The 144179-nt window shown below is 40.8% G+C and overlaps 1 protein-coding gene across 2 annotated transcripts; it reads left to right on the top strand.

The window, feature by feature from the left end:
- The first annotated feature begins 74773 nt into the window (after positions 1–74773).
- PCDH10 (protocadherin 10) lies at positions 74774–117593 on the top strand. 2 transcript variants are annotated; one of them, XM_090036545.1, is made up of 6 exons: positions 74774–77545; positions 79878–79936; positions 80488–80594; positions 90990–91295; positions 93922–93976; positions 116969–117593. In XM_090036545.1, the coding sequence occupies exons 1-6, from the start codon at positions 74873–74875 to the stop codon at positions 117009–117011; spliced, it is 3243 nt and encodes a 1080-aa protein (XP_089892671.1). In that variant the 5' UTR covers positions 74774–74872; the 3' UTR covers positions 117012–117593. The 2 variants fall into 2 exon arrangements, with proteins under 2 accessions (XP_089892671.1, XP_089892672.1); XM_090036546.1 differs by lacking the exon at positions 93922–93976 and having other exon boundaries at positions 74777–77545.
- The last annotated feature ends 26586 nt before the right edge of the window (positions 117594–144179 follow it).

Genomic DNA, 144179 nt, shown 5'->3' with positions numbered 1-144179 from the left:
ACTGTGCAGTAGCACCAGTTACTGCACATTGATTTAGTATTTGATTATCCAAGTACTAAACTTAATGCACAGTAACTACAGCCCATTAATGAACATGTAGATGCACCCAGTTAGGTACTTTGTTGTTGTTTTTTGTCGAGGGGAGTGTTAGCAGGAATAGCTAGTATGAAGTGGCATCAGGGTAACCATGTATGTGGTCCTTTGTACCTAAGTTTCCTTATGTATAAAATATGGACACTGGGGAAAAAATTAAGTGAATGCATTAAAAAAAAAATGCTTTCAAGATTCTCAGTCATTTTTATCTATAAAGTTAACACCACTCTACCAACAAGATGCTTTACAACAATTTAAAATAAATATAGACATCACATAAAAACAATAATAAAAAAAAGAGATGGAGACTTCATCTTGCACTAGGTAAGAAAGTAAAAAGGGAATTCTACATAGAGGTGAGAATGAATTGAGTTAGGACACTTTTAGATGAGCAGTGTTTGCAGGCATTATAGATGTTTACTCTAGACTGTGTTTATACATGTTCTCAACAAATAGTCCCATATATACACATAGATTCATAGATGTTAGGGTCAGAAGGGAACTCCATAGATCGTCGAGTCCGACCCCCTGCTTAGACAGGAAAGAGTGCTGGGTTCAGATGACCCTGACCAGATGCTCATCTAACCTCCTCTTGAAGACCCCCAGGGTAGGGGAGAACACCACCTCCCTTGGGAGCCCATTCCAGATTTTGGCCACTCTAACTGTGAAGAAGTTCCTCCTAAATGTCCAGTCTAAATCTGCTCTCTGCTAGTTTAGAGCCATTATTTCTTGTGACCCTCAGGGGACCCAGCAGAGCCTCACCAATTCCCTTCTGTGCCCCCATGATGAATATATAGGCAGCCACAAGGTCTCCTCTCAACCTTCTCTTGCAGAGGCTGAAGAGGTCCAGGTGCCTTAGTCTCTCCTCATAGGACTTGGCCTGCTAGCCCTTAACCATATGAGCGGCCCTTCTCTGGACCCTCTCCAGGTTATCCACATCCCTCTTGAAGTGTGGCACCCAAAACTGCACACAGTATTCCAACTGCAGCCTGACCAGCGCCCAATAGAGGGGAAGTATCACCTCCTTGGTTCTGCTTGTCATCCATCTGCTGATGCACGATAAAGTGCAGTTAGCTCTTCTGATGACTTCATCACACTGACAACTCATGTTCATCTTGGGGTCCACTAGGACTCTGAGATCTCTTTCCGCTTCTGTGCTACCGAGCAGGTAATCTCCTAGGCAGTAGGTGTGCTGGATATTTTTTCTCTCTAGGTGCAGCACTTTGCACTTCTCCTTGTTAAATTGCATTCTGTTGTTTTGTGCCCATTTGTCCAGCCTGTCCAGGTCTGCCTGTAGTTGTGCCCTGCCCTCTGGTGTGTCCACTTCTCCCCATAGTTTTGTACCATCCGTAAAATTGGACAGAGTACACTTCACTCCCTCATCCAAGTCACTGATGAAGATATTGAAGAGTATCGGTCCAAGAAGTGAGCCCTGCAGGACCCCACTACCTACTCCCGTCCAGGTCAATACTGACCCATCCACTACCACTCTCTGGGTGTGTCCCTCTAGCCAATTTGCCACCCAGCGGACTGTGTAATCATCCAAGTCACAGCCTCTTAACTTGTTCACCAGTATGGGGCGGGATACCATATCAAAGGCCTTCCTGACATCTAAGTAAATGATATCAATCCCTGCTCCTGCATCCAGGTGTTTTGTAACCTGATCATAAAAAAAAAAGAGACTAGATTAGTCAGGCATGATCTACCTGCTACAAACCCATGTTGGTTTCCCCTCAGCATAATTTTTCCTGCTGGCCTTTCACATATATGAGCCTTAATAATCTTTTCAAAGACTTTGCCAAGGATAGAGATGAGACTGACTGGCGTATAGTTGCCTGGATCCTCCTTCCTCCCCTTCTTGAAAATAGGGACCACATTGGCCCTTTTCCAGTCTCCAGGACCTGTCCCGTTCACGAGTGCTCAAATATTCTTGCCAGTGGCTGTGCAATGATATCAGCCAGTGCCTGATTGGTGATGGTGACTTTTATGGTGACATGGTGATGTGACTTTTATAAAAAAATTAAAACTTCATTAGGGTTGTCAATTGTTAGTGTAGACAGAGATGAGATATATTAATCATTGTCTACTCATGATTAAATCTTACTGGGACCAAGTGAGGGAATATTGAAGGTAATTTGTCTGCTCTGACCATACAGTTGATATCTTATGCACTTGGTCATTTTTTTAAATTATGTGTGAAAACGAAGTTATTGATGGCATAGACTTGCCCAGCAGCCCCGATGATTCTTTAACTTCTAGGTTTGACTTGACACACACCAACTATTTCCAAGTCACTCAAGCAATACTATCACAGTTAAAAACATACATAAATCGCACACTCTCTCTAAAATGTTCTGAACACACCAAAATTGCTTGACTCTCTTATCTAAAGAAAACATACACCCCTATGTTTAGAGAAAAATTTTGATTCTAACAAATCTGAAAAAAAATACTATAAAGTGCAAAGCACTTAGAAATGCTCCCTGACTACTGACATTTAATACTTGTGGAGTATTATTATAACATTCTCTCACTACAGTATCAGATAAGAGGGAAATAATATGGGTATATCCAAAGTCTGACATGCAAAGTATGATCTTAGGCATATATATTGTTTAAACTTTGTTTCTGACATGCTCACTTTTCTTTGGATTTGTGAGATAAGATGACAGACACAATTAGTTGCCTCACAAATCATTGACAGACTTTTTGAGAGATGAAAAACACATGAAATCATGAATTAAAAATACATTTAGATACGCTATGCAGAGCTAAACACTACACCTGCACCTGTGTTTAGCATGAGGCAAACTACAACCAATTTGTACCAGGACAAATCTCTGTATGAGCCACTTCGCAGATATAACTTACCCTTTAGCAGCCCAATTCAGTTGTTCCTGAGGGTAGGACACTTGGGTCTATAGTTTAGTCTTATTTCAAAGATAAATTGCCTACCAGAACTGGCACCAAAAGAAACTACCAAAACAGAAACTTCCCAGCAGTGAGCAGTGACTGATTTAAATAGTTATTTCATTTCCTGTTCACATACAAGCTGGTTTCCAATAAGTGAATCTATAACTGTCTATTTGGTCATGTTATGATGAAATAATTTGCATATTTCTAGACAGTAGGAGTTAGTCTTTTAATTTGATATCAAAGCTGTGTTTTGGAACTGCAGGACTTAAGTTTCAATCCTGTTTTCCTGTACAGACAATGTTTTAGACAGGTTTCCTATTATAGCTTGTTCCAGCTCTTGGAGTTATTTAAAATATATTTATTACTTCAAATATATTTGCCCTCATGCATTCTTTAAATAAGTGTCAATTGGGTTTACATGCTTCAATCAAATCATTTGAATTCCATGACGTTATGATGAGAGCCAGGCAGGATATCCATCTCACTTGACTTTCTCACACTTCAAAACGTTTTCTTGCTCCAACAAAACAAAGTGACCCCCAAGATGCATGAAACAAATTATTAGAAAGGAAGTATTTGACTAGGAGCCACAATGGGCTAGATCCATCATTCACATGGCCAGACAAATCACCTAACTCTTTCTGGGTATAGTTTGGATGAATTATTTTTAGCCTCTTTCTATTTGTAAAATCCTTGGAGGTGCTTTACTTTGACTGTTCATTATCCTTCCTTATTGCTCTGTGGCTGGTCACCTAAATTACACAGCATTGTTTCTGTACATTGATAGATATAAAGAGGTTTTAAACAGGAGCATAATGAATGACAGATAACAATATAACAACACAAGCAGATATTTGAGGAATAGCAAGCACATATAAGAAAAAAAGTTAGCTTTGGAGAGTGGAGTAAGAACAGCAAATTAAAACAGGACCATAGAACACGAAGCAACCAATCCACCCCAAATGTGACAGAGTTAGTTTTTCTTTCTGATACTAATTTTGAAGCAAACTGCATTTAAGCAAGACAACAAAAATGTATAGTTTTGGAACAAGTGAAAATGGTAATAGTTTGAAAACAAAAATGTGTCTTGTGCTGCTTACAAAAGACTAAAAGAAAGTTAGTTATAGGAAACTGATTATAGAAAAAAAAGTTTAGAGAGGTTATTTTAATTGAAAGAAGTATCTGGCCACAATTTAGCCACATCAAAGCCCATCCATATACAGATCATTAAAGAAGCCCACTGTAGGCGCATCTACATGTGCATGGATTCACCAAAGGCAAGTCATGCCTGACCAACCTGATTGCCTTCTATGATGATATAAATTGGCTCTGTGAATGTGGGGAAAGCAGCAGCTATAATATACCTTGACTTTAGCAAAGCCTTTGATACCATCTTCCACAGCATTCTTGCAAACAATCTGAGGAAGTATGGGTTGGATGAATGAATTGTAAAGTGGATAAAAAGCTGGCTGGACTGTCAGGCTCAATGGGTAGTAATTACGTCTAGCTGGCAGCAGGTATTAAGTGGAGTTCCCAAGGGGTCAGTCCTGGGGGCCAGCTTTGTTCAATGTCTTCATCAACTACCTGGAAGATGTCATAGAGTGCACCCTCAGCAAGTTTGCAGATGGCACCAAGCTGGGATGAGTACTAGATATACTGGAGAGTAAGGCTAGGATTCAGTATGACCTAGACAAATTGGAGGATTGGGCCAATAAAAACATCTCATTTGGTTCAACAAGGACACGTGCAAAGTCCTGTCCTTAAGATGGAATAATCCCATGCATCAGTACAGGCTGGGAACTGACTGCCTGAGCAGCAGCTCTGCAGAAAAGGACGTGTGGTTTACAGTGGGCAATACGATGAGGGAACAATTCAAGGTGCCCTTGTTGCAAAGAAGACTAACGGCATAGGCGATGTGTATGGTGAGCTTGTGGGGGTGGGGAAAGCATGTGTCCCCACCCCAGGCAGGGCCATCCCTGCCCCTGACACTGGCATCAGCAAGTGCTCAATGTGCCCCCCCTCCCGCCATGGTGGGGCGGAGGGTTGGTCCCCTGAAGGCACTTCTGGTTTTGCCAGTGGCATTTCCAGGATCAGCAACTGGCCACCAGGGGATCCCCCTTAAACTACCTGGGGAGTGGTTCCAAAGAAGATGGAGCTAGGCTGCTCTCAGTGGTGACAAATGGCAGAACAAGGAGCAATGGTCTCAAGTTGCAGCAAGGGAAGTTTAGGTTGGATAGTAGGAAAAGCTCTGTCAAAATGAGTATGATGAAGCACTGGGATGGGTTACCTAGAGAGATGGTGAAATCCCCATCCTTGGAGGTTTTTAAGGCCTGGCTTGACAAAGCCCTGGTTGAAATAATTTAGTTGGGGATGGCCCTGCGTTGATCACAGGGTTGAACTAAATGACCTCCTGAGGTCCAGTCCAACCCTAACTGTCTATGATTCTACAATTCTATGATTCTATGAAGAAATTCAACTGAATGTACTCCAACTCAATTTGAGTCAGTGTAAACTAATCCTGACATCACCATCTACACATGTGCTTAAGCACAGTAATTTACTGTACTGCCAGATACCATTTGTATCTGACAGGACTATCCAGCAGCACAGGAAATTAGTTTACTGTCCCCTAATTACCATGCATGTGTAGGCAAATTAGTCTGTATGCCCTGTGAGACCTTTTCAAATCTGGACCTGCATGTTGTGTGTGTATATTTATTTATGGATATGCAAAGCTTCCATCCTTAAAATATCCATGACCAAAATAGATTGTCAGTCTACTCCCTTTTAAAGGCCAGGTCCAATGGGCCATAAAAGCAACATGGACATCCAAGTGGAGGCTTGGTATGCTGTTTATAAATTAACATGCCTGTAGCTATGTTTGTACTTACCTGTCTCTGCAACCACACATATGCCCTACCAAACTGTCAGGACATATGCACCACCAGGCATTTCTGGTGGTTCCATAGAGCTCAAGGCTGCAGCTATACCACCAACGGATTAAATTCACCCTGGAAAGGCACACTGATGAGCACAGCCTCTAGCTGACAATGCAGGAGTGTCTACCAGGGACACCAATCCAATAATTTCCTTTTTTTTTACTGGCAATCAGAATTTTTTTACTGATGACCAAGCATTTTAACTGACACATGATTTTACTGATCTATGTCTTACATAATATAAATGTAAATCTGCTGCAAGGCTCTGCCCTGCTGTCAGGCCCCAGTTAGAAGGTTTAGGTTCAAATTTATGGGTTTAACAGCAGCCATAGTAAAAAAAAGTAAAAACAAATGGTTATCAGTAAAAAGTTTGCCATAAAAAAAAACAAACCCTGTTTGAATGCAACATTGCTTTACACCATGGTGCCTGCCCCTTCCTTCTCCACCCCAGGGCTGCCTATTCAACCCCACCCCTGATATTCCTGACCACCTCCTGTACCATGCTGATCTCTCCCAGCCTTACCCCACCTCACTAGAACTTCTTCCCCACCTCCATCCCAGCATGGTCCCCCTAAAGAAACCTATCTGTAACCCAGATGAGTTATAGGCAGCTGATGAGACTCAGCAGCAGCCAAAACTCATGGCTGGGGGGACTTCACAACCCCCAAGAAGAGCTTCCTTCAGGGTGATGCTTGGAAACTAGATGGCACTGCTGTGCTATATCTGTGCTTCAACACTGCCTCCACCTGGTCTTCCACCATAAAGTTTCAATCAGCTCTGGCAGCTTAGTTTTACATATGGTTCAAGTCTTTAATAGATTTTATGGGCAGGCATTTTAGTTTGGGTTTTTTTGTTCACAAATGTATAGACAAAGTCAGCTCTGGGGCCACAGTAGAAGCCTTATTCTAGTCAGCAGATGTGGAGTAACTGTTAGCAAAAACAAGGTTTCTACTGTTGCAGAGGGGCTTTGGGTGTAAATTAGCCTTCTGCTTCCAATGTAGACTAGGCCTATTTAATCTGAGCCTGATATTAGGGCTGAAGAAATACTTTTTTCTAGTTCAGCTTTAAAACAGCATATGCAAGGTTATGGACTGAGGTAGGAAAAGGGAAAGAATTAGGTACTACATGAATTCCACCATGAATGATAGAAAACATAGCAAAACTTGGTCTACATATGTATTAATGTTATTAGTGTAATTTGGGGAATATAATTAACATCTTGCCATCATTTCAAGAGGGATGTTGATAGACAAAGAAGGATGTTGATAGAATCAAGGGGGTCCAGAGGAGGGCCATTCATATGGTTAGGGGCTTACAGGACAAGACCTATGAGGAGAGACTGAGGGACCTGGACCTCTTCAGCCTCCACAAGAGAAAGCTGAGAGGTGATTTTGTGGCCACTTACAAATTCATTAGGGGAATGCAACAAGGGATCAGGGATGCTCTCTGTTCACCAGGGCGCCTCTTGGAGTAACAAGGAACAGTGGTTACAAACTGTCAGAGGGCAGATTTAGGCTAGATATCAGGAAAAACTTCTCCATGGTAAGGATGGCCAACATTTGGAATGGGATTGCAAGGAAGGTGGTGCTCTCACCTACCTTGGGGATCTTTTAGAGAAAGCTGGATAGGCATCTTGCTGGGGTCATCTGAGCCCAGCACTCTTTCATTCCTAGACAGGGGGTTGAGCTCAATAATCTGTTGAGGTCCCTTCCAAATCTATGTCATTGATAGGATACATTACATCAGCACTTGCCACATCTAATATCACTTATGCATTCAGCCAAGAAAATATTATACATAATGTTCAGCCAAAGGAAGCTGTGTCCTATAACCACCTCTGGACAGATTTAACTGCAATGCAGATACCTGACCCATACTGAATATTTTATTTCCCTTTATGATATATTGTAATGGGCCTGATTTTCTGTTACCCTGAAATTTGTGTCAGGGTACACCTGGGCAAAGTGAGTGTAAAATGCTATCAATTCAGAATGGTAGCTTTTTACACTCACTTTGTTTGAATGATTACAAAAAGTACAGGTCAATGCAGAATCAGGCTCAAGTGCTTTGTTTCAATCCACTGCCATACAATCCATTTAAAAGTAGCACCATGAAGTTTTTTGTGTGGTGCTATTAAGATTTGAGACTTTAAACTGGTGGTCCTAGAGCTGAATGGGATTTATTTTTCAAGTGCATTTCGACTACGGGCACAGCCTTGCTGAATAAACTGCAGCTTTCATTATCCCTAGAAATAAAGTATTGAAAAGCTTTAGTCATTGCAGTTTCTTAAAGGAATGTGTTGTACTGTCAGATTTTTCTTCTGACATTCTATATTTGTATGAATAATAGTACAGATATCCAACATCAAATGGGATATTCAAAACTTTCATTACAGAATCACATTTGCAATGTGTATGTCAGCACTTTCCTAATAAGCTTCTGTATTTAGGGGTTCATAACTCTGTGATAAAAGAGATCTATCTAAATTGGAACTTGGAAAGTAGAACTTCTGCTCAGGAGGGATCTTTTATAGGATATTTCATGAAAAAAAAAAAAAATCAGTAAACTTGGGTATTCTAGTGAAAAGTTGCTAAAAATGGTGGTTGAAATAAGTAAATAAATGAAAGACCAACCAACCCACGAAGTCAGGTATTTTCCTTTGGGTGCATATGCCTAATTCTCATTACAGGACTGACACATTTATATTTGAGAAAGAATGTCCATTTGGAATTAAGGACCTAAGTTTTCATAAAAAGCTCAGAAAAAAGTCAGTAGAAAAAACACTCATTGGCCACAACCCCATGAGCAGGGACGTGTGGTTGCCACAGGGAAAAGAGATCAGTGGCACAAATTCATGCTGTTTCTTTTTGCCTTGGCATATACCCCTGTACATGGAGTTAGCACAAGGAACAATGCTCCAGGCGGGGTAGAAGAGGCTAGGGCCAGCATCTCAGCTGGCCCCAGCAGCCTTACCTAGAGTCTTGGGGGCATCCCAGGGCTCCAGAGGTGGTGATCCAGGCCAGCCCCCTGAACATGACTTTGACTGGCCAGGCTCTGGTTTTGGGCAGTGCATTCTGCCACCATATGTGTTGCCCTGCTTTTTTTAGAAATTTTTTTTTTTTAGATACAGAGACTTACTGGTATCTAATTTTGACTCCATGCTAGAAATATGTAGTACAGAGAACCCTTTCATGTGTGCCATGTGTGTTTTGTGGTGCCTCAAAAGCCTTTGAGGCACCACAAAGTGCAAGTGCATGCTCATCTGGATGCACCATTGAATTCATGGAGCTTTGACTATAGCACAGTCTTTATATAGGAGCAAAATTTGAATCATTTCCCCCAGTAAAGAATTCATACTACATACAGGAACGTTAGAAGGAAACTTAACAGCATGGACTCAAAATGGAAAAAATGAAACTCTCTTTCTATGGGCATTTTGGCTGTCTACACACATTCAAATAATCTGGAAGAATCAAGTTTGTTCTTCTGACAAAGAATTTAACCAGAGCCATGTGTATAGAGATTTGAATGGTGAGGCCATGAAGAGTAAAAGCTTGCAGTGCTGATACTGTGCAGCTGGGGGATGGGAGAAGGAAGGAATCTGTGCAGACATCTCAACACGCTCTGCAGGTTCCCTTAGTCTGCCTCATAACATATGATTTCATAGACATCAGGGCTGGAATGGACCTCGGGAGATCGAGTCCAGCCCCCTGCCCAAAGGGGTCATAGGGTCCCAGCAAGATAAGCATCCAATTTACTCTTGAAGGTGTTCAATGTAGGTGCTTGAACCACCTCCGCTGGCAGACTGTTCCAGACCTTGGGGGCTCGGACAGTAAAGAAATTCTTCCTTATGTCCAGCCTGAAACGGTCTTGCAGGAGTTTGTGACCGTTCGACCTCGTCATGCCTTGGGGCGCTCTGGTGAACAAACGTTCCCCCAGATCCTGGTGGTCACCCCTGATAAACTTATAGGTGGCCATCAGATCACCCCTGAGCCTACGCTTTTCCAAACTAAAGTGTCCCATGGCTCTCAGCCTGTCATCGTAAGATCTGTTTTCCTGACCTCTGATCATGCGCGTGGCTCTCCTCTGGACTCTCTCAGGCTTCTTCACATCCTTTTTGAATTGTGGAGCCCAAAACTGGACGCAGTACTCCAGCTGCAGCCTCACCAAGGCCGAGTACAAGGGGAGAATGACGTCCCGGGATTTGCTCGAGAAGAATATATGGATGCAAGCCAACGTTTTGGTCGCTTTATTAGCCACAGCATTGCATTGCAGGCTCATGTTCATCTTCTGGTCAATGATGACCCCCAAGTCTCTTTCTTCTGTAGTGCTATCCAAAGTAGCACTGCCAAGCCTATAAGGATGCTGCAGGTTTTTCCTCCCAAGGTGGAGAACCTTGCATTTTTCAGCGTTAAACACCATGAGGTTCTCGTCTGCCCATTTGCTGAGCTTGTCCAGGTCAGCCTGGATCACCCGCCTATCTTCTGGCATGGATGCTTTGCCCCAAAGTTTGGTGTCATCGGCGAACTTGGCCAGTCCATTCCTGACTCCAATGTCCACATCATTAATGATGATGTTGAACAGCATGGGTCCAAGGACAGAGCCTTGAGGGACCCCACTGGTCACAGGGCACCACGATGAGTGACTGCCATCAATTACAACCCTCTGGGTCCGACCATGGAGCCAATTTCCCAGCCAGCGGATCGTGGTGGATCCAAGGCCATAACTGGCCAGTTTGGCCAAGAGGTGATCATGGGATACCAGATCAAAAGCTTTTTTGAAGTCAAGATTTGACATCCATCTCTTCTCCCTGGTCCAGGTGATAGGTCACCTGGTCATAGAAGGAAATGAGATTGGTCAAACAAGACCTACCCGCAACAAACCCATGCTGACTATCACTTAGGATGTTAGCCTGGGCCAGTCCCTCAAGGATGGCCTCCTTAATAAACTTTTCTAAGATCTTCCCCAGGATAGAAGTCAGGCTAATGGGCCTGTAGTTAGCGTATCCACTCTCCTCCCTTTCTTGAAGATCGGCACCACATTGGCCTTCTTCCAGTCTTCGGGCACTACCCCAGAGTGCCAGGAGTTTTCAAAGATCCATGCCAGGGGCTGGGCTATGACGCTTGCCAGCTCCTTGAGTACCCTGGGGTGCAGATTGTCAGGGCCAGCTGACTTGAAGGTATCCAGCTTCTCAAGATGTTTCTTCATGAGGTCAGTATTTATGGAGGGTAGGGGATCTCCATCACCCGGATCTCCCTGTCCCATAGCAGGCATAGGCGTCCCATGGGACTGATGAAAGACTGATGCAAAGTACCTATTTAAAAGGTTGGCTTTTTCCTGGGTATCATTTCTCAGTTGCCCCATCTGGTTGTCAGCAATGGCAGCAATGCATAGGGCAGCCCTGATTGGCTGACCCAGACTGCCCATGGTCAGCCTGGGAACCATGAATCACAATGTAGAGATTGTGAACAGGGCATGTTGTGCTCCCTGCTGGAGCAGCAGAGTCCAGAAAACAAAGCACTGCCTGTCTGGGAAATAGAGGGGGCAAGGCTGGAGGACTATGCTCACTTCTGAGAGAAGCTACAACATGTACAGTTATCACTCTCCCAGGAGAAACTCTCCTGGGTGTGATTTAACGTTGTTTATTTTAAGATTATTTTTTCTCCTAGAGTGGCCGTTTTTACTCTGGGAAAAAAAAGTGTTCCAACTTTCCCAAAAGAAAATGAATGAGGTCTTTGTTTAAGAGCAAATTAAATCTTCAAAGGCAAAAGCTTTTTTAAAAAGTTTTTCCTTTTTCACATTCCATATTTTGTATCAGGGTAATATTAGACACACTTAGTCTGCAATAAACCATATACGGATAAGCTTTAGATGAAAAAAAAGGAAACAAAGAAAAAAATTAATTATTTTGCTGGAGTAAGTAGGAGGAAGGAATAATCTGTTACAATCAATTCATTAAGCAAAATATGTAAAATACTATGTGTTATAAAAAAATTCTAGCTATATAGGAGAATCCATTTGTTTCTGTTCACTATTCTTTCCTTACCCCACACTGCTCTGAGATGACTCAAACAAATATAATATTCACCTTTAAAATACACCAAACATCATATTATAAATTGCTTTGTGTCCTGTGCATGCTTTCCTTTCACACAATGTTTATAGCATATAGGGACATAAGTTCATCAGTCATACAGATCATCAACTCTATATTCCTTCCCCAGGTAGTAAAATATAGGTAGGCCATACTTTCAATATATTCTCTGAGACCATATCTCTCTTCTGAAATGCGGAAGCTTACACCACAGAAGCTTAGCTCCTAAAAGGGTGCTTTAATTGGATTACAGATGGACCATGATGTTATTAGTTCCTGAGTTTTTGTATTCTACTTAATAGCAATCATAATACATGCTTATAAAACTTTCTCCTCTGAAAGACATGCATGTTCTCCTACTGGATTTGAATTTAATGGAGGTTATATGTGCATGCCAACAGGATACTAATTCATTAAGACCAAAATTAACATTCTCTATTTTCTACCATTCCATATACACACACACACACACACACACACATATATATACATACATACACACACACACACACACAGAGCAAACTTTATAACAATAGTGAAATCAAGTTTTATATTCACTGAACATAATTCAATAATCAAAGTAAGTATTTCACAGAAAGTCCCAATGGATGGATTAATTAAAATTTAGTAAATTAAATAGCACTGCAGTTTAAGGATAATTTTAAAAAGAAAAAAACACATTCACTGCAAACCAACAAATAACAAGTTTCTGATAGTGAAGAATTTGATTTTTCTTTGCCCTAACCACATAAGTGGCATTTTTGGTGTTTATTCACAGATTGAAATTCTATTTCCCCTGCACTATGTACTTATAAGAGTGTACACGGAGATTGATTGACAATACACAGTAGGCTGTGCACTGGTAGGCAGTAGGGCTGTGCAAAGCTCCAGCAGCCAATTTGATTTGGGGAGATAAGGCCCAATTCTGTTAACGAATCTCTGAATCCAAATCGAATCGGAAGCATGGGAGGGTGGCTGGGTTTATCTTGGTTTCTTTCTGAGCTTGTCTGCCATTATTTTGATTGAAAGAAAAAAGATATTCAGTGTTATTCTTAGGGGTGAGGAAGCACCACAGACCACCCAGGTGATGAAATCACAATCATTTTATTCTTAGCTGGAGGTTACAAAGTTGCATTCACCTCGCTAATTAAATCATTAGTGAGGGAAACCAGTATAGCTAACAAGGTCACTCCGGAAGCCTGAGAGTGCCCCCGGATGCCTTAGGCTATTTTTGGATCAGGTGGAGACTTCCCCACTAATTAACTCATTAGCAGGGTGTGTTTCCCATGCCTTTCTGGGTCCCAAGCTGAGAGCTGCCTCTGTCGCTCCCTCTCTGCCTAATAGTGGACCTGCTCCAGCCTTGGCCATCCCAGTGGTGCAGGTAACTCTGTGCTGCTTCTGCTGCCTGTGGGCCACCCTGGAGCCCTCTACTTCAGGATTCTCCTCAGCACAATGATCTCCCAGAGGCCCAGTTCCTCTCTGAATTCCCCATATCAGCTGTGGGTCTCGGGTGAGTACCCCACCTTGTTACCGGCCGGCCATGTCGCTTCTGGGTCTGCAGTCCTGGACTCTCCTGGGTTGCTGATCAGGTGTCCTTCTCTCCCTCTTCTTTCTTCTCCCATGGTCCTTCCTCCAGTGCCCAAAGGCAAAGTGTGTTCCCTTTCTGCCAGGCTTATACTGGCCGTGGTGGGCCCTGACCTTCCCCTGCTGTGTAATTCCTCTCACCTGTTCAAGGTGCTCTCTACAGCTACCCACTTCCATGGCTACCATAGTAACGGGGATTCTGCCTGAGCCCTTGTTACAGAGAGGCCTATTAAAAGGTCTGAATCAAGCTCTAATATTGACATAGGTAGCTGGCCAGTGACTGTGATTTTTCTCTGCATTCCCTACCAGTCACAGTGCTCTGGGGGAGGGACATAGAAACAACATATAAGGCTGTGTCTGAAGTGATCTCTGCCTTTTGTGAACCAGCAGCATCTGAAAGGCTCTGGCTTGCTATCTAGTGTCTTGGTAGCTAGCCTCTCTCTTCTTCTGTGTTTTCCCTGACAATGAGTCATCATTGTGCACTGCAGGAAAGCACAACGTATATTACAGACAGATAACACATTCTGCATCACACCAAGCATTATGAAGCAAGCTGGAAAGGCAGGTGCCTGGTCTTTGGCATGAGAGGGAGATGGAGCAGAGGGAGAGCTGCAAGTTCTGCCCCACACTCTGCCAAACATAGATGCACCCTCTTTCCTAGCAGTGATGAATCTTCTGCTGCTAGTGGGAACAAGGAGGTGGGAGCAGTGTCTGTACCTGCACCACCTTTACTAACACCAGCAATAATCACCAGCAGTCTCCACCCTAATTTCAGTTCCCAGCATGAGCCTTCCAGTGCCAGAAGAGGAGCTGGATCTGGAAGCATTGGAGCTGACTGCTATAGCAAAGGAAATTCTGGGGAAGGAGGGGGAATTTGACTTTGTGCTCCACATCCCTCAAAGTTCCCCCAGAGGCAGGTTTCTTCTGGAAGGCACTTTGGAGGAGGTTGTGGGGGCAGGTGGATCAGCTCCTCCTGTTGTTGTGCCTCTGCCAGGTTAGGAGAGGGATAAGGCAGGATCCTCACCGGAAACATAGAAGCCGGTGGGTAGTGTAGTATGGGATCATTTTGAAGTAGCAGATGATCACAGATATCCTACCTGCCAGCACTGCCAAAAGCAGATCAGCTGGGGCAAGGACAAGAAACACTTCACCACCACAGTGATGCTGCTGTATCTGAGGAGGCAGCACCCCCTTGCCCTTGTTCCTCCTCAGCCTGGCACCAGTGGGAGCATGCCCAAAAAAAATTCCTCCTCTTGGTCCAAAGCCCCTGCCCCCAAGAAATATAGGCAAACCCTGAACCAATGGGGGAAAGGTGGAAACAAAGTGGGACATGTTCCCAAGCCAAACGAGGTCACCCAAAGCACTGGGGAGATGCTTGCTGTGGATAGCTAGCCCTTTTCCTTTGTTGAGTGTCCAGGGTTCAAGCAGCTCACGGTACTCATGGCCCCATCATACCAAGTGCCTGCATGCACCACATTTAGCAGGACAGTTGTGCCCTCCTTGTATGAGGCATGCAGGGAGTACTTGAGGAGCTGCAGAAGGCAGGACCACAGGTAGCTCTGTACTTCACCTTGGACATCTGGAGCAGCTGGGATGGAGGTCATGCCTACCTCTCCTGCACAGGGCACTGGTGTGATCAGTCAGGGCATTGGTGGGCTCTCCTTCAAGCAGAGGTGATGATGAGTCCCACACAGCAAGGGAGATCATGGTGGCCATAACCTGCATAGTGCAGGGGTGGCTCATTGGGCATGGTGAGGTCACCCATGGGTTCATGATCACCGACAATGGGGCCAATATGGTTGAGGCAGTGTGTGATGCCAACTTTGTTGGCATCCACTGTGTGGCACACAAGTTCTACTTCATAGTCAGGGGTGCTTTGGAGGGGACAGGGCTCCTGGGGACAATGCCATCACTACCACTACCAGCCAGCTCATTTCAAAATGCAGGAAGGTGACTGGCTACTTCCACCGGAGCATCAAGGGGGCAAGATGCTGCAGAACAAACCAGCACAGCTGAGCATCCCACAGCACAAAATCATGCAGGCTGTGGAGACTTGGTGGAACTCCACATAGCTGATGCTGGAAAGGCTGGTTGAGCAATAGAAGGCCATCCATGAGATGGCCTTAGTCAGGGAGATTGGTATCAGCGACCCCCTTAACAAAACACAGTGGGATACCATCTCTGAGATTGTGGTGGTCTTCAAGCCATTCCTCGAGGCCACCAAGAGCTTCAGTGCTGGCGATGCCCTCCATAGCCAGGTGATCCCCATAGTGAAGGCACTTGAGAATCAAATAGAGAAGTTCTAGGGGATCAATGGTCCTGGTTAGGGCAACCTGCTTTCCCCAGAGGTGCACGCACTTGTGAAGCGGCTGAAGGGCATCAAGAAATGGATGGATCTGTTGCAGTCCAGTATGGTCCACACACTGGCAGGCATCTGCAACCCAAGGGTGAAGGAGAGCATCTGCAGCAGCAAAACCCTCATTCGCTAGACAGAGGTGCTGGTGAACAGAGTTAGGGAGGCAGAAGGCCAGAGACAGAGGAACGTGGAAGAGCGGGATCCACTTTCCCATGCTAGCACTCCCAGCACCAGCCAATCTCCTCCACCACAGCTGCTGCCAATGTAGGCCAAAGGCATGGCTTCAATGTTGAAATCCAGAGGCACCAGACCCCACCAACCAGTAGGTAGCACAGAGTCCTCAGTAGATATCTATCTCACCAAGGATGTGGAACCACTACACTGCAACCCTTTCATCTACTGGACAACCCACAGCCAGGTGTGGCAGGATCTGGTCATAGTTGCCCAGGAACACCTATCCTGTCCACTGACCAGTATGCCAAGCGAGAGGGTGTTCAGCATTGCTGGGGATGTTGTGACACCTCACCACACCTCCTTGGATCCTGGTTTGGTGCAGCAGGTGGTGTTCCTGAAGGTGAACCTCCCACTGCTGGGGTTCCCCAAGCTCCACATGCAGACAGAGTGAGTGCCACCCATCTCATGCCATCTGCACCATTTCCCTTTTTTAGTTGCTTTCTGAACCACTTAATGCTCTGCTCTCAGAGCTGGAGGTGCCAATTTAGTTTATCACCAGCCAGCAGGGGGAAAACATGTCCATCAGGGCATTTGGGGCACTGGATAAGATATACATTTCTGGAGGTGCAGTTGTAAGCTCCAGGAATGGTGATAGATCTGTTGTGGGGTGTAGTAATTGTGAGGGTACTGGAGGTATGCTGGCAGGTTTTGCATTTCTTGTCATGATATGGTCTGGATCCAGTCAGTGTGTTTTGGGCTGTAGGAAGTTTGCTTCTGGTGATGAGGTTAGCGAGGTTCGGTACTTGTTTGAATTTACAAAGCACCTTTTATAGACAAGCCTACAAACTTCACTTCATAAATCTACTGGATATAAAAACTCACAGACCCAATATAAACATTGGATTTATGACACGCTATAACCTGCCTGGAATCTGACTACCCAGGTACTCTCCCCTTTTACCTGGTTGCTACATTCCCCTTCCCTCCCCACCTCCCAGCCTGTCTCTCACCCCCTGACACCTCAATTTACATTTTCACTGACTGGATTTCTTGCCTGCAGCCCAGCCTCTGGCTTCTTTACTATTCATTTCATCCAGGAAGAGCACACACCAACTGCAGATGCTTCCTCAGCTTGACAAAGGGTTTATAAACTTGAAAGCTTGCTAAGATATATTTCTCCAACTATTCACTTGGTCTAATAAAAGATATCTGATTGACCCAAAGAACCTTGTCTGCCTATGTCTTTAGACCAACACGGCTACAACCTACACCCCTTAACACACACAAGTGATATGAGTTTTGCTTTCAAGAGTTTGAGGAACACTTTCACAGAAACCCCTATAGCTAGCTCCTTGAAACTTGGCAGGATTCATGCTCACAGAAGGGGCTACTCTGCTGCTTTTATCCAACTTGGCAAAAAAATAACGAAGTTGTAGGTATTTTAGTGATTCCCCATTATACTCTATGGCCAAATATCCGAATCAGTGTTGAATCTCCAAATCTGATTCAGCTGAATCAAATCGGGACAGTGACTTGAATCACCAAATCAAATCACTGTCCCTCTGAATCAGCTGAATCCAAATCCAAATTGAATACTTGCTGCTTTACACAGAGCTTGTGGGCAGGTACATATCTACCTATGTGTCCATTGTGGATGCATAAGTCATGAAAACAGCCAGCCAGAAGCCCATGATTACAGATGTTAGAGGCCTGGGGGAGAGAAACCTTCCTATAGTTTAGGCCCAGTTACTGAGAGATGAAGGCACTTACCATGAAGCACGAGACCTATATTCTAGCCCTCCCTCATACAGGTAGGATTTGAACATGTGGTGGTCTGAATTCCCAGCAGGGTTCAAATCATATTAGGCATTAATTAGTGCCTAACCAGCTCTCCTTTTGGAAAAAGGTCCCTAGGCAGCCAAGAGAGGGGAAAATGTGCATAGCCTACTGAGCAGATTCATGGTACAGACAAATAATCTATTTAGGCAGACCTAACTAGGGTTAAGTCAATCTAAATTTCTGATCATACAGGCATGCACAAATGTTAAAATGCCCCAGAAATGGCACACCCAATCTAAGTTAGTTGACTCCAGTAGGTGCACTAACTTAGACTGAGATCAGGTTAACCCAATCTAAGAAAGGTTTAAGCCAATCTCCAGAACATATGTACGTGTTTGCAACACAGCCCCGGGGTTGGGAAAGCCTGGATGCTCACCCCAGCCTTGGGGATTCACTATTCCAACCTCCTGGACTATTTTTAGCTCCCTGATCCACCCCCAACTCCAACCAGGCAATGCCTTCCTACAGACCTGCTTGCCCCCCCGCCCCAGTCAATTCCATGAAACCACACTTGGATCCACCAAGTTGTCCCTAGTCCCACCTGCCCAAGTTACTTACACTGGGCTCCCCACACGGTGCCCAGAAGCAGCAAACTCCTCCATGCACCTGCTCTTAGTTTAGGTGTAGACAAAACACATATATGTCTACAGTGCAGGGCAAATGCTAAGAATGCCCAAATAGGTATAAAAAATTAAATACAATTTTGTTGTGAGGGTACTGTTTTTATATAATTGTATTTGCATCAGAAATGGTTAGCAGAGACTGAACATGCTAACAATACGGCAAAATGGTGGATATTTAATGAATCAGATTTCCCATGCTGGTGCATTAGGTTCTAAGACTATTTACTCCTAACAGATCAACATTTCTGTGTAATGATCACATCAGATTGCAACGTCTATCTAAGACAGACATTTTAACAAAATATACTAATAATAATTACATGTAAAGGGAAGACATCAAGAAAATTACTCCTAAATAGTGTTATAACAAAAACATGTAACAAGCAAAACAAGCAAGCAAGCAAACAAACAAAAAGCTTTTATTAAAGAACAAAGCAGGAAACAACACCCTACGTTTCAGATTTTCAACTACTACAAACTAACATAGGACCACTGAAGTCCATGAAGCTATGACAAAATGCATCAGCTGATGATCTCATCCTCAATGTCCTTGTATACCTTGTCTGATAGATACTAACTATAAAACAGGATTTTTGATGGGCTATCGGTAGAAATAAATATGTATTTTTTGTAAAAGTTATTAAAATATTCACCTTTGTCATCCTGAAAAAAATTCTTTTTACATTGTTCCCTAAACTGTATGCAAATTAAGAGATAACGTCTCAGGTATAATCCATAGCAGTTTTGTGAGACCAATTTAACTAACTGCTATGTGTGACTAATATTACTGAATTATAAGTCTCTGGTGATAAAAGTCATGAAATTAAGAAAAAATGCAAAAAGTGGGAATAAATTGATCAACAGCATATTATCCCCTGAAGTTTATTCACCACTGTTGACACATCATATCATATCACTTTGGGGTACATTTAATTTGACATAAAGAGATCAAGCAGAGAAAATAAATGATAAAGCATTCTTCAGACATCATTTAACCCAGCAAGTATCAGGCCCCATTGGAAAAAGCATTCAATTTGAAAATAATTGAGTTAACTCACAGTCTTTGTGAGTTTTAACACAGGAATGTGTTCATTCAGACATGAAACCAGGCACAATGATAATATTGTACTAAAGGAGAATTCTAGCACTGGTCACTACTACTGATTATTTAGGAAAAAGCACTTTGAAAGAGGAAAAGTGGCCCTGTAAACTACATACAAATGCACAGATTTAATATGTTTAAGGGCTACTTCTGCACTAAAGTGCACAAGTTTTTATAGTGGTATGGCTATTAAGTTCAATAGAGCCATAAGGACATAAAAAGGTGTAAAAGAGTAGAGGATCTGGTCTATTTGGTCAAATTTTTAACATTCCACATGTTTTAGGCAATCAAATAAGAATCCTTCAGCCTTTGTGGGAGCTGCACATGGTGTTCAGTATTTTTCCCATTACAGGTCACTCATTCTGATCTGTTCTTAATCAAAACAGTGTAATAGGTAGGTCATAGGTAAGAACCAACTCCATGACAAAACTAAGAAATGACATTCCTGAATCCCCAGTCTAGAGATTCTTGTTGTTTTAGGCACTGATGAACCCTGAAAGTTCATCTTTCAAAAATGTCAAATGAGAACAATGTGGTGCCTACCCTATATAGTTTGAGAATTTTAGAGGAAACCCTCATTCTCTTATAAACTAGTGGTCACAGACCCTATCACTCCCATACTGTGACAGAAAATCATTGAAACAAAACTCTCCATTGTCCTGCAATGATAAAGAAATATACAATTCATCCATGAACTAGTGTTTCAATTGTCACTGAGCAATGACAGCCTATAAAATGCCCACCTGCTGAGTCCTGAGTCACTGTCCTGAACTTCTGCCATGTTCTTACATTAGACACTTGCCTGCTGTGTTGTCATTTGCTGACTCTATGAGAGATAAACACGCTAGCCGTAGGGAGAATAGAGCAGAAGAGAGAGGCAATAAGAGAAACACAAAACCATGGAGAAATGGGAAAAAACAGTCTAATCATTAAGATAAATATTGGAAATAAGCTTACACCCATGTGAATGCAACAGATGAAAGAAAGCCTCTAAAATGTGCTTTTGAAGACTCCCCTGAGAAATCAGTTAGAGTAAGAAGTAGAGTGCTTTACATGCTCCTATCCTCAGCTCCACAGTCTGTACTATACACTTTTTATACATTAATTTTCCTTTTTTTATTTTCTTTAAGTTTGAAGTAGCAGTCAACAACATGCTGACTATTAGAAGTAGGTCAGAGAACTCTATGAATAATCTAATTTATACCAACTGAATTCAATGGACTTTACATCATTTAAGTGACCCTTCGTTTTCAGCTTTCTTTTTCTCTTCCCAGCAAAGAGACATTGAAAAGTGTGAATTTAAACAATTGCCACCACCTTGAAATGATCTTTAAAGATGGAATAGTAAAACATCTGGAAGATCACAGAATGATCAGGCTAAGTAGTACAGTCCTTGCAAAAGAAAATCATGTCTCAGTAATTAATTCAAATTCTTAGAATGTGTCAATAAAGTAGTAGATAAAGGACAAGCTGACATAATTTATTTAGACTTTCAAAAAGGCTTTTGACAGGATCCCACACAAGAGGCTACTAAAAAGTTGTGCAATACTAGGGCAAAAGGCAAAGTGTTATCCCAGATCTCATTAGGGTATACAAAACAAAGAGGAGTAAGTCATCATCTTAAGAAAAGGTTAACAGTAGGAGGACTTAAAGTTCCACATACTGCTTTACTGAATCCTTTTCACCCAGCTTGCATCCATTAGCTGTCCCTCTTTGCAACTCACATCAACAATGGAGAACAGGAAGTTAATGTTGCCTCAAGTGTTGTAACTAGCATGCTGAAACCTTCATTGCTAAATTATCCTTGCACTAACCTATGTAGTCTGAGATAGTTGATGTACTATATTTTAATTATCTAACACAGATAGTTTGAAATAAAGTAATGTATTGACTTTCATAACATGGGGTTTTTTTGTACAGTACATTATGGATTTTTTGTAAGTTATACAGAGAATCCTCATGAACAAATGCATGTGCATTCTAAATGTATCCTATTATCATAACTTTGCAGAGATTTTAAGGCTACTTTTGAAAAGAACAGAAAAAATGAATTAGAAATTAAAATCTTAGTAAAGAATTTTTAAAAATGTAAATCTTTAATATGGCTAAGAAAGTACATTTTAAAACTGTGCATCTTCATAATAACACTCTTTAATGGGGTGACAGGTTTCCTGTTTGCCCATGATTTCCTAAAAACTGGAATTATAGACATGTCTAAGTTTTGTTGAAAAGTTTTGGTAGGTGCTAAGCAGCCAAACTGAAGCAAAGAAAAGAAAAGAAAAGAAAAGAAAGCACAGCATTAAGGAACCAAAATAAACCTACATTCAAAACTAAAAAATGAATCTTTTCAGCTGTTCAGAAACACGCACTTAATTTGTTTTACTTTTATAATTGCAAATTGTTTCACTTGCTCCTGCACTGACAACAGAAATGCTGTAAGAAAAACATTAGATTGTTTAATCTACCCTGCTGAAACCATTGCAGACTGAAATTCTTCAAAAAAATATTTTTATTGGTCTTCTTTCTTGATTTCCATTCCAAAAATACTTGAATGAGAGAGGAACCAAAAACCAAAATACACATCTGAACTTTCCTTTAGTCTTTTATTAGGATTGGGGTGAAGGAAGCTTTTAAATCCATTGCCAAGATTAGAAAGGTTCAAGTAGTTTAGATGTGGATATTCATTTCCTAAGAATGTTCATGTTTGTATCAAGTCATCCTGTCTTCTACCCATATTTGGTTTGGTAGTTTTCCTAAATCAAACCAAATTCTGGATGCTAATCTAAATACACCACCACTTAGGACTGTTTGTCTTTTCAGTTCTTTCCAAATCTTGCAGTCTGTAGAGCTGTTACATTTTCCCATGACTAGACCATAAAACAAATTGTGATGCAGAATGTCACAATTCCTCCTACACTTCTCCCATGCTCTTGAGGGAAGACAATTACTTCATTGCTAGGGTTCTCTCCTTTTACAAGTTTCATCATAGGTCTTGCAATACCGGTACTTCTGAAGCCTCAGTCCTCTGGGCATACTATTACCTGAGACTTGCACATTTAATTTAAAACAACACCAAGTTTTTAGATTACTTGGAAAAGTGGGGGGGGGAGGAACGACAACTTTGAAAATGTGAATACTAAAGGCCATAACATGAGAAGATGCATTTAAAGGGGTACATGTTTTTTTAACTGTTATTGTTTTCAAGATAGGATTATGAGGTCTTGAGACCTAAAACAGGATTTGGCCATCCTGCAGCTTTTTCATGGAGCAGGTTATGCACTCTTTATGTTGGCCAGATAGTAGTGAGGAGTAGACATCTGGCTCCCCATATATCTCCATATCCATTTGTTCCCAAGACAAAGCATCATTTGAACAGTTTTTCAGTACCCAGGCTAGTCTGATCCAAAATCCAGTACTCAGTCTGATTTTGATCAAACAAGAAAAGGGGCCTTTTTCTCCCTTTCCCTGCTGTGTGGCTACAGAGGGGCCTAAACAATCAGGCCCTAAATTAAATAACCTTTCAAATAGTCCTTGTGATGGAAGTAAGTGAAGAAAAGCTTTCTTAGGCCCAGACAAGAATCGGTCACAAAAATGGACTAAGAATTTACCCAGCACAAATAAATTCTAATAGCTTATAGTACTGAGGGGCTACTTCTAAGAGATCATCATCTGTTGCAAAAATGCACTGTAAGGTTGATGTGCCCAATATAGACATTAAAGTTGTTGCAGGCCATTTGACGAGAAAAAGAGAAGCTCTGAAAATTAATTTACCGATAAAGAGCAACAAAAATTTAATTGTAGAAAAACAAAGCTCCTGAATATCATACTGCTTTTTTACATTGGCATATAAACATACAGATGGCTTTTCTGCATAGAAAAAAAGAGTTCTTGAAAAAAAGACATAGGAAAAAGTGTGGCATTGCATCAAGGAGTGAGTGCAGTATTAGTTTATTTTTGAAACAACAACATTTGGGGGAGAGGTATCAGTTCTGATCTTCCTCTAACATTCATACAAGCAATTTGTGGGCATACAGGTACCAAAAAAAGATGATGAGTCTTCCCAATGGGGAATAAACGTAAGGAGGATTGACACTGGTGTAGAGCTGGCTGAATTATCCTGCACTGTCTTCTCTTGACACCTCCACTGTACAAAGTACACTAAACTCTGGATACTGCAGACTGCTGAGACAGCAGAGGAAGCTATTGTAGGCAGTCCACGCTACGTATGAAGTTAAAAAAAAATTAAATACGGTACCCAGGTTTTTGTAGTTTCTACCTGGGACCAGAATGGTCCTTGGTGTCTGACTCATTCATTGCCTGCATGGGCTGCACCCAGTTACCTAATTCTTTTGAGATCAAACTGGAATAACTATTTTCATCGATGCAGCTGCTATATATCTATTTTAATATTATGTTGTTATAGAAATGTAGCATTTAGCAATTTAATGTATCTATTAATATGGTTACACTTCAAAGGTTTGTTTCTCATAATTGTTTTTCTGTTTATGCTTGCTAATTGCTGTTTGCAAAAATTAATTTATTTAACGACTCAGCAAAATAATAAAATAAGTTTTCACAGCTTATTTCAGATATGCTACATAGTATTTACTCACAAGGAATCCATCTAATTCTATAATAATCATGATAATTTTCTATGATATATTTTAGTCTTTTGGGAAGTTGAATAATTTCTGAAACGAATGGAAATCTTTTTAATGGACTGTTAGAGGCTGAAAGCAAAATTTAGCAGTTCTGTGTCTGAAGTAATCTTGTAGTCTTCGAGTGAAGGCTCATTAGGTTTTATCATTTGATGATCTAATAAGAAAACAGTAAGTACAGTAAATAACTAGTTGGGAAACAAATATATTAATTAATGCACAGTCTTATGTCTTTCATTGATTTTTTTATATGGACTATGCCTTAGTGGTTTTGTGGTAATAATGTCTGGCACCAGAACACAGATCAATGGGAGACATAAGTTGATCTTCTCTCTTTATCCTGTTGCTTTAGAAAATATAAAGGAAAAACCCTTTTTGTTTAGTTAGTACTAGCAGACTTGCATATCCCATAGGTTTGCTATGTTTGTGCTCTAATTATTTAAAATAGCAAAGCTGTGAATCATCTGCCTTAGAGTTATTTTGAACCCTGGCTTAATCAAGTAAACTAACATATTTTTTCTGTTATTTTGCACTCACTTTTCTCCAGGGGCCTGGGAAAGCACTATTAATCACAGAGTGGGACAAAGCATTTGTATTAACATATTTTTACTTTGTTCTTGTTGATTATGCACTCTTCCTCATAATTTTATGGAATATTTGACAATTTATAGAAATGTTATGAGACTTTCACATATTTACATCCAAATTTTAACTTACAATGACTTAAAGTTTTACTTACAATATTGTATCACAATAATTAATATTAAACTGTACTGACTTGATGGTCACACATTTCATGTAGTAATAGTTCAGGGTCCATAACTTCTAACTTTGCCCATGTAGTTAAGTAGATTAAACAACAGAATTCATTTTCTTAAAAGGTGAAGTTGAATTTTGAGTGCTTTCTTTCTGTCTCTCCTCCTCTCTGCCAAATATGGAAACAAAAGAAATAGAAGAATTTGATAGCAGTGGAAAAACTGCCGGGTAGTTTCTGCTGCTCTTCTAAATATACTCCTCCTCCTCAGGGACCTCTCTTGCATTCTGCTAGGGAATGACCCAGCTTTATCAATCAGTGAAGACACTAAAGTGGACAGAAGTCCTTCAGTTAGATCCTAAAAGATGTCTCAGGTTTCACAGCAACAATATGCTTATGCACCTTTATTCTCCTTTCCTGATTTTCTCTTAGTAGCCTCATTTTAGCAGTCAGCTGTTTAGACCTCTGTGCTGGCTTGGTCACGTATGAAGATTTAGAGGGTCAGTGTTCACTGCAGATTTTCCTGTTATGTCTAAGTGGAGCCAGATTTCACAGATCCCTAAATGCTGTTGTCTTTATCTGATCTATGCATCTAAATCTGTGCATATCATATCATATCAATTTGCTAATGATATGATGTCATGACCATGTATTGCTACTACACATAGTCTTCCAAATACTGTTCTCTTAATGTGTGAGCAAAATTCCAGTCCTGGGAATGTAAGAACTGTCATTTCCTGGGTCAGAACATAGGTCCATCTTACTCAGTATCCTGTCTCTCACAGTGTCAGAGAGTGGAAGCTATATGTTATTTTCTGTCATACTAATTTCTGCACAGAGACAATGTTTGCTCTTTACCATTTGTTTCCTGATTCGAGTAAATTATTAAGGAAAAGTTGCTTTCTGAGAAGTTGCTGTTGGGCTGAGGTCTGGATGCTGTTTAAGCAGCTGTGTTCCAGGACTGGGGGGAAGAAGAGGGTTGGGTGTAAGCAGTATGTGTGTAAAATACCCAATTTCATACCAGTCATTTAAGCTTATTGTGACTGTCTGTAATTTGTATCTTTTTTGTTTTTTCTCCTTAGTCTAAAATGGATTGTTTGAATTTCTTTGCAGAATGTCAAACATGAAAAATGTAGGAGAAAAATAAATTATGACTTACATAGGAATCTTAAAAAACAATTGGTTCTTGACTATTTCCTAAGAGCAAATTTTCAAGCATGCACAAAAGGCAGAAAGATCTTGTCTACAAAAAGGTTTTAAGTATCACAATGACAAGCATTTAGGTACCAAATGAGATTCAAATTAGGTGCCTACTACCTTGGGGAAAATGTTTTGCCTCAAAAAGGAATCGTCAAGGAATCTAAATCATGCTGTGCAGTGAGCCAAAGGCAGAGGTTTGCAACATTTTGCTGCCCCAGGTTGAAGCCTGAACCTGGTGCCCTGCCATGGGCCACAAATTTCTGCTGCCCTGAAAGCTCAAGATGCTTATACCTCCATCACTGCAAATGTTTTGCTCTGTTTCAGTGACAGTAACCGCTGGCGGGAGAGAGCAGCAGGGTAGACTGAGGAAGACACTGTGGAAAAGATAGGTAGTTCAGGGGGACCATGTGCCACCCAGTCTTCCTTACTGCTAGGTCAGACCTTTCTGAGTCAGATCCAACCTCTTCACAAGCTGGATTGAGACTAGGGGTTGTGGGTTGCTGACCTCTGATGTAAAGTGTCCAAAAGAATACACTGAGGATAGAGGTGTCTATTAAACCTCTCCCCTTATAGGGAGTTAAAAATTTTACCCTAGTCTATCAGGTGGGCCACATTTAGGTTTCACGATCTCAAATACTATGTCCTGGTGTTAGACAAGAAAGCATTTTGTTTCAAAAAAACCCAGGAAAGACCTACCCTTTCTTTCAGGAATAGAAAACAATGTAGGTGCTCCATCCCCTTCAAACCAATAGCTCACTGATTAAAAATTACATAGAGAATTCCTAAGTTCTGGGTTCGATTCCTTCTGCTTGAGGAAAACAGAATGCACATTAAGCACCACCTAGAAAAGTGCCCTGATCACCAAGATATTTTATGAGAAGAGTGATTCCTTTATATGGAATAGTTCAATATTACGCAGACCAAAGAGAAACCAAAGTAGGGTAGGGAAGTGGGGAGATACCTATACTTTACATTATATATTCAGTAGACCCAAGATTTCAACCCAGGTCTCATAGCCTCCCCAGGTGAGTGACCCATACAATATATAGTCATAACTGTGTTCTCCGTCTCTCAGAGCAATTTACATATTTCAGGCAAAGGAAAACAGCTTTACTAGAAAGGATTAAGAGCAACATGCCCAAACACTAACCCAATCCACAAGGTCACGGAGCTTGGTTAACAGGAAACTATTCTGTTACGCAAGACATATGGGTATATATCCTCCAGTTAAAAAGCAATTGAAATTATACTTCACATGTTCTGGGGAGTGCTCTAACTATTGAATTATAATATAAGAGGTATTATCACTTCAGCTTCCTCTGGCTGCAGAATAGCAACCAGTTGAGGCCCTGGAAAAGAAACAGGTACTCCTATTTTGTTTAATTCTGGTACCTACTGCTCAGTACTAATACCGAGATATTTTGGAGCATGTCAAGACTTTAAGTGAATTTAAGGTGCTATGGAAATTTTACTCTTGGAAACTCAGACAGCACATAAATTAAGTAGTTTTGAGGATCTAATGTTGAAATTAGGTGCATGAAGTGACAGTTAACTGCCAAAGTAAACTTAACTGTAAACTTAGCCCTGAGTGATTAGAATGAAAAACTAAGTGATAAGAAATGGTTTTTAAAAAGTTATCTTCAGCACAAGCCTCTGCAGAGGCTCACATTCACCATTACTTCTAAAACTAAAACAAAAGCAGAAGCTTTCAAAATGAACTAATACTTGAAAATCATAACTTAGTTAAATATAACAGAGTGGGGTACATAGCTACAATTCAGTTTCTGGTACTTGCTCCCTCTGCATCATTTCATATCTGCTCTTGCTTCTCCTTTGTTCCCTTGTGAAGCTTGGCCACCAGAGGCAAGGTGTGGCCCTGTTCTGAACACTCCAGAAACCAAATTTTCAAAAGCAGAAAGAACAATTAGTTCCCATCTTCCTCTAGCAGCTGATTCCCTTTGACTCCCAGTTTCCCATCTCTTCTCTCTAAGAAACACTTTGCTTTCAAACTGGTTGGAAATTTTAAAAATGGGACAGGGTTCCCCTTTAAAGTTAGAGGAAAGCCCATGCAGCTGGAAAAACCGGTACGTCAGAACAATGAGACGAGCCAGTAGGACATACTAATTATTCTCATTCAGTAGAAGTGGACAACCAAAGACTGTTTTTTCCTTCATTTTTTTCTTCAGTAGTGTGTGTGCAATGACATTTTAATAAATATTGTGACAAGTACTATGACCTCTTTAGGTATCCTTGCTTGAATGAAGATTAATTTTAAACTATTTAATGACTCAGCAAGTGTCAGAGAGGGAAAGGAGTGAGGAATTTCCCTCAAGGAATTTTTCCAAAAGTCTATCCACATTTTTCTAAACCAAGTAATAAACATGTAATGAATTTTTTAAAGAATAGCCTTTCTAGAATCAAGAAGTATATAAATCCTGTTTCTGATCTTTTTATACCCAGGACCACATCATGTCTGTTTCCCAGTGCCTTTTCTGACCACACTACTATTCCTGGATGTGTTACAGCTGCTGGGTTTTACAATGTCATATGACATTTTGGCTAAAGAGAATGGCTTGTAAAAGTGGTTTATTGTACTGTTTTATTTAGAATCTTTTATGGATTGTATTTCAACATTAATGGGTACAGAGGACAAGTGGTATTATCATAACATTACTTGTAAAAGTCTAAAAGTGTAATTAGCACACTATAACTCATAACGATAACAGAGTTAAACACAATCTTTTAGAGAGTGTGTGTATACTGCAGAAATTTAAACATTAAAATAGTCTTTTTGTCTTAGGATGCCTTAAATTTATAACATCAATGTCAACTGGCTTCCCATTTATACTCATTTCTAAAAGATACTACTATATCTAGGTTATGAAGGGCCTGAAGACCAGTTGTTTTGTCATTTAAAACAGTTGTGCAACAACAGGACGTGAAATCCTTACCTTACAGTCCTTGTTCCAGTACAGAAAATCATTATCACTGGGATTTAAGTGCTTTGTATAGGTGTAGACTTATGGAAAGAGAGCTGATTAAGTGTTTGGTTGAATCAGGGTCTTAAAGAGTGCATTAGCTTGTTACATCATCTGATTACACTGGGAGTTACAAGTATCTAACAAGTATCTTTCAGCATTTGATCTGCTGCCATTTCTGAGTAAGAGTTGTAGGACCTGGTAGAGCATTGTTAGCTTTCTTAAGGTTTTCAACATAAAGAAAAATTGATTTCACTGTGTCTTCATGTTTAATAAATATATTACCCTAACAGCGCTTACACAAGAATCTGGAGGCAGGACTGCATAGGGCTTAAATGCAGAATAAGAAATCTGTGTTTTACAGCCTGAAAAAAAGGTTGGGTGTTTTTCAGATATTGTCAGGTTAGACTATAGCATTACATTTAGATGTCATAAATCAAGAAGCAAGAAAAAAACCTAAGAAAATGAATACCTACCAGAATAGAAATAGAAAAAAAACAAACAAACAAACATGAAAAACAGTACAAAAAACTCCAGATTAATTTCAAAGAATGCAGTATTATACTAGCACAGACATCTGTTTGGTTTTTGTATTCAGGAAGTAGAGACATGAATACTAATTGCATTTCACAAAAGGAAAACTGAAATTTTCTGATGGTCATTCATGTGGTCTGAACAGGAGGAGCTGAATCCTATTTTAATCTATAAACCCAAATGGCAGTTTCCCAGCCATATAATTGCAATTTTTGGCACTCACATACAGTTTGTGATCCTACTGCACATGCAGGGTGGATGCATAAGTATCCACATAACTTCACAGTACTTTGACCACTCTGTATGCTCCTACCCTGGACGAGTGTAAGTCAGGAAATCATAGCCAGGCAAAACCCATGCTAATAGGCATTATATGCTGGAGGAAGAAGTCCTATCAATGTTTTAGTCCAATAGGTTGGTTCAGACACTTGCAGAAGAAGGTTGACACCCAGGTTTTAAACCTTCCTCACCCAGAGATGGTTTCAACTTTAATTCTTCTGAATTGCCAGCACAATACCCTAATCACCAAGCCAGAAGCATTATCCAGGCCCTTCTCCAGCCATGCATTTCATCTACTGCATCTTGAATTAGTCAGTAGATAAATGATGGAGAGCAATAGAAAAGTTCTTACCCTATTGGGAACAAAAGTCCAGGCCAGAACACAGGGCCTCCTCTCTTCCATGACATCTGTCATCATATAGACCCACACACCCTTTCCATGGTTTGCTTCTTCTTAGCCATACATATCTCTTTCACTTTTGGCTACCAAAAGGTCAGCTACCAAAAGGTCAGAAAAGGCCTGGATAATAACTAACTTATATCTTAGACGTTTAAAGTACTGTGATTGGAAATTAGAATGGTACTGGTAAGGGGGATAAATGGTAAAATGAGATCTAGGACCTGTATCTCCTGCTTCCTGAGAAAGTGCCTAAGCACTCAGAATATGAAAAAGCCCTCTTCCTGACTTTTGCTAGGTCACAAGGTCAGGACTTTGCTTAGATACATGTGTACCTATCCAGCCAGAGTGCAATGTGCTACTTGGGAGCCACGTGGGTGTTCACGCATTCACACTGCACATGAAATAGAATTGTAATTTGTGTGTAAGTGCTAAAAATGGCAGTTACACAGCTGGAAAATTGCATTTTGGACACATATATTGAAATAGGATTTTTCCCAAAGTCATGCACTGATAATAATGGATAGTAACTGTAATTTGGCAACATAAGGAAGCAAAGAAAAATCTTTCAGACTGGGTATTTTCAGGATCATTTGCTATTTTATAATTATAGGAAGAAACTAAACTAAAAATAAAACCTCTTATGTCACCTGTGAAGCTTCAGTGTTTTTTCTCAGCTACCCCACCCAGCCACAGTTAACAATATAAAATTAACTCAAGGAAAATAAAGGAAAATAAATAAAAGACCAAAAGGTTTACCAGTTTTCAAATAGGTTAATAGCACATCTGGTACAATAAGAGTTCGAGAACAACAATTGTAGCCGGCGCACCTGCAGGTAAAGAAAGAAAGCTAATAGAGGGAAAGTGAGCCGATGGAGCTAGCATGCATTTTCCTTGTTCTGTAGTCTTTGTAGATCAAATTCTCTGCAGGTGTAGTTCAATGGAGTTAAGCCAGCAGAGAAACAGGCCCTATGACCGAGCTCTTCTTCATAATATTCTTTCAGATTTGGATACAGCTGTAGCAGTAAACATTAACCTGTTCTATTTCTAATTGTCTACCAAATGTAGGACTGGGATTTTCAAAGAAAACTGAGGTAGTTAAGTGCTCATTGAATTCCACAGGCACCTTTGAAAATTGCAGCCCAAGAACAGAAATTTCAAGAACTGGACTTAGGTATTTTTTGTCTGTAACTCCCTTTAAAATAAAAAGGATCCCCGAGTGCTCACTGAGCTTTGAGTTAGGTTCTAATTCATAGCCCTTTTACCCCATCTTGTTCCATCCCTGAATGCTTCCAAAATTCCTTAAGAAGGGTTATTTTAAAGATAAATTTTACTTTTGGTTTAGTTTCCTGGCAGATCCCATTCTCTGTCACTGGTCCCAGGCAGATCATTTGAAAATTAGATCTAGAAAAAAACAAATTTGAAAGAATATGTTTTACTTTGTCCTCAGAAGCTTGGCAGTTTCTGTAAGATCATATAATAAAGTGATCTAAAAAGGAAAAATAAGAAGGAAAAATAAGTGTTCTTCAGGTTATTTTTTTCCCTTGATGTCTCTGAAACAAATAAATACTTTATAATTAAAATATATTTTCTGAGAGTCCTCTGACTTTTGTATTCTTAAAAAAGAAGTTCTAATTACTTAATGATGTGGATACTTTTGAAAGGGGAAAAAATGGAAGTTTAGGTTCTGATCCTGGCTGTGACAGCATCTGGGAACACTGCTATACCCACACCAATTCCCCTTACTGTCAATAGGCACAGTCACACCCCATACATATTAGCTGCATGATTAGAACCTAAAATTAGTGTGTGGAGGATATCCTCCCTCTCCCCTTCACAGATTGATCCAAAGCTCGCTGAAATTAATGAGAATCTTTCTATCCGTATTAAAGAGCCCCCTAGTCACTTGCCTACCCCACCCCAGCAACCAAAGCCAAAGAATTTAAATGTTGCAATTGCTTTTTTATCCAGCCTCTGTCAGTCTCATAGATGGCCCTTCAAACATCATTTAAGCACAGTATGTGAGGGTATTAGCATTTCTCATTTTTAATCCTTCAGGGGGAGAAGAGAGAACTGGTTCAGTATACTCCCTTTACCTCTCCCTTCCTTACTCTCTTCTCTCACAAAAAAAATCTTGTTCACCAAGATCATTGATCACATTCTTAGATGACCTTTCATTTCAACAGCTCTGTTGGCTCCTGTCCTTACATAAGTGTACATTTTCCTGCTGGGTCAATGATGCATATTCTCTCCAGACTCAGTCTTCATTGTGATCCTAAGAGGCACATTCAGGCTTACATTGAAGAGCAACCTTACCAGACAAATGGCAGTGAGGTTACAAGCTGAAGCTTATAACCCTCTGGAAGCTTATTTTTCTGAGCTGCCTGATGGCATGAACACTTCAGCGATGTTTTTCATTGCAACGGGATCTCCAAACACATTTTAAAAAGATCTGTGTTTTATCTTAACATCACATTGTTATTTCCTTTCCCATAGCAATGAGAGGGTAAACAATTTATTTTTCTGTATTCTCAGCTTCCATTTTCATAAAAAAATACTATGATTAAGAACCAAAGAGTAATCAAAACTATCAGAGCCCATGTCTACGAGAAAACTGAAAACGCATTTTCAGACTGCAGTGTAAATTCTCCAGCGGCTTGTGTCTAGTCAATTTGTCACTTGCTAAACCCTTTAAGCTATTTAGCTATTAGAAACTAAACAAGTTAACATGACATTAGTCTTTGCAAATTTGTCAAGGTTCAGTTTGTAGGAGTTAGAAGTGAACCAGTTTCTGCAGGTTCACTTAGCAGTTTGAGCAGCCCAAGTCTGTAATGACCCCTGATTCTTCATCTCCCATAATATAAAAGAAAAGAAAAGAAAGTCATCCAAAAACCAACAGCACTTATCAGGACTCACAGAGCTGTACATAGCAGTCCTCTTCTATGTTAACCGTGACTCTTACTCCCAACCCAGCTCCAATTCAAACACAAAATCTCTGACCCAAGTGTAGTGGGTCAAATTTACCTTGCCTTCTACTTTCAACCCAACCTAGCTCATCTGTTCTGGGGTACCCGAACCTATTCAGATTTGTGTTCCTAGATTAATTCTGTTGAGAAGACATATCCTGAGTGCATAGTCAAGGTTCTTTGAATAGATGGGATATATTTTTTAGACCAATGGAGTAGTTGGAAAAAAAGTTCTTAGCAAGCTTTCGGGCACAATCACCCTTCTTCAGGCATAGGGAGTCTGCTGTTCTGAGACTGCAAGGAATGGGAGAAGGTAAAAGTGTGACAGGATGTCAGTGAGAATGTAAATTAGGAAATTAGGATAAGAAATTAGGAAGACAAAAGGTAAAGCAGGGAAAGGAGGAGTGAAAAAAGCAGGGGAAAAGAAAGCCAAGTTGAGTAAGGGAGACTCTACAGTGGTGGTTATACAAGGTTGAAAAAAGACTGTTTGTGAAACAGGAAATAACTGGAAATCAGGAAGACAAAGGGCAGAAAAGGGTGGGGAGTGGAGAAAGAAAAATGTTAAAGATGTATCCTAAGTGGGGTTTATGAAAAAATTACTAGATGGAAAAGGCTTTAAGGGGACACATATCATTTCTCTTTGACCCTCTACAGCTTAGACCAAAAGTTGATGAAGTTTGACTGTGTATTCCTTTTTTTCTAAAGAATTTACCCCACCACTCTAGGAGCCCCTTGAAAGGGACAGAAACCCCATGGATGGGCCTAGAACCTAGAGTTCATTACAGGGGTGAAGGGCCTCCATATCAGTGGCTCTGGCTTCCCATGAGTCTTTTTTTCTGGCAGATTTGGTGAGAGGGTAAGGCACCTTTAATCCATAATACAACAATAGTACTCTATGAGGATAGGCAGGTGAAAGTCTTGCCCCTTAAGTCCTTTGTGTATGGTTGGCACATGTATGGTTTACCACAGGTGTGTATGATTTAAGCCTGTATTGCCAAGTAAACGGTTGTAATTTGTTTCTGCCTTCTAGAATATACTTTTTTAAAGTATAAAAAAGATTAAAATAACTTCAGGTTAAAATAGATTTAATTATCATTCTTTCTATATGACCACCTATTTCCTTTATGTTAAAATAACCTCTCTCTTACTGCAAAGCTAGCCAGATGTAACCTGTCTTTGGTCTACTCAGCACATAAAGGGGTAATGATATTGCAAAAGGTGCAGTTTTTTAGCAGTTTATTTTGCTTTACCAACACAATTTTTGTGGAGATTTATGGTACATATAAGTATTTTATTTAAATCATTCTAACCAAGGTTAGGTCAGTCTAAACACTGCAGCACAAGTGTTTAAAGGGCTAAAATGGCACGCCTGAGCTAAAGTTAGTTTACCTCAGACGTAAACCAACTTTAGGTAAATAAAGGGCTAACCAGACCTAGTGAATGCCTACTCATGTTCACAGGTGGCCTCAGGGCTGGGAATGCCCAGCCACTCACTACGACCCAGGGCTATGCTGTCTTTACCCCCTGCCTACCCTTACCAAACTATTTTTAGTCCTCCCAACTACCACCACCAGCAATGACCAACCCTCCAGACCCGCTAACCCCATATGGACTCACCAGCCCCAATAAACTCCCTCACCCTGAGTCACTTACCTCCAGCTCTCTGCACTCCTCCCAGCAAGCAGTGAATGCCAGTATGTGCCACTCCCATTTTACATTTAGGCGGTTTAAACTAAGCTGCCTAAACCTAAGCCAGGTCCCATGAATGCTTGTTTGCAACCTTATATTGCACCTGTAAGTTTTTTTTTTCCTATACTTAAAAATAGCAGTGTAACTACACTAATATATTTAGAACAGTATCAGGTGGCTCTTCTAAAGATAACAGGTGTAAAGATCTCAAAAATATGTTCAGGAAAAAGCAAACAAACACCTTCAGTCATTGAAAGAGAAGTTACTAAAGGTTTACCACTACTGGAGAAAGATACTTCCCCTGTTTTGTCAAAAATAAAGTGATTTAGCAGTTCTCTAAAATAGTGTGATTTGTAGCTTTGTACATTTACTAATAATAACCCTTCATAAAACAGTCCTTTAATTACAAGGTCTTTTTTTTATATAAAACCATTAAAAAAAAAACGTAGTATATTTCCAGGCAACTAATTCCTGCCAAGTTGTTGTCAGTTCAGTACACTATGCAGTGTATTTTGACAGGAAACCCTGAATAGTAGCAAGAAACCAAACCAACATTCAGCACTGGAAGAATCCAGGGGATATTAAACAGAACTATACAGTAAGTGCATAATAACAGAGAGATGTAATAATAATAATAATAATTCATACATATTGCTAATATAATTTGTACATTCTAACTACTGGTCATAATGAAGATCAGCATTCTCATTTGTTAGGTGTTGTTCAAATTTAAGATATTATCCTTAAATGATTTTTAATAGAAAGCAGGGTATATTAAAAGACAAGACATGAAATGTAGTGCTTAACACCTAAAATATTTGAGGTAGTAAGTAGAGATGGAGGTTTCCCCCATTCTTTTGAGAATTCTTTAGAATAGACTGCAAAAAATAAACAAATACATTATGTTGTTCTTAGAGTCCATGAGATTAGGATATTTTTTGCAGATCAAAAGTTGATCTTCATTTTAATACTACAGACATTCTCTACTAGTGAAGCTAAGGTATTGTAAATCCAAAATATTAATATTTTTCACTAGTGCAATATTTGGTAAATTACTGGCATGACTAAGTAGCATATAGCTTGTTCTCAATTTATTTTCATAAAGGAGATGCACTCCTGTTGCACTGATATAATTATACTGGTGAAAATGTCCCTATATGAGAGAAGTCCTAAACTAAAGAAAAATAGAAACATTCCAGTATTACTCTAAAACAACAAAATGTATAAAGGTGAGGCACTGAATGTAAGAGGAACAGAGCAGGAAATCAAATTCGCTTAAGGGCTCAACTACACCCTGAGAATGAAAGGTTATTCATTGTTGCAGATACAAAGCAGACTCTGACTAGTCTAATTAATGAATAGAATTCCTGAGTCTTTTACAATAGACCTTTAAACCATTCCTACTCAGCAGGATCAAAATGATTTCACTGGGGGAAAAGAGGGGCAGGCACAGGGGCTATTGAGCTGAAATGGCAGCTGTTGTTTTTACTTAGCTCACTTCAAGTCATACCGGAATTTTAACGTGTTATATATTCCTTTGCAGTTTTTTCTCTTCTAAGGGTTTATGCTAACTTTGTATATTTAAAAGGAAATCAGAGGGGAAAGATTTTTTGCAAGGTAATGAAATAGCATACAATTTTAAATTGTTCTTGTCTTTTTTCCATCTTATCCAGGTAAATATTAGTTTACAGTCTAATTCTGGAGTGTTTTCAAGTTTGCATTTTCATGGTTATCAAGACATATGTTTATAAGGGGGGAGACATCTGAAAGGAAAGGAATGTTTTCATATTCCTATCAAACAGTTTCAGAATGTTATTACACATATTAAGAAATTAAATTTTGTGCTAGTTTTTTTTTTTTTAAAAACCTCCCACCACTTCTGTGTGTCGAACATACCCGAGTATGATTCTGAAAGCAACATTATTAGCAAATTGAACAAGATTTTCCAAGTTGATTTTTTCACTTTCATTTCACCTTATATAACAGGCAGGCTCAGTAGCTGAGGGAACCCAAGCTCTTGTAAAGCCTTATTCTTTCACACTTAGTTAAAGGACCACAGACTACAATTGAAGTGTATCATGTCAGAAACACAATAGTTTCTTTTGGGTCACTGAAAGTGTGCTACATAAAACCAAAGGCAACAAAATAGGGGGGAGAAGCTAAAGAAGATAAATGAATATTTCTGAGATCTATTTAAACTCTGTTCAACCCTTTACATCTTAGGGTCCAACCAGTTAATAAAGCTAGTAGAATTCTGTTTTTTAATTATTGCACATTTATTTTCCCAGACAATACTGTAAGTTCTACAAATGTCTCAAAAAGCTGCTTCCATTAATATTGAATTACTGCTTGAGTTCATGATTAGAGGGTACTGTTCTATAAAACAGAAGGCTTTATATTTTTTGTTACTGTGACCACATTAAGAGAGAAGCAACTTTCCCATTCACATTGCACAAACCTCCCCCAAACACACACACGCGCGCGCACATGTGCGCACATGACATTCCTGAGCCAATTACATCAATAGCTAACACATAATAGTAACAAGAAGCATTATAGGGCATGGACACATAACATGTTCACATTGGTGTAAATGACCGTAAAACAGCATAACAAAAGAGATCACACATGACCCACAGCTCTACATTTACCCCAGGAAAGACTTGGCAGTAGAATTAAACCAGTATAATGTACCCTTGGGTAGAAGTCATATGTCTGCAGCTATCTGAATTAGTTTTCTCAGTGTATATTAACTGCTGTACTGCCATTTAATTATGAAGCACTGTAATAATACATACTGTAGCAGCTAACTGGAAATGCTGGTTCCCTGTTCATTTTGTACACTGGTATAATTTATGCAGGTATACAAAATCAATCCATTCTACTGCCCAGTCTTGTCTTATAATCATATACGACTTATCTGAAACCAGAAAATGCACAGGGGACAGAAAGGTTACTGAGAAGGCAGCATAGCCAGGCACTTCGGGCATGGTGAGCCAGCAGAAGGTTCCTGGGCTTCCCTCAGCATACAGGGTTCCTGGCTGGCCAATGCAGGGCCACTCCAAGCTGCTGCCTGCCAGCATGTACTGACCTGCTTTGGCACCCTCTGGCTGGAAACTGCACAGGCAGCTCAGAATGACCTGGCAGGCACTGGCCAGGCACCATTCCTGTGGCATGTGGGCCAGCATATGTTGAATCGCTCCAAGCTGCTGCTCAAGCAGTGGGTACTAGAGTAACCCAGCACACAGGACCCAGGCAGCCTGCCAACGTGTGACAGCTTACTCCAGCACCCGCTGCTGGGGCAGCTGCTTAGAGCAATTCAGCACATCCTAGCCAGAAATCCTCATTCTACTGGGACAGTGCCTGTCCAGCACCTGCTGGGTCATTTTGAGCCGCATGCAAGAAGCCTGGCCAGCTCAGGCTGAGTTGTCTCAGCACCCACCGGCCAGGTAGCAGCTGGAAACATTTTTTTTTTTCTGTTTTTTTTGCACCGGTCCTGGAAGCACAGAAATACCAGGTCAATGCATGGAGTGGATGGAGCAAGCTCCGGTTCCACCACCCAACACCAAAAAGAATCTGCTCAATATAGACCTCCGATGGAGGACATATCAGAGACAATCACCTGCCCTGGGGAGCCTGCCTACATGGTCATGGTGCTTCCCCTGCCAGGTGATCACTTTCATGCCAGGCATTCTGCATGCTGCAGGGAAGGACCTGCCTCCAGCAAGGGACCCAGAATGTGGTGAGGACCCAACACATGGCAAGCCTCTGGGCCACAGTAGAGAAGAATCCAGCATGCAGTGAGATCCTTAGCAGTAGCAGCAAGGGATCCAGCACATGGGAAGGCTCCCAGTAGTGGCAGCAAGGGACTGAGATTGAGGCACGGCACCCAGCATGCAGTGGCGAGGGACCTGGCAGCAGAGGCAAGGGTCCCAGAACGCACATACTGACAAGCGATCCAACACACAAAAAAGGACCCAGGTGATGATGAGGGACCCAGCATGAGCATGCTAATGAGGGATCTAGCACAGTGAAGCTCCAGTCAGTGGCAACAAGGGAACCAGCATACAACTAGGCACTTGACAGAAGTGAGGAAAGTGGCAGCAAGACTCATAGCAGACAGGCAGGTGGCAGGGAAGCACCTGGTGGAGTAGCACGGAAAGAAGCAGATTGCAGGACTTGACCACCACTGACTGGCCAAAATATAAAACCATAGAAATCCACAGTAAATTCTGCAGAGTGAGCAGGGGCAGGGAAACCCACATGACAGACCATGTAGAAAAAAGAGAAAGTGGTGGTACAAATGTAAAGATATCAAAAGGAATGAGGTGCAGCCATGATACAAACTTTAAAATGAAAGGTATAAATTATGCTGAAAAAACAAATAATTGTGAGGTGGGAAGGAAGTACAATGTTATGAATGTGTGTCATTAGAGATAATTAAAAAGGAAACTGAAGAATGCTAAATCCACACAGAAAATATTCAGGGTTCCAAAACAAGGTTGCTTTCCTGAAATTGATAAGCAAGTTTTCAAGTATATTCAAGAAAAGAGAAAGAAGGGAATGCCAATCAACCGTGAAGTGTTTCATCTCAAGGCATTAAAAATAGCAAAGAAACTGAACATTCACTTCAAAAATTCAAAGCAAGTAGTGAGTGGTATATCCAAATGATGCAACATGGTGGGTTAGCCCTGAGATGAAGAACTTCACTTGCACAAAAGTTACCATCAGACAGCAGCAAAAAAATTGTTGAATTCCAGCAGTACATTATTGGGCTATACAAAACTCATGATTACCTGCTGGGCCCAATAGGTAATGCCTATGAGACTCCAAGCTATTTTGAGCAATGTCAGCATTCATGAAAAAGGCATAAAATCCATAATTATGAGAAATACAGGAAATGAAAAGTCATGAATTACAGTGATGTTAGCAATATTGGCAGATGGAAGAAAATTGCCACCGTATGTGATTTTGAAATGCAAAATCCTGCCAAAAGAAAAGTTGTCACCAGGAATAGTGGTTAGGTGCCAGGAACAAGGATGGCTGTCAAGTGAACTGATGAATGACTGGTTAGTTGTTGTGTGGAAATGGAGACCTGGGGCACTGCTAAAGAAAAGAGGAATGTTAGTGTTAGACTCATTCAGGGGGTATTTAACACCAGATGTGAAAGCAAAAAATCAGTCAATGAATTGCGATCTTGTATTCATACCTACTAGTATGACATTTCAACTTGGAGTACTAGATGTCACAGTAAATAAGACTTTTAAGGACCATTTACGGTGTTAATAAGTACTCCAACTGGCTCTTGGCAGGGAACCATGGGCTTATACTTGGTGGAAAGATTAAAAGGCCAACCATAACACTATACTGTCAATGGTTTCTGACTTCCAGGGGAAGAATATCTTCAGAATCCATTATTAAATACTTCATGAAGTGCTGCATATCCAATGCCATAGATGGAACTGAGGACAATGTTCTGTGGGAAGATGAGGGAGAAGATGAACAGTGAAGAGAATGATGAGTATGAAAGTAAGCATACATGTGAAAAGTAACCATTCCTAAATTTTAGGATCCAAGATAGGATTAGCACTCACCAAGTTCTGGACAGAACCTAATATAAAGTTAAGTTAATGTTTGAATTGAATTGAAGCTAATGTTGAATTTATGACTTACTGGTATTGCTATCGTTTTTGTGAGTGAGTCTCTTTATACAAATAATACCAAATTATTTTTTTCCTTGTGTGGAATCTAATTATTGGGGGTCATCTTATAAATCAGGATCATCTGCAATTTGAATAAATATGTCATTTTAATTGATGGGTAAAAAGAGGGACCTGGAGGCTCTGGGCAGCTTACAATAATAAACAGATTGCATATTTTAGACCAAGTAAATAATAAAACAAATTCTCCTGGCAAATTCCCCAAGCAATGCCCCACCTGCTAAAAGCTTGCCCAAATGAAAAATTCAGATAGACCTCAAGGGAGATGGAATTCCAAAGTGAGGAAAGAGTAACTACCAAGTGTTACAAACCCACTCTACTTTGAAGCGTTTGTGGAATGATTTTTAAGAATTCTGTAGAACAATGGAAGAATGTCAGATAAGAAGAATGCCAGATAATGACAAGTAGTTAAGCCTGGCCATGGGAGCTAGTGTTGGTCTAAAGTTTGCTGGGTACAAAGTACTTTAGTCCTCCATTGGCTTAGTTGGGCAAGACAAGCTAACAGTCTGGGGGAGATATTGGCTTGAAAAGAATGGAAGCTGCATTCTTAGAACTTATGGCTAAGATGCAGGGATAAAATAAAATAATCATTCTGACAATTTTTTTGTTTTGTTTTTTATTCTCATCTCTCTGTATCTCAACATATGGTTACTAATTTCTTATGCTTGTTCATATATATAAAAGAACGAGCATAAGAAATCAGTTTTTTTTAACCTTGAGGCTAGATTACTATAATCCTATGATCCCTGCTGACTTTCTGCCCCTGGGGCAGGGGGCTGGACTTGATGATCCTCCCGAGTCCCTTCCAGCCCAAATGTCTATGAAATCTATGAAATACATTTAATGGGGCAAGGAAGCAGTGCTCTCAGTCCCCTCTCCAGGGAAAAATACTTATGACACCTCACTCCACACAATCATGTGGCATCTCCACACAGTTTTGCTCAGTGGTTTCAGATACATGAAGGGCAACAAAATGGAATTTTGAGAAACCCCACAGGAAAAGTCCCTAAGGGACAATGAACACTTGCCCACCACAACTTTCTAGGACTTCTCTGCTGGGAAAGAGTGAAACCTATTAAAAGTAATCTCTCCAATTCCCAGCTGGTCATGTAAACTTGTTATCAATACCTCATGATCAGCTGCAGTAAAGGTTGCTGAAAGATCTAATGGGATCAACAGGATATAATGTCCCTTTGTCAGTCTTCAAATGAAGACTGTCAACCTATAGCAGTCACCATACTATTTCCAGGACAAAAACAGATTGACAGGAGTCCATAATCTAATAGTGTCTAGTTGTGCATGGAGTGCTTAGGCAACCACTCTTTTAATGATTTTTCCAAAAAGGAGAGATTGGAGATGAGGAGATCGCTTGCTGCAGAGTCAGCATCTATCTATCCATCCATCCATCCCCCAGTAGGGGCTATATTTTTTTTTCAGTAGGGGCCAGACAATGTCACTTTAAATGTAATTTTAAAAAAGATTCAGAAAAATTTTGAAAGAAAGTCTACCCACATGAAAGAAATTTGAACTGTTGTTTAGCAACTGGAGATAATTCAGAATTGGTAGAGTGTGTTTATATAAAACAATATAACGTGATTTACTGCTCACAAGAAGGAGAACCAAGAACTCTTCTGATCTAATAACAACATTCGTGACACTGGTAGATAGATCATTGCTTCATGTTCTGTTTCTAGAAAGTGGTCATAATATTTAACCTGTACATTCTCATTAAATTCTGCACCTGTATAAGATGTTTCGAAATTGAAATACAGATGCTATATATTACTTACTATATAGTATGCACTGCTTAGATACCACAGCAATAGGTGGCTTAGTAATAATAACTATGGGACTCAGAGGTAGACAGACTATCATTTATATTTCTGTCTTGGCCAGTTTATTTCTTTATAATTTCCCAGTACTGTTACTGTTCCATGCACAGCACACCCACTGAAGACAACTGAAGTTTGAGCACAAAAGAAATGAATGTTCAGACCCAAATTTGCCAGCCTGTGATTTTGCTAGTAAAGGAGTTGAGATAAGCAATTAAAAAGCAGTTACTCTGTTTAATCCACTTCATTTCTTCAGAATGAAAGCATGGGGTTGTTACCCAAGTTAGATTAAACATTCTTTTTGTAGCATTCAAAATGGAGTCTAGGGAAATTGTATATTTGCAAGACAATTAAACAACACCCTGTTTTTTGTTTGTTTGTTGTGAAAATGTACACTTGGTTTCATGCATCTGTGGGCATTTTTTCATGTAACCTTTATCTTTATTGCACCAATATTTTTGAGATCAGCCAACAGAATTTAAAAACAAATGCCCTGAGAGTGGCATGAAACTGGTGGGGCACTGAACAGGCAAGACTAGTCTGTACTTGAGGAATAACATAACAAACCCAAGCCCAAAGCCCTTATCTTACAATCAAATCCTTAAAATAGTAGATAGCTGTAACTAAAGCTATATAAAGAAATCAGGTCTGATAACTTATCTGATTCACATTCTAATGTTAATATTAAGCCTTAGATTTTAAAATTGGGTAAAGGAAGTAACAAGTGAACTCATCATGCATGGTCAATTAAGCTGAATTCTTTCACATAATTACAGAAACTGTAAGAAAACTATCAGAAAACATTATTCTGTCAATCAGTATATAAAATGAACATTTTACAATTTTTTTTTTCATTAATCCATGAAAATTATCACAATGAATTAATTTGGAAAGTGGAATCCTCAAGAGCTTGTCATTTTAGTTCTATTATTTCAACCTAAAACAAATATATTAATTCAACCCAATGTTAAATATGAATCCATTTCCCTGTTTCGTTATTTGGCCTTAATCTTCTTCATAAATTCAGGAAGCATATTCCAGCCGGTCCTGGCACCACTACTGTAAAGATCATAGGGTTAAAGGCGACTTCTTTATTACTCAAAGGCCAAGAAAAAGTTCAAGTCCTTTGCGAATCATATATTTTTATTATTAATTAGGCACTATTAACTAGTGCTTTAGAGTCAACCAAGAACGGGGCCTCACTGGGCTGGAAACTGTACATATGCGGAGAAGCAGGCAGTCCCCCTAGGTACTCACAAGCTAATAAAATAGACACAGGGAGGGGTAGTACATACAAATTGAATGAACAATGCAAGGCCAGTAAATGTCATGCTACTTCCCTATTTTCATAATCATGGCTTTTGTTAAAATGGGATAAGCTAAATTAATGGAAATTCCAAATTTCAGCAATTCTAATATCCTTTATTGGACAAGAATAGTATATTGGCTTTTGAAAATGGAAATTACAAGTGAAAACCATTAATATATGATAGCAATAACAGGTTGTGATCTTGAAACATTCCTATATGAAAGATTGTCACTCACAGGATTATTATTTGCTCCTAAAACCTTAGCTGGAAAGGTTGATCACACCCAAAACTGTTAAATGTGGTTGAGTAGCTTGTGTAAAATGAATTATCTTGATTGTCATCTCTTAGTAGGGGCACCACAATCCAATGGTGTCTCTTTAGGGTTTGATCCTCAGTTGAAGCCAATGGATCTGTAAGACTTAGGGTGCACTTAGGATAAAGCAATCCTATGCACTGATACAGGCTGGGGACTGACTGGCTGAGCAGTAGCTCTGCAGAGAAGGACCTGGGGGTTACAGTGGACAGTAAGCAGAATATGAGCCAACAATGTGTCCTTGTTGTCAAGAAGGCTAACAGCATACTGGGCTACATTAGCAGGAGCATTGCCAGCAGATCAAGGAAACTAATTATTCTCCAATATTCAGCACTGGTAAGGCCACATCTGAAGTACTATGTCCAGCTTTAGGCCCTCCATTACAGAAAAGACATGGAGAAATTGAAGGGAGTCCAGTGAAGGGCAATAAAAATTATTAGGGGCTGGGGCACATGACTTCTGTGGAGAGGCTGATAGAACTGTGTTTACTGAGTCTAGAGAAGAGAAGACTGAGGGCATTTTTTACACATACTCCGGAGGTTGGGGAGGGGGTGTTTTAATTAGAGAGGCTCTGAGATGCTCTAATTAAAGAACCTTCAGCCATACACACTTCAAAATGGTGATGGGGGTGCTTTATCTAAAGCTTGTTTGACTAAAGCTCATTTGGGGATCATCCTGTTTTGAACAGGGGGTTGGACTAGATGACCTCCTGAGGTCCCTTCCAACCCTAATTTCCTATGATTGTATGACTTTCCATTAACTGAAGTATCCAGGACGAAATCCAGGAATAAAAAGCGTGCATTGCTGTTGTCACAGCACCACTTACCTGTGCCTTACATTGAGGTCTTGGCATGGGGTCTGGCCAGAGATCCTACTTTCACACAGCTCCAGGGGATGAGCACCCCTGCCACTACTTATCCTTTCCTTTCCCCTGCTGCTGAATTCAGTTAGGAGGAGAAGGGAGTAAATGGGCAAACAGGAGCAGTGTTCACCCCCTGGTCTCCTGAGCCACACAAAAGCAGGGGCTTCTGCCAGACCCTACTCTGATCAGCTAGTGAATCCAGGGGCCCACACTCCCCTTGCTCTCTTCCTGTATCTACTACACTCCAGGGCTGTCAATATAGCACCTTCTTCAACACTAAAAATGCTTTAAAAACATACCATAAAATAAAGAGTTCCATTTGCATTTTGATTTGTCTTTACATGCAGCTGAGAATAATTATCTTTTAATTATCTTTAAATTGCTTATTGGCAAAAAGTATCCTAATTCAGAATCAAATTGGCCAGGAGTCTTTTGTAAGGAAAAATAAACATTAACAGGGAGCATTTACAAGTTGCTCCCCAGGATTGTTGCTATAAGAGTATCCTTGTCCTAGTTCTCTTCCTGTTATTCTTTTGCAAGTTCATTGTAACCTCTCTTTTACAATGGTCCCTGAAAAGGATTGAAGGCCAATAAATGGTAAATTGTATAAAGGAGAGTGATATGTGCATGAAGTCTAGGGATCCGCTTTTTATGGAGCCTCTAGTGGAAGCTAAGGCTTCCTTTCCCACATGTAATCCTTAATACATTATTTCTGAAGGAGCATAGCAGCCACCACTGGAAAGCAGAAGTATAATTTGCATACTTTTACTTCAGTGGATTAAGTATATCCTTCTATCTTTGATCAAATGCTAATTCAATATACAGGCAACTCTTGCTGGTTTCACCCTAGTTCCCTGTGGGCACATCTACATGTGCAATTAATGCAGAGAAAAGTTACTGCACAGTAAAATACTGTTCAGTAAGCTTCCTCTGGGATCACATCTACACATGTGCTCTTTGGGAGCAAATATGTTCCCAACAAGAGCAGTTGGAGCAAGGTGATTCCTGCTCTGCTCGCATATGGCAGCCAGGGAGAGCTCTTGGCTCCCTAAGTGATAGCCCCGGGCTGGCAGGGGGCACCAGGGTCAGGCCTGGGCTTCAGAGTGTGGGGGGAGCTGTAGAACCTCTAGGGAAGCTGCCTCCTACCCCACACCCCTGCCTGCTGTTCAACCTCCACTCCAAGATCAGAGCAGGGGCTCAGACATCTGTCTGCTGCCAGGGCTGGCTCCAATCTCAGAGCCGGGGTTTGGGACAATGTCCTCTGCCCCTGAAGGAGGCAGCTACCAGTCCCGGCTCTGAGAATGGAGCCAGGGCTGGGACATTGTCCCAAGTCCCAGCTCTGAGATCAGAGCTGGCCCCAGCAGCAGGCAGCTGCCTGGAGCAGAGGACAATGTCCTAGCCCACTCTCCAATTACCCAATCAGAGCAGGGGCTCAGAAGCAGGCAAATGTGTGGAGTAAGGGACAGTTTTCCTGCCTCCTACTGCCTGGCTGACCAGGAACAATTTGCTCCTGGTCAGCTATGTAACCGTGTGCTACTGTGCATTAGCTAATGTGTAGTAAATCTACTACCAGTATTTACAGGTAGTAGAAAACCATGCATTAGCCTATTTTAATGAGCAGTAGCTGCTCTGCATGGTTATATAGTGTGTCTTTACTCTGCAGTAGATTAGTTTACTGTGCTGTAAAACATCTTGTGTAGACATATGCTGTACGAGTCAAACTATTCTTTAAGTACAGCTAAATCTGGGGGAGGACAACTTTATATCCTTATGTTCTTTCATCTAACCAAGTTGAGCTGTCACTAGCAATAATTCTAAGAGTTAACCTTAAATAAATATATTCAAGATTATTCACTAATTCCTTGAACTTGATTATCAGAGAATATTACACAGATCCAATGAAACATACCCAAGCATGATGATATGTCTTCGCCAGGTCACCCAGCAGTCAATAAGTATAATCATTGAGTAATGGCTTCAGATTTTACTTGTTATACATACGACCACTGGAATCTCTCACAATATTGCTTTCCCTTTCCTGTACCTTCCTCCCATTCCTACTTCTTTCTGTTTTCATGACACATTCCATTATCTTTTTTACCACCTACTTTTGCTACTTTCAAAGTTTTATTTCAGAGAAATGCACCCTCTGCTTTTTATTTTGCTTATACCTAACCCCCCACCTTTTAGTATATTAGCACTCCTCTTGATGTTCAATTTCTGTCCAGTATGTTCAAGGTGCCACCCGCTACCTGTGTGTTACTTTCCTTTTCTATGCCTTACCTAGAAATATTAATTGTTATCTCCAAAAATCAGCAGTTTCTCTCTTCAGATGGATATCACATAGAGATGAAATCTGGTTCTACGTATTCATCTAGAAAGAGACATATTTTACTTTGTGTGTGAACTATACAATAAGATCTTTAACCATCATAGGTAGGTCTTGCTCACCCTTTATAAAAATGCATATGTTAAAGGAAAATATATAGAGAGAAACTTAATCCTGATGTAATGCCAGACAGTGAAACACTATTCTTACCATGCAAGCTTACCATTAGCTGAACCCTGCAGTTCCCAGATGTTTATTGCACGCTATGCCTGGACAAATCCTTTTTCATTAAAGCTCTTCAGGACAAAAAACTCTAGACTTTAAATATTTTAATATAAAAATGCAGTTTTTAAGGTGATTTTCTTGGAACTCTTTATACTCAAAACAGCTCTAAAGGGGAAAGGGTGACAATGAAATAAAATTTAAAAAATACACACTATCAGTTAGTAAATCTCCATCTTCTTCATATTTAACCACAGAAACCAACCCCATATATACTATAGTTCTATCGAACTCTGCAGTTCCTGGGAGATTAAAGTCCTGATCAAAAGATCTCTGAGATCAAGGAGTACTTTATCCATTGCGTTAAACAAGCTTTAGATCTAGTCTATAGTGATCATGTAAAACCCACTGCTGATAACAATTCAGTTAAATGAATATGAAAATGGCTCTGGAAAGCCAATAACCAAAAACACATGCTTTTCTTCACTGGTCTTCTGTAAATTGATCAGAAATTGTTTGGGAATCTCATACTTTCAGGGTTTCATTTCATAATTCAAATTCATGTGGCTAATTTAATGTAGCAAAAGGAAAATAAAATCACTGACATAGAAACACATCATATAAGCCATTGTTAACTTAAACTAGTAAATATTTCAGCAAGAAAAGTAAGGGCTTAAGTCTAACTAAAATCTAATCCCCTAAACAAAGATAATTTATAGATTTTAATTTTTTCCTACTGCTATCCTCTACATGGTATATTCTATGTCGTTCTGATATAGTTTATTCCATGTTCAAGTGTCCAATAAATCAGTATAAAAACTATCAGTGAGAAATGGTGCACGGAACTACAATATAAGCATAGATATTACTGGTCAGTGACCAGTAATAATAAGGTTTGCCTTGGTAGTCACCTGAAGGCAAACCTTTTATTATTTACCAGAAAGCTTTTCCAGAAGAAAAGTATACTATTCACTGTTAGCCTTTTTCCAGAAGAAAGTGTACCATTTGGGCAGAAGAAAGTGTATTGCTATTTCTATTTGGGCAGAAAGATAATGTCGTGGTTAGGATAGACTTAGACAAGCTTTTAAGTTCCACAGTATCCTTCCTTGGGTCTCTGGCAGAGAAATGGACCCAACAGAGCTAAATAGCAGATTAAACAAGAGCTAATGTAAAATCATATCATTATGTTGCTTTCCACCACCACAATCTCAAGATGAGAGCTGTGAGTTAGAACCACAAAGACCAAAGTACATATTTTATTCTTAAGTTCAAGTCCAGAGTCCAGAGGAGAGCCACGTGCATGATCAGAGGTCAGGAAAACAGATCTTACGATGACAGGCTGAGAGCCATGGGACTCTTCAGCCTGGAAAAGCGCAGGCTCAGGAGTGATCTGATGGCCACCTATAAGTTTATCAGGGGTGACCACCAGGATCTGGGGGAATGTCTGTTCACCAGAGCGCCCCAAGGGATGATGAGGTCGAATGGTCACAAACTCCTGCAAGACCGTTTCAGGCTGGACATAAGGAAGAATTTCTTTACTGTCCGAGCCCCCAAGGTCTGGAATAGTCTGCCAGCGGAGGTGGTTCAAGCACCTACATTGAACACCTTCAAGAGTAAATTGGACGCTTATCTTGCTGGGACCCTATGACCCCAGCTGACATCCTGCCCTTTGGGCAGGGGGCTGGACTCGATGATCTCCCGAGGTCCCTTCCAGCCCTAATGTCTATGAAATCTATGAAATCTATTTAAATGTCACTGGTTATGTCTACACAAGACGCTTGTGCAGTAGTTTGTTACTCATTACTACTGCACAGTTAGCAGTTAGCATCTCCATGAAGCTATGCAGAGATGGTATTGTGCAGTAATGCTGGTTGCTGTGCAGTCATTTAGTACTTAATGTAACTGGGGCTTGTTTGGCATTGTGCAACCAGGTGCACTGGAATCTAGTCCTTGCCCTCTGAGTCCTCGTTTAACAGTCAAGGCTTATTTTTATATATACGCTTGTATGCTAGTCTTCCATTCTCACCTACCATGACTTGGATTTTATTTATTTAGACCGGAAGGCTTCCCCAAGTTAAGGTCTTCAGGCAAGACTACTGGCTGTTTCCTCAGGCTCCTACCTCCCCTTGAACCCTATCCATTCACCAGCCAGATGCTACCTCATAAAAAGCTCAAAGTCATTTTATGTTGATTTGGTGTCTGTCGTTAATAATCATTCAGTTGACTCAATAAAGTCTTATTGCAATTTAGAAAGGAAACTGTTATTAATAGACTCACAGTTAAATGTTTTCCAGTACCATATCTCTATTCCTTGTCATATGCCTTTTCCAGAAACGTCACAGTTGGGGTCTCACCCCAGTGTCCCTTTGGCTAGTCACTTCTCCAAGTGACTGGACTTATACTGCTCAGCATCTATCCCCTCTCTGGGGTAGACTGTCTATGCTGGGCCAGTCTTGCTTCCTCAGTCAGCCACTCTCCTCTTTTTGGCTCCGGAGCTCATGCCGATCTTCTCCAGCATGCAGACACTACTGCCAGACACTACTGCCACTGCCGGTCTTCCCCAGTATGCTGGCACAACCGCCCACGCCAGTCCTCTCCGGTTTGCCTGCACTGCTGTCAGTCTTGTCCGGTGTGAAGGCATGGCTACTGTTGCTGGTCTTTTCTGGCTTACCTGCAGTGCTGCTGGTCTTCCCTGACATGCAGGCACCACTGCTTTTGCTGGTCTTCCCTGGCTTTCCTGCCCTCAGCTGTTTGCCAGCTTTCTTTTAAAGCTGGCTCCCCGCTTCTGGCCAAACTGGAAGCAGCTGACTGCCCACCTCCACCTTCCCACCCACCCCCACGCAGCCAGAACACACTTTTAAAGCATGCTGGAGGCTGCATGGGACTTGTCTGCAGCTCTCCTGACACTGCCGAGGTGCCATTCAGCTGGTGAGCAGCTCCTGCGGCCCTTCCCAGGTCAGCCATTTTCTTCTTGGGGTCCAGCAGTTTTCTTCTTCCCAGTCCCCATTCAGAAACCACATTTGGGTATGCAAGTACTAAATGACTACACAGTAACAACTGCACGGTCAGCATCTCATATAGACGTGACCACTGTGATAATCAAAACCTCCCTTTAGGTACCTAAACACCTTAAAAACCTGAAGTGCAGGTCCTACTCTGTCACTCAAAACAGTGCTTATTGAGTGTTCAAACCACTACATGATGTCATTCCATCCCACGTAGCTTCCAAAATATATTTTAGACATATAGATTCCTTATGCATTTCTATCTGAGCCTGAAAAGATCCATAAGCAGCTAGACCTGGCCTTGTGAGCATACTCAGAAGTGATTCAGTACAGAGTTAGGTGCCCAGAGGCACCTAACTGCACATTGTGCTCTGTTGTAGCCAGGAATATGCACAACTTCTGCATTAATCCCCACATCCTTAGCTGAAGAGAAACTATTCACAGTACTTGGAGTTGTGGTGGTTCCTACCTCCTGTCATCCCACTAGTAAAGTAGCATTTAAAACCCAAGGATTACAAACCCCAAGTTTCCTCACCCTGAAGGAATTTAAACCAGTATGTCCCACATTCCTATATATCCAAACAACTTGGACATGGGCTAGGCAGGGCTGACAGCATCCTCTGCTCCTCCTGTTGAACCTGGCCACTTGGAAGCTAAGAGTGAAAGACTGCTAGGTATAAGAAGAAAATAAGTGATTTTAGAATGTGATTTTGTAGCACAGTAAAGAGGTCAATGTACAGTGAGTAGGAGTTGGAGAGTTCTGAATCCTACTGCTTGTGTCATTTCTGATTTCTTGTTTTTCTCAGTAAAACAATGATAATAGGAAGGTTGCATATTATATAACTTTTCTCCAAAAAAGCTCAAAGTGCTTTATACAGGAAATACTTTTCTCCCCAAAATATAGATGGGGAAATGCAGGCATAGAAAATTAAAGTAGTTTTCTCCAGGTCAGTGACAACATTAAAACAAAGCCTAGGTTTGTAAATTCTAGTTATGTGCACCAGCCAGTGGGCATCACTTCTTCCCTTGTTCATGTAACAATTAGATAACCCTTGTAGAAATCATGTCACTACATCACTTCTGATACTTTCCAAAATTGGCTTTTACCAATACAGAGAGCCTTACAGGCAGTGTCCTTCTGGTGGAAAGCTAGTATATATTATTTTTTTCCAGACACAGGATTATTTAAATATATCTAACCATATTTTTCTCTGCTGACATACCATGGCCAAGGTTAAATACCTGTCTGAGTTCAACAAATTGGAATGCCAATCAGAGATTTGCTTTTTCTTCCCCCCGCCCCCCTCAGCACCAACACTCAAAGTGATGAAGAATAATTATGCCCTGCTGAAAAGTGAAAAACATGAACACTACAATGTTGTCAGTTGTATAAACACTTATGCAAATAAAGCACTTTTGGTAACGCTAAACATTTCAAAAGTCCAGGCAGGAATTTTTAGTTAATATATTTAAATGATACCTAAGAAACCTGCAGGTGTCTTTTGAATTAACATGTACACAACTATTATTTTGCTTTCTACTCCTTCTCTGTGCTGAGAAGGACAGCGTTGCTGAAATGTTTTTTCAGTAAGCCTGTATACAATAGTATGCTATTTCATTCATTTTGCACTTTTGTTTATTACTGTATATAAACAAATATGGCAAAAGGCTGAAGATACATAAACAAACTTTCCAATAAATAACAAAATTATTCTCTACCATGCTGAAGCTTTGCTTAGACACAAGGGAGTAGTGTAAGAGGCTATCACATGGATTGGACTGATCCAATGTCCCCCAGCCCCAGCTTTACATTTCAGCTTAATGTAAAGGAGCAATTCTGAGTTAAGTACCTGACATTCCCCAATTACAATTAAAGAATTACAATTAAAGATCAGCAGTATGACAGATCTGCTCCAACATGTACGTTCCCACCCCCAAAAGTAGCCTTGCCTTTGCCCAATGCTGAGTGACGGTGGAAGCAGCTCACAAAAGATAAATGGCATAGAAAGCAGCTATACCATCTTCACCAAACTTCTACCAACAAAAATCTCCTTTGTGTGTAAGGAATTCTACTAAGACTATTACTGTATTTGCCTACATAGCACATGCACATTTTGCCAAAAAACATAGCCTTCCAAAATAGTGATGTATATCTTAAGTGAGGAAGCTGATTTTTCTGTCCATAATAGAACATGGAGACACCATAGGATGACTATTGCTTCTTTTCCTTCTCTTCCTCCCAACAGTTGCATGATGAGAGGGGTGAAGTTCAACAGGGGTAGACCACACTTCCTTTTAATTCCCACAGGTTTTACCAGCTTTTAATTCCTGCTCCACCCAAAGTTTAAAACTAAGTGCCACTGCAGCAACAGTAACATTTCTACTCAGGCAGTGTTCAAAGTGTCAATTGATTTAATTAAGTTTTAATTGACTTCATCTACCCAATTCCTGCTAATTCTTCTTAACTCCAGGGTTGTTAATGACCTTTTTAATGTTCTTAACTTCCACTAATCAAGCAATTCTTTCTTTGGCAATTTTGCTGTCTGTTAGCTACTCCTGGTTTCTCTTTTCACAGTCCTACACACTATTTTGTCTCTTTTCAAAATCCTAGATATGACCATGAAGTTCTACAGTTTCAGTTTTTGCCTGAGTAACCAAGAGTTACTAACAATTCACCTGTGACAGACTTTAAATGATAGCTTTTGCCTGAGTAGGAAAGGGAGAATGATTGAGGTGAAGATTAGGCCCTGCCCCTGCTCTTTGTAATCATAACTCCAGAAAAATCTTTTTCCTTCATTCTGTCTTCCTCAAAACAAGGTATGAGATTTACTTAAATCCAAGATGCAAAAAAAAGAATCCCCATTTAACATGGAAAGAAGGAGGGAGGGTAGGGTGGGATGCAGGGGTAAGTCCTTCATTTTGGATTAAAGTACAGGGTGGTGACACCTACTGCAGCTCTAACTCCAGCTCCATCCCAGGGTTGGAACCAAAGCTGCAACTTCTGCCTGACCCCCACCACCATCTCTCCTCTCTACAGCCTCTAAACCCCCTGCCCCCTCTGCACAGTCTCAAGCCCCTTACCCCTCATGCTCCCTTTCCCTCCCTTCAGTATCTGCTCCTCTCCTATTTGCCCCCATCCTTCCCCTTGCCTGCTTACCCTTGCTCTGCTGCAGCAGGCTCCAGTTCTGCTCCAGGCCAAGGTATGGAAGACAGCCAGAGCCTGACCTGGCAGCTGTGACAGTAGCAGCAGCTCCAGCCAAGCCTTATCACTGAGGCCAGCATTGCCCCATTGTCACTGCTGCTATCAGGTCAGTCAGAAGCCATGCTCCATGTCCCAGGCTGGAGCGGGACTGAAGCAGGCCAGAGCAGAGCAAAGGTAAGTAGCAAGGGGTATGGAACAGGCAGAAGCTGCAGGCAAGGGAGCAGAGACTGTGGAGAGGGAGATTGCCAAGGCTGGGGGATAGGCAGCAAGGGCAAGGTATGGTGACCCCTACTGCCTGACCCTCTGATTGCTTTCCTTGCTGCAGCAGTGGCAGGGGATGAAACACCTTCCAATAATTAGACAGTATACATAAAACATTATTTAATTATTGGAAATCATCTTAAATTCAGGGTCATCTTGGATTTAAGTAAATACAGTATGTTATTTGGGGCTGTGGTATATGAGAAAATACAGTATGTCCAGTATACTTTTTAGTGGGACAAAGTTGATGTGCCAGATAGGAAGACATTTTCCTACTGTATCTAACTCATAGGTACTATGGGGGCCTGTAGATGTGCAGGACACCTGCAGTATTTACATATTGACTTGATTAATGGTGTCCGCTGGAGCATGCTAATTGGCATGCTCCAGCAGCCTCAGCATCTTATGTATTCAGCATCCCCGTGCTTCAAAATGGTGGTGGCACACTTTAACTAAAGCTCATAAAACAAGCTTTAGTTAAAGCACCCCCACACCATTTTGAAGCACAGGACACTGAATACATGAGATACCACACTCCTCCCCACCCCCAGAGTATGTGTAAAGATACCCATAGAACTGGAAGAGATCTTTTAGTTATTAAGTAATGTCCCCTGCAGGCATCATGTCATATGATCCCTCTCATAAGCATGTCAAGTGCAATCCTTTTTTTTTTTTTTTTGTCTATACTGTTTTCAATAGAAAGCTGTTCTGGACTGATTAATCTAACACGTAGAAATCTTCTAATTTATAATCTATATTTATTCATGGACAGTTTATACTAATTTGTTTTTGTGCCAACAATGCTTTTTAGCTTACATAATTCTTTCCCCTCCCTAATGCTTACGACTTGATGTAAACTAGAGAGACACTTAAAGACATCAGGCTTCTATTTGCTAAGATAAACAAGCCAAGTCCTTCTCATAAGGTAGGACCTGCATTTTTATCTTATGAAAAGTAGGAACCACGCTAGTAAAATTTAATTACATCAGTTTCAATTTAAATTTGTGTTTCTTTAACATGGGTAGTTTCAATCGGACCTTGTGCAATGGCACTAATTGCGCCTTATCTCTTGTCTTGGCATACCTTTTCTGGTGGTTTCTAGTCATCCTGTAACTGACTAGGTTATCCAAGGCCATCTTCGCCTTAGTTGTTGCATTTTTACTATTGAATTTCATCCCATTTTAGTATTCTAGTTCTTTAAGCCAGCCAGGTCTTTCTATATGATATCCCAATCCTCCCCTGTATTGAAAATGCCTCCCAAAGTCACAGTATTTGTGTCAACATTATGAATTTCAAGGAGGTTAAAAACAAAGAGAAGAGATACTATAAGTATGTTGGCCAGAAAAGAAGGACCAAGAAATCTGTTGGTCCACTATCAACTAGCCAGGAGGAACTCTTGACAGGAGATGCAAAGAAGGCAGAGCTACTCAACAGCTACTTTGCCTCAGTCTTTGCAAAAAAAATAAGTTTCATCCAGACACCTAATAAGGTTCAAATGGATGAGGATGGGGGCAAGCTGAGGGAGGAGATAACTAGAGAGACAGTCAGAAAGTTATTGATGGGTCTGAATGAATTCATGTCGTCAGGACCAGATGTACTTCTTCCCAGGGTTCTAAAGGAACTGACGAGGGAGATCTCTGAGCCCTTGACAATGATCTTCATGAAGGTGCTGGAGACAGGACAGGTACCAGAGGACTGGAAAAGGGACAACATAGTGCCCCTCTTTAAAATGGCAAAAAGGAGGACTCAGGGATGACACAAAACTGGGAAGGATTGTGAACACTTTACGGGACAGGAGAACAATTCAGAAGGATCTCAACAGACTGGAAAGCTGTGCTGAAGCTAACAGCATAAAGGTCAATGCAGACAAGTCGAAGGTTTTACACCTCAGGAAGAAAAGTCAAAAACATAAATACAAAATGTGTGATGCCTGGCTGCATGGCAGAACTGTGGAGAAGGATCTGGGAGTCTTAATAGATCACATATTTGATGAGTATGTAATGTGATGTAGCTGCACACAAGGAAAATGCAGTTTGGGGATGCATCAATAAAAGTATTAGGTGTAAGATGCAGGCAGTGATAGTGCCTCCATACTTGACACTGGTCAGGCCTCGTCTACAGTATTGCATGCAGTTTTGGGCTCCACATTTTTAAAAGAATGTGGCAAAATTAGAGAGAGTCCAAAGATGGGCAATGAAGATGATCAAGGGTTTGGAAAGCAAGTCATATGAGGAGAGGCTGAAAGCACTAGGTATGTTTAGATTGGAAAAAAAGCGCTTAAGAAGTGACATAATAGCAGTCTTCAAATACTTGAAAGGCTGTCATCAAGAAGAAGGAAAGCTTTTATCTCTTGCTGCAGAGAGTAGGATGTGGACCAATGACATCAGGTTGTAACAGAATAAGTTTACATAGGTTGGATATCAGGAAAAACTACTTCACTGTTAGAACAGGCAGTGGAACAGACTGCTTAGGAAAGGTGTGGGATATCCATCGCTGGATGTATGCACTGGATAGCCGCTGGTCAAGGATGATCTAGGCATAGCTATGTCTATGTTCTATTATGAGGCTTTGCTGGTTCTCCTCTCCACCCCTTTCTGTTACATATAGCAGGGTGTTTTTAAGCATTCTTCAGAGGCATTGGGTGTTAGCTAAACCAAGGCTGGGGATTTTGACTGGAATGTGCCAATGCTCCTGCTGGGAACAAAGCCAGAGGTTCCTGGCTACAGGGTCTTGCCCTTCCACTCAGGGTCAGAATGATAACTATGTTTGAGTCAAGAAGGAATTTTAGACATGGTAAGATTGGGTCCAACTGTGTGGGTTTTTGCTTTCCTCTTTAGTGAGGGGCATGGCCATCTACTGGGATCTCTTGAATGTATATTAACAATCTTTTATAGAAGCAAGACAGTGGCTGATCTGGTTTTCCTACTTTACCAGTGGCAGGTTAAAGTGTTATGTTTTGTGTTGTGTCAAGATTGATGGCAGTTTTTCAGAGTTTAGGTTATGGATTGTATAGGATGGTTTGGATAGGGCTGATCCTGCCTCAGGCAAGGGGTTGGACTAGATGACCTCTGGAGGTCTTTTACAGCCCTACTTCTCTATGATTTTTATGATTTATAAAGTTTGCTCCCAGGACTGATCTTGAAGAGTGCCAGTAGTAACTTTCCTTCAACCTTTCAGTACTATCTCTTGTGTCTTCATTATTCATCTCCTGACCACACTGAAGTTCTTCTAATTCTCATTTTCTCCTGAAAAGCTATCTTATCAAAGCAAGCTATCTAGGTAGTCTGGAACAGTACATCTTTTGTCAACGCATGTTGCATTTTATCCGGTTTTCTCTTTGTATGTGTATTTAAGTATCCTTTTCCTCAGAATACATTCTAAGCATTTTCTTGCTGCTCTTATATAGAAGCATTATAGTTGCTATTCCCCAATCATATAGTACAGCTTCTCAGTTGTTTCCCACATGCCACTTACTCTTTATGGGTTTTAAAATATACCATATTTACTTGAATACAAGATAAGGTTCCCCACTCCCCCAATTAGCATGGGGAAAAAAAGCCCTTGGCTTATATTTACAAACAAAGAGACATCAGTAAATACATTTTCTATCATTAAAGTGCTTCCAAAAACAGCATGTGCTCAGTAATAGAACCCAACTATGAAGGTGATTAAAAACAGCCAATATTAAGTGCAACTATAAAACATGTGTCCTATATTGAGCAAACATACTAATGGGAATGTCTATGTTTCGCACTGCACGGCCAGGGGAGAGCGCGGACATCACAAGATTAGAGTAGTACAGTCCAGCCGAATAAAATATATGGTTTTACCCATTGCACATAGTCCCTCTCAGTGCTGACTCTTTACCAGGTCATGGTGTGCCACTATGTTGAATGTATTTCAACTTCCTCTTGACATCTACAGGTGAGCTGCACCTTTCTTTCCCATTTCCAATTATTTCTGTTTCTTCAACAGCCTTAAATGTCTGTCAAAGATCACCAAATGGGACCCCCAAAAGTTCAACCAGAATACTTCTATTGTCTCCTCTCTCAGTCTGTAACATATGTTTAATATGCCTCCACCCTCCATGAGGTGGAGCCAGGCCAGGTCTCCCTGTGTCTCATCTGCATATTAATTTTCAGAGGATCCCAGGATTCATGACAAGAATAGCTAGTTCCAGACATGGGAATGCATGAGCTAATTACCACGTGGATCTTTTATGGGGGGATCTGGAGTATACCTACATAATGAGAAGTGCTGAGCTGTGGGGTTACTGTGGCTTGCAATGCTGTTGATTCTTCTGGGGCCCAGTTCAATGAGCTATCTGATAAATCAAATCCTTTTGCTTTGGACTAATATAACGAATAGCTTTTACTATATATAAGTAGCTATGAAAGTGCTGCTTTAAAGTGTGTATGGAGTACCTATGCTAAAACTTGCAGTAATTTAAAAAAAAGGTAAAAGTCATCAATTCTGGATGAATTAAGACTATAGATATCTGTAATAATTTGTCTATATGTGAATTACTACAGGTATGTGTATTCCAAGTCAGTGTTTTCAGATTTGTCCCTCGCTTCCATATGCTCAGAAAGAATACGATCTGACAGTAAGGAGAGTGGTGAGAGTGGTGAGGGGGCTGCAGGGTGAAGAAGATCAGGGCAAAGAACAAGGGTGCTACTTAACCACCCAGATTTATTTCTCCCTCTGTAGCTGGAGGAGGGGGACAAATTAAAGGCAAACCTTGAAAAATTAGATTCTATACCTGGAAAATTATAACAAATGTATACATTTTCCATACATCTAACTATTGAGGGCGTCATCTTATATTCAGGGCCATTGTATATTTGAATAAATAGGGTAGTTTGTTCCAACTTGGCTATTATCATTCTTTTTATTCCCTCAACTTTATCTCAAACTCTTTTCTTAGCTCAAGCTGCTCATAAGAATTATTCCATCATATATTTCACTTGCCACCTATACGAATTAGGCATCATGGATATATTTATCATGTGTTATTCTTACCTCCTTTAAATCCTGTCTCAAAATCATCCTCTTCCAGATTTTGTGTAAACCATAGCTTTGGCTATACATGCACATATTTCTAGTTATTTACATATCACAGAAATATATATTAAAAATCCCAAAAGTTGGAAAGGTTTCCCAGTCAAGAATTCAGCAGTTAAGGAACACCAAAATTAAAGTGCCTGCACAAACCTAGGCCTTGTTTATGCAGGAAACTTGCCATCTTTGAAGGCAGCTCCCCCAAACATGCTGCACTGCTGCAAGTAGGTTGCATCCTAAACTAAAAACAGCTTTAGCCACGGCTGTACAATTACACTCCTGAGCTAAGTAGCTTCAGGGAAGACAATCTGTATTATCATTCAGCAGTGCTAATTAGCCCAACTGAACTAGCCTATGGATATGGCTACACTACTTTCTGTTTAGGTGACAGTCCTAGCAGTCCTGGAGCAGCACAGTATAGTTGTGGGGGTTGCCAGTGTGGACAGTAAAACTACTTTGTAAACATAACCTTATTTCACCCTTTTTACATTATGATATAGTCTTTAGCTACATGATCACACACTCATACTCTAAAGGGTCCCCTGCCTCATTCAGTACATGGTAATTATTCCATATTTCTTTTTATCATCCTAATTTAGTATGGGGCCCCAGGCTTTATTTGATGCATATAATCCAAACCCTGTACTTATTAAAGAATGCAATTTCCTCCTGAACATTTCTATGGGTGTTTCATTGTAATATTTGACTACTTCACAAATATTCAAGAATTTATATTCAGGACACCCCTGTGGGGCAAGGCAGTATTATTACATCTACACTGCTGCCGGGGAATTGAGTTCTGCAGAGGCCAAAATTATCAATAGTGTATGATAATATTGGGTAGTCAGCTTCAGACACTAAGATTCTTAGAGCTCATAGCATTTTTGTAGTATTTTATATGTTCAAAGCACTGAAGCACATCTTCTGTTGAGTTCAGTTGTAGCAGTGAAAGTTCAGTTCTTTGGCAAATACTGCCCCAGGTGTCTCATATTTCCAGAAAAAGGAACAGAGCTGTGTTTAGAGATCGCTTGTGAAAAGTTTGGCTTACATGACTTGTGACTTGCCCAGCATCACATAAGAATTCTATGAGACAAGGAATTTTCATTCAAAGGAATAAATGCAGAAGTCTATGTTACAGACAATATACAGGCAATTGAGAAGAGTCTGATGATACAGAACCTAGATGGAGACTGGGTAGCCATGTAGAGCTGTATAACATGAAACACTGGTATGCAAAGGGTGTCTGAAGTCCTACCACTTTCTGGAGTTCTGGCACTACTTGTATCCATAAGATGCAGAGCTGCTTTCTGAAGGTAGTTGTTATCTGACTTTATGTTATAATCGCTACCCACATTTTACAATTCATTAGAACAGGGGTCAGTAACCTATGGCCTTCTGGCTGGGTACAAACCATAGAACCACTGAATCTAATCCATGGAGCTGGGGCTACAGCAGTGTTTGGCAGCAGAGAGCATTGCCCGTGCCATGCCACAGCTAGGCAGCAAGGAGAAGCAGACTTAGGAGAAACAGTGGTGGGAACAATGACTGGGTCTTAGTGCCAACCTGACTCAGAGCTGAGCTGGGCAATTCCAGCTCACCTCTGGAAAACACTCCCCACTGCTGCATTAGAGCAGTAAGTCTGGAAGTGGGAGACTTAGTTTCCAGGCCTTCTTTAGCCTGAGTAGATTAAAACCAATCTCTTCCACTCCCCAGGAGAGACTCCTAACCATCAAGTTATAGAATAATCACTGAAGGGTGGGATAGGTATCTCCTGTAGTGATAGAAGTTATAATTTAGACAGGCTCCCTAACAGGAGACTGAGGGAGTTGGGAAATGAGATCTGTTCTCTCAGAGCAGCTATCTAGGAGTCAGTGAGAAACAGACAAAGGGTCTGCACAGGTCACCTAGTGCTCCACAGTAAAATTCATTGTTTAATTATTTTCATTTACATAGGCATGTGTTTACTAAACCTGGTAATAACTACATCTTCCACGTCTATTGTTGAGGGTGGATTACTGTTCAGACACGAATTTAGGCCTCATGGGGCAGAAGGAAAACAAGTAGAAGGAAGTTCATTTCTTTAACCTAATGATTAGGGCACTTGGAAAGAGTGAGTCTTGCATTTATCACTTTACCCCGTGAATTGTTTCTCTTTTTTACACTAGTCATCCATTTTAAAAGAGAGCGAAAACAAGACATATATAATCCTAAAGCCTAGCTGCATGCACTCTATGCAACATTGGTCATGTCGCAGTTGGAGTGCTGCATCCAGTTCTGGGTGCCGTACTTCAGGAAGTCTGTGGTTAGCATTGACAGGGTCCAGAGAAGGGCCACTTGCATGATAGGGAGCAACAGGGTAGGCCCTATGAGGAGAGGCTACGGGACCTGAACCTGTTCAGCCTCCACAAGAGAAGGCTGAGAGGGGAAGTGGTGGCCACCTACAAACTTGCCAAGAGGAACCAGCAGGCAATGGGAGAGTCCCTGCTTCCCCAAGCACTACCAGGGGTAACAAAGAATAATGGCCATAAGCTGATGGAGAGTAGATTCAGGCTGGACATCAGGAGGCACTACTTCACAGTCAGGGCAGCTAGGATCTGGAACCAACTTCCAAGGGAAGTGGTGCTTGCCCCTACCCTGGGGGTCTTCAAAAGGAGGATAGATAATCACCTAGCCAGGGTCATTTGACCCCAGCATTCTTTTCTGCCCATGGTAGGGGGTCAGACTTGATGATCTGCTTAGGTCCCTACCAACTATGAAACTACAAAGCTAAAATTAGGAACTGAAAGTCATGGATCTTTCATTCCAGCTAAATTACCTAATCACTGGGTTGAAAAGCCAGGCTTTTTCATTCTTGGTTTTCTTCTGGATCTATGACTCTTACATATTTGATTGCATAGCAGCCCAGAGTCAACAGGATAGATAGAGGGTGCCCATCACTACTGTATTGTCCCCAGAAAGTGGGAAAGTATATTTGAATTTGTCAGGCTAACAAGAACCTAGAACTCCGGTTTTCTGCTTCCTGTATGACTGCTCTAAGCAGTAAACTCATATGTAAATGTTGAGCCTTATTTCCAATTACTATGTTTTTGAGTGAAAAGGACTGTAGCTGCTGTGTTTTCTGCTGTTAGGTGTTAGCTTATCTGATACCTGGGTCTCTCCACAGCCAAAGACAGAGTTAGGTATCAACAAAGTTATTCACAACTTGCACATGGGCTCAGAGCCTAGCTGCATGCACAAAAGCCTGAACTGAAATACTTAGGCCTCTGTTTGAGGTGTGAGATATAATTGCTGAATGAATGTAGGCACCCAAAGGGTTTTATGCCTGCTAAAATGGAGCTGCTCTAGATTACTTCTTGCAACTTAAGTGCCTAAATTTCACCTAAATCACAGTTACGTGCCTAGTTTATTAATCAATCAAACTTTTGCCAAAAATCCAATTCCTTGAGTAGCATTCAACTTCCTTAATCATTAGACTACCATTTCTCTTCCTGAATTTTCAAGCTGCATTCACTATATATGTTCCAACCTCTGGAACATATATATCAGGATTCCATCAGGATACCACCCTCCTCTGTGCATGATACTGATTTACTGAATGAAGCAAAGGTCTCATGATAAATGTAGGGTGTGATCATGTAAATAAAGATTGTCAAAACACATGCATGCATGACAGCTGCACTGTTACATTAGAAGCTCAGAAATCCAGCATTTTGAGTTTTTCACTTTTCAACTTTAAACAATGTTAATGCTTTTTTGCTATAACAGAATACCTGTCATTCCATCGTGTGGAACCATAATGTTGCCCATTATGAGTCATCAGCAGGGTTTAGACCATAATATTAACAGCTCAAACTTCTTCCATGTGAATGAGTGGAGTAACTGGTAGTTCCTGTAGTCTTTCTTTCTTTCTTTCTTCTTTCTGTACCCCAAACCAGTTCCTATGCTCTCAATTCCAGAACCTCTCTCCCCCCTCCGCTCCCTACTGAATTCCATTTCCCCTGTTAACATCCTGTATTGAAATCAGGTAGAATCTTTCTTTTTCTGGTGCCTAGGGACAGAACTAGGAACAACAGGAGCATGGGAAAAATAGACTTGCAGCCCTCTATTCCTGTGCCTGGCATGCTGGTTTTCCACAGTACCTGTGAGTAATATTTTACAGAAAGTCCTGCCTGAGTCCCTGCAGACAAAGTGTAGACCATGCTTATTTGCTCTCGGTAGCACAACTAGGGGTGGGTGAGAGGGGCATCCATCCCAGACACCCAGTTAGGAAGGGCACCAGAATCACCCCATACCTCTGTAGAGCATGTGCCCCACCTGCATAAGAGCAACAGCTGGGGCAGCCAGAGCACACAAGTGTCAGCATCAGCTCAACTGGGGACTGTTTAGAGTTCCTGGACTGGGTAAGATTGCTGTCCCCACTCCCCCTTCGGGAATCATGCATGTTCCCCCCCCGCCGCTCTTGGAACCATGCTCTCCTGCAAGATTTGCTCGGGCTGCCAACTCTACTACACCACTGGTTGCTCTGCAATAATGGCATGCGTGAAGTCTGGTCAGCACTTAGAAGTTGTAAGGAGATAAAGCAAGTTGAATGAAGACAGAATCTTTAATGAATTTGGTGGCCAAACCTTTACAAATTTCTAATGAGTATGTTTGAATTTACATTTTTCAAAAGCTTGTAATTGTACTTGCATGGGTTTAAAGGACTGAAAAGGAAAACCAGGACACCAGGGCAAGCCCACATGCCAAATTTATACTCCATAGTTGAACATGCATGTCTCAGAAAAAAAAATGTAATGATCTTTGTCTTGGGCAAAGCACTGTGTTTTCTCTTTGCATTCTCTGAAGGAGCTCTACTACTTTAGCTGATACTTTCCAAAAGATTCAGTCTGAGGCAGATATTCCACATGAAAAAATTGTGTTAAAATACTCTGCAATGGGAAATTTTGCAACCTTAATTACAGGCTTTGATACTAACTCTTCCTGTAATGATTATAACAGTTGCTCTTCTGTCCAGCTCCCAAGCTGTGGCATACTTATAATATGCTTGCCTTGTCTGACTTTTCCCTATTCCTAGCCTGTGGTATTGACTCCTTCTGTTGTTTAGTTAATGGGACTACCCACATGATGCAGTTACACAGGTAAGATGGGGACCTAATATTATATACACTTCTAATAAAGAAATCAATATTTATTTGTTCTGTAAAATGATGTACATACATATTGTACTATACGAGTAATAAATAAAAAAACAAAAACCTTTTACATTATGGAATACATTAAATTATTGTTTTCAAGTTGAACCTTAAGAAAAACTATACCTTAGTTCAACATTTGAACTCTGTTAAACGTCAGCAAAACAATTTTCCTTATGATGAATAACACCCACTTAGATTATCAGTGAAGGAATAATGAGAGAACTGTGACAGAAATGAGAGCAACTGGAATTTTCCACTGTGTTTTTGTTCCCATTTACACTGCTAATAATACCAGCTTAACAACACTTGCTAAATTCAGTCATATTTTACCCAGGTTTCAAAGAGAAGCCAGATTCATTGAGCCAAATCATAGCTAGGTTTAAAACAATGGGCAAGAGTTTAATGTCATTTATATAGCCAGAACTGTTTGTTTCTCAGTAGATGGGGCTCACAAGAGTACATTTTTATGTATGGATGGTAAAAGAAAAGAAGATCATTACAAACACAATTACATGGCAAGTAATTTCTCTTACTTCTTATTAACATTAAAATGGCCTTGTCAAAAATACCTTGTTATTTGATAAGGGCAGCAGTACACAGCTGTCATCACTTTTCTACATGTAAATCAATTAAGATAATGGACCTCACTCTATATCATTAGATGATCTTAAGTGATCATTATGATTGGTACACAAGGAGTTCAAAGTGCAAGTAAAATGCTACCAAAACTATAAATGGGAGAGAAATGGGAGAAATTTTCTAGGATGATCTACTCCTTTCACAGCTCTAAAGGAGTGCCCAAAAAGCAAACCTGTGGAAAATCATATTGGCCACATCTACATGTGCAGCAAACCGTTCAGTTGTTACTCTGCAGTCATTTAGTACTTGCTTATGCAAGTTGCTTACTGTGCAGTACCATCACCGCATGGGTTTTTCCCAATGCTACTGCGTAGTAGCATCATATTACAGTTAGTGCCCAGCAATGCTATTGCACGGTAGCAATGAGCTTCTGTGCCATAGCATCTCGTGTAGATGCTGTCACTGTGTATATTTTGCTTAATTAAATACAAATTTAAATTTCCAAAGGTGACTTGATTTTGGGTAACTCAAACTTTTGGTGCCCCACGAAGTAAAGTGCCCCACAAAGAAAATTAAACCGTAAAGTGGTTTAATTTTCAGAAAGTCCTGAGAACTCACCCTTTGAAAATTCAGAACTTTTTAAGAAGTCTCAAGTTGAGTATCTGAACTCTGAAGAAACCATAAATGCTAGTTCTCCTTGAAAATGTCATTTTACCTGCCTGTGAAAATAAACATTCTAAACAAGCCACTTGGAAATCTAGATAAAGAGACATCATGACCCTAAATTAAACTCTATCACCCCTGCATGGAATAGTGCCGTGTTGCATAAGATATCCCAGCAAAACCATGGGGGTGGTAGACTGGAGGTAGAACTTGGGCCTAAGAACTTAAGGATGGATCTACTGCTACAGTTTATAACCAGTAACTTCCACTGACTTTTGGAGTGGGCCCATGGTATTGGGTTGCTCATGCAGCACAGAACATGTAACAAAGTACTAACTTTAAATGTATTATTAACGTAAGATCATAAATATAATGATGAGTTGTTGACACCACAACTCCTGTAAGCATGAGAATGTTGATTAACACAGCATCTCCAGAATCCTACTGACATTTGCAGATGCATGTCTCTAACATGCTTTGGAAAGTCATCAGAGACCGTCTGGATTACTGGTGACCTCAGCAAGAACATTGGCTGGTGACTGCTATATTGATCAGACCCTGGGGCTACTCCTCAGACAAATACAAAAGCAAGTAGTTTTCATTGATTAGCCAAATGGTCTGGGCTTCATGTTTTGTCTCATCATTGACAATTAAGAAAGAGACCCACTGGGGGAGTGGTGTTGGTGGTAGCTATGCACCTTTCCTCTCTCTTACAAATAACCTTAATCAGGACTTTCAGTTAATTTCTGAAATAGTTCTGTATCGACCTTAATGTTTGAAGCAGGATTTTCAGCCTAATGCCCATCAGTAAAACTTACACATCTTCCTGTTAGCAAAGCAGTCTGCTTTTTTTAATGGTGACATCTTGTAGTTCTTATTTACAATCCTAATCACATCATTGATTTCAGTAATCTTGCCTACACTAAGAGCAGTTATTAATTCTCTCAAAGCAGGACCTGGGTAGGTTTTGTTTGTTTGCATTTTAAACCCAGATAATTAAAATTAAGCCGAGTAATGACACTCTAGAGACAGTTAAAAAACTCTATATGTGATTTTAATGGTCCAAGCAGTAAAAATGCCACAGTATTCCCCAGCTGAGAGACCAAGACTGCTAATCTAAAGTACAGTTGTGTAAATAATTGATTTTTTGTTTTGGTGGCTGAAACATAAAAATTGAGGCAAAAATCATTTTGATTCCAGGTATTTTAAAACTGTTTTGTCTATAAAACCACAAGGAATTTTGGAAATGAAGGCCCAGGATTGCCACGAGACTCAGGCACCATTCACAGAATGCCTTCACTCTTAGAGCAATCACCAGATTGAGAGAAGATGCTCAAAGCCTTGTTACCCATTAATTTTAGGCAGCCCCTTGAGCTCTTAACCACTTGACTGTCCACACATTAACACCTGAAACTAGTTTGAAGCACACTTTAGAAGGCTTAAAGTTATGCCACTCCAGGGTGGTTCTGGCACCAAGTAAACTCCCCCTCCCCTCCCAAACAGCCTGCAGAGCACATGCCAGCTAGCATGTCACAGGTCATGGACAGGAGTCTGGAAGGGGTGGGGGAAGAACAAGGTAGGGGACTGGATTATCTCCTCATCAGATGCAGCTCTGTCCCCAGGGCAGGGGCAGTAGCTCCTCCAAAAGCACCTTGCCTCACTGCTCCCGCTTTGCAGCCACCTCAAGATGCATGACCAGGACCCCATACACCCTAATCTCAAATACCAATTTATTAATACATGAGAACTCCGATGTGCTTCCTTCCTATTTCTTTTAAAGGTTTTTTTTTAACTTCTTTTTATTTTAACCTTCAGTGGCTGACTTCCTTCACTTCACCACCCTTCCTCCACCCCCATTTCCTTTCCATCTCCCATTTCATTACCCACGCCCATCCCATTAATTCTCCTGCTCCCAGCTTCATGTTCCTGCTTCCCCCTGCCCCCAACCATCTCTCACACATCCCCAGCTACAGCAGGGATAGAAGCCTGTCCTACATCACCTCCCCTGTAGTAGCAATTTACAGCTGCAGCTCCTAGTTAGGCCCCTAGTTGCCAGCCCTCTAGGGGCAAATCAGAGCTGTGCAGGTGGGGGACAGTTAGAGAAGGCTTTTAGCTTTAAGTCTGTTCCAAACTCCAGCTAGCACTAACACTGATCACCGTTAGAGATGAGCTCACAGTACAACATGTAACACTCCAGTTCTTTCCCACCTCAAGAGGAAAAATGTTGAGACCTTCAGCCCTCTGCCTTTTCAGTGAATAGCCCAACCACTAAGCTGTAGGGTTCAGTGGAGCCAAGGTTTCCTGTTCAGTTGGCAAATGATATCTATAACCTCTTATGACTAGCCAGAAATTTGAAATATTTCAGTTATGAGATGCAGAAAGAGGGAATTTCAACATTTCTTCCTTTTTTTTAATCAAAACTATTTACCAAATTCAAATACCTCAATACAACATGTCTTCTTGTTGTTCTGTGGGTGGAAAGGGTGGAGGGAGGAGAGTTGGGACAAATAATGACTCATGGGTGACTGGTGCCACCTTAGTCAGGAAGGGCACGTGCCCCCCCCCTCTGACCAGTCCCTCTGACACATCCTGCTGACTATGGGGACATCCCATCTTCCCGCAGCTAATCTTGCTGTCTGGGAGTACCTCCACTGTCAGGGACAGTATTCTCACATGACAGAGTACTTACATGTGCTGAAAGCCCCTGTAGATAGTGACATGGGCTGGCTAGGGCATGAGGGTGCTAAAGTGCAGGGGCTGCTTGCCACCTAGCCCTGCACTTTAGCATCCTTGTGCCCCAGCCAGCCAGGATGCTACCACCCAGGACTGAGCTCCTGAGCCCACTGCCAGTCTAGGGCTGCTCCACCCTGGCTCAAAGTGCTGTGGTCTCCAGTGCATGTGTAAATGCTGTGTCTGGGAGCAGCGGACTCTGGTGGAAACTGCACCTGAGTTTATTTTTCTGCCTTAAGTGCACATGTAGATGCACCCAGTATGAATAAGACTCTAAGAGACTGTGAGTGTTATATTTTAGATAGCTTAAAAATGTTCTTCCGATTAACTGACTGAAGTTTCTGGACTGAAGGGGTCTCAACCTTTGACAAAACCAAAAGACGTCTTAATATTTTACCAGTTCCGGGTGTGTGTGTGTGTGGGGGGGGGGGATTAATAAGGAAGCAATCACTGTTCAGTGTGAATATGCACCCAGATTTTTTTTAAAGAAAATTCTGTGAAGTGTTGTAAATATTTTAGCAAGGAAAGTTCATGGAAAGTTAGAGCCAACCTACACACCAATATATGTGTAAAAATCACCAGATCCTGAAACTTGGATAGAATGTGGTAAGGAATCCATTTATTTTTGGAGGAAAAAGAAGGCAAGTGAGTATCCACATTGAGAGAGGATGGAGGGTATTAGGGGTTTAGGTGGAAGAGGGAGAAAGAAAGTATATGTCACTCGCTGATTCTCCGTTCCAAACAGAATAGTGAATTTATAAACTTGAAGCCATTTATTTACATTTCTAAGTGGCAGCACTGAGCAAAATGAGGCTATGCAAAAGATTACTCTTCATTTGTCGAAGTAATTGCCAACTGAGAAGATGATATATGGAGAAGCTGACAGCCACGGTGTCAGTGGGGTCAATTTTTGTCACTTGCTTTAGCAGTAACTAAATAAAAATACAAACCTCATTTGGTCCCCGCATGAAAAGCATGCCTGGTTTAAAGATAGCCCTGGACTCCTTATTAATCAATACCCCCTATTGAGGAGAGTGGTGCACAGCATCAAAAATGCAACAGTGTTATTAGAAAATGATACAGTGCGCATTAGGATGTATAATTCATGTTGCCTTCGTTTGCTCAGACCATCGTGAAAATCCATAAATCATCTTCTCGTTCATGTATTGCCTAAGTGCAATTTGTCATTTTGCATTAGAGGACTGCTTCAGATCATCAGGGCTTTTAATTCACTGTTTAGAGTTTAACAAAATGCCTGGCCCTGCTTGACAACTGCGACTGCCTAGGAATGAATGGGCTATATAGCATGTAGCTTAAACAAAATGGAGATACGTTTTTGTTTTGTAAACGTGGAGATAGGACTGCAGTTATCCTGGACAGAACTGGTACTGTCCTGAGCTGGGCCGGGAAAGACTGATCTCAGAGGAGGCATGATATGCTTCGCAACCTCAGTGTGGATGGGAACATGTTTCCTTCACCCAGCAGCTCCAGAGCTCTCTCTGCTTGCAAGGAGCATTATTTTCACTGTGGATGAACTCTGGGTGGTGAGAGCTCAATCAGGCAACTTACTGTATAATATTCATCTCTGCTTCCGCACTGGAAACACCGGTGGAGGCATGTCACGTTTCCCTAGCAGACAAGAGCTGGCTCTCCTGATGAGTTGTAGCCCCCTGCCCCTTGGGGGCCATTGTTTATGTTTTTAATAGCCCCATCTGAGCTTGGGAGGGACTCACCATTTCCCTCTCAATGACTTGAAAAATCGCCTTTCTCGGAGCTCTTGGAGATAATAAGAGGATTAAAAAAAACCCAGATCGCTTCCAAGCCCTAGTAAATCACTGCAAGCGGTCATTTATCTAAACACGGGTTTAACAAACTCCCCCCTACCCCGCCCGTTAACAAAAGGTAAGTAGGGGAGAAAATCCATTAGCCTTAAAATAAAAAAGGAAGCACTGACCGGGGGGGGGGAGAAGCGGAACCCCGCCCCCCCGCAAACAAATCAATGAATCGCATCCAAAATGAAGAGCCAGTCTCTGTGATCAGATCAGTTTATTATAGAGAATCGGCACAGATCTTTGAATAAAAGGAAAGAATCCGCATGCCGAGGATTGTTGTTGTGCTGAGCGGTAGGAGGGGCAGGGAGGGGACAGGATTGTTACTGTAGGGTCGAGTTCCCGCGGCAAGAGCAGCGCTGATAGGTCCCCCCTCCCCGGTAAGAAGCAGCTCGGCTGTAATTACTGCTCCCGCGGAGAGGCAGCGCTGAGCCGGGTCTATGGCACTTCAAAGCAGCCGTCATTAAAACAACAAAGCCATTTGTTTATGTAATCCCTGTAAACTAAAAGCTGCCTGTGAAGGAAAATCAACAGAGCGAGGAGAACACAATCCCCCGTAAAGTTGGTGATTAAATGCAAAATCAAGTCCTGGATGGGGAGGGTTGGGGGAGCCTTCTGTCGGTCAGTATCTAGATCTACATTAAAAAGTCCATTCAGATTCCCTGGGTGCAGGCTGCATGCGGATTCTGCTCCTTCCAGGGACCACAAGAAATGCACCAAACCGCGCGGCAGGTCAGGGATGGAGACGGGAGCCAGCCATGCACGGAACAGAAACGGGTAGTGAGACAGATGGATAGAAGAGAGAAAGAAGCTTACAGGCTCTCTTCCCCCCGCAGCGCAGGCAGAGCTGTCACCGCCGGAGACCCCGGGGAGATCCGCCAGGAGAGGAGGATGGACGCTAGCATCCTGCCCAGAAATGCCTCCCAAGAAATGCCAGCTCGGATGCAATTCTCGCCTGAAAACGCTAGGAGGCGCCTGCTACCTACGATTGCGAAGCAAATGCACGCAGCCCTTCAGCTACTACATCTGTAGGAAACTTGAGTGGTAGAGTGGATGCAGTGATTATTTACAACCAGATCCGTCCATCTAGCCGTATCTCTCTCCCACCCGCCCCTTTCAGATTCCCAGGTTTCAGTGAGTACTCCGCTTTTGCATCGTTTCCATTAATCTCCATTCCCAGATAGTCAGGAACACAAAGTCAGCAATCCGCATTGTCATTCACGTGGTTTTTTGGACCAATATACACGAATTGCATTGGCATTAAAAAAAGAAAAAAAGAAAAAGAAAAATAGAAAGAAAGAAAGCTCTCCAAAATGTCCAAGAGTCCGCTAAAGCCCCTCGAAGTGAAGCCTTCTTCTCTTCCCATCGTAAGGAATGGGGGGCAAAGGGATAACATATTGATCCGGTGACTTCATTAATATTCAGATACGCCATAATCTCCTTTGCATCGATCCACAGGTCCTTTTATAAACTGTCGCTCCATCCTCAGCCCCAGACGTGAGGCTGAAATCATTTTAGCTGCTGCGGCTTTTTTTTTTTTTTTTTTTTTTTGCTTGGCTTTGCCCGGTAGTAAATTTACTGCAGCTGGAAAAAGGATTAGCCATTTTTGCTGGCAACCCAGCGTTTTAACTGCTCAGAGACAGGATTCATTCACGTGAAAGGAGCAAGGGATGGAGGAGGACAAGACCAGACTGCAATGAATGGAGAGCTGGGTGAAAAATATTTATAAATACACCGGGGAGAGAAGGAAGGGGGCGGGGGGGGGGGGCGGGAGGAGAGGGGAAAAAATGAACAGAACATGTATAGAAATGTAATTTCCTCTATTTCCACAATAGGAAATGCATCTGAACACACAGTGTTCTGAAATGTATCAAGGGAAGCCATCCTTCCACTGTTTTACTGGTTGTGATCAAAGATGTGGTCACGAATCATCGATCTTTAAAGCAGAAGCTCTTGCTGCTTCACGTTGGAGGCTCCCGATAAACAATAATCAACGCAGTGTTTTACAAAAAAGCGAAAGGAATGAATATTTTATCCCACCTGTGTAGAGCTTTGAAGGTTACACAGATGGGACCGTGTCATTGCCCTAACCACAGAGCGTTAGCAGATAAGCACTACTGTGTCCACGGACTGGACTGATGAATAGCGTTACCAAAATTAACCCAGTACGATTGCTAACTACTCCAATGTCTGTACAACATGCAATTTCCAGCCGAGTGTGGGCGAGCACACGCACACCTTGCTGCCACTGGCGTGCAACTTGAGCACCTGAAGGTATCAATGCAGAAGCTGTCTTTGAATTTCTTTAGCCCAAGTGCTATCCTCACCGCAGCAGGGAAGAGGAGAATGCCGGCCCCCACCTAGTGCGCTGCTGCTGTCTGAAGCGTAAGGCGATCCAGGGGAGCTCACTGAAGTGCACTAAGTGAGAGAAGTGGCAGCACAGCCTCTGAACAATGGATAAGAAATATTTTTTGGATACACTCGCGAGAGTGAAAGTTACTGAACTTCACTTACCGAAGTGCCTGAACTTACCCACGTTAGGAAAGCTGAAACAGTAGCATATACTGAAGGGGAGAAAAAAGATACGTGGTATCCAGAGTACTTTGACTTAGACATCTCTCTCGCTCTCTCCAATGTAGCTAGCTAGCTATGGATCCATCCATCCACCCATCTGTCTCTGTATCTCAGCAGATCTGGGTTGGCCTTACCCAGTAACCCCCGTCCTCCGCCCCCCAGCTTACAGCATGTAGCCCCCCATGCATGTCACACTGAACTCTGGCTGCCATTTAGTTCGGCCCGAGTATCACACTCTGAACTTCTGCCTCAGTTTACATCTCCTGAGTCCTCCTTTACTTTCAGCGGCTGGAAACTGGGAGGGAGGGAGAAGGCCAAACGTATGATGGTGATGATGCAGGGGTGTTGGTTGCAGCCGTGTTGGTCTAAGGACATAGGCAGACTAGGGTCTTTGGGTAAAAAATGTGTTATCTTTTATTAGCCCGACTCAAATATCCAGCCTGACGAAGGGTATTTATATCCGAAAGCTTGCTTAAGAAGATTTTTTCCGACTATTTGAGTTGATGGTGATAATTTCCATTGGGTGGAATTAGTGAGGGTGTACAGATGTGGGCTGGAAAGTTGCCTCTCAAGTTGTCATCTTGCCTAATGAGTTAAGGCAGCCCAGGGGAAGGGGGAAAACAGACACACACACACAGAGGGCAGATTTTCCCTTGTTTATTTTTTTGGAAAGCCTTGTGTAACTGCTGCAACAGAGGCAGCCCGGGCCAAATAGGAAAGGAAAGTTCGTCGCTGATGGAAATTCCTCCTCTAAGGGAAACGTTGTTTATTATTATCTCGTCTTTCCGCCGATGACGAAAGGTGCTCTCCCTGCTCAGCAGCGGCGGCGGGGGAATAGTGACTTTCCGAGGCAGAGATTCCCCAGCAAGCGCTCCGGGAGCTGCAGGGTTATTCTTGCTCTCGCTGGCGCACACACAGCTCCGCTGGGGCGCCGGGTCCCCCCCCCCCCCCCCGCCATTATGATGCAGCTTGCTTGACTTGCCAGGCATCCAATCGGCTGCCAACCCTGTGGGTGTTGCTGCGAGGGGATTGGTTGGCAGGAGCGGGGCGCTGCGCAAAAACAGCGAAGCCGAGCGCTCGGAGCTCAGAAACTGGCAGCAGAGATCAGAGGAGCTGGAGCCGGGACAGGAGGAGGAGGAGAGCGGCGGCGGCGGCGGCGGCGGCAGCGCTAGAGAGAGAGGGGGAGAGGGAGAAGCCAGCGAGAGAAGAAGAAAAAACAAAACCAACCCCCCAAACTGAGCAGCACCCCCAGACAAGAGCAAAACGCAGGTGCTGGGAGCCATGGCAGTGGCAGAAGAAGCGGCGAGAAGTCCCTAAATGCAGGCAAGAGAAGCCAAAAAAAAAAAAAAAGACATCCTAATAAAGGAAGAAACCCCAGAGCAATTCAGGGAAGGAAAGTTTTGGGTGCTGCTGTCACCCGCGATCTCCCGCTGCCTACGCGCTCCCTCCTCCTTTTCGATCTTTTTCCCCCCCCTACCCTTTCCCCGCTTTTTTTTTTTTTTTTTTTTCCGCCCCGCACCTTGATTTCGCATCTCCCGAGGGCATGCCCGGCAGCCCCAGCCCTCCTGCTCCCAGCGGGAAGACGAGCCGAGGACAATCGTGAAGCTTGGCAAAAGCTCCTCCTTGGGATTTGCTGCCGCGGTGCAGCGCCAGGACTCTCGGAATAAATAAAAGCGGGTTGGAGGGAGCTGCGGCCGGCGCTGCTCCCGGGGAGGGGGAGGATTTGCAAGACCGCAGATGAGGCTTGGACGCCTGTGGCCGTGCTGGGCTCCGCGCCGCCGCTCGGACTGGTCCGAATAACCCTGCTGCTGGTGCTGGTGGTGGAGAGACAGAGGGAGCAGGGGAGGAGGGAGATGGGGGAGAGGAGGAAGCCTGCCAGGAGCCCGGAGGAGCAGCGCTAGGCAGAGCCCGATCCCGGGGTTTTCCGGGGGAGGAGGAGGGGGAGGCGCTGCGGAGCGGCTGGGGGGCGGGAGAGGCGGGAGGGAGGGCGCTCGCCTTCCCCCGGCGGAGATGGTGCTGCTGTCCCTCGTCGCCTGGCTGTGGCTGGCGGAGGGCGCCCGGGCGCAGCTCCGCTACACAGTGCAGGAGGAGCAGGAGCATGGCACGTTCGTGGGGAATATCGCGGAGGACCTGGGCTTGGACGTTACAAAACTTTCGGCGCGGCGCTTCCAGGCGGCGCCCAACTCGCGGAGCCCCTACCTGGCGCTGGACCTGGAGACGGGCGTGCTGTCGGTGAACGAGAAGATGGACCGGGAGCAGATCTGCAAGCAGAGCCCGGCCTGCCTCCTGCACCTCGAGGTCTTCCTGGAGAACCCGCTGGAGCTGTTCCGCGTGGAGGTGGAGGTGCTGGACATCAACGACAACCCGCCCGCCTTCCCCGAGCCGGACCTGACGGTGGAGATCTCGGAGAGCGCCACGCCGGGCACGCGGCTGCCGCTGGAGAGCGCCTTCGACCCGGACGTGGGCACCAACGCGCTGCGCACCTACGAGCTCACCCCCAACGCCTACTTCTCGCTGGACGTGCAGACGCAGCCGGGCGACGGGAGCCGCTTCGCGGAGCTGGTGCTGCAGCAAGCGCTGGACCGCGAGCAGCAGGCGCTGCACCGCTACGTGCTCACGGCGGTGGACGGCGGGCAGCCGCAGGCGCGGACGGGCACGGCGCTGCTGAGCGTGCGGGTGCTGGACTCCAACGACAACGTGCCCGCCTTCGAGCAGGCCGTGTACGCCGTGGCGCTGGCGGAGAACTCGCCGCCCGGCACGCTGGTGCTGCAGCTCAACGCCAGCGACCCCGACGAGGGCGCCAACGGGGAGGTGCTCTACTCCTTCAGCAGCCACATCTCGGCCCGCGCGCGGGAGGTCTTCGGCCTGGCGCCGCGCACGGGCCGCCTGGAGGTGGCGGGCGAGCTGGACTATGAGGAGAGCAGCGCCTACCAGGTGTACGTGCAGGCCAAGGACTTGGGCCCCAACGCCGTGCCGGCGCACTGCAAGGTGCTGGTGCGCCTGCTGGACGCCAACGACAACGCGCCCGAGATCAGCTTCTCCACCGTGAAGGAGGCGGTGAGCGAGGCGGCGGCGCCGGGCACCGTGGTGGCGCTCTTCAGCGTCTCGGACCGCGACTCGGCGGAGAACGGCGAGGTGCGCTGCGAGCTGGTGCAGGCGGGCGCCGCGCCCTTCCGCCTCAAGAGCTCCTTCAAGAACTACTACACCATCGTGACCGAGGGCGCGCTGGACCGCGAGCAGCCCGGCGGCGACGCCTACACGCTGACCGTGGTGGCCCGCGACGGCGGGCGCCCGCCGCTCAGCGCCACGCACAGCATCCAGGTGCGCGTGAGCGACGTGAACGACAACGCGCCGCGCTTCTCGCAGCCCCGCTACCGCGTGCAGGTGAGCGAGAACAACGTGCCCGGCGCCTACATCTTCGCCGTCAGCGCCACGGACCGCGACGCCGGCGCCAACGCCCGCCTGGCCTACGCCATCCTGGACGGGCAGATCCAGGGCATGTCCGTCTTCACCTACGTGTCCATCAACGCCGAGAACGGCTTCCTCTACGCCCTGCGCTCCTTCGACTACGAGCAGCTCAAGGAGTTCAGCTTCCAGGTGCAGGCCCGCGACGCCGGCGAGGAGCCGCAGGCGCTGGCCGCCAACGCCACGGTGCACGTGGCCGTGCTGGACCAGAACGACAACGCGCCGGCCGTGGTCAGCCCCCTGCCCGGCCGCAACGGGACGCCGGCCCGCGAGCTGCTGCCCCGCGGCGCCGAGCCGGGCTACCTGGTCAGCCGCGTGGCCGCCGTGGACGCCGACGACGGGGACAACGCGCGCCTCACCTACAGCCTGGCGCGGGGCAACGAGGCCGGCCTCTTCCGCCTCGACTGGCGCAGCGGCGAGCTCCGCACGGCCCGCCGCGTGCCCGCCAAGCGCGACGCGCAGCGCCCCTACGACCTGCTGGTGGAGGTGCGCGACCACGGCCAGCCGCCGCTCTCCTCCACCGCCGCCATCCAGGTGGTGCTGGTGGACGAGAGCCCCGGCGGCGCGGCGGGGAGCGACGGAGGCGGCGGCGGCGGCGGCGGAGCGGCGGCCGGGGCCGGCGCGGCGGGCGGGCTGGGCGGCGCGGGGCCCGGCGAGCAGCGGCCCAGCCGCGCGGGCGCCGAGAGCTCGCTCGACCTCACGCTCATCCTCATCATCGCGCTGGGCTCCGTGTCCTTCGTCTTCCTGCTGGCCATGATCGTGCTGGCCGTGCGCTGCCAGAAGGAGAAGAAGCTCAGCATCTACACCTGCCTGGCCGGCGACTGCTGCTGCGGCTGCTGCGGCGCCTGCTGCCCCGCCGCCTGCTGCTGCTGCGGCCGCCAGGCGCGGGCCCGCAAGAAGAAGCTCAGCAAGTCGGACATCATGCTGGTGCAGAGCGCCGCCGCCGCCGCCGCTGCCGCCGCCGCCTCCTCGCCCGGCAGCGCCGCGCAGGGCCCCGCCGACGACGCGCCCGGCTTCGGCTCCCACCACCACAGCCAGAACTACTGTTACCAGGTCTGCCTCACGCCCGAGTCCGCCAAGACCGACCTCATGTTCCTCAAGCCCTGCAGCCCGGCCCGCAGCGCCGACGCCGAGCACAGCCCGTGCGGGGCCATCGTCACCGCCTACGCCGACCAGCAGCCCGACATCATCTCCAACGGGAGCATCCTGTCCAGCGAGGTGAGCCCCTGCTGCTGCCCCCCCCTTCCCTTCCCTTCCCTTCCCTCCCCTTCCCTTCCCAGTGCTGCCCCTTCCCTTCCCTCCCTGCCCTGCTGCTCTCTCCTTCTTCCAGCCCCCCGGGCTCTTTTGGGGCCACTGAGAAGTTTGGGAGGGTGTGGAGGCCTTGCAACAGGTTACCCAGTGAGGTAGGGTTGGGGAGTCTCCATCCTTGGAGGTTTTGAAGACATGGCTAGACAAAGCTTTGGCTGGGATGATCTAGTTGGGGGTGGTCCTGCTTTGGGGAAAGGGGGCTGGATCTAGCTGGGAGTGGTCGTGCTTGGGGCAGGGGATAGGATCAAGCTGGGGTGGTCCTGCTTTGGGCAGGGGACAGGATCTAGTTGGAAGTGGTCCTGCTTGGGGCAGGGGATAGGATCAAGCTGGGGTGGTCCTTCCTGCTTTGGGCAGGGGACAGGATCTAGTTGGAAGTGGTCCTGCTTTGGGGAAGGGATACTGATTTAGTTGGGGGTGGTCCTGCTTGGGTCAGGGGACAGGATCTAGTTGGGGGTGGTCCTGCTTGGGTCAGGGGACAGGATCTAGTTGGGGGTGGTCCTGCTTTGGGGCAGGGGACTGGACTTGATGCCTTCCTTAGGTCCCTTCCAACCCTCACTTTCTAGGATTCTTTTGCTGCTGTTTCTTCAGCACCTGCAAGCTCTCTGCTCTCCCACCCCTGACTCTCACCTATCCAGCTGCACAGCAGTTGCCCCCTCCCCAGCCTGGCTTTCCTCTCCTCTCATGAGGCTGTTCTCCTTCCTTTGCCTGGGAATAATTCCTGGCCCCCAACTCCCTTTTTTGAAACCCCCTCCTGTCCCTTTGATGTTAGTGCTTCCCTGGTTTTAACCACATGCCCACCAGAGGTAAGTTTGACTTCCCACAGTAGTTTCAGCTGTGACGTTGCTGAAGCAGCACGTCACTGTTGAAACTACTGTGGGAAGCAGTGGCTTCTTTGCATTGGGAGCCAGCTGTGGTGTACTGGACCAGCCTTTCAGAAACAGCCGCAGCCAAAAGCCCACACCGTATGAATTTGAATGAAGCTTACTTAGTGCAGGCCGTGTTGATATTTCAAGTGACATAATGACGCACCAGATCTTTTTTTTTTTTTAAACTGGTTGCTGAAAATGAATGCCTTTTCTTTTCTTCTGGGCACTGCTCCTTGCAGAACTGCTGCAACTACCAGTTATAAAATTGCAGAGGCAGTGCACTCAGTCATTTAACAGCAAAAGAGTCAAGAGTCTACATTTTCTTCCAGAAGTCTTTTCATGAATGATTAAGTCTGTGGTGGGGGGAAGGGGAACCTTCCTCCAAGGCTGTGAACACCTCTACAATTGGCAAAAGCTTTAATTAATTTGTGAAGGAAAGTCTTTGGTTTTTTTTATTAATTTAACTTTTCATGATTCTGGCTAAACAGTTCTTCTGCATACTGAAGCAGGACTTGAAAATTACAATAATCACTAAATAATTGCTCTGAAATCGTGTGTCAAAGCTCAGCACTCCCTCCCATTGTCTGTGTTCTCTATGCTGTATTATGTCGTGGAAATGTATGCGGAGGCTTACTGCTAAGCATTTTGTCTCCACTATGCTAAAGGGTACACCAATACATCTGTGGTGGCGTACCACCCTGAAAGAGGCACGCTATTTCTTAATAACGATTTATTGAGTATTCCAAGACCAGCTGAGGGATTTCTAAGTCTTATTTTCTTTAAAAAACATTTCACTCCACAATAAGGTTTTTAAATGCTGGTTTTTACTGTTGATCCTTCATCAGGTATCTGTAAAAAGGTGACTTCTGTTGTCCTTGGGCTACAGGGTGTCCCTTATTCACCTCTCCCTTCTCCTCCCCCACACCAGAGCCCCCCCCCCCCAGGCTGAGTTCTGTCTTTCCCATGATTTTTCTGTCTCCATTTTGCTTGTATACTGAGGTTTTTTATAGAACATACTCCAAATCAGATTATAACACCCTTGCTCACAGGGAATAGAGCATTTTTCTCCCCTTCCAGAAGCAGTCCCATGGATTTCAGTGGGACTACTTGTAGTGTCAGATACTATTCAGTGCAAATAAAAGTATCAGATACTGGGCCTTAGTAACTTAGGGAAATCCCTCGTTATCGATTTGTGTTCCCACTTGCACAAGTAAGGTCTTCAGGATTTAACTCCTATAGAAATGCTTATTTATGGCCTACCTATAGGTGTACATCTACCACAGATAATAACTAATGTGCCTGGCAGTTCTGGTGTGCCATGTGCTGTCAACAGTAGTCAAGATTTTGAGAGTTCAAATGTTTCCATTTTTTTCTAGACAAAGCATCAGCGTGCAGAGCTCAGTTATCTAGTTGATAGACCCCGACGGGTAAACAGGTATGAGTTCCTTATTCCTAGCTTCCTAATATGTGCTTTAGTGAGTGTGAATGGGATGCAGAAATGTTCAATACTAGCTAAGCAATGGATAAATGAATTTATTTAGACATGCTATTAAATAAGCAGTGCCAAGTGAATACATCTGAGTTATGGGTTGTATGCCATCTGAAAAGAGAGCAAAATCTAATTTTGTACTCATCTCAAACATGCTTTAAATACTTATGAATCACTCTGTAGGTTCTGACAGATAATATTGACTTATCTGAATGCAAATTTAGCTTCCCAGCATAAGCAAATGCTACCAAATTATTTATAACAGCTGCATGTAAGAGAGGTGGTGTAATAATGGCCACTGTTTGTTTCAGTTGGGTTATTAGTGTTTGAAAATGCAAGTTTGGTTCGTGACGGTCAGACAGGCTCTGCAGAAGTAGTGCTGCAGAAAGGAGGTCTGGGTGAATGCAGCACCTTGTGTGGCCATGTGATGGCAGAAGAATGTTTTATGAGTTCCTTTTTCATGTTTATTCTAATATTGAGAATCTTTATGTTTCTAGTTCTGCATTCCAGGAAGCAGACATAGTAAGCTCTAAAGACAGTGGTCATGGAGACAGTGAGCAAGGCGACAGTGATCATGATGCCACTAATCGAGGTCAATCCTCTGGTAAGTCTGAGAAAAGAATCTAAATATTTGCTTTTGTAATAAGAAAGCCAGATAGGCTTTCTTATGTGTATCAGTAAGTATGAGAAGTATGAGTTTGCAGGTGCACATACATCATGCATGAACGGTTATGTTGTTGGGTCAACTTGACATTCCAGCTGAGAGTCAGGAGAGTGGCTTTGAACCCTGATCTGTGGGTGTGTTTTATAAGTGATTTTGTATCACTGGCCATAGGAAACCTTCTTGTACCTCAAGGCAAAGTTGTTAGTACATTTTACAGCAGACTGTAGATTTTTTTTGAACGACTGATTTGAGGGATTTCAGATCATTAGGTCACTTTGTTTACTAGCAGCTTCAGCTGGCATAGTGTATGAAGCTTAGGGGGGAGTTCCTGGGAGAAAGAATGAGTTTTGGGATTGAGTGACAGTTAGGCTGTTAAGATTTTTTGCAGGGGCCTGGTAGAGAGGCACCAAATGCCTTGAATATGTGATGTCTGATACCTGAAAATTTTTTAAGGATTGTTTATCATTCAGATCAAGGGACTATGTGGTGGAACAATCTCCACATTAATGAGTATACGGCCTGTGATGATCATGTCTTCAGTCTTGTGAAGTGGAAAAAAATGTTTAAGCATACTACCATATCATGATAATGTATGGCTTAAAAATGTGTCAAGGAATATAATTACGTGTGGCTGTCTGTCTTTGCTCTTACATTAACATGTTTTTTTAAGACAGCAGTTCAGTGTTTCTGTGGAAATAACTGGCTCATTAACATACATGCACATTTGTGCACACGTGCATGCATCCATGTGTGATGCACATATGCAGACACATAGTGCTGATGTTTGACAGTTGGTCACAGTCAGTACAGTAAAGGTGTGTGAACCCAAGATTAATTACAGTAGCCATTTTCCCCATTCTTTTACATCCCCTAAAATATTTTGCAGCAAGTGATATGTGTAAGGTGATTCCCATCTCCCTCACTTTTCACCTTCTTTTCCCCTCTTGGCAGTTTCAGAAGCATCAAGGGAAAAAGGCAGCCCTTGCCTCACCTGAGCTAGGAGCTGGTCCTGCCAGGACTCACTGCTTTGCTAGTGTGCTGTGCCTTCTCACTGCTTTTGTCACTGTCCCTTTACCATGGGAAACCCAGACACCAGAGAGAAAGAAGGCCACTAAGAGCCCCTTTATATTGCTGCAAGTCATTAATATGCAGACCTAATCAGACTTGAGAAGAGCCAAGAGTCTCCGGAGCTCTCTGCTCCTTGCAGGGCTTCATGCTAAGTGAACAGAGCGTCTATTTTGTGTCTGGGAACCTGACAACAAACCAGGTCTTGCCAGAAGTTTACATCTGAACACAGAGCCTCTTTCATTTTTGGCCTATATATGGCGTATGATTTATTGTTGTCTTAAAAAGCCATGCATTTAGCCTCCCCCACCCATTCTTGTGCACAGTTTCTGATGCAGCAATCAGTGCTAGAGAGTTATAAAAAGCTCCCTCTCCTCCTCTCTCCCTCTCTGTGGTTTTTTTAATTTTTTTTTTTGTTTAGCTGCATTTCATTTTTTTTTACATGTTTTACTGCAGTACTCATCTCAGTGAACATTTCAATCAGTTTAGGCCCTCAACATAATGAACCATAATAACCAAACAGGAGAGAAAAGAATAAACATCTGCAAAAGGGGTTGGATTTGAAAGACTGATGGTGGGAATATAATCACGTAGCTGCACATCAACCAAAAGCTATTTTATTTTAGAAGCATCCAGTGCTGCTGTTATAATTATGCTTTAGTTCTTTTTTTCACTTCCTTGTAAAAGAACTACAAGTCACACATGATCATTGGAGTCTTTCTCAAGGTTGATACCAGTTCTTAGCCTGTGTGTGTATATTGTTTGCTTGTTTGTTTTTAACAAATTAAGAAACAAAATTGATTTGTTATTTGAAGGTCATTTAATTTGTTGTTGGGTTTTCTTTTTCAATAATGGCTTAATGTGATTTATAGGCTCATACAATTAAAGCAGAGCATAGATATGACTAAATTACATTTGTCAATCACTTTTTGATCTAATCAGGATTCTTTTTTTTTTAATTGAAAACTCGAGCACTCCCCAAACAAAATCCAATTTTTATAAATTGCTACAATGCAGTTAGGGTAATTTGCATAAAGATTTTTGCAGTGCATGTTCTAAATATGTGCATGTATGGTACACCAAAAATTTCTCCTGATATACTGGGTACATATATTATCGTGTACTGGAAATGCTGGCCTGAATCCTGCTGTCACTGCACAGGACAGCACTCCCTCATTAACATCAGTGATGACAAAGAGAGCTTCAGCATTAAATCTTCACTCATGCTCTTAGTATTTCTCAGTGGATTTGAGGAAAGGGTGGGAGTAAATCTTTTTTGAACTTAAATGGCTTGAGGGAATATAATGTTTGAGGGCCTTCTTGCTTGATTTGTTTTAAATGCTGCTCCTCTTTATTTGATTCTTTCTAATTTAGCAGAGGGAAAACACAGTGATTGATTGAATGGCTGAATACTGGCCTAGGCAAACAGAAAACATAATAGTTCATGTCTGCATTTTGATGATCAGCATAACCTCGTGAAAAATTATGTGGGGGACTAATGTGCTAAATGGGGCCCCCTTCGGCTGCTGCTTTCCTGACTTTTGCTCTAAACATTATTGTTTCCCATCCTTTTGCCTCAGCATCTGTCTTCTATTTTTTTCCCCCTTTAATTCTTTATTTCTTCCTTCCCTTTCCCAGTCTTTTTTCCCCCTTCAATATTCCTTCTCATTTTGCTGTCATTGTACTTTTCTTTTTTATATTAGCAGCTGCCACAGTATAGTATAGCATCATATATTTGTCCAGAAATATTTTATAAATGATTCTGGCTGCAGAATACAATTTACTCTTTAGTTAGTTCCACCGTTCACCTGGAAAATATTTTTGCAGTTTACATACTGTGTGACCTCTCCTCTTGTCATTAGCTATCCACTGCTTAGGCAAGGAGACTATTGAAGACAGTGGATTATCAGTTGGAAAACATGGCACTGATGCTTCTACACAAACAGAGTTTTTTCACGTAGCACAACTTTTTACAAATCACATTGAACTAAGCTTTTACATATTACTGGCCAGATTCTCATCTTGTAAAAAAACCCAGCAAGAACAAAAACCTGTTGTGCCATGGACTGAACTGAACAACTTTATTCTTCTTTTAAATTTATGTCTTCTTAACAGTGATTGAATTTAAAGCTGTTCGTTCTTGAGTCTATCTGTTTTAGATACCTATATGGACCCAGTACTATATCATCTGGGTACATCACAGTCTTTAATGTATTTATATTCCCCAAAAGTAAAGTAGGGAGAATTGTTATCCCCATTTTACAGTTGAGGAACTGAGGCATACAGAAATGAATAGAGAGATTTTCAGCAAGGCTTACACTGATTTGATTAAAGTTGAGCATCTAAGGTGTTATAAAAATCCCATTATAACTGACTTTCCCTAGGTCTCATAGGGAGTACTTGGAAGAGCAGGGAGTAGAGTTTCCTGAAATCCAGAGCAATACCCTTCTCACCATACCTTCCTTCCTCACTAGAGTCTTAGGCTAAAGACAGAGGACTGGATTTCCCCAGGGACAAAGCTTTATTTTAGGATCCTGCAGACTTATAAGCCCATTGCCCCATCTTAAGTATCTGTGAAGAACCAAGATAAAACTTTCTCCCCACCCTTCCCCCATTCCAATAATTCATCTAATTCAAGCTAATTGCCCATTCAAGCTTCATGTGCCCGTTTTGATGGGACTCAAAGTCCAGGACAATCAGCCCTGGCTATTTTTAGCCCTACAGACAAAAGTCTGTATTTATTTGTAGAAAAGATGCAGATAAGAGTTCCTTTATCAACTTATGAATGTACTTCAATCATGTTGTGGGTTTTCTTCCTACCTTGACATTTTTGGTCTTTCTTCTGTGACTGTTGTCACACATTCAATGTAAGGCTGACTAAGTGCAGTTAAAATACAAGCAGTATTATAAATACAGTCAGGCAGTTCAGTACACATTAAATGCCCTCTTGGCATTGGGGGTCATCTTCTACAGGTGTTAATTTAAATAGGTTATTACATTCCACTGACTTGCAACTGTTGCAGGTGAACTTGTGACACCACCCAGAGGCTCTCAACACGGATACCAGTCAGTGCACTGTGTGTGCATGTGCCTTTAAGAAACTTCACTCTCTGCTCTTCCAAGTACTCCCTATGAGACCTAGGGAAAGTCAGTTATAATGGGATTTTCATAACACCTTAGATGCCCAACTATAATCAAATCAATGTAAGCCTTGCTGAAAATCTCTCTTCATTTCTGTATGCCTCAGTTCCTCAATTGTGAAATGGGGATAACAATTCTCCCTACTTTACGGTGTTTTGGGGAATATAAATACATTAAAGACTGTGTTATACTCAGATGATATAGTACTGGGCCCATATAAGTATCTAACACAGATAGACTCAAAAATATAGCATAGACACCTGTCTTCTAAGCTTTGAATTGATGCCATCAACTCATTTCATGTAGCTGGTTACCAACTTACCCTCTGGTAACAAACATTTTCAAACACGGCATTTGTACTCAGGATCTTAGCAATTCTGTTCAACATTCAATTTACATTACAAATTTTAAAGAACATTTTAAAAACATTTTTGGATATATTTTCTGGCAGAATTGTATGTTAAACACTGCAGATATAAATCTGTTGTCCCATTAGCAAGCATACCCACCTGATTTGCAGCCTATTTGAATGATTGAGTACCAGGTGGAATAAGTTGGCAACATAGACAGAAATCTCCAGAATTAGTCCACTCTTGCTATATCTAGAACAGTCAACTCAAGACTGGGCTATTGTGACTTGCCTGTATGTGGGACTGCCTGTATGGACCATGTGGAAAGCTTTAGTCGGAGCAGAACATAGTAGCCCATTTTCTGACAGGAGTGGGCGATAAAGGGCCACCACTGGACATTAGTCCAGTGTTCTAGATCAGCGGTTTCCAAGCTCTGACAGATTGTGCACCACCAGTTTCGAACAATACAACCTTAAGTACCACCAGCCCATTTTTGTCATATAACGTAATTATAATAAATCTGTTAATGCGTACCACTGACAGGTTGTCTGTCTACCACTGGTGGTACACAAACCAGACTGGGAACCGCTGCTCTAGAGTCTGCAGTGGTTCCCATCTTTCTAGGCACAATTCAAGGTGCTGCTTTTAATCTGTAAGGCCTTAAACAGTCTGGTTCCTACACACTTAAGGGGCTGCCTTCTGCCTTATGTTGCTTTGTGAACTCTAATGCTGAGAACAACCTCCTGCAAATACCATCAGGGCACCGGGTTCATTTGGCAAAGGTGGGTGGGCATTTTGGGAGTTGTTCTTCTGGAACTTTCTCTCCCTTGTGATCCGTCACAGCCCATGCCTGAACATCCTCCAGACTCTACAGCCTTTTTCAATTTGAATAGGTCTTAAGCAGGCAGCGTTAAAATTATTCTGTTACATACTGTTTTGTTTTAATCTTTTTTATCTGTTTTCATAATATATCTGGTTTTTAGAGTAAGCTGCTTTATGCTTCTTTTGAGGAAGGTGACATGTCTGTCTAATAAAATGAGCAGGGGGTTGGACTAAATGATCTCTCCAAGTTCCTTCCAAATCTATTTTTTATGATTCTAAAGACATCTGATTATATATGTAAGAATGAAGGTGCAAGCTGTGACATTCTCCTGCACCCTCTAGACAAGTGATTTGTGGAACAGCTTTGGCAGAAGTTGAAAGATCCGGGGATGCAGAAGAGGCACCATATTGCGATTGTCAGGGGAGAAGAGATTAAGAAACTTAAGAGAAAAAAATCTAGGCATAAAGGCACAGAGCCTCTATTCCTTTCCAGCCTATGAGAAGTCAGAGCTAAATCCTAGTTTGAAGAACACTTGGTTAAAGAGCCTATTTGGATAAATTAAAATAAGATTGAACACAAAGAAAAAATGACTTAGAAAAAGAGATTTAATTTTAACTGAATGGGTTTACATTCCTATCAACTTTTGTATCTCAATGATCCAGATTAGGCTTTGGAAGAGTTGAATGCTAGAAATGTTTATGTGTATATTCATGCTATTGTACAGATGACAGTTGTACACAAAGCAACATCCACTAATACTACCTACCTTTTCCATAATACATTTTTCACAGATATCAAAGGAGGTGAGGGACAAATTTCCTATTTTATAGGCAGGAAAATGGAGACATAGGGAGGTGAAGTGACTTGTCCAAGGTCATCTAGCAGCCTGGAAAAGAGACCTGGGAATAGAAACTTGGACTTCTAGTGCCAGTCCAGTATTGATCCACTAGCCCACATGGCCTCCTTCTCATAGCAGAAGAATATGGTAAACATAATCTAATGATTAATAAAAGCAAAGACTGTAGAAAACAGCACACACTGAAAAACAAACAGACTACAGTTATTTTGTTAACATTTTTTTGTTTTCAGTTTTAATTACACCATTAGCATCAAGAGTATGTTTGAATATGTTCATTTATTACTTAGAAGGTTTGATATATGAATCTGTTTCCTTCATTAAATTAAGAAAGAATAAATTATTTAAAATACATTTCTGCTGAAAAAAATTATATCCAAAGAGGTTCTTTCATGCTAACTGGCATACATATTCATATACATTATCATTTTCTGTTTCTGAAATAATGGGAAATATTCATTTTAGAAAGTCGACTGTGTTAGTAATCTGAATCAAACACAATTCTAGAAATTCAGATTAAGAATGAAAATTTCCCCCTTAACTGCTGCCCTGTTTTTTCTTTTCCTTTTTTTTAATAGGGCAGTTAATGCAGCAGGTGAACTTACTTGCTGTTCTTTGACCCATCTAGTAACTAGGTCTAATGAAGTAGGGTAAGGAATGTGTTCTAGGTCTTTTTTTCCCATGCAGTTTTACATATATATTGTATTTAAAATCTCACAACGTTTATCACGTATCATTATTTGAGTGTTCTGTGTATCTTTTTAGAAACCATCATTGTTAATTCATAGCATGTACTCATCTTTAAAATCTTGAGTTTCATCTGTATGTAAGACTTCATATTTTTAATTCACTTATAGTATTATGTATTTCTCCACTGTGGGTTTGCAATTATGATGAATAGTTTCATCCAGAAAAACTATACACCTAGCGAGATTTATGAGGAAGATGAGATGGAAATGTTATACTGCTGAATATTTCTTTTTGTTATAAATCAAGAATATGGTTCCTGGTTTACGAAAGAGTTGTGTGCCAGATGCCTTATTTCTTCTTCTGTGATATAGCTCCCTTCTCACAAAAGAGACAACCCTTTTCCTTTCACTATTGGTTCAAGTACTGAGTACTGTCAGTTAGAAGCAATAAGAGATAATGTCATCCCATTATCCCTTTAAAAAAAAAGAAAATATATATATAGCCTGCTACTATATCATAGTTAATAAACATGAGTATAGGGGCCAATGTGATTTCAAAATGTGGGTACCAGTTTGAATATACTGCATTGTAAAAATATTATTACCAAAGGGCTGAATTTTGCTCTTACTAAAGCCTGTTGGAATTTTGCCATTTCTGCTGGGGAAGCAATATGAAGTCCTGATCCTTTCTGAACATGTCATTGCTTTCGTACCTACAGATACATGCATTTGAATTCCAGCTGTCCATTCCAGCCATAGCTATTACTGTCCTGTACATGTGTGCATGCTTGTGCACGCGTGTGTAATCCTCTTTTGGTAGCTTCCATTTCCTCCAAGAGGAAAAATAATGTTTGTTATATAAGATACACATTTTAGGCCTCCTTTTTTTCTTTCTTTCCTTCATTTATTTAAAATGGTGATTTGGTGTGGCTATAACATCGTTTTGATAATAAGCTGTTATATAATACTACCTATTCAGTACACTGCAATAGGCAAGCAGAAATCAGAAAAAAATAAGTAGTAGTATCAAGATAGACAAATTTTGCAGTGTAACAGATGGTGTAAAAGCAAAATGGTAAAATAGGAGGTAATGTACCAAGGGAAAAATAAATTCAAGGAGAAAAAAAGGTCTGCCCTTGAACAAATAGCTAAGGCTCTTCCTACCTACTGGTGAAAAGAACACAGTTTAATACTTATCCTTAAGCTTTTCTGTCTCTCTCTCACCACCATTCAGTTTCAGAAACCATTCAATGTAGTTAGGATAGCAAAATGTAACTTGTAAAAAAATTCCTTTATCAAGTTGGAATATTATTGGTCTATGTGTGAATTTAGGTAACAGCAAAACTGAAAATACCAGTCTGATTTAAATGTTGCCAATATTTTCTGGGCTGCCAAAATCTCTGACACAGAAAATATGTCTGGTCCTGCATAGAATTACTGTTCTTTGAACAGTCCTAATACTGACTTTTGAAGTAATAGTATACATTCACTATTTTAAAAAATGTATACCTGAAAACCTTCATTCCCAGGGTTTTCTTGTTTTTTATTTTTGAATCTCTTTTTGTGATAGATGTTACCAGTATGCTATCAAGGACTAAACTATCCAGCTGCCTCCTGAACTATTTGTATGTCTTGCACGCTGTTCCTTTTCTGATTCCTTAACCCAAACTGCAGTGCATGTTTGCATTCTTCAGCAGCTCACTGATCAGTAATTTATTTCCAGACTACTGCATATCAATTATCAATGGAGGGTTATAATCGAAGCCAGACTTAATATTGCACATAACATAATATAAAATAAAAAGTCATTGTAAAGTGAGATTAATCTGTAATGAAAAGCTTTTCTTTTTCTTCCTTACCATCTACCTAAATGACTTCTTTCAGTTTCCAGGCACCTGTTGATCACTCACAGGCAATTCTTTGATGAAAACAATGTTTTTCATAGTGAGAGATAACACATAACTATAACTAATATAAATCAAATTATGCAGAATTGTGGCAGGATTCTAAACACTAATTGTTACCCAAGAGATAAAGCTAATCAAATTCTCTATAGTTTTGACGGGGGAATGAGCTACATTACATGAATATTGTTACAGATGTTGAAAAATTTCCCCATTTTTCTTGTTGTGACTTATGGCACATTTTTGTAAACCTAATGTTCTAATTGTAAATACAGTATTTATAACTGATTTTGTTCCATGTTGATGTATACCTATTCGAAGACATTCAGTTTCTCTTCAAATAGTGGGAAAAGAGGAGAGAAGGGAAGGCATTATTTTGTACTCTCTCTGAATGCTACCAAAAATCAATGAGAGAAAATAGTGGATATTTCTTTCTATTTCAAGGATTTTTACTCTGTCCTCAAGGAATCTAATCCAAAGACTTAAGGAATCACAGTCAGGAAATATTCCACTGGAATGCCTCTCTGAAGGTAGTCAATGATAGGACTGCTTGTCATTTGAAATCTTAATAGCTTTAAAGGACTTGTAAGCAAACAGTTTTGTGTTGGCAGGGACAAGTGTTTGCTGATATAGAGGAAGCAATAACACATTTGTCAATAGTATCTGCAGCCATGTCACACTGGTCTACAGCTAACTTTGTACTGCTAATTACAGTAATTTACAATAGGATCCTCTCCAGTTATTAGGGTAACTTGATAATAGGAAGGGATGCTGTTGTGGCTGTGATGATAACTAACTCCAAAGGAATGATGGAAAGGACGGACTTAGTAAGTCATTTTGAAAGCTAAAATGTTGGCTACACACAGATATCAGAGCTACTTTTAATAATTTGTAGGGTCTGTCTACCTGTATTTTCATACACGATCCGCTACTTTATGGTAGGCTTTATCTACCTGTATTTTCAAACATGCACATACAGTTACTTTATAGGATTCATTAGCATTCTGTTTCAGAAGTGAAATCTGATTCCTTAGTAGAGACAGTTTATTCTTTTGGCAAAGTCCATATTCATCAGTATTTTTCCCCCCAAAGAGTGATTCCTTCATGCCATTCTGGCATTATGAAACAAGTTTCTGCCATCATCTACAAGCTGAGTTCATCTTGTGCTTGAAGAGATTGTATGTAGTAAGATCCATAAGAGACTTTAATTTTAAACATCATCATCACCCTTCTTCTCTCTCACTCTCTCTGTCTTTCTCCCTCTCTCCCTTTTTTTTCCCCCCACAGCATGATGCTCCAGTACTTTCTCTTTTTAAAATGGTCACTCTGACTTGTGAAGACCAAATAATCAGCTCTTTTGTTGGTGGGATGATCAGAGTAGAAATAGTTTTCAGAGGATTTCTCTTCATATATCTCTTTTCATCCACCATGTATTTTCTCCTCTGTCAGCAGTTGGTCGTGATGCTGAAGCTTATATCTGTAGTTTCTTTCTCTCTCCTGCTTGCAGGCATGGATCTCTTTTCCAACTGCACAGAGGAATGTAAAGCACTGGGTCACTCAGATCGATGCTGGATGCCTTCCTTTGTTCCATCCGATGGACGCCAAGCTGCAGATTACCGCAGCAATCTGCATGTACCTGGTATGGACTCTGTTCCAGACACTGAAGTGTTTGAAACACCAGAAGCCCAGCCTGGGGCAGAAAGATCCTTCTCCACCTTTGGCAAAGAGAAGGCCCTTCACAATACTCTGGAGAGGAAGGAGTTGGATGGACTGCTGTCTAATACACGAGCGCCTTACAAACCACCATATTTGAGTAAGTACTATTCAAAAGGCTGTGTGAAAGTGTTCCCTTTGTGGGACTAAAACTTGATTCACCACCATCCCTCACTAGGAATAGAGCAGACAGATCATTGGAGGCAAAGTGAAAAGTTGATTCCTCTTGGATTAAGGCACTATGGAAGAGGGCAATGTTGAAAGTAAAAAGGAAAAGGTTTTATTTCATTTATTAAGACAGTTTTTAACAATAAAAATGTAATTAGTGTTCTTTTATTTTTTGGAAGATGAAATGTATTGGAAGGCTTCCTTGCACTACTTTTTGAAAGAGAGGCTTACTCGACTAAACACTTCTGAAGTACAGAATTAAGGCAGGCAAAGGGTCATTTGCATTCTAAATACTCTTAAAGTACTTCTTTTTTCTTATTGATACTAAGCATATCACCAAACAACACTTTTACATACTGCTTCATTGCTAAAATTAGGCATTGTGGAAAGCAGCAGATGAATTATTTCTTTTTTTTTCCCCTCTCTGTTTCCACTGTCTCCTTTCAGGGCCTCAACCTATATGATTATCAACTTTTCTGTTGTAGTCAACACTTAGTCTTCTGAATTCTTGCCCTTTTATTTTAGTCATCTTCATGACCATGGTTAATTGATACAGAGAGTGTATAGACCCAGAAAGGACACTTCATTTTGGAATCTGAGCCAGATGAAGAACATTGTCTAAGACCAAAGTATTCCTTTAATTTACCTCTATATCTACTTTGACTTGAAGAGTTTGATACTAGCCAATCTGTATTTCTGAAGTCAAGGACAACCTTGTAACAGAAATATCTTAAATCATTATGTCAGGCAAGTAAATATTGCTGAGAGTTGGCTTTATATTAATTTATATTTTAAATTAATTTGGTGATTGTAAAATACGCTGCACTGACAGCCTTGGAAACTGAAGTCCTTTGTTTATACGGACAGATATAGTGCTTGCTTCTCTTTTTCTTTCTCAGCTCTGCTCTGACAGTCTTACCTTTCAAAGTGTAAAAATAGTTCAGTCTTGTCTATTCAATCCATTGACACTCTGTTGGGTCTACCAAAAAGCTGACAAATTGTGATGTCAGTTTTATGATCTGAACTTTAAAAAAAAACCCAGAAAACCCCCAAAAACAAAACAAAAAAACCCCCTCATTCCACGTAGAACAAAATAGAAGCCATCACTTAATAATGTCTCTGTATTCTGCTTGCCAGAGTCAAATTAGAATCATAGACTTACTAGTAAACTTTCCTTTTTTTTCTTACAATTTCCCTATAGTTTGCTCACATCTCAGTTTCCCATAATACTAGACCTCATTCTATCATGGTGGGTTATTTTTTATTTTATTTTTACGTTTTAATTAAAATCTGTTTTATAGTTTTATAGCATTCCCATACAAATCATGACAATACACCTATTCCTGTTCAATTTCAGTAAAATTATTATTGGGAAGATTCTTTTGTGTGGCCAAATTGATGCTTTTGTTTATTTCTTCCAGGTTTTGGAGTGCAATTTTTAAAAAAATCAATATGCTATTTTCCTGTTAGTTTAGTTTTTAAACTTTAGTTAAATTAGTATAATTGATTATGTTTGTCAGTCTGGTAACTAATTGTTCCATATTTTATAGTTTACTTTCTTCACACAACATGACATGAGAATATAAAATATAATTCAGTTGGCTTTGGCACAAAGTCCAATAATTTTGGTGAGTGGTATGATTTGAGTTATACTAAGCAGAATTAAATCTGGAATTTGAATTTCACTGAACCTCAAAACTAAATCTACAACAAGAACACACTCTTTCATTTCCCTTATATTTTTCTTTGGTATAATTTTAGATTAAACATGCATAGGAAGTACCAGGGGGAAAAAAAGGGGACAAAAATGAAAATAGTACAGTGTAAACCTTGTCAAATAATTCACAATGAATATTTTATATAATGAAAACAATGCTAAGAGAGAAGTTACACTAAGCTTAGTTCTATGAAACAAACTTTCTGAGTTGATTCAGGAAACGATTATAGTTGAGTCATTAAGTAATTGTGACCACACTATAATTAGGTTCAGCATCCTTGTGGGAAGAATTGTACCCCAAATTATGGTGATATTAAAGTTTAGAAAGGGTAATTTAAAGCACAAACAAACCAACAACAACAGCAAAAATCCCAAGTTGGTTAGAAGGATCTTGAAGGGAAGACACTGTATTCAGAACTATTCTCAGCATGGATTGTTCTTAAGCATGCAATAATAGCATGGTAGCAACATGTATGCTTTAAATGGAAAGAAAAAAGGAAGGCAAGGGGAAAAAAATCAGTATTGTTAAATTGCAAGGGAAAAGTTATTTTAGTCTAATGTTATCTATTGAACAAACAGAAGAGAAAAAGATTATTAGCGTTAGTAAAGCCAATAAAAAGAAGCATACACTATAGCAGGCAAACTTTAAGATGGAAATTAAGAGAAATGAATGTCTTTTTAGAGCCAACAGCAAAGGAATGAAAATGAATGAAAACATTCCTAGTATATGAGAAGTAGGAACCCTGTGAGAGAACTGGTGAATCTCTCGAGCCACAATTAGTAAGGATAAGCACACTGAAGACAAGCTGAATGTTTTGTTTTGTTTTTTTTTCCGCATCAGTCTTTAATGGAGAGAGCATTAGGGAGATACCTGCTTGCAGACCAGCTTTTTTCAGGTAAATATTTGATGCTGGGTTTGGAAAATACGAGGTTCTGGGGGAAAAAAGGCAATAGTAAATAGAAACATGGTATTAAGACTCTCTACCGCTGCTTGCAAATGTTGAAAACAAAACAAAAAATAGTGCTCTACTCTAAACTCCGCGCACCCCTGTTCCAGGAGCCCAGGACGTGTCCAGGAGAGGCATTGCATTAGTTGGACCCAGCTCACCCAATGTCTGTATAGATCAGGTACTTTAGTGGGGCCTTTTGGATGTTTTTTTATCTAATAGCTGATTGAATCTGCGGAGCTGGGTCAAAGTAACGCACTGCTGCTTCAGGTAAAACATGGGTTTTTTTGTTCATTTTTTTTAACATCTGCAAGCAGCCTATATTCTTTGAAAAAGTTAAAAATGAAATGTGGAATTTATAACAGCCATTGTAGTGGGTGGCTTCAGTTGTACTTGCAATTAAAAAGAGACATGTGTGAACTTGGAAATAGAGCCCAGTGAGCCAGTTCTAAAGCAAATGGTTGAAATGAGGATGACAGAATAATATAAAATAATGGCGGTAATAGGAACAAACTGTCCATCTGTCATGGAAAATTAGCATTTTTAAGGGTGAGTAAAAGAGAACTGATAGAGATTATTTTACCTCTCACCCTATGACTCTGTATAGTTACTTTAGTACTATTTGTGAAACACTTTATGAAGTGTTTTTAAAAAAATCAGAAATAATGTTAAACATTAGAAACAATCTAAGAGACAGAGAAAAAGTACTCAGGATAAATGGAATGTTTTCAGCTTCAGCAAAACTTTAACGGGGGCTCTGTAAGGGTCTGGGCTGGGACCCTTACTGTTTGGTATTTCTTAATGGTATGAAAAAGGGGATAAAAATGGAGAGAGAAAAATTGTAGATAATAGAAAACTATAACTCAGTCAAAACTATAGTGGACTATGAAGAGCTTCAGAGTGACTTTAAAAAGCTAGGAGAGCAGAATGGAAATGCATTCTGTAAGGAATAATTTGAACTATTCACGTACCTTTAGGTATTATAAAATAGCTCATACCACTGAGGAAAAACACTTACTATCACTGTGAACAGTTTAATGAAAAGTATCTGGCTAATGTACTGTGCTAGTCAGAATAACAGACAAAATACTACTTTGTAAAAAGAATGAAATAGAAAATATGTTTGAAAATTTGTAATACCATTATGTATATCTCTGTGTTCATCTGTTGGTCACTGAATCTGGAAAAAAAATAGATATAGCCTAACAATCAGAGGCATACAATACTTCTATGGAAAAAAAGAACCAAAATGATTAGCATTAATTAATTAAGAGAAGATATAAGAGGGAACATGAGGAATATAGGTTAACAGATATGGGCAGATCTAGGATTTAGTAAAGAGGGATGTGGCACACTGTCCCTCAGACCTTGATGGGGGCAAGGTGTGCTGGGAGCCTCCAAACCAGCAGGCAACATTGGAAAATAGGGCAAGGAGCAGGTACATGAAGGGAGGGGACGGGACCCCTGCTCATTCCTCTCCTCTCCCTTTCCCCACATCCTCTGCTGTAGGGAGCAGGTGTTGGAAGGAAGAACCCACCCTCTGCTGTTGTTGTGTCTGGCTGAGCCCAGCACCCTGTGCAGCTGCTCTCTGCAGTCCTCAGCTGGAGCAGGGCAGGATTGGCTCTTGGGCTGCTTTTGTACCTGTGTCACTAGACAGCAGTGGTGGCAGGCAGGTTCCTCCTCCCAGCTCCTGTTCCCGGTGAGAGGGGGACATGGTGGGGGAGCAGCAATGTGTAGCAATATGACTACTGCTGTCACCATCCCCTGCTAAGCCTGGCACCCTATGAAGCATCAGCCTATGGCTGGAGTGGGCCAGGAGAGAGTCTGGGACCTCCCTCATGCTTGGCTCAGCAAGGGACAATGGCAGTGATGGCAGGCTTGTGCTGACCCCCTAGCACCTTGTGTCTGGCTTAGTAGCTCCAGCTACAAGGAGAGGCTGCATAGAGCTCCAGATTTAGATGAAGAGAATGGGGATAGAAGAGGGGGGCAGTACAACTGCATTGCTGCACCCCTCTGAATCTGCCCCATATAAAGGAAGACACTACAAATATAAAGTATATGTTCCCATTTACTATTTATTATAACATAAGAATCAGGGGACAACAGAAACAGCCAATTTTAAAATAGGAATACTTGTGATGCAATTTAAAAAGAAATATCTGTGACATAATTAATAATTATTGACATAGGATATAATTTAAACTGGGACATAGGCATGTATTTAAAAAAAAAAGAATCAGATGATTATTTGAATAACTGAGACTATCAGCAATTACAGTTAAAATGTATAAAGGATGTCAATCCTTATGTTTCAAATGGCTTAAAAGAAACATCCTCTGTGAGCACCTAGCAAAGATTCTTGCACTGTTAGCCTCCCCAGGTAAACTATGACACTTTTTCATTATAGCAATTCCTATGTTTGTGTAAACTTATCTTAGTTTTTTTTCCGAATGGAAAACCAGGAGCAGATCACTATATCTTCAAATCACTTAACTGATTATTTAATAGAAATAAAAACAGAAACAACACACTGAATGTGGCCAAAGCAAATTCATCAACCAAATGCATATTTATGAGGAAAAAATGCATTTTTCTTAGCACTGTAAATTTGTTTAAATGAAGTGTAGCCCTCCTTTTTTGCTCTGCTACTAGTTGGTCATATTTTTGTTACTATTATTAATATTAGTGTAGTGCCAAGTTTCCAATAAAGATCAGGCCCTATTTGTATTGGGTGTTGGTCATACCACTTATTATATGAAACTGTTGTAGACCTTAAGAAGGTAAACTAATTTCTAAAACAACGATTATTCAGAAGGTGTAAAGTGAAGTAGCTCCCTGAGTCCAGTGGAGCTATGCTGATTCAGAGCGGCTCAGGATATGACAATTACATTTAAAATTCCTTTATAACTCTTTTTTCAACAAGCTTGTATTTCTTCTGGGTCATGGAAATGAATGTTAAGTCTTTCTTTTATACTTTCATTCCTACAATGCTTTTGAGATCAATATATGTGATCAAATAGACAGTCATAAGGGAGACAAGTACAGCATGGTCACTAGCAGTGCTAGGTAGCGGAAACATACTCTAAGGCTTTGTTTACCTGACACTTTAAAGGGCGCGAACCAAGTTCCCAGGGTAGTGCCCTAACCAGTAGGTCATCAGCTAGACAGGACTCCACCTCCTCTATACCATCTGTTGAAACTAGGTGACCAAGCAGCCTAGATTTATGGAGCAGAAGAGGGCAAGTCAGATGGAGCCTACTTCTGTGGTCCAGTTAGCTAGGTATTATACCTGGAGGGAGTCTTTGATTCTAGGTCCTGCTCCTAATGCTGTTTCTCCAGGTTATCTAATGCAAAATACATCACTTATACTAAAGTAAATCTGGATACTGCCACTGAAAAAGAATGTCTTTTCCTAGATTATTCTATGGCAGGGGTGTTTAAAATCACTGTGTATCCTGAGCTGGATCCAGACCATGATGCTCCTCATGAGCCAGACACAGCTCAAGGCCCAGGGCCAAGCACAAGGGGGATGAGGTGGGATTCAGCATGGCATACAGGGCAACAGCAGCAGGGCCAGCAGTGGTAGGGCAAGTGGCTATGTTTCAAGTGGCCACTTGTCACATCAGGAGCACTGCAATTTTGGTGACAAGCCAAGTGGCCACAGGGCATGAGGCACTGTATCAACACAACCCTCACTCACCCTCCTGCTGCAGAGGGCCATGTCCACCAGAGCAAGAGGGCCACATATTCTGCAACAGGACACACCCTCCCCACCCCCAGCCATGTCATCAACTTCCCTAGGCTCCAGTAGCCCATGGGCCTCATCATCTTTGATATTCCTGCTCTGTGGTAATGGGGAAGGATCTGGTCTGAGGATATTGCAGCATTGCAAGTGAAGGGATTCTGGCACAAGATGCACAGGTTAACCTGGAAATAAAATTTTCACCCATAATAAGCATTTGCACTCCACACTTTTTTGTAAAATGGATTTGTGATGATAGTTGTCATCCGAGAGGTGTGATTTTCAGACAGGTCTGACAGTGGAGTGAATGGGCTGCTGTCTTATAGACAGGGTGGGCTAGTAACAAAGGTATAAAGAATTCAGAATACAGTACACTTATCTTATTTGTCTAGAAGAAAACAAATTCCATCCTTGATACTAACAGTTTCCAAAGCTTCATTTTTCTCTTTCCAAACATACTTTCACAGTACTTCCAGAAAAGAATTCTGGGTAATGTCTTCTAGTAGACATACCCTGTATAAAAAAGTACTGTGTTTCGGCTTTCTAAATACTACTTTAGTGGCACATTATAGCTCTACTGGGTGCATCTACATGAGACGTTTACTGTGAAGTTGCCAACAGAAGTACTATCTTATAGCAGCATTATTTAGTGTACTGCAAATCATGTAGACAATGACGGGCTGGATGGGGTATGAGGGTGCTTCACTGTGGGGGCTGTTTGCCATCAAGCCCCTCCACAGCACATTGAGCTGAGCCAGAGCAACCCCAGGCTGGCAGGCTGACCCCCAGAGTCCCCTGCCAGCCAGGACTATTCTGTCTCAGTTTGATATGCTGTAGTCCTGGGCACATGCTTAAATCTTGCACCTGGGAACAATAAAATCTGGTGCAAAATGCACCAGAATTTATTCAGTTACATTTATTTCACAAGTAGATGACCCACTAAAAGCTAGTTTCAAACTGCTACAGCCCCCAGCCATGCAGAATTTGGAGAGCCCTGGCCTAAATCATTATGGCCAACTGTCTGTCTAACCTGATCCTTAACACTTCCAAGGGTGGAGAATCCACAATCCCTTTAACTTGGCAATTGAGCTTGCCACACAGTGCTAGCTAGCACTGTTAGGTGTGCAAACATGATTTGTAAGATAAACCTAGAGATTTCCAATAGTAATCCATATAGATAAAACATTCTGACCTGTTGTGTCTCTGAGTTCCTTTCAACATAAGAATTCCTTTATTTTTTTTGTAGTTCAAATTTGAGTAAAAACTAAAAACTTACATTTTCTGAAGGGTCTCACCAGGGGTGCCTTGAGTCTAAAAAGGTTAAGAACCACTGTTGTAGCTAATCTAGTCCAATGCTTAGCCACCCTCATAGGTACAATATTCTTCCTAATAGTCAACCTAAAATTCTGTCATTGCAAAAGGCCCTTATTGGTTGTAGTCCCTTGCAGTCAAAGAGAATAGTTTATCAATAACCTCCTTATAATCACCTTTCTTATGTTCGAAGACTCCTTGAAGGATGCACGTGATAATGTGTGTGTGTGTATATACACACATATATATACGCATATACATATACATATGAAATACTATTACTTTTAGAAATACTATTAATATTACTGGAGGGGAAAAAAATTGAATATCCTAAGGGTGATAATAATCTTACATAGTCAGTACAGTGGCAGCGGATTTTTCTTTAGTATTTTGGTTAAGTTATATCTCTTTTTGGAATACTTACCCTATGTATTAAGTATAGAAAAAGCTATATATCTTGATATTTAAAAGGATTTTAAAATACTACTTCTAGCCATTTTACCACCTCTGTGTTTTTTCTTTTATAATTGCATAAACAATCGTATATCTTTTTTAAAAGGTCAATTTGGCCTTTAACTGTTGATTTTCTTTTTCTTTTTTTCTTTTAAATATCTCATGCAAATATACTGTTTTTATGCACTGGAAACCTAGGCTCACAAACTTATTAAAAATGTATGTGTATTTGTATTCCTACTTATAAACAGTGACCCTGAGCTTTAAATTGTTTAAAGGTAGCTTCAGAAACATCTTCATTGAAAGTTTAATAAGCATCAGTTGTGTGTCTAAATAAAGAATGCATATGCGTAAAATCCTATTTGCATGTGCAAGTGGATTATCAATGTGTAAACTTTGTAATATTGCATGCAAAAATCTATTAAAATTGCTGTCCTTGATTCTATAATCTAATCTAATATGAGTGAACAGGTTATGTTGGTAGAAAGTCCCCAGTAAATTCAGTGGATATCTGCCCCATGCACATATTTATCCATATGACTGAGAGTTCATCATTTGCATATACAGGTGCACACAAGAAAATGGACACTAGATCAGAAAGGCGGGATTTAGTCTCTACACATCTCTTTGTGTTTTTGTCCTTTTCTACTACCATTTCTACCAATCCATTTTAGGAACTCTTACTTTGTTATTCCTAAATTGGTAAGAAGCAAAAATGATAAAATTCAAATTTATCCACCCCGATGCATTAGGGTCCATGAAAAGAAATTTTTGCTACATTTCTAAATAAAAATAAAACTAGGTAGTAAAATGAATACATAATTAGGTGAGTGTGAGGGTATGTATAGTTTTGTTCACTGCAGTAGGTACTGTGTGACCTTGCATAAATAACTTGTAGTGATTCATTGTTCATTGATAACTGCGTAACTTATGAAAGAAGGTTTTTTTTATTTTTTATTCTTCACTGTTTTGTATTCTTTCTATGAACACATTCCTCTTGTAGCCATCACTCAAAGGGAAGAATGCTAACAGGGTACTTATTGTAATAACAGTTAGAGAAGAAATAGATGATTTGCAAGGCCCAATTAGGAAGAAACAATTTAGGAAATATGGCGATTACTTAATTTTAATATTGCTCAATAACTATTCACCCTTGAATCATGTTATTTGTGATTGATTTTAATTTTGTTAACATGAAGAAAAATAGGAGACAAATATTCTGTTTTCCACTTCAAATTCAAAAGTATTGCTTGCTATAGTTAGGTGATATAGACAGAAGTCCATTATAACATGTATTATAAAATGGTAAGGAATGAGAATAATCTAATACCACCAAAATGTATTTATATAGCATCCTTCATAGAGAAGGTTCTTAAAGATCTGTAGGCAATCTTCATAGTATGTAGATCCAGGGACTTTTTTTTTTTCTTCATCAAATGCTAAATTCAGTGAAAAATGCCGATTTGAGAGGATAGAAATTATATATGAGATATACACTTATTAAAATACAGCAAACAGTTTTGACAGGGGAGTGGGCAGAGAAATTTAAAAAAAACAGTTAAATATTTCATTCAAGTATTTGCAAAACATAATTTTTTTTTATTTAGGGATACTGAAACACTTCACCTTGCATTTCTGAAATATTTTTGTATGTTTTAAAAACAGATATTTACCATTCTGAAACTGACTGAGATTTAAAGAAAAAAAGGGGTTAAATAAATTAAACACCACCACAGGAAATTAGAATTTATATGAATTTTGTTCATTTCAGCTTGACATGAACCATTTCCCCCACCAACTGAAGCCTATTTATTATCCTGCTAAACATAGGGAACACTTTGTAAACTACTGAAATACACCTGCTTCTGGGGTGAAATGCTTCTAATATCAACAAGATACAGTAACATGGTGTGAAACAGAAAATAACAACACAAGCTGTCTACATTTAGAGGGGGATCTTTTATATCATAAAATGTTATCACTGAACTTGCATTTCACTAGGTTTCCTGACCAGTTATGCTTAAGAATGGGACCATGAATTTTTTTTATGTCAAATTGTTAGATACTTGCTTTTATATCTCTTTGAAAGACATCAATATGACACTCCCCCACACCATTTTATGACAGTGGTTAAGTAATGTCAAATAGAATGTCACATACTACAGCGCTAACATTGGAAAACTAAAGAAACTACCAGAAAATCTGTTTAAGTTATTGTCAGTCATTCTGCAGATGCTGTAACTATTAGCACTTGGCTTAAATTTCAAAAGCCTTTAGGTGAATTTAGTCATTTAGGAGCCTCAGCTGCATTGCATTGAAAGGCAATGCAGCTTAGGCTCCTTAATTATTTAGGGACATTTAAAACTTTTGCCCATAAATGTTATTTGATATTGGAACTATATCTATATTGGTTTATTTTACATATATTGTGATTTCTGTTCCTGCTTGTCTCTCTACAAATTTCTTCCTTCTCTTCCCTCATTTTGTACTGAAAAGGGGAAGGAGGGCATCCTTTTTAAAGACTGTACCAGATCATCAGGAAACAAAAAATACTAATGTGCCTGGGATGAACAACATCTCTACATTTACATAATAACACTTTTTTTCTGCAGTGCTCTAGGCTAGGTACAGATGGTCAAAAAGTCCGAAGTTCAATCAACTCAGTCTTTGCAGGTTAGTCTAAGATGCACAGATTAAATTGAAATACAAGTGAACAGACATTTACCTTTGATTCAAGAAGTGCAGCCACATGACTTCAGTGGCTCAAGCCAGAAGCTAGGGGCAGTAGAGCATGGCTATCTGGCTGTGTGTTCACTTCATTGTCCTGCTGCCACTGTGGTCTCTGATTGCAGTCCAGAATTACAGCACTAGGACCCTCAGGGTTGCTTATCACTTCCTCTTCCTACCTCTAGATGTCTCTGGGACTGTAGTCCACAGTTGCAGCCAGCAGTAAGTTTAAGTGGGGGAAGTGGTTTTTAATCCTCTTCCTGACCTCAGCCCCAAGCCAGTTTACCCGGTGGAGAGCAGTACACTGGGCTACATCCTCAGCCCAGCTTGTCCCCCCCACCACTCTCTTGTCAGCCAGCCCTCACTGCTCCAGCTAGGGAGCAGAGGATTGGGGCCAGCCCTGCTCTCTGGACCAGACAGGACAGATTAGCTGAGGGCTGCAAAGCATGCTGGGATTCTGGGGACTGTGATTTAACTTGATCTAGGAAGGGGTCAAGGATGGATGTTTAATAAACTTGTTTGACCTAAATCAGTTAAGGCTAATACTACATTCAACCAGGTTTATCTTAAACCAGTTTTAGCTATTTTAAAACTGGTTTATGTGCACTGAATTTCTAGGCTAGAGACAGACATTCAAAAAGCCTGAGCTTGAATTGATTCAGTCTTTGCATGTTAGTCTAAACTGCACAGCTTAAACTGATTAATAACTGAACAGACATTCTCTGTTAAATCAGGGAATACAGGCATGTGCCTGCAGTGGCTCAAGCCAAAAGCTGGGGGGTGCTAGAGCATGCCTGCCAGCTACTACCAAAGGGGAGGGAAGAGAGACGCCCTCCAAGGCTCTCACCCCTCCCTGTTGGAGCGGAGGGGGTGTGGCCAGGCACCAGCCGGCCCTAGCATGACACATGGGTTGCCAGCCATCCACCTGGGGGAGGTGTGGAGTTGCTGCCAGACTGATGAGTGGGGATGGAAAAAAAAGTCCTTTCTCTAAAGAAAGTATTATTGAACACAGCAATTTTTAAAGCATACAACAGGTAACTACCAAAAATCTTTGCTTAATTTAAGATCAGCCAAGGAAAACGCAGAATACACAACTTAGTTTAACTTAAAATGTAAAGCAGGAAGACAAGAGAGTCTTGCATAAGTCTTACTAATCCTGAAGGCAGAGTGCTTCCTTACAGCCAGGCATTCAGAAAGGTTTTGTTTAGGTTTTACAGGTTGTGCTTTATAGTGGAAATGTAGCTCTCTGCATTCTTTGGTCTGCAACTTCTAGCTAGATGCTGTCTGCAACTTCCCTTAACTCCATCTCCAGCACATACATGTGACTATTGTCAAGTTTTTGCCAACTCTTCACACCTCTGTCTGGTCCTGCAGGTCTTAGCTCTGGGCTCACAGATGCAGGTGTTGCCTCTCTTCCCTGTGGAATTAATCCCTTCCCTGGCTGCAGGCAATTTGGACAGAGGGAGGAATTAACTATCCCTGCCTGGCTGCAGGAAAGCCATGTAGGTGCAACTGGGGCTGCCAAACCCCAGCTGCAGTCCTCAGGATTTGCCAGTGGGAGAGAGAGGGGACAGAGGGAAGTATTTGCTTCAGGGGCCATGGCAGGCGAGTGTCTGGCCATGGCCCACCCCTGCTCTGGCTACAGAGCAGAGAGGAGGGGCCAGCCCTGCTGTGGAGCAGAGTCCTGCACAGCCCAGAGAGCATGCAGGGATGCTGGGGGTGTCTGGTTTATCCTAAACCAGCAAGGGGTTTAGGACAGACATTGCATAAACTGGTTTGAGCCAAATCAGTTAAGTCTTATGCTACATTCAACCAGATTTATCTCAGACTGGTTTTGGCCATTTTGAAACTGGTTTATGTGCACTGAATGTCTGTTCTGTTACAGGTTTAAACCAGTTTCTGATCACTTTAAACCAGTTTGTGTGTAACTTCTGTTGCTAGCCAAGTGTTAACTGATAAGGCTTCTAATCCATAGATTGTGCTTCGGTCCTGTTCTCACATCAGCTACTAAATATGTGTAGTGATTCCTGCTACCAGTGGGATTTGTTTCTGGGCCCTTCCCCTTTTCATTGTTTTTGCTGGGCTACAAGTTCGGGCCTTACACTTTGGTGTATGCATATAGAGAAGCAGACTCCAGTCCAGTGCTTAGTAATTGTGTGGCTACTAACAGTCTGCTGTGCGTGGAATAAGATCACAAACTGTACATGAGGACCCAAAAGGGCAATTATGTAGTTGGATAATTATCATTTGGGTGTGAAAATGAAATATGATTCTGCCCTTACTATCTAGTTTAGAAATGTGGAAATGGAAGACCCATGCAGTTAGACCATTAAGTTTAATTTCAGAACCTTGTAAACTGCTGGAAGAACTAATAAAACAGTCAATCTTTAAGTATAAAGAGTAAAATAGTATGATGAATGGTAAGCAATCTAAAATAATTCGATTTATTTCTTTGAGAGGATATCAGTCTTTATTCCTTGAACAAACTATCATGGACAGGGTGAAGCAAATCCTCACAATTTATTTCCTAAATTCTACGTAAAAATTTGTGTGCATGATTGATTTTTTTGCAACAGTAAACACTGTATTTGTGTGCACATACACACTTAATTGTTTTATATGCAAATATACTATTTGAGCATATAATATATAGAGTTCAGATTCAATGTGCCTTTCAGCATGTCGGTTCCAGAAATCGGTCCAGCAATTTCAGCTGTGTTCTACATGTTGTTTTCATAGATAGTAATAGGGATAATACAAATTATAGATATCGAGTTCCATACAAATATACTGAAGTATAAGTCCTAAAATTGCAGTCCATCAAAAACAAGGATGAGGAGGAGGGCCTAGCAACAAATAAACATAGACTAGATAAAAAGGGGCTGATGTTAAACAGTGTTTCAGTTCAGTACTCTCTCCTGCATCCAAAAATTGAAGGTACAAATAATTGCAGCTAAACTTTTGCATTTCAATTACCATCAGGAACAAAATATTTAGGTGTTTAGTTACTTGGTTATGCTTTCATATCACATTAATATGTTATTAAATTTGTCCTCACATGTCATTTAATATGCCTGTATATATCTTTAGGTGCAAGAAGGGGAAAAAGTTTTTAAATATTTTGCTCACAAATACAAATAATAATTATTTTATGGTGATCTAATATCATATTGTGAACAGGTGTTCAGTAATATCTTTAGATTCAGTCTGACTTGTTATTCATTTAGAAGATACATGCTAATCATATTTTTGAATAACAGAAGTCTGGAAAGCATTTCCAATACTTGGTGACACACAGTTAAATACAGTGTAATTTTGATAAATTGAAGGGACCAGCTAAATCTGATTGTATATTAGTTACTAAAAATAAATCTGAATTGCTTCAAATGTAAAATGAATTAATACCAGTAGGATTATATAATACCCCAGAAAGTCATCTGGCAGTATAATAAATGATAAACCAGCCGTGCCATGGTAAATTACATGTTATTGGATGTAAGAATAAGCAAGCTAATTTATTTCAATGTTCTTGGCATTGCTTAACCCTCGAACTCATGTACTCAGTTTCAGGTTCCTCATCCTAATAGAGAGATACTGTCAGATTTCAAGAATGTGCAATGACATTTTGAATGATGTTGAAAATAAAATAGATGAAAAGACGACTAGGAGAATGGGGGTTAATAAATTTAGAAGGAAAACTAAGGAAGTGGCTGGATAGCTATTTCTGCTGTTATAAAGAGGAAAGTTATTAGATCTTGACATTAGTCAGTAATCACAGCACAAGGATCAGAGGTTCAGAATGAAGCAGGAAGTATGTAAATGAGGCAGTGCCCCTTTCTTTCCTCCATTCATCCTACCCTTTCTGGTTAAAAGCCCTGGCTTCTGTAGTTCCTTCTCAGCATCTGATAAGTAAGCTGCTGTGTATGAAAGCTTACACACCTCTGTATTACTTAGTTTATAAGGTGTAAATCTTCCCTATTTCTGCTTCATTGGGCGCATCCAGGCAAGCACAAAAGTGTGGTATATGGCGCCGCAAATCTGTCTGCAGAACTGCACATGCCACATGTTCAGGCATTCCTCATACTGCTAACCGGCTGCATGGGGCAGTATTTTGACCCCGGGAGATCCCAGGGTCAAAAAAACCCACCCCTAAAAAAGCAGGACAGCACACATGGCATCTGTGCACATCACCCAAAACCGGAGCCTGGCTGGCAGTAGCCATGCTCTGGCTGCCAGCTAGGCTCCCTGTTGTAGGATCACCATAGCTGCAGCTCCTGGAGGCCCCCAGGATCCCAGGTAAGGCTTCTGGGGCCAGCACAGTTGCTGGCCCCAGCCTCCCATATCCCACCCGGGGCAATGTGCCATATGCCAGAGTGCGCTTGGCACTGGTGTCCCCTGGGGACAAGTTGCAGCAACACTCATTGTGCTGCTGTTGTTTGTGCTCAGGGAAATGTTTCTACTAATGGGGACATGCCTATTAGGACACCAAGGCAGTGGAGCAGCTAGCCAATGGTCTTGAAATAATCTTTACTAGAGGTGTTCGATGCTGGATGTACCACCTGTGTTTCAGGAAAGTTTTAGGAATAAGTGTCAGCACAATACATGATTATATTGGCCATTCCAATGATTATATTGGCCATCCCCTTCTGAATTTGTCTGTTACTCTTTCAGGTTCTGATAGTGCTGTTAAGTATATTACCTTTGGTGTTTTCAGGCAGAAGGCAAGGCAGAGTAGCACCTGTAACTCGTTCAGAAAGGCATAAGCTTTTGTAGGCTATAGCCTATATCATCAGATGCTATGAAGAGATTTCCAGAGAAGAGAGCTGCTAGACGAGAGAAGAACAGAGCCATTTAAATACAAAAGGGAAAGAAGGAGGAAAGAATGGGGGAGGGAGAACTGCTGAGAGAGAGGCAGATGGGTTGAAGAGATCAGAAAGGTTAACAAGGGTGTAGGCTGTAGCTGTGTTGGTCTAAGGGCATAGGCAGACAACATTCTTTGGGTGAATCTGATATTTTTTATTAGACCAACTTAAATATTAGACCAACTGTTTAAGTTGGTCTAATAAAAGATATCAGATTCACCCGAAGAACCTTGTCTGCAAAAGGTTAACAAAGCAGTTAACTTGCTGAGGTATGTCAGGGATATAAAAGGTAGTTCAGGTAAGGGGAAAGATTCTGGAATCTCTGATGAGGATAATTAACACAGTCTAGTATTTGAATGATTCCTTGATCTTCAATTTTGTGTTCAAGTTAGTTTTAAAGTTTTCAAGAAGCAAGGATATATGTGGATTATATTTTATTGTACCAACTGCAGAGAGAAAGCTGCAGAAGGAAGAACAGCTTATATAAAAGTTCATATGGAAATAAAAGCAGGAGATATCAGAGCAATTATCAAATAACTGACAGACAAGAGACATGTAGACAGATCTCATAATTGGAAGAACAAGACTGTTCAGAATAGTTGTTATCACTTGTGAAGTACAGAGATTAGCAAGTATCAGGTAAACATAACAGACCATGAAGTCATTTTCTATGTTAAGCCCCTGGTTCTTAATGTCCAATAGACTACTGAATGTGTGTTCCCACACTCATCTTTTGAAGATGTTTTGTAATTTTTTTTGAGTTTTGTAATTTTTTTTGAGCACCAGAAGGGTGAGGTCAGACAGGGAGTGGGTTTTTTTCCTCCTTGAAAAATTTTCTGCCACCTGTGTTCTGGTGTCTCTGTGCTCTATCTTGTTTGTGAAAATTCATTGTGATGCATAGTTTTGTTGTTTAGGAATGGTTACTTGGTAATGGAATGACCAGAGTTTTGCCACAGGATTTTGTGTCTTTTTTGGAATCAATGTCAAATCAGTCTCCATTCATTCTTTCACGTAGGGTTTGCCCTGCTCATCCAGTGTACACAGAAGAGGGGCATTGTAAGCAGCTAATGGCATATGATGTGAGTAGAAGAACAGGGGAATGACCCACGGGTGTTATAATCCATATTGTTTGGTCTAGTGATGATATGATCTGTGTTCATGAGGAGTTATATAGCTGGCATGTAGGTCTGCTGCAAGGTCTGGTGCCTTGGTGAGAGTAGTGGCTAAATAATTTGTTTTAGGAGAGATGTCATTTGAGGTTGGAGAGCTGTTTGTAAACTAGGACCAGCTGGTGCCCCAAGGCTACCTTGAGATGGTCATCCTTAACCAGGAGTTGGAAGTTATTAATGATGTGTCCAAGGTATTCAAGCTGCGTCAACAAGAGGGATTCTGTTGTTGTTGTTAAGAGGTTTGATATTGGAGCAAGTTAGAATGAGGTCCAAGTATGATTCTGTTCATTTGAGTGGCTAATGTCACTTCCTGCCAGTGAGATTACAGCAGATCTGATTGTAATTGAGTTTAGCTGTAGACAATGGATCTAGTGGGGTACTTAGGATGAAAGCTGGTGGCATGGAGCCCTCTTGAAGCTACGGCAGTCTCTTTGTTTCTAATGCAGTGTGGTGGTAGTGTGCACCATGCATGCAGTGTTTTCAGAAGATAATATGGTTTTTGCATTACAGAGAAAAAATAATGTGGTCTTGCACTACTACTTTTTGCTTCTGCTTATCATGTTTCGTGGAAAAAATGCTTTCAGGTTTTTTTCTTGGTTCATTATATAGTATAGCTGGCTACTTTCTACATTGAATAATAGTAACTGGAAGGCATCGTTTCCATAGTAAATAATGGCAATGGGAAGATAAATCATATCTGACATGTTTTATGCCACTAGGCTATTCTTGGCAGTTGCATTTAGTGGAGAAAACAAAGTACATGTAGAAGTATCATATGTACTTCAGAATGTGGATGACAACAAGCAGCCAAGCCTTGATTCAGCAAATCACCCCTATTCAGCATGTGATTAACTTCATGCATGTGTTGATGCCCTATGGAAGTCAATGATTAGAATAAAAACACAGACTTCAGTACAGTACTGACTAGATATCGACTTAATCAAGTGTTTACCAAATTGTGATCCCACTAGTTTTTCACAGCAGGTGCAATTCACCTTTCTGCACAAAGATGAGCAGTGCATATGTCTTACAAGGAGACAGTAACACCAAAGAAACAAAGAATTGGAAGCACAGCAACAGTATGGATATTATCTATTACTTGGTATTAAAACGTCAAGATTTGCCTATGGATATTATCTGTGCCTTGCTAAATTGTCTTGAAGTGATACCTTCTATGCTAAAATGGTCCAACTTTCCATACAGACATGCTCACACTATGACAAAAGTGTATCTCTCTAAGTAGTGGGGCCCTGGAATTTCAAGAGAAAATCAAAATTTCTAAAACATGTATTGTCAAAATCTGCACTGAAGCTAATGCAGGTAATGGAGTATATATCAGTGCAAAACTTGATCAGCACAACTTAAAAACAAATTGATCATCTGTTTAGTCACTGGTGCAGAATTCTACATTATATTCAAAATGAAAAAGCAAATGCAAAGCTACCCATTTGCATGTCCACCGGTGACACATGCCTTTTTGATGTTTGAAGTAGAATCATCACAGTCAGTCAGTTTCATAAGATTGTAAATCTATGTGGTCGGTGTTCATCATAACTGTCCTTGGACTTAGAGGCTGTGTCCACATGAGCAGCCGACTGTGCAGTTGTTACTGTGCAGTCATTTAGTACTTGCATAACGAAGTACTAAATGACTGTGCTGTAGAATCCCTGCACATTTTTTTCAGATGCTACTGCACAGTAGCAATGAACTACTGCATAATAGCTTGTTACTGCTGTGCTGTAGTGTTGCATCACAGTTAGTGCTCACCAATGCTACTGCACAGTAGCATCTCATGTGTCCCTTGAATGAATTCAAGTGAATTTGGGAAATGGAATCTAATATGTACTTATGCGAGACAGAAAGAAAGAACAGTTTCTGGGGTTTTTTAAATTAGGTATGTTATGGAACCTGCCTGCCCCCCCAATTGTCTTTGACTGCAAAATATGGATAATTCTGTCAAAAGTAGTGGACAGCATTTGATGATATTTTTGTTTTATTTACTTTGAAAAGGCAAGGGTCTTTGTTAGAAAAGAACAATATTTATATCTGGCATATGCAGGATCCAGAAGGGACAGTTTTTCAACCCAGTTACATTTCCAATATATTCAGTTAGAGAGATTTTTTACCTGGGCATAAGTATACATGGAGAACAGTCTCTTCATACCTGTCCTCACTTTGGTATCTACAAGAACTAGGCAGAATTGCAGTAGTAATGCTCAAGAAAATAGGGACTATGCCTTCTTACTCTATTGACATGTTGATGAAGAGGAGCCCTTTCTTGACCCTCTCTGTGCATGTAGACACAAATATTGGTTGTGAGAACTGACTAGAGGAATTAGCCAGATGCTTTTCCCATGATATATGCATCTGGAGAATGCCTTTTTATAGCAATTCCAAGATGTTTTCTCTATATACCAGTTGTGAGGGCTGTATGTAAAAGGTATGTAATTTATTGGCCCTGAGGTTATTCCACTGACCTCAGTGAAATTACATCAGTGGTGAATTTGGCTACTTTTTTCTTATACCTGTGAACATGGGTAATTTCCTGGCGTCCTTTTTCAAATGTTTTGAACCTTTTTACAATGAATTGTTGCCATACAAATGAAAAATAATGCACAAGAGAGCATGAATTATGCACTGTGAAGACAACTAATCAGTGAAAATGTACTCTTATAAATATGTCTATATGAAACATAAAATGTCTGTTAAGCTCTTTAAAAAAATTCTCTCTAAACTAATCAGTGAGAATAGAATATTTGAGAAAATCATATCTTCATATATGCAAATATGTGTTTTGGGGAACAGATAAGTTATATTAATTCATTAAGAAATATCTGGAATATCTTGAATGCCATTTTCCTAAAATATCCTCAGTATTAACTTAACCTCCTCTTTAAAGTATGACATTTTAAAAATTACCTAATTATTTCAAAAGATGCTGAGCTGATACTGGGTTTACTGAAGTACTGTACTCCTTTATTCAGGGAACTGGTAAAAAATTGGTCTAGAAATGAAATATTTTGCATCCTAGATCCTTGAGCCCTACCCCTATGATTGTATATCATCCCATATGTAGATATACAACTATAAAGCATAAGGGAGTTATGGTCAGTTTCTCTTCATTTCAATTCACTTCATGACCTCTCTTGCAAATGCAACAATTGGTGATATGTGTGATGGTGAGTTTGGGATGAGTACATATGTTCACTAAGAAATATACTGAATGTGCTAAATCATGCATCAGATTTCCGGCAAACAGTTACAGTTGGTAATGTATTTAAACCAGAGCCAGAAAGCTGTATTAATATTTACCTGAGTAATTCATTCTCCCTTCCTCCCCAAACGTCTTGGGTTAAATCCTTGCACTGTTCAAGTCATTGGTGTTTTAATAGGGGCAGAATTTCATCCACTATGTCTGCAATGCAGAGTAATGCAAAGTTTATGAACATATTTTAAGTAAGCTAATAATGCTAAAAATCCAAATGTACATGTGGTAAAGGACTCATTTATATAATTTTTTTAATGAACTGTGGGAGATATCTGTTCTACCTGCTTAAAACTTACATATTTGGGAAAGCTGCTTAGAGAAGTCTGCCATGTGATTCCATGTATATTTATCTCTACTCTGGGCTTCATGAACTGGAATATATTCTCTGCACTATCTGCTTAGGGCATTGGAGCCATAAGATCAAAAAACCTACCTACCTTGGACTATACTCAACCCACCACTTCTGTGCCTGCGTGACTCATGTAGGCATGTCTGGAGACAAAAATCTTAGGACACTGGATGGTGCCCTGTGTATGTGGTCCTGCTGATCTCATATTTAGTATGCTGTGGGGTAAATAGTGTGAAAGCGTTTTGTACTAAACTTTACAGTGGGCACATCTACACATGCCTATTAATGCACAGCAGTCAACTCCAGTGCTTATTGCGCTGAAGTTTATTGCTCACAGGTGCATGTCTGTGCATTGAGCCAGGACAGAGCAGCCCCAGCTGGCAGGGGAGGTGCGGGGGGTCAGCCTGCCAGCCTGGGGCTGCTTCCCCCAGCTCAGTGTGCTGTGAAGGGGCTGGTTGGGGCACATCTACATGTGCAGTGCTGCAGAGTCTTTTTTTTTATTTTTTTTCCTCTGCAGCACAATAGTACTTGTGTTTACAAATTTTATCCTGCTGCAGAATAAATTAGTTTACTCCAACCTAATAGGGGTGCATTTGTAGATGCTGAGACATTTACTGTGAAGCTAATTAGTCTATTGCACAGTAAACATCTTGTGTAGATGTGCCAAGTGGGAGTGAATTTGGTCCTGACACAGTAGATTGTACACTGGGGAGGTAGGAAGCATAGTGCTGCTTTCATTCCTTTGTTTCTATGGCTGTTTCTGATTTAAGGGGGAAAAATATTTCTCTTCCTTCTCTTCATAGTACAGTAGCAGTATTACAGCTGAATTAGCGTGCATGGCATTTCAGATAGCTCTTTCCCTGAAAAGTTTATAGTCTAACTGCTCTGTTAGATCTTTAAGGTACCACCAATGTCATTGTTAAAATGGAGTCATGCTTCAGTAGCAGGCATTATGCTATGGCTTCCAGGTCCACAGGATGTGCTTGACTGAAACCATATTCATAAAAGCATGCACTCCCTTTTGCAAGTGAAGGGGATCAGCACAACTCCATGCTTTGTTGCTTGGGGTAGTTAGCAAGACCCAACAGGAATACTCTCTTGTTCAAAGAAGTGTAAAGATTTGTGTGGTCAGCCCCCTTTTGGGATTGCAAAGATTAGAAGAAAAAAAAAGTTTTGTTGCCATTCCCATTTCTTGATCACTTAATGTAGCCATAGTTTTGCCCTAAGTTTGTATATAACAGGGTATGTGATAACATACAAAAAGGCAAAGGAATCGAAGGGAAGATACTGTGATAAATATGTTTGTATTTTCCTGACATATCTGTCATAAAAAGCATTAAGTATAAATATTGTATGTTTAATTTTATTTTTTCTTTCCTATTTTAATCTCAGTTTTATTTCTCTTAATTTATTCTCCTTCTGTTCATCCACGGCTACTCTTTTGTGTGTCTTCTCCTCTCAGTACCTACCTATAACTAACTCAGCAGCATTAATGGGAGGGTTATACATGTATATCAAGGGAAGAATAAATCCTAACATGCCTTCTGTACTCTGCTTCCAATTTATTATTGAAATCTATTGTAAATACCCTATATTCATTTAAAATCCTTCCTACTGGGAATAAGACCTTTGGAGAAAGAAAACTACCTCTCTAATAATATATGCTAGATATACATAACACTGTTTGAGCTAAACTAGCAAGCAAGCTAATGAGGAAAAATTCAGAATTTTAAATTGCTTTCTAGTTGTGCTGATTATTTAATCCTCCTTTCCCCCTAGACACATTAAAGAGCCGAACACATTGTCCTAATATGGTAGTAACATTATTAAATTTTACTAATTCTAAAAACAATATCTGTAGCAAAAAGCTGCCATCCCAGCATTCCCAATCTTTCCCAGTAGATCTATGTACAGTTCTTCTCTATACTAGGTTTCAGTGTTAAAAACAGTGTACAAAAGAGTTAAATGATGATTTTAAAAAAAAGAAATGTGTTCTGAGATAAAGACTGAGAGTCAGGATTTTTTTAGTTCTTATGCCAGCTCTTTCACTGACTATGGTACTTTCCATTTCTGTAGTGCTTTCCATCTGTGGATCTCAAAGTGGATTATAAAGAGAATAGTGATTTATGCCTTGCTTCATCTCTGTTTTGATAGGTAAGCAATACTATTCCCATTTTACAGATGGAGAAATTGTGACACAGAGAGGCTTAGTGATTTTTCTCACGTTCACAAGGAAAGTTTCTAGCAGAGCCAGGAATTAGACCCCAGATCTCTTGATTTCCTGTTCTCTGCTTGAAGAGTGAGCATCCTTCTTCCCATTTAACCTCTCTGACTCATATTACCCATCTGTAAAACAAGGATAATAATACAGGGTCATAAAGATTGCTTTGCACATGGATTTCTGTGCAGATATCTATGGAAAATAATAAGATAAAGGGCTAGGGCTCCCTCACCCTTGAAATCTAGCAATTTTCTATCACTTAGAATCCTTTTCAAATAGAAAACTTTAATTTTTTGTAACAGGTAGAACCGGGATATATGAATTCTCCTGAGCCCAAACATTGCAGGTCTTTATTCAGAGTTAAAAGTGAACTAATTGATTATCTTGTCTGAATTAAAATAATAATTAAACATATTTACTAATAGGCATGGGGAAAGGTAAAAACTCAACCCAAGCATCTACACCAAAATCCTTCTAATTGTTTAAGATATCCCTAAAGGTAAATACATAGATTTTGTTGTGCATCTTAGAGGATCAAAAGAATGTCACCAATTCCAGTTGACCCAACTTGTCATGTTGGTCTGTAGGGTTGGGAGGCTTCATTCCGTTCATATTCTACAAGACCCCAAACTAAAGGAAATGAACAATAGGAAACCCTGTAGAGGTTTCTGGCTTCTGCAGTCCTACCCATAGCTTTCTCAATCTGGGACACTGTGAGCATGTCTACACAAGAAGTTTACTGCACAATAGACTAAATAGCTGCTCTGTAAATATTGCACATCTACAGATACATCCCTGTTAGGCTGAAGTAAATTAATTTACTTTGCACAGAAAGATAGTACTTGTAAATACTCTGCAGCAGTGTGCATGTAGAATACTGCCTTGTCTGACTGGGTGGGGCATAAGGGTGCTTCAGTAAGCAGGCTGCAAGTAGCCCCATGCTGAAGCACCCTTGTGCTCCAGCCAGCCCCTCTGCAGCATGTTGAGCCAGGGGGAGCAGCCCCAGGCTGGCAAGCCTACCCCACAGGCTTCCTTTCAGCCAGGGCTTCTCTTCCCTGGTTCAATGTACTGTGGTCCCAGGCTGACATTCAGACATGGTACCCAGGAGCAATAAACTCCAGAGCAAGAAGCCCTGGAGTTTGTTTATGGGCTTTAATTGCATGTGTAGATGCACCCTGTAATGACTGTCTTTACCATGGTATTATGAAAAATGTAATAATTGAATGTTTATACAGAGCTTTATAGAATAAAAGTGACACACATACACAAACTCACACACATTAAGTGCTATTGTTGTAGGACCTTTATTTTTGTTGATATTAAAAGGAAGTTCAGAACCTAATAAACGAGGGCCATGGGTTTGTATGAGCTCCCATGGAATTTACTCAGTGCATTATTGGGACCTGAGATTGTGAAGATTCTGACCTGTTATCACAACTGTTTATGCATATTTTTGTAAGATTATCTCCTTAGCCTTTTATCTCTTTTAATTATATTGGACATTAAGGATATCTTTACAATTAAATTTAAAAAATGCAAAATATTTCCCATTGACTTCAGTTCTGATTTTGATTTTCTTAGAAAAAATATGCATAAGCAGTTCTGATAACAGGTCAGAATCTTCACAGTCTCAGGTCCCAGTACTGCACTGAGTAAATTCAATGGGATCTCGTACAAACCCATGGCCCACTTTGGGGTACACATGGTATATATATGTCACATGTACCCCATACTTGTCAGTTTAGCCAGACTAGATTGGATGAACATATGATGTCTATGCTAGTACCCTTCCATGTAGATAATTTGTCTTCACTGTGATTTATACTTTACTAATTTATTAGTGAACATGTTCTAGGGGGACCTAATTTGTGCATTTATTTTAAAGAGACTGAAAATTAGGGCTAAACACAAGTCATTTATAGCTGTAAAATCATCACAGAGTTGGAAAAGTTCCTTTTATTTTAATTGTTACAATTCATGCCCATAAATCTGTTGACATTTTATTCCTTTAAATCTAAATTTGCCAATTTGGAGTTTAGGATAAAGCCTGAATTTTATAATCAGACACTTCAGAAAAGTACTTCAGTTAAATGAGCTAGTTCCTTACCTCAGCTCCATCCGTGTGACTGATGTCAGAATCCAAGCTAGGGTCTTCTCCGGATGCTAGTATAAGTCATTTGTTACCTTTGCTCCCAATTACAGTTAAAATAGCCAGTGTCTGGAGGTAATATATCTACCACAGCTGGTGTATTAGGATACAGGTTTGCTAATGCATTGACCTTCTTCACTTACGTAATACAAGTTCAATTTCCAACGTGACAGTAAATGCTTGGATTTGAATTGTAGCGCTAATGCATCATTTTTTTTCATCTCTCTGTCAAACCAGACTAAAGGGTCAGTTGGTAATGAGGATAATGGTTCACTTTGAAAGGGAAGGAAAACTGTCTTCTGATTCTTTTGGAGAGTCTAGGTCTTGCTTCAAATAACAAGATGAACTAGAAAAAATAGGCTTGGAAATACCAGTAATATTGAACCTGCAAGTGTGACTCTTTGCCTTATTCATATACTGGTTTTCTAAAGGCATATTGGAATACTTGCTGTGATACCGGACAGTTAATAAAACAGCCTGTGAAGTGTGACTTTTTTTTTCCAGAATATCAACTGCAGAAAGACTTTTCTGAACAGTAAATCAACATTAAACTTTTTACTAAAATGGGAAATCCAAGCAACAGCTTGTCACAAGTATGATTTCTCTACCCATTAAGAAATCCTTTAAAAAAATAGTAGCGCTAGAGAATGATTTTTTTTTTCTCAGAAATGTCTTTCTTTTTTCCCACAGCACGGAAAAGGATATGCTAGTCAATTCTACAGGACTTACCTGAAGCAGCATGATTTGCACAAAAGTCGACCAACAAAAAAGCATCAACTTTTCAACTTCATTGTCTTGGCCATCCAGTTCTGAGTAACTGAAGGATTTGTGTGCTGTTGGAGACATCGTGGCCAACAACAGGACCTAATTGCTCTCAGCAGGCCTGAGAAATGAGTTGAAATGTATGGAACTGTAGAAACTTCAGAGGCAACCGTTCTTGCCTCTCTGATCAGTGTGTGCCTGTTTACAGCACTATATATCTTTCTCTCTCCAAAATGTCACTGAGCCCTTTAGATGTTTATATTCACCACAAGAAGCCAATCGTACAGATAAAAGAAATGTGCATTATAAATGCAATATCACTGTTTTAAACTTGACTGTTTTATATTATTTTTGTGTGATCAAGTGTTCCCCAAAATATTCCAACTTTACAAGAGAGATTGTGATCATGTTCTTTTCACCTGTGGGTCATAAAAATGTTGTTAATCTGCAGACCCACAAAATATCAAAGACATTCTGTAGTTTATACACCGTGTTGCAAAGTGTTTACTGTACTATTTCAAAGCTTCTAAATAAATATAAAATATATATATTATATTATATTATATATAATTTTCCGAACAATGTGGTACAATTTAGTTGATTTTTAAATGGATTCATGCAGTCCACATCATGCATTAAAAGTGAGAAGGTAATTCAGGGTCCCTAACCTATCCTTGCTAAAATAAATAAATAAATAAATCTTTAGTAGTATTTCCCCAATTTTTGTATTTTGGTCAATCCTGTTTTTCTGGTCTTTGTTTTTGTTTTTTTAAGATGTAAGCAACAACATTTTACTTAAAAGTTGTACTGAATTTTCAATGCCAAAGATGCAGCTGTCAGTTTTACCAGTATTAGCATTATGTACTATCAAAAGTATATATCAGTTTCCATTATTTTGATTATATTTCTAAAGTTTTTTAATTTGGTCTCACATAACCTTTCATAAAGGGCCTTTTCCTCACCTGTATATGTTGTTAAAAAGAAGACTGGGTGTCTGTACATTTTGCAATGTAAGATATAATGTAACTGATAATAACTATTTTAAGGAAATCTTACCAAACTCATAATTCACACACATCTTTCTTTGATATAGTTTTGTGAAAACCTAAGCAAATATATATATATCTTTTCATCATGGCTTGAAATGGTTTTTGATAAAACACAAACCACAAAAGCCTGGAGTATAACAACCTTTTAACTTTTTAGTCATCTTTGTTGTTTTATATAAAACTTGTTTTGGAGTTAGGAACATGGCACATTCTCAGACTGACCTTTCTCTTACAGGAAGAATAACCAATAGGCTACTGACTTCTTTGGGAACAGGACTGAGATTTTCCATATTATCTGTATATTTTATAACAATTTTATGAATTGAAATATTGTCTCATTTTTTTATAAAAAAAATCAAAAAACAAGCCTTGAAAAGTAAAGTTTAAGTTTACCTTCGTGTTCAGAAAATGTAAAATCTAGACTTTTTTTTGTTTTTTACATATGCTGCTGTACTGTGTTCTTTCTGATGTTTCCTAATTGTTGCCTCTCAAACACTGAAAAATAATGATAGAGCACTGTCTGTGTTTTTAGCTAATATTGGAGTTTGGAGAAGTACTTAGGGCATTTATACATGTGCTTGGGGGGTGGGGGGGCACATTTTAATTAGAGTGGCTCCGAGAGTCGCTTTAATTTTAAAGTGCCCGGAGCATCTTGTGTATCAGCATCCCCAAGCTTAAAAATGGCGGTGGGGGTGCTTTTATCTAAAGCTTAACGAACTTTAGATAAAGCACCCCCACTGGCATTTTTAAACGTAAGGATGGTGATACACAAGACACTGGAGGCTTCTACAGCATGGTAATTACTACAGTCTAGCAGACTTGATTAATCGAGTCTGCTCCAACGAACTGTAATTACAGCATATCAGAGTAGCCTTGCTGCTCATATATCGGTGCCCTTAGGGCCTGATTCAGTATCCATCAAAGGAAATGGAAACCTTGCTTTAATTTCAAAGGATTTTGGCCCAAGATCTTGGAAACAGATTTTGGTAACTGCACCAATGTGACTACCTGTTGTAGCAGGAGTTAAGGATGACAGAATTTGGCCTGTAAATATATAAGGAATAGGGGCTTTTTAAAAATGGCAGTTGCTTTTAGATAGAAACCTGTAAATCATCTGTATGTAATCCACCCCACTATCAATCCAAACAACCCCCCGCTACTTACAGTGGAAGTTCTGTGTACAGAACACTACCTGGGTTCAGCCCTGAAGTTGTTAATTTACTTCATTAATCTAACAAAATATACTTGTTAAACACTTTAAACACATTTCTAGATTATTTGTATGACTTCAGAAACTTCTTGGGGTTCTTTTTAAAATGTGTGTGTGTGTGTATGTGTATATAGATATATCTAGATCTAGATCTATGATATAGATATATCTATCATATATATATAAAAATCACAAAAAGCACAGAAATAACTATTGAACAAACACCAACAGTGAAATCTTTCTTTAGCTTTAGGTAATGGGACTTACAGTCACCTACTTGCCTTGTTAGTTCTATGAAGAACGGGCTATTTTAGTAATGAAATGTGTGAAGTATATTTCATTTAAATAAGTCTGTCAATTTGTTATTGCTGCTATTAATACAAGAAAGTAATTGCCCTTCCTGGAACTGGTATATATTGTAAATTAGGTTTGTTTTCCATGCTGGGAAGAAAAAAAAAATTCACATTTTTTTTCTTTATTTTATAGATAATTAAAGTGTTTTCATTTACTGAAACTCCTTTCACAATTTGCATACATCTACAAAAATCATATCTTAAGAATTTTAATTAATCTCCATAAAGGCATTTGTTTCATGGATTCTGTATATGGTGCACATTCTTCCATACATCCATTCTTTTAAGTACTCCACACATACACACGAACAATGGTTAGGGCTAGTATGTGTTTATAGCACTTGGGTGCATAATCTCAAAAATATATGAGGCCTGGCTCTTATTGATTGCAATGGGTGCCAAAACACATTTGAGAATCTTAGTCTTAGTCCAGAAGAAGTGGCAGCATAAAGCCCTTTTGCCACTAGGATGTGTAATTCTCTTATGTTCCCATGTTCTACTTTAGAAGAAGCATATTCATTACTGGGAGCATCTACTTGAGATGCTAACTGTTCAGTAGCCTAATAAATAATGTGCAGTAGTGCATCACAGCATGGATAGTGCTAATATGCTACCGCACAGTATTATTAGGCTACTGTGCAACAGCATCACTGAGAAGGCACTCGCTGATGCTACTGCTCAGTAACTCTGGTTACTGTGCATTTATTGAGTATTTGATTATACAAATACTAAATTAAATGAACAGTAAGCACTGCACAATAATGAATGTGTAGACATGCTGACTTTGTACCAGTAAGCTACCGCTGAAATCATTGCAAGTTCAGCATTCATCCACTTGAAATTCTTGTTAAGTACTTATCTGCATTTCAAGGAACTTAATACCTTTAAAATCAAACATTATTTCTTTCCTTCCTCTGTCCCCATCATGTTCCTTCCACAGGAACTTTAAACATGTTTTTGCAATCAGCTGAGCATCAAGAGTTGGATCAACTTACCGGACAAAAAATCATTGGCATAATTTACAGGAGAAGGTTTTAAGTTTGATACTATGAAAACATTCAGACTGTCAGAAGAGTTAAACTGTGGAACAAGATAATTAGGAAATATAGAATCCCCTTCACTGGAGGCTTCCAAGAACAGGTTAGACCACTTATTCTCAACCATGAGATCCTTTTAAGGGTGATGCTGGATGCCATTTGCACTGTTAGGTGTGCAATCAGCTACCCATGATTCCCAAGATAATCTCAGAGATTTCACATAGGAATTCATAGTGTCAAAAATGTTCTGACCTGTTGTGGTCTTCCTGAGCTCTTTGCAGCAGAAAAGCTCCTTTGCTTATTTTTCTAGAGTAAAAAAGAACAAACAGTAAATGCTATGAGTTGGCATTTTCCAAGGTGTGCATTGAGTCTATAAAAGGTTGAAAACTACTGGGTTTGACAAACATTTGTCTGCAATGCTCAATCATATCTCAGAACAAGGGTGTGGACTTCATATTTCTGAAAAATCTACATTTCTGTGATTCCTGTGTTTGCCCAGAAAAGGCTGTTTCGGGTTTGTAAGAGCTTGTCTTACCTGTGCAGTTGTGTTAGGGTTAGAAATCTATTCTTTAATTAGGGATCTGGTGCAGTTTTCAATTTGCGATTTGACAATAGTACAAGCTATCTCCATGTAAAACTCCCAGTGAAGTCAACTAGAGTTCTTATGAAAAGGCTAAAAGGACAAGAAAATAACATTAGTTATGTAAATCTTCTATTTTTAATTAGTGTATTAGATAAATATTAAAGAATTTTGAAGTGGCTTGCCCATTCAATTTCTTCAGAACTTTTTCTGATTGACTTTGTGATGGAATCTCAAAATGTAACAAACACTATAGTTCCTTTTTTAAAAATCAGTTAGTTTAATATACAGTAGTAGTATTTTATTAAAGTGTATTTTCAAAGATAAAAATGAGTGTTTCCCTTAATATATTCCCATTTGACTTGAATAATAGGAAATAAAAAAATTAATTTAAGTCTCTTGTTAAAATGCTTCCGAGTGGTATAAGAATAACAATATTGAAGGAAAGTATGCACTGAAATACACATTTATCTGCTTGTAAAGTTTGAAACTCATAAATAATAATGATTATATATTTGGACGATTGCAACTAAAATGTGAGAAATTGCCAGTGAAATAATTAACCTACTGATAAATGCAAACAACGCCACAAGAGCAGATATCATATTTAAACATAAGTTTACGTATTACAGAAGTTATGGTTTGTTCCATTATGGTTTACATTTAAAATGGGAATTATGTCCCTTTTTATGTATTATACACACAAAGGGTATATCTATATGAGACACTACTGCACAGTAGCAATGAGCTGCTTGCTTAGCTCGTTGCTACTGCACAGCATTGGTGGGCACTAACTGTGATGTGATGCTACTGTACAGTAGCTCATCGCTACTGAGCAATATCATCTGAAAAAAAAGTGTGGGGATGCTACTGTGCAGTCATGCAGTACTTGCTTATGTAATGTTACTGCACAGTAGCATCCCCACACGTATTTTTTCTGGTGCTACTGTGGAGTAGCAACAACTAAGCAAATACTAAATGCGTAAGTGAATAGTAAATGACTGTGCATAATGGAGTTTGATTATTTTTTAAAATATGGTATGATCAAGTCTGTAAGACTTAGTTTTGATATTACAACTAAGAGAAAATCCGAAACTGCAAGTTCAATCTGTTGCACTGATCCCCACAGCCATTAATTCAAACGCTTCTTCAGAAGCTCTTCTGTCTTATTTTCTCACTAATCTGTTTTAGTACAAATTGGATCAACATATGTGGGTACACCGACACACAGATATACAATAAGAAATCTGTTGTTGAGCATATGTGTCTTTGTAGATAATCTTTTATGTAAGAAATGGGCAAGAACAAACTTGGACAGCTTTCATGAACTGAATTTGTTTTTAAATTTGAATTTGTTAATAAAGTTCATGCTATTATAGGTTGGTTGTAATGTCAGGAAAAATGAAATCTATTTGGGTGTAATTCTCGAGAAAGCAAATATGTAATTTAAGATGCTTCCTGTCAGAAGTGTTATATACAGATCTAACTGCTGGAAATCTTTCTTAGTGATGATGAAATGGACTGTGGTAAAGCTAGAGATGCTGTCTTCTGTACTTGGACTGAGAAATGTGCCATTTGTTTGTAAACTATGTGTGTGCCATTTGTATGTCAATCTGGTAAACCACAGAGCATCAATACTGACACACTGGATTCAGGTGAAAGGTTTGCTATTCTTAATGAAAATCAAGAATTGAAGGGGAAAATGGTAAACAACACATAAAATATCAAATGTTAGCATGCAATATGCAAAAATGTAAGCAATCCCACTTGTAACAAAACACATTTCTGAACTCAAGCACTCAATAGCTGAAGGTTCCAAAAGTGAAGTTTGCTCTGTTATGATAGCTCAACTGTATATTTCAATACCTCAGTTCTGATTTACATAAATAGCAAACTATAATACAAAAGCTAAAAAGGACTGACTTTAAATAGTATAGCATAATGAAAGTACCCACACTGACCTTAACTTATGGAAGTTCCAGACTCACGGGTCTGAGATCCTGCAACCTGAACATTTCATTAACCCTGACTGTGCATTCAGCATCCAAGCTATTCCCAGTGAAGGCAATGGCCAAAATAATATTGATGTCATAGATATTTTCAGGTTCTTCACACTTTTTAGCATGTATATCTTATAAGTTTCTCCAGAGAAGCTGTTATTATTTCAAGCCAAAAATGGGAAACCTAACTAACTGTGTTTTTAACTAGAAGTGCATTTGAAATAGACATGCATCACCAGGGCTGCATGCACATGTATCTAAAAAAATATGCTGTTGTACATGTTCAGTATACACTTTTCAGACGGTCCTATTTTAGATCATCCCAAAGATTCTGTCTCAAGGTAAAGCTAAGGCAGTAAAAAATAACTCCATGTTCAAAGCTTCAGTTTGTAAGCATACCAGGTGCAGCTCTGTCTCGATTTAAGAAAAAGGGACTCTTTTTTTTAATGAGAAAAGTGCACTAATCCTACATACAAACAACATAAAAACAGTGAAGAGATTATGCTCAAACTAGAGCAAAAAATGAAGCTGCAGAGAGAGGCCAAGAATAATAAAATATATATTAGCCCAAATGATGAATGTTTTGTAAATTTTGCAAATGATTATAATAGGAACTGTTTTGGGCCTTAACCTCCATGAGTTCAGCTAAGTGCATGCATCTTTAGGACACAAGTGGGTTCAAAATACATTATTAAGTGCATTACCTTCATTTATGGCTGAACAGGAGAGTGATTTCAAAGTTATTCTGTGGCAACATTTGGTGTAAAAAGGTTGAGAACTGCTTTAGTGCGAATGTGTCCACATACACACATGCACTGATACACACAGACACAGACACATGCACAGAGCCATTTGTTCAAGTTATTTGAAGTTTCCATTTATGACTCAGTATAAAAAAAACCCTAGCAGCTGGCTGAGGGGAAACCTGCAAGCTAAATTATGCTCCGTAGTAATTCCATTTCCTTCAGTGCCGTTACTTCTGATGCATGTTTATGTAGTTGAGAGCAGACTACCTAAAACAAATAATTTTATGGAGGTGTTTATTATAAAGAGGAAAAAAAATGATCACTCTCTATTTCTACTTTTACTGTTTTCATGGATAGCATTCATTTGTATTTAAATAGCCTTTTATTCCACAACATAAATATCACAAGAAACAGAGAGTTCACTGTGCCAGTAAAGTGTTTGTTGTGGCTTAGTGTATCTTCAAAAAATTAAAAAAGTAAGCAAGCATTCTTGCCTCTGAAAATGAGGCTAAAGAGTGCCCTTAGAACTCAGAGACATTCAGCTTTGTGAAAAGGCTTGATCTGATTTGTATTTATAACTGTCAACAAAGGAAAGAGGAACTCTGAGAGAGAAGGTAGTTAATTAATACAGTCTAAAGACATAATACAGCATATATTACAGTAATATTATAACCTCTCTCGGCCTCTGGAGAAGTAAGGCATCCAAAAAAAAATCCTGTTTTAAATGGTGTAAATAAAACAAAGTGTAGTGGATATTAAAACAGCAGTGCCAGGTTAAAAATCAAATTAGTTACAGATTTTCTTATGTCGGTTATTCCTGTCACCTCAGACCATTAGCTTTTTACAGTGTTAACAATCTAATTTTCTTTTCACCATGAATGCTGAATATTTACTTTTTGCTTTTCCGTCACTGAGGACAGTTAAAAATACAGCGGTCTAACTTGTCCTCTGTTTCTACTAACATAATTATAGAAGTAGTAGGAACAACATTTACACTGTGGAAATGTACATTAGAGTTACCTTATATTTTTATTATATCCTTGTTTTCAGTTTTTTATGACTTTAACCATCTTGGACACAAGTTTCTATGGTTGCTCAGCACTGAAAATATTTAATTCTTTCCAAAAAACAATGGTAGTGAAAAAAATGTGCCATTTGCCATGAAAGAAAAAGAAATGCATCACATCCTCAATGTTAGCAAACCAAGTTGACACACGTGTACTACCACACTAAGGTGATTATGCTACTTCTGGTTCAGCAACTAGTGCATATAGAATAAGCATGCATTATGAGAATGAGCATACCATAGGATTAGGCATCTTCCAGGGTTGGGCTGAAGCTAAGCAGGAGTTTTTAAGATTGCAAGATTTTTAACTTAGGCATGTGGGAGATACATTACTTGAGTCATTGTGCAAACAAACAATGGGAGATACAGGAGATACGTTACCTTAGGAGCTATCATAGAAATCCATGTGCATATTTATGCAATTCATAAAATGGGCCACTCCAGTATATGCAACTCCTTGGTTTACTGTGTTATACTTCTCCCTCAGACTCGCTCACAGTTTACTATTGTGACCAGCTAGCACAGTCATCGTGTATGTTTACATGATATAATAACACAGTACTATGGAAAGATGCCCAAGCTAGCTTGTTACCAGACGGTCTAATTAGTCTGGGCAGAGCATTACACTGACAGCTGTCCTGCTTCTTATACCTAAGCTAGTTCTGCATGGTACTACACTGTGTTGTGTAAATATATTCTTACAGTTTGGTTTTCAGAAGTACCAATCATTCACAACTTAAGTCAATGAAATGCTCAGAAGCATAAGAACTTGGGAAAATCAGGCACTGCCTGTGTCAAACTGATTCCCACATCACTGAGACATCAAAAGTCAATGGATGTGTAAATGTTGGCCTTAGTCTTCCTGTGTCTTGATTTCTTGTCTGTTACACAGGGATAATAATATTTCCTTGCCTCATTAACATTTGGAAGCTATTCAGATACTATGTTGGGCTTCATAACAAAAGTCGAGGAAGAATTTGGAAAGGCACACCACGGCAAAGCATATCAGTAACAAAGGTATAACAACACATGTTAAAGATGAAGGTAAATATGTAGAATTATTACATATTTCCCTAGCCATCCTGTATTGTAAGATAGGGTTTGGGGTCAGTGTAGTATTTCACTTTGTGTTCCTAAATGACAGCTTTCTAGCTATATAAGCTATGATTTTGGCACTTACGCACAGGTTGCATATCTAGTATCTATTATCACTATACTCTGGATACGTAAGCATGAGTACATAGACTGAGCATTCACAATAGGCTACATGCTGGCCAGGCATGGACATAGCTATCTATGCACGCCCATTCTGGAAGTGCATGTACATCTAAGTCCCAAGTCCCAAGAATACAGCTGGCTAGAAACTCACAATAGGTGTTAGGCAAAGGAGGAGTGCCCTTCCCCAGCCTCTTAGCCCCAAACGCAAAATGGTTAAAGGATTTACATTCACCCAAGTACCCATCTATAGCACCACATCTCTGCCCACACATCTTTTGCCCAGGAAACTGGAGATCCATGTCTCTCTGACTGCCCAGAACAACAGTCTAACTGACATGTCCCAGGTAATTCATTCTCTAGTCCTTTCTTCATAGCTTCTTTTCCTCCTTTGAAACTGGCTTTTTGGGTAATCAAGGCATGTGAGGCCAAGAGGATAAAGGCAAGCTGGAGAGTAGTTGGCTCAGTGGGGTGACTTTGGTGCCAAGAAACAGCATAACCTAGGTTCTAGTCTAGACATTTGCTTTCTAATGAGAGACAAACTTTCTGACTGTACTCTTCTTTATCCATTTTATCCAAAGACTATTAAATGCAAGGAGCAGTGACTCAACTTCAAACAAGTGCCAGAAAAGATTGGATAGAAGGTTTTCCTCCCCCTGACTTTTGGGATTTGCATTCAGGTACACGTGTATGTGCCTGGCCAATTCACTGTTCATGCACAGTCTATGTGCATATATTTATTCATGCCAAGAAGTAGGGTCAAAATTGCTCACATGGCTAGAAACCTGCCATTTAGGTGCATGAAGGAAAATATAATTCACCCATAATGAAAACTTTAGCATAATCCACATACACAAGGGGAAAAACATACGAGTTCAGGCAAACCGAATTCTGTCATTTCCTAACATTAAAAGCATTGATAAGTAGAATTTTTAAAACCTCATTTTGTCTCAAAAGAAACATTCTTAGCTACATGTAAGAGAATTAAAGGAAATGAACAGCTAGATTATCAAGATGTTGAAAGATGAAAGGGCAGATTCGTATTTCAATTTCCTTGCCCAAAAGATACTTAGTAGGCATGTCTACATGTACCTCCCATGGTAGAGTTGTTACTGAACCATCATTTAGTACTTGCTTTAGGAAGTACTAAACAATGAAGCAGTAATGGCCATTACTTTTCTGTCCTGGTGGCACAGTTATTTTTAGCAGCTACGTCACTGTAGTGGCATGCTATAGCAAGGTAGTGTGTCACTACAACAATGTTTTGGCATCAAGGCTTGTGCCCACCAGTGCTATATCACCATAGCAACAAACTATGTCACTGTAGGCTGGGTTAATCCATTTTAGATCAGTGAACTGATGCCAATCTTAAGTTAGTTCTCGTCTGATCAGGCATGTCATTTTTAGGATTATCTAAGCCCTGAAAACACTTGCAAAGCCAGCCATTTATATTGCCCTAAGATCAATTAGGGAGATGTAAATGTAATGCTTATACATACTCCAAGGCTGTCCAGCTGGTGGCCTTCAGGCCACCAGTTGGCTTGTGGGCTCCCACCCAGCCACCACTTCTCCCTTTGCTCCTGCTCCAGCTATTCCTGCTGCTGGGGTCCCCAGGATCCCGATCGCCCCTGTATGTTATGCTTCCTACCCCCACCTGTGGGGGTCTGGGGAGCTTGCAGCCCTTATGGGGGGTTCCAGTCTGACCAAAGAGCAGTTGTGGGGGGTCATGCTGCCCATTTCAGGTTCACATGCTAGGGGGGCCCAGTAACCCATACAGGCTGTGACCCATGGCCACTCAGAAGTTGGAAAACCCTGGACTAAACTATGGAATCCCTTCATCTAATACCTGCTGCTCATGGATTTTCTTCCCAGTTGCAGTTTGGAATATACACTCTCCCAGTTACACATGTATAACACACATCCCTGTCCACTCAGAGCACAGCCTACTGAACACTTGGCCATTTGTGTGTCTGCTTTGCACATGAGATAAGATTTCAAACAACATTTATGTGGTTGGGTAGATGCCATTTGGACAGCAGAGGGAATCAAGAAGTGTCCCCGTTTTGGTTCAGTTGTTAGGAACCTCACTGAAGATGTAGGATGTCTGAGTTCAATTCCCTCTTTTTCCTGAGGTCACTGAACCGCCATCTCCCATTAAAGTGTCCTACTCACCAAGCTATATGGCATTCTTGGTATGGAATATTCTACATTGCATAAATAATGAAAAATATACCAGAAAAGAGCCTGGAAGGCATGCACCCTTCTATGGCCCCAGTGACTAACACATAGTCATTCTCAGTCTCCAGGCCAATGAATATTTATATATGTTATACAAAGTGGAAGTTCTCAGGAAACATGAAGAAGTCATATGTTAGAATATCCATGATAGTGAGAACACTCTGCTGGGCAGTAGAAAATGTGGTTCATATTCTCTCAGACAGGGGATGGGATGGAGCTCACATCTCCCACCTGAGTGAATTTACTAACTACTGGGCTTCTGAATAATAAAAAAAGGACCCCAACACCAATATAGCCTTGGAAAATGTTTCAAAAGACATGTTCAGTGAATTCACATGAAAGCTGAACAGTTCCTATTCTTGCACTAGGTGCAATGCTTGTGTCTACATGGCAGGATATTCCGTTAATAAAAAACAGTGCATTATGGGTAGATATCCCAGAATCCCAAATTGCGTTAAGAGAAATGTTCACAAAGTACTGTGATATACCTACTGGTGTTTAAAGGAACTGCACCCATGGTATAGAAGGATGCTGATTGTCACATTTCTTAATCCATAGGCTATCTTATTCCAGTCTGGCTGTGTCCAAGCACCAGAATGAGAACTATTTTCCTGTTGAAAAAATAAGGAGCAATTGCAATATGGATGGTTGTCATGAAGGTCTGGCAGGTAATTCAGTGGTTTCTGTTTCACAAGTTGATCAGGCTTAGCAGTATGTAAATAAAATAAAATAAGACTCATGAGCAGCTGGGTTCCTTGATGGTGCTGTTATGACAGGGCTCAAAGCAATTCTATGCCAGTCTCTTTTTATTTCAGACAGAAAAGCTACTTCCTGAAAGTCTGTAAGTCTTAGAGGACTCACTGGATCTATGAGATCGTTAATACCTAACAGATATTAGTCATGACATTAAATGTAATAATAAAAAGTGTTCAGCTACTATTGTGATTAGGCCAGTATAAGAATCTGATTTGAATAGTATGCATCACTGGGACTGATTTACTCATATTAACATTGGCTGATTATCAAAATATATCCATGAGTTCAGGTTTTCACATAGTCTGGATTATTTGAAAGGTTCCAGAATTATCATATTTCCACAAATAGTCCAGCTGGAAGTCAGTGAGATATCTGTCTCATTTACTGTTTTAGGAGACTGGGCTAGCTCTTTGCTTCCTTGTCTGTAGATTTTATACAGTGGTAAAATGAGCCCATGGGACATACAGGACATGTCTACACATGCTTATTTAAGGTGTGTGCCCTTAATGTGCCTTAAAAATGGTGATTTTAGGCTATTTGTGCCTATATTTGATTACAGCAAAAGCTGCAAAAACAGGTTCCAGATTTAGGTGCAAATAGCTAACGTGCCTTAATGCATGTATAGATGTGCTAAGGCACACTAACACAGTGTATCTCAACTGACTTGGGACTAACTTTAGTCTCAAGTCAGTCTGCACACCAAGTTCATGCGCCTTAACACATGCACATGTAGATGAGTGTCTAAATTGCCTTCATGCGCATTAGGCAAATGCACATTAAGTTTAGGCACACATAAAAGCACATGTAGACACACCCACAGAGTCTGACATACAGAATTCAGGTGGCTCACTCTTTTGCTCATTCTCCCCCCAGCCCCCTTCCTCCCCTTCCCCACAATGTATCCATGCTTTGGTGATGCAGAACAGTCAATATAACTATCATCCATTTCTATGCCAGTTGTATTCAATGTCCATTGGGTATGCTTACTGTATAATGCTACAGAAACAAGGGTCACAGCAACAAGATCAATTAGCTACAGTTAGAATAAAACATGTACATTGAATATTATTAATTATTTCTGTTACCATGCTGCTTATAAACCCCAGTCATAGACCAGGATCTTTTTATACTATGTATTGTACAAGCACAGAGTCTGTCTACAAGAACTTACAATATAAGATGAAAGCCAATAGATGGATGAAAATATAACAACAGGGGTATACAAGTTAAAAATGGGACAATATGGGTTAACATGGTAGGCAGCCATGAGCAGCCAAACTGTTGTTAGGCTTTCTACTGATTTGGAAGGAGGATAATGACTTATCTTTACATATGCTTACAGGAAGCAGTGGTTTCATTGACACAGTATTTTAAATGACAAATTCATGAGCGCCTGTAAGCAAGATTTTTTGGTCTTAGAATTTAAAAAGGAGTTTTATACCTATATATTTTTACTTTATGGATATCATGCATTAGCAAAAAGCTGTAGTATTTGGTATGAAAACACTGCAGGGTAATAGTTATCCAAATAAAAAAGCAAAAAAACTGTGTTCACAAGAACACTAGTATTACTCAACATCCTTTGGGCTTTTCTTTTTCAGTTTTGTTTTATTCTTCTAAAAAACAAATGCAAACATGGAAACAAGCAAACAAACAAACAAACAAGCAAAACCCTGTATTATGCATTTGCTTAATTGGTCTGAGAGTTTCTCTTTAAACAAATAGAATGAAATAATAGCAGAAGAGAAATGGAAACAGTCTTTATATGGAAATACAGTCAATTACAGAACTTTTCTAGAAATGCTAGCTTAGTTTAAATTTCTCGCCTGGGCAAAATCCTAACCATATGATGTTAGGCCATTTTCTCAGCTCATGTAAATCAGCGTATTTCTCATTTAATCTAGATGAGAATCTTGCCCTATGAGGTCCATTGAAAGGAGACTAATTTAGCCAAATAGTGAAAACAATTGCAATTACTATGGAACTTAATTTTTATAGTCAAGTGGCCATATATAATAAATAAATGATGAAAATGATGTTGTGACTATAAATTGCACTGTGTGGAACTCATATCCCAGCAAAAGAAGGAGCTAAAAGAGTGTTAAGAAAAAAATGTTTTTGGCCTTGTCTGTGACCTGTAGTGTAGAGTTACCATTTGACTGGGTTTTCCTGGACATGTCCTTTTTTTGGGTCCTCTGTCTGGGCAGGTTTTTGAAATACAAGCAAATGTCTGGGATTTTGCTCTGCCTCTGCTTTTTTCCCAGCACTTCAGGTTTGCCCAAGCGAGGAACTGCTTGGGGCTGCGGGTTGGGAATGAGGGGTGCCATGGTCAGGGAGGGGCAGGGTAGAATGGGTCAGGAGTGAGGGGCAGCAGCAGGGCTTGTGGGGGTTATGGCTTGAAAGTGAAAGGCAGGGGCAGAGCATCTACATATTACTGTCCCCCCATTATATACCCCTTCCCCCCCAAACTCCCTCTTCTCTCACACCCTATTTCCCACACCCAGGTGTCCTCTTTTTTGAAACTGGAAATATGGTAACCCGGGTAGCGTAAATGGTATAAAGCAATGAGCAACCTTTCTTGAGTGCACTATGAGCTCATTGTTCCCTGTTAAAGCTTCTCCTAATTACATATTTGTCCACTGAATGCCTTCTTAAGCCAGTGTGGGGATGTTGGAATTTGGCCTTTTCTGGTGCTGTGCAGGAGGAATTATCCCCTGGGTCTCCCAGGAGCTTTTAATATTCCTGGACATTACACTTGTGCTTGAGAGCTCTTTTAACTGGCATATGGGGCTGGAATTGGGGGATGAAAAACTCAACCAAAAGAATAAATACTCTAATGGTCTGGGGGGCTTTAACTGTCATGGATGATCAAAGGATACCAACTCAAGGTAAGGAGATCTTCTAATGACATAAAATTTCTTTTGTGCCTCCTACACCACCCTTTCCTTTCCCTACCAATCTAGCAGGTGTGACAAAGGATAAGGGGTTTCTTTCTGTCTCACTGATTCCTGTCTCTTGGGGCCACTGGAAGTTGTAATATTTCAGAACATTTTTCCAGCACTCCTCAAACATCCACAGAGAAGATCAAGCATCAAAGAAGCACAAAGGACACTTTGCATCAGTCTAAACATCTGCTATGAACTCATTGTTCATTCAATGTCACTAGGCTCAATAAGTACATGCATTCATAAATAAGAACTAACAATTAACCTTATCCATGGAGCTACAGGCAAGCCTCTGCAGCCCCTTGATTTCTCTAACTAGCTTAGCTGAAGTACCATCTCCTAATTTTCAACCTGTAGTCTAAGTAAGGAAGTATCTCCAAACAACAGCCTCTAGCACTGAGAATCTGGCCTGAAGTCTGCATTTAAGAAAGAAAAAATATCAATCCTTTCATGATTTCTTAGAAAAGAGAATAAAAAGTGTTAATCACAAAAAGTATTTTCCTGTAGAAAATATAACCCATTATTGAATACAGTATAAAAAGAATGGAAAACTAAAGCTCCATAGCACAAGCTCTATCAACTGTTATCTTGGAACTTGTACCAGGAAGTCCTGCATATCCGCAGAAAAGCAATCTGAGGTCCATGGATGAAAGATGTTCTATTAAAGTCATGAGTAACTAATCCAACTGTCTGTGTATAGTCCTCTAGGCTCTCTTACAAACATTATAATGAACAAACTGATGCAGCTGCTTACCTTGGGATTGAAGTCTATGCACAAGGGTTTCACCATACTGCCCTTTTACTTAAAGCACTCAGTTCTCTTCCTGTGTGCCTACCTTTGTGGTGAATGGGTTTAGAGCTGCACAGAGGACACATCTACACAAGACACTGATTGCACAGTAGTATTTGGCTACTATGCAGTGGTATCACAAAAAAGCATTTGTTGCTGTTACTGCGTGGTAGCTTGGGTTACTGTGTATTCACTTAGTACTTGTTTATACAAGTGCATAGTAGCATCTTGTGGAGACATGCCCAGAGTAAAGAGTTTTTGTGGCAACTGAATCTGGTCTTAGTACTGGTCTGTGAAAAGTTCACTCATAACCCACAGCCCAAGAAATCTGCTAAACATTGGCTTGATTTACTAGTACTTGCTGAATACGTTTTAGCTATATTTTATTTTAAAGCATTTCATGTGTCTACAATGCCTGATTTTAATATGTGATGAGTGCTCCCAGGTGCCATCCAGGTCAAGGGGAACCAGAGATATGTAGTATCTCTGAAAAGCTGACTATTACATGTTTTAATATAATTAAAAAATTGTTAGACCCTGCCTCTGCCACAACACTCCCAGTCTCCTGATCTCATTGTAGATTGTTCAGAAATGCAATCATTCTTTTTTAAGTAATGCAGGATTAGTTTGCAAGTATCTACTAGGAGATTTAGTTTGAGGTGTTTTCGCCCTTTTAACTGTTAGTTTATTCAACCCATACGGAGAACTGTTTTCCAGATGGAAACTTATTCAGGAAGCAAAAGGGGCTGAATCTCTTTTATTTGTAGATGGGGCCCCTTTCAACTGCCACAGTCCCACCTGCTGCATCTGTTAGCACTTCACTAGAAAACATCTTTCCTTGACTGCCTGCCACTCTTCAAGAGAGCTTCCTCCTTTTTGTTCATAATCTGTGCATAACATTGTTCTCCTACTGCTAGATAGATCACTTCCCCTAGAATTCACAATCTTTAATAAACACATCATCGACAAAACACTTTCATCTATTCATTAGAGTTTGTAACACCTCTAGAAATGATTTCTCTCTTCTACATATTTTGCATAAGCTTGTCAGCAAATCTGTTTACATCATTCTCAAGGAACTAGAGTTTTTTCCCCTTTGTTCTTTTCCCAGTTCAATAACTATTCAGTAGATGAGCTACAGTCTTTGGCATGAATTTTTTTAACCATTCACCATGATTATAGAATTGATTTTATATATGTCCCATATTCAGAGAATCAGCACTAAGAACTAGGGCTGTGCGAGGCTTCAGATTACACTTTGGATCTGGGGCTGCTTTGGACACTTTGGCATCCAAAGCAGCATGTCCAGAGCGAAGCGCGAGCTTAGTTAAGATGTCTGAAGCAGTTCGGAGTCCCCAAAGTACTTCAGAAATGCTACAGATGCTTTGGATGCTTTGGACGCTGAAAGTGAAAGTTAAAAGAGGGAGGGAGAGTGGGGGGGTGGGGAGGGGGAGCTGGGAGGGAAGACTGACATGTATAGGTGGCCAGTGAGAAGGATTTCTCTGCCTTTCCAATGACAGCATCTGGAGGGAAGGACCTAGAAACAGCATAAAAGCCTCTGTTTGGAGGTGTGCTGTGCCTTTTCCTAGCTTGTTCCCTCTCAGGAGCTCCATGAGAAAAGAATCCTCAAACTCAAGCATTTCAGATTGCTTGCTTTATTTAGTAGTTGAACTTGCCTGCTCCTTTTGGTTGTTAGAAAGGATTGGGTAGGATTTAGCTTATCTTAGCTTAGCTATTCAGTTACTATTACTATTCAGTTCATTTCTTTGAATTTATATTTGCTCTTTTTTTTTGTTGCAAACTTTGAAAAAAGAAAGCTGTGTTTTCCCTGCCAGTGTGATCCATCACTGTGCAGGGAGACACACAAATTGCACATGCACACACAATATAAAGAAGAAAAATCCAATATTCATAGGAGAAGAAGACAGACAGAGAGATGGTACACAATTTTTACATAACTCTTAACATTGAAGTGAACAATCAAAGAAGAGTCCAGTGCATGAACTCAACACAGGGAATAAAACACACAATACAAAAAGGATTGACACAAACAGAGAGACCTTTTGCAGCTCAGGAAAGATAAATATGAAGCGTGCTGGAAAGGCACGTGCCAGGTCTTCTGGCAGGGGACAGAGAGGGGGTAGGGGGAGTGCTAGAGCTGCAAGCCCCTCCCCAAACACAGACGCATTCTCTTCCCAAGCAGCCATGACATCAGTGCTGCCAGTGGAAACAAGGAGGTGGGAGCAGTGTCTACACCTCACATCCCTGCACCTGCACCAGCTCCACTCAGTCCAGAAGTAGGCACCAGCAGTGGAATCACTGTCTCCTCGACCCCAATTTCAGCTCTCAGCATGAGCCTCCCACTGTCAGAGGAGGAGCTGGAGCTGGAAGCAGGGACACTGAGCACACTAGCTCAAGCAATTCTAGGGACCGAGGGGGATTCAGAGTTTGTGCTCCACACCCCTCAAGTGTCCTCTAGACCCAGGTCTCCTTCCAGAAAGCAGCACCTCAGAGGAGGCTGAGGTTGTGGAGGCAAGTGGCTCAGCTGAGGCAGCTCTTCCTGCTGTTGAGGCTCAGCCTGCTAAGGAGTGGGATTAGAAGTGGAATTCCTCAGCCAGAAGGGGAATTGAATCTAGGGGTGCAGACAGTAGTGCGACTCCCAGCTGTAACTCAGAATGATTTTTGCAAATCATTCTGAATTACAGTGTTACCCCAGACCAAACAGAAGTTCACTGTTGCTTCTGGAGGGGATGGGAACCTAATTCCTGCTGGGAGCCTGAAGCCAGGTTTCTATAGTAATAGCCACGGCTCTCTGCCTGTGCTTGCTGTTTTCAGAATGGGAGGGGGAAAGGCAGCAGAGGGAACTCATTCTTGGGGCTTCAGCTGGTGCTGAAGGGTGGGGTGGGTGAATTGGAGCCCGCACTCCACCTCAGGGGAGCTGCAATATACCCATCCCACCCTCCAGGGTGGGCTGAAAAACCCCACAGATGGAACTCCCTCTACTGCTTTTCCCTATTCCCATTCTGAAAACAGCAACAGGCTGGGAGCTCCACAGACACAAGTTACAAAAGGTGCTACATTTTGTAACATCTTTATCTAATACCTCATGCAATGAGGGGTCAAATTTTCACCCAATCGGCCATTTTTTAAGCTGTTTGCAACCCCGTACTTGTGTTTAGTCACAGCTATAGACTGTTTTCTGTGGCCAGATCAGGCAAAAATTGTCACTGGTGTCTACACCCTAGGGGTCTCCCATTTCTAGAACAGATGTTCTAATTTCTAGGCTATTATATAGCCACTACCACCATGGTGCTGTAAAGGAAGATGTACACAAATGTCTTTTCTAAGAGGCTCAGCCATATCAGTGTGTGTACCCTGAGAATGCCTACTAGACTGGGCCTCTCAGGAGACACAGACAAAGGAAAACTGAATTTCTGAATTCTGGTCAGGTTTTAGCATCAGGTCACTTACACTGGGATAGTTCTGGGAATGCACATAAGTAGGTTTTTAGGTGGCTAGGGAACCTTCATGGTAATCATGATGCTTACTGATTTTTAGAGAACAACTGAACTAGACTTTTTAATTAATTTATTTATTTTTAATCGCAATTTTGGATTTAGGTGCCTCAGTTCTGCCTAAATCCTTCTTTAAGTCAATGTATGCTTTGTTTTATTGGATATGGCACTTAATCCTCTCTGTACCTCAGTTCTTTGTTTATAAATTAGACAATACTTTCCAACCTCACAGGTATTTGTAAAATAAAATATATTAATCATAGTGAGATAGTGACATATTATGATAACAAGGATCCTACATACTGAAGCAGAAAGTGATATATTCACAACACCTCTAAATATGCCCCATTTTCCATGTATATGGGCACAATGAAAGGAATGACAAGTTCTCGTTTGTAATTGTGCCAGTGTTAAAGTTGGAGTGAGTTTGCTACAGACTCATGCACAGAAGTTACAGCCTCATAACTACTGTGCAGTCCAGTGCATCAGCTCCCCTTTTAAAGCTGCTACAGACATATATTTGTCCATACCCTTTGGAGATTAGTAAAGTATGCTCGGCCCCTAAATTGACTTGATGCATTATGGACTACTCAAAGACTTTCCATACAGTCAGTACTTTACAGAACTTAATACTGCAGTCAGGGGTTTGACCTTAATATTACAATTCTTCATTCTTTTTTATTAATATACTGTTAACATTTTTTTAAATGATAATCCTATATATCTGCTAAAGTTTTAGATCAACATTGCACACTCAAATAGTTACATAGTTCATTATTAGCTTGGAACAAAACAGAGCAGTGATTATTTCTCTAATTGTCCTTAAAGTCATTATTACATATGCAAGTACAATTTGCTACTCTCCAGAGTCTTTCCCTCATTACACTGTGTGATTCACTAAATTACACTTTTGTGATTAGTGCCTGAAACCAATGTCCAAGTGGTATCAAGCAACTACTGGGCTCCTTTTGCTGAGGTCAATTTAATTACATTGTGCATGACAGAAACCAGGCCAACTGAGTATTGCCTTTGCCACCAGCAATTGACACCTGAGTGTTAATGAGCTAGTAATTAAGAGCTGGCACAGACAGGCACATTTTGGTGTTTGGGACTGGGATTACCATATGCTGCAACACTTCTGTGCTAAAAGCCTTAAGTTACTCATTTTCTAAACTATACAGGATTTCTGAAATAAAAGCAAATTACAGCATTTCCAAGCAAGAAGTAACTAACTATGCATTTGTTTAAAAAACAGGACTCAATGAAGAAATAAAATTCCTTCTTTTTTACTTGTAAACTTATTACTGAGCATGTGATTATAATACTGGTACTTTTTACCAATAGATTGGTTCTGATAGGAACTGATTATGTTCAGTTTCACATTTTCAAGCTTGTCTTAATGATAAAGGTGATTTGCTATTGCTGTTATTGTTACTATTATTATTATAGTACTATCAAGAGATCCCCTTATGCCGGCAATGTGCAAATAATAGAGACAATACTTGCCCCAAAGGAGTACAATCCAGACAGAGTAGATAACTGTTAGGAGGCATCCATTACATTAGTAAAATGTTAAAGTACAAAAAAAACTCCTTTTCATTTATTTATTTCCCCAGTTCTACCTTTTCCTCCACCTGATTGGGGTCCCAGCCAGGTTTTCCTTTTAGGCATGTTTAACTCAAATTTGCTTATCTCTGCTTTCTCAGCAATAGCTCCAATCTTCTATAGAATGAGAAGAGGAACCACTCATCTCACAGCAGCCAGGACATACATTTTCAAATGTGTGATTTCCCTATTGAAAACAGTTTTGGGCTCTCTGAAGATGGCTCCAGCCACCCAAAGTGACTAGAAAATACTTCTCTAGACTATGAGGCAGGAGGGTTCTTGTCCACATAGTTTCATAGTACCTAGGATCAGGAGGGACTTGAACAGATCATCTAGCCTGACCCCCTGCCACAGGCAGGAATGAATGCTGGGTTCACAAGACCCCAGACAGGTGATCATCCAAACTCCTCCTGAATTTGCCCAAGGTAGGGGTGAGGACCACTTCCCTGGGAAGTTGGTTTCAGATTTTGGCCACCCTAACTGTAAAATATTGCCTCCTGATCTCTAACTTAAACCTATTCTCCATCAGCTTATTACCATTGTTCCTTGTTACCCCAGGTGATGCTGGGGAGAAAAGGACTCTACCTGTTTGCTGTTGATCTCCCCTGATGAGTTTGTAGGCAGCCACCAGGTCCCCCCTCAGCCACCTCCTGCTGAGGCTGAACAGGCTCAGGTCCCTCAGTCTCTCCTCATAGGGCCTGCCCTGTTGCCCTCTCACCAAGTGGGTTGCCCTCCTCTGAACCCTCTCCAGGCTGGCCACATCCCTTTTGAAGTGTGATGCCCAGTAGTGGACGCAGTACTCCAACTGTGGCCTTACCCAAGTCGCATAGAGGGGGAGGATCACCTCTCTGGACCGGCCTGAGATGCATCTTTGGATGCATGACAAGGTATGGCTGGCCTTGCTGGCTGCGCTCTGGCATTGGCGGCTCATGTTCATCTTGGAGTCAATAATGACTCCAAGACCCCTTCTGCCTCTGTGCTTGCAAGAGGGGAACTCCCCAACATGTATGTATGCTGTGGATTCCTTCTCCCAAGGTGCAGCACCCTGCATTTGTCTACATTGAACCCCATCCTATTCTCATTTGCCCACTTTTGTAGTCTGTCTAAATCTATTTGCAGCCTCTCTCTCCCTTCAAGTGTGTCCACCTTGCCCCACATCTTAGAGTCATCAGCAGACTTGGATAGCGTGCTGTCCACTCCCTCATCCAAGTCACTGATGAAGATATTAAACAGCGCGGGCCCAAGGACCAAGCCCTGGGGTACCCCACTACTCACATCTCGCCAGGTTGAGTACAACCCATCTACCACTACTCTCTGGCTGCGCCCCATCAGCCAATTTTTTACCTATCCAACTGTGTAAGCATCAATGCCACAGTCACTTAATTTATTGATGAGGATGGGGTGAGAGACAGTGTCAAAGGCCTTCTTAAAGTCTAGAAAGACTGTCCATGGTGACACCATCATCCAAGGATTTAGTCATCTGGTCATAAAGGGCAACCAGGCAGGACCTGCTTTTGATGAACCCATGCTGATTGCCTCTGAGCATGTTCTCCCCTGCAGGCCTCCCATAGATGTGCTCCTTGATGATTCTCTCCAAATCTTCCCGAGCACTGAGGTGAGGCTTACAGGCCTATAGTTACCTGGGTCCTCCCTCCTCCCTTTCTTGAAAATTGGGTCACATATTGACCCATAAAGGAAGGAATAGGTACCTGGTTCTGAGGAGGTTCATGGGAGACTTCTTGCTACCATTGCTAGTTTTAAGATTGTTGTGAGGGATGATAGCCATTTGTATATAACAAAATAATACAGCTCTATAACAGTATGTGATTTGATTGCTTTCCTCAAGGGATGCTCATTTGAATATGATCTAGTTATTTTCTGGCATTTTCTAAGGAAACTCAGTGTGACTTAGTTAACAACATCTTTTGGCTCCTTTGGAAGGCCAAGCCATAAATCCCGAATTTATAAAAGAGGGAAGGTGAAAAGATGAAAGGGGCTGAGGAAACATGAATATGAGAGGAAGCAAGGAAGAGTGCTAAAAAGCAGAATGGGACAAGAAGGCTCTAAGAGGAATGGAGAATGGAATGAGAGAAGAGGAAAAGCAAAGGAATAAAAAGAAGGAACTGCTTTTGTTGCTGTAGTCTGCGAAATCTACATGACAAAATTTCTTGATTTTACTGTGAATCACACTGCTTGGTATATTTCTTAACACTGCAACTCCTGAAGTCTTTTGAGATACAAAACTGTCAGCCTTAACTTTAAAAAAGTATGTTTCTTACTATCACAGTTAAATAAAAAAGCTTGGACAAAAGTGACTAGAGCATCCCCTAGTGCAAAATGCAGGAGGAAAAGAAAAACAACCCCAAATGGGTTGGGTTTTTTTGTTGTGTAAATCTAATGAATTTTAAGCCATTTTCATGATTTAAGGGGGGTGACTCATGATTTTTGCCTGGTAGATTTTGGCAGTATGACAAATCAATTTTTTTCCCTGGGTATTAGCTTATTATGTGGCAACATTTATGATTATAATTTATGTATCTCAATTGCTGTAATAATAGGACATAATGGTATTTCCAATCAGGTCAAAATAGTTGTGAAAACAAATGATAAATAAAGTAGCATCAACAGCTATTGTGGAAAACATTCATTATTTTATGGATTTAGTCTGACTTTTTTAGATATCGGTTAAAAAAAAAAGACCATGTCATTTGTTCTAGCTGTTCCTGGACAATTCTTAAATAAGCGATGATGAAATAGGTCACTCCTTCCAAAACTACCGACATTACCCCAGCAGCAAGAAACAGCAGGGCTCTCAAAGCTAGGTTAAACAAATAGGCCTATTAGCGTGCCCTGAAGGTCAGTAAAGAAGTGAGAACAAGCTGAGGGGCTCTTGTAATGGCTACATTTTTATATAAGACTGACTGAGAGCAGTGGCTTAGGTACTTTTCCAGTGGCTTTACAAATCCACAGACTGTTCACATCAGATGAAAAATGTATTAACTTTACTGAATCTTAGTTGTGGGATTTACTTCTAATTTTCTTCTTTCAGAGAGTTTGCTTTTTCTGCTGAACCCTCTGTAGGACATACAGCCTTTTATATGCAGATTGGTATAATTATGCTTTGAAATAGCTTTGAATTCCCAGTGGCTTAAGCTGAGAACATGAAAGGGCAAATGTTATACTGAGCTGAAGGATATAAAAGTGGCACGTACATCCATCCAAAATGAGATATAGAAATGAACAGCTCTTTACACAGTGATGTCAGTTTTTGACAGATTATTGAAGGATCTTTGCAACCACAGAGACTGTCTTGAGTAGCATGAAAACTCTGCCTGGGGATATCCTTATCAGTTTGTATTTTTCTTTTTAATACCAAAAGGTGAGTAGATGTTAAGTGAAACAAGAGAAATATGCTGTGACAAAAGCTCTAATTCTCTTCCCTGAAGAATGACACCTAGCCCCAAGTGGTAAAATAGAATGTGATCCTATGATGGAATCATCTCACCAAAGCTGTCAAGCAAGGAATGGTTTCTAGACTGGATTTTCCATCTGGGGAAAGAGATGGGAACTCCAGAGCCCAGCTACCATGTCCACTGAGATCCATATGACAGACAACTGGCTCCTCAGCACAGGAGGGGAGATGGTATTTCTACCGACAGATATGTCAAGTTTCTGCTTAATGCATCCAGACTTCTTATCACTTGGAAAGGGATAAAAAAGAAACAGAGCAAGTTCTTTTCTGCCGAAAACCATGAAGTCAAACATTATGGCTTTTTGAGTTAGGAGAGCCCAAATAACAAGACTATTAATAGAATTATTATAAGATAAATGAGAAAATCAAGTTACAAGTATTTGAGGTAATCCGATGATATTTAATCACCACTCATAAAGCTAACACTTCTCACATAACAGTGTTGAGTGTGCAGTAAACAGCACTTTAGAATATCTATCCGATCCTTAATTGCAAAAATTTAACTCTTGCTACAAGTTAAGGAACATAAAATGAATTACACATGCTCTTTGACACATTCTTTACCCTGCTACTAATTAGAAAAGAAGCAGTAAGGAAATGGACACATCACAAAGCAAAATGGTCTCTCTAAATACAAAACTTGGATAACATGTTTGCTTAGCACCTCCAAAAAAGTGTTCCAGAGATGTGAATGATGACAAGATTCATGTGTTGAAAACCACACCTCTGTGGGCCAAACTATGTGGTTATCTAAGTGAATCCAAAATAACTTGACTACTTATGAATTAATTGCAAATTAGCAAATTACTAAGTGATATGTCTTCAACAAGATACAAATTAGTCCACATAGATTCAAAATCTTCTCTAAATTGGGCCCCTTCCTTCTGCTGTTTAGATCCCCATCTGCTGATTTAATGTTAAGTATGTGTTTAAATGCTTTACAGTGTTAGGACTTGAATGAAGTGGTTTATATCTGCGATCCCTCACAGCCAAGTATGATTGTCTTCCCTGATTGCTATATCTGTTGGTCCGAAGATGGCTGATAAGTCTGATTCAGGATCAACAGACTGTGTTGTAATTTGGACACATGTTTCCATGGGGGGTGGCAGCTCTGGATTCCTGATTGAGTCTCAACATACTGCTTCTGCTGCTCCCACTTTTCCATCTCCTGTTGTCATCATAAGGTTTCAAAGTACTGAGATCATTGAATCAGACTGTTTCTCCATTTGAGGCAGTCCTGGCAATATTCTCTCACATGTTGATGTTGATGTTACATTTTTTTTTAAGTTGACCTTGAGGATGTCCTTAAAGCACTTTCTTTGTCTTCCTCTTGAGCATGCACATTGACTGAGCTGGAAGAACAAGATTTGCTTTGGGAGTCTGGAGTTGGACTTCAATAGCTCAGGGCATTAGTAGGGAAGGCTATGTGGGACCAGGGCCGGAAGGTGAATGGGGTGCTTGAAGAGTGGTCGTTTCTCAAGGACATGATCCTTGAAGCATAAAATAAAACTGTTCCCAGGAAGAGGAAAGGTAGCAGAAGGGTTGGCAAACCTTCCTGGCTCAATAGGGACATTGTGATCCTCTTGAAAAGAAAAAAGAGGAGTACACACAATGGAAGCTAGGGACAGTCCTCAAAGAGAACTATACAACAGTGGTCCACATTTGTAGGGAAATGTTTAAGAAAGCTAAGGTGGCAGCTGAGTTTAAGTTAGCCAAGAGAGTCAAGGATAAGTAGTCCTTCTTTAGGTATGTAAAGAGCAGAAGGAAAACTAATGGATGCATGTGGTCCCTGCTTAACACGTCAGGACAGTTGGTAACAGATACTTAGGAAAAAAATGAACTCCTGAATGCCCACTTTGCGTTGGCATTTCACTGGACCAAGGGAAAAGACAAGCAAGATAAGGATCACAGGGGGCATGGTGGGAATGATAGCCTTTCCACTGTGGGTGCTGAGCTGGTACAAAACCAACTAGAAGAGCTAGACATTTGTAAGTCAGCAGGACCAGATGGATTTCACCCGAGAGTGCTGATGGAGCTAACTGAGATCATTGCAGAAATCCTGGCAAAACTCTTTCAGAAATCATGGAACACAGGGGAAATCCCTGAGGATTGGAAGAGGGCCAACATTGTGCTCGTCTTCAAGAAGGGGAAGAGGGAGGACCCAGGCAACTGTAGGCCAATCAGCCTAACATCCATCCCAGGGAAAACCATGGAAAAGCTCATTAAAGAATCTATGTGCGAAAGGCTCATTAAAGGTTTTCCTGGGGAGCAACCAAGGGGAAAACCCTGGGGAGCCCAGGGGAAACCCAGGGAGCAGAAGGAGGGCAGAAAAAGAAAAGAAAGAAAAGAGAAGCCAACAGAAAGATTCTTACCTTTAGCTGGAACCACGGCAAAGCCGGAAGTGGCAATGGGAGCTGAGTGGCTCGTTAGCCCCATTTTTATAAAGTTGCAGCCAGCTGATGGCAGCAGCTGCAGGAGCTGGTTGGGGGAGTTAAAAGGAGCTGCATGCAAGGAGAAGGGGAGGAGACCAGCAGGAGTGCTGAAGGGGGAAGCTCTCTCCAA

Source organism: Crocodylus siamensis, chromosome 2 (genome assembly GCF_052110815.1).
Source record: "Crocodylus siamensis isolate JL-2025a chromosome 2, ASM5211081v1, whole genome shotgun sequence".
NCBI lineage: Eukaryota > Metazoa > Chordata > Crocodylia > Crocodylidae > Crocodylus > Crocodylus siamensis.
The sequence above is the reverse complement of the archived record's forward strand: the minus strand, read 5'-3'. Positions and strand labels throughout refer to the sequence as shown.

What these genes read in the sequence shown, in the direction of transcription:
- PCDH10 (XM_090036545.1), top strand. Translation starts at nt 74,873, where the DNA reads ATGGTGCTGCTGTCCCTCGTCGCCTGGCTGTGGCTGGCGGAGGGCGCC. An exon ending in TTACAAACCACCATATTTGA is followed by an intron (nt 91,296 to 93,921) that starts GTAAGTACTATT and finishes TTTCCGCATCAG; the next exon opens with TCTTTAATGGAGAGAGCATT. An exon ending in TGCAGACCAGCTTTTTTCAG is followed by an intron (nt 93,977 to 116,968) that starts GTAAATATTTGA and finishes TTTTTCCCACAG; the next exon opens with CACGGAAAAGGATATGCTAG.